Here is a 139,863-nt window from a genome sequence, read left to right on the forward strand (position 1 = left end):
CTTCTAGAACTTCATCATGGGAGGACAAAATTCTAAACCTGTGCACAAGAAGCAAGCACGCGTGGTTATGTTGGGTCTGGACTTTTCTGGGAAATCAACTATACTGTATAAGCTTAAAATGAATCAAACCGTAGAGACCTTTCCAACTGTCGGATTCAACGTTGAGTCTCTAGAAATGGCCAAAAATGTCTTTGTAACAGTATGGGATGTGGGCGGCCAAGACAAACTGCGATCCAACTGGAAAGAGTACTTAGAAGATACAGACATTCTCATCTTTGTTGTTGACAGTTCTGATAGGCCCAGAATACCGGATGCTACCGCAGAACTTCTGACTATATTGAATAATGAAAATATGGCTGGTGTTCCCTTCTTGGTTTTGGCCAACAAACAGGATGCTCCTGATGCCCTGTCCACCAAGGATCTTGTGAAAGTTCTAAAACTGGAGAATTATGATGATAGACCATGGGAAATACAAAGCTGCAGCGCGCACACTGGAGAAGGACTGGCAGAAGCTGTGAATGCAGTCCTACGTCTACTAAAAAGACAAGAGACCCACAAATGATTATTAGGAATATTTGGTCCGTTTTTGTATGCAAAACATCTATCAAGTGGATAAACTGTTCCGAGGTTGTTTACATATCCGCTTGTTCTAGTTATTTAAACATTTCGACAAAGGATGAGAATATTCTAGGAATCTAGGGTCATGTGTATGTAACTGTCACTGCAATCACATGAGCACGCTTTGCACTGTAAGGGTACAAACTGGTATCAGTTCATGTTCTCAAAACATGAAGTGAAAATTGCTGTACTCTACCTTCTAGTAAATGAGGGTTAGATTTATTAAGCTCGGTGAAGTGATAAAGTGTCTGGTTTTTATCACCGGCCAATCAGCTCCTACCTGTTATTTTTCAAAACAGGCCTGGAACTTCACAGGTAGAAGCTGATTGGCCGGTGATAAAAACCCAGACAGTTTATCACTTTACTGAGTTTAATAAATCTACCCCTGAGTTTCTTGGTTCTAAATCAGGCATTCCTAACCTTGGCCCTCAAGGCGCACAACATTGCGGTTTTAGTGATATCCAGGCTGCAGCAAAGGTGTTTAAATCTAAATAGCTGAAGTACTGCTTAAATCACCTGAGCTAAAGCATGGATTGGACCATTAATGTGCCTTGAGGACCGTGATTGGTAACTGGAACAGAGAGCAGCAACTATGTAGAAAATGTTGTCTGCATTTAGCTTGGTGGGACACTTGGGCATTTGCTAGATTGCTAGTTTTTCCTTTACCCACATATAGGGCCTAATTCAAACTGCAGGACGAATTTGTTGTCAAAATGGGCATAACCATGGGCACTGCAGATGGGGAAAATATAACATGTGCAGAGAGAGTTAGATTTGGGTTAGTTATTTTCTTTCTGTGCGGGGTAAATACTGGCTGCTTTACATACCCCACCCAAATGTAACTCTCTCTGCACACGTTACATCTGCCCCACCTGCAGTGCACATGGTTTTGCCCATTTTGAGAACAAATTTGTCCTGCGATCAGGTCTGAATTAGGCCCATTGAAAAGTGTGGTACAATAGATCTACAATGTCTAGATACAGAGGGACAGATTTAATAAACTCGGTGAAGTGATAAAGAGGCTGGTACTTTATCACGGGCCAATCAGCTCCTACCTGTCATTTTTCAAACCCAGTCTGTAACTTCACAGTCAGCTACTGACTGTAGTCAATAGATCAAACCCATATGCTTGACATGCATTTGTTGGACAAGCACAGAAGATTGACAGGTACCAAAGGTTGACACATGAAAGGTAGACAGTGTTTAAGGTTGACAGGCACAAAAAAATGGTTGACACAAGTTTTTGGTGGTGTTTTTGTTAAATATTGTATATTTCATGTTCTGCAATAACTCTAGGTAGGAATGTAGACCCTTGCCACCATCCAACCAATGCTACTATTCCCAATCACAACCACGTGGATAGTAAATCAAGATAATGTTGGGAAAATGTGAAAAAAAAAGTGCAGACCATTGTCATGTCAAGTTTTGCTAATGGTGACCGAATTCATGTTGACCACATGGGGTGGGCCTAATGATGGTCTACCTAGTGTGTAGATCTATCATCTGGATACCCATATAGAAACATGTATACATACCTCCCAACTGTCCCAATTTTTGTGGGACAGTAACGATTTTTTGTGATTGTTTGAAAAGTTGGGAAGTATGCGTATACAGGATTTATAGAAGAGACACATGAAGATAAAACAGTGCAGCGGGGTAACCTTTAAAAAAAAAAAAACTATGGGCCTGATTCAGAGATCTCCATGTCCAGTGTCCAGACAGATACAGTGAAGTGATTTTCTTGGCACGGGCATATGCATCCTGTGCAATCGCAGTGCTGATGTATTTGGAAAGTGGCTGGGGCATCCTATGTCCATGCTGTGTGCCCTTGTAGAGTAACAATAATTATGGCGCTCCCCCCCCCCCCCCCATACCTGCTCATTGTCAGGGGATCTCTCTCTGTTCTCTCCCCCCCCCCCTTTCCATCCAGCAGCTGGCGCAGCCGTGTCTTCCATTCCTGAACGCATTAAAAAAGTTCCTCCTAAAATGGCTGCCTCCTCCTCTAGCATCCTTAAAAATTGTCTTCTCTGAGGCAGCAGACATTTTGGAGGGGGCTGCTGCACAGAGTCCGTGCGGAAGCATCTGCAGGTCCCGGCAGGGCTGTAGCAAAAGTGCCAGCAGACCCCCATTACCCACAACTATCTAGCTCTCCCAAGCTTCCGCGGGGTCTGCGGAGGAAATTTCTATGCCACTCATGTGACCAAAGGTTTAATCCAAAAATTGATAAATGTCTGATGTATGTCTGATGGATGTATCGCTGTGCACAAGTGGTTGATCTGAGATAATCAGGGCACGATCAATGTAACCCCTGACAACAAGCAAGAAACTGCCTGGCAAAGGGTAGGAAACCCCCTGGCAATGAGCATATGTAACCCCAGGCAACAAGCAATTAACCCCTGACAACTAACATGTAACCTCTGGCAACGAGAGAGAAGCCCATGGCAATGAGAACATAACCCCCTGGCAATGAGCATGTAACCCCGTGGCAATGAGCATAAAACCCCTGGCAACAAGCTCGAAACCCCCTGGCAACGAGCAGAAAACCCCTGGCAACTAACGCATAGGTGACATTTTTTATAATCAATGCATGATGGGGAGACCACTTCTGTTTTAGCCTAGGGTGGCTGGAACCCTCAATCAGGCCCTGGAGATGCTGCCAGTGGGTGGCGTTTGCGTCCCTCTATGATTCAGGCCCTGGAGATGCTGCCAGTGGGTGGCGTTTGCGTCCCTCTATGATTCAGGCCCTGGAGATGCTGCCAGTGGGTGGCATTTGCTTCCCTCTATGAATCAGGCCCTGTGTTTCGCTAATACCTAATACTGCTGTGCTGAGTGTCCAACCAGAAACAGACCCATATAGAAAGTCCTAGTAACTGTCCACTCTAACAAACACGCACCCTGCACTTCTTGTTCTAACTGTGTTACATGTACTTTTATTTATGTAAAGCTGTTTACATTTATATATGTGAACATTTCATTGTTAATAATACTAATTGCATTTTATAAATATATCATGTGAAGAGATTTACATTGGGAACAGCTGCATGATGAATTCATTTTAATGGTTTAAGTCTGAATTTAAATATGTTCCAAGAAATATGACAGTAAATTGTTGCTGAATGATCTTGGGGGCCGATTCAGACCTACTCACACCGGTCTGAATTCGGCCCCGTCCCGATGGTGGGGGACTGCACATGTGCATAAGTGTTAATGTGCATGTGTAGACCCCAGTAGCGAGTGGCTTTAGCCATATTGTCATTAGCCAGGGCGCTGCGCTGCGTGGCAGGGGGCGTTCCGGGGTGGACACCCAACGTTTCATGGGCGTGGCCATAGAAATGAAGGTTGGGCACCAGGGAACTCTGTTGTTTCCCTGCATGCTTGGGGCAGGCAGATAACATCACATGACGTCAGCCCCCGCCCCCAATTTGGACATCAGCATGCAGCAGAAAAGTCCTGGGCTACTGTTCTGCTGTGAATAGGAGCAATCATTGAATGATTTTTCCTCTGTGTGGGCACTTGTGAGGGAATGTGTAAGGGTACACATCTGCTTGCAGTGTAGCGGGGGAGGGGGCGTGCATTATTCAGCGGGGCAGCGTTAACCTGCTCGTTACGCTCTGACGTCCTCGATGCGGGATGTTGCTGCTGCGCGCCGTAGGAGCGCCAAAAATTTCGGGGGGCGTGGCCTAATTCCGGGGCGTGGTCTATACTCGCGGCTCTCCCGCTATGGGGCATGACCCAGAGGCTCTGTGAGCCTCTAGCCATGCCCCCAGCTCCCTGGCTGCGGGAATAGACGCTATGCGCACAGCGTTTATTCCCGCTGCTTAGCAGCCGACAGGGGGGACTCCCAACAGCCCCCCCTCACCGTGGGACACTGCCGACCGCAGGAGGGACAGCGGGACAGGCCCTGATAATCGGGACTGTCCCGCTGTAATCGGGACTGTTGGGAGGTATGCTCTGAATTGCTGCTGTGTTTTTTACCTCTGTTCTGTCTTCTCCCTCATCTTTGTTTGATACTTTTAAAACCCTGGTGTGTAGGAATGACCAATCAAGTTTAACATGCTTGAAAATTTAAATTTTTAACTGGAACCTTTGCCTTGTGGATATTAGTCAAGCAGCATTAGTATTAGTCATACTGTGCCTTAATCCATATATTTGTATTTAACCCCTTCATAAGAAGAGAGAGCATTCAAGTCTTATTCTATTTAAAAGGGGCCATGAGGATACAATAAAGAATTGTGATGACGACCCTGTGATTCCAGAATTCCTTGGTCTTGACTGCTCTTGAATACCAAAACTTTATTAGACACTGAGATCAGACACTAAGCTACATTTACATCTGTGGTTAAGGTTTTAAAGGGCTAAAACTTGTTATAGATTTCAATGAGTAACTAAGGTACTGTACTTTGGACCTGATTCAGGGTGGACACTATCACAGTCTTCACAAGCAACACAACTGCAGCTTTATGGACTTCCTGCTGAGATGCTGCTCACTACTGAACTAATATACTGCTCAGTGTACAAAGATGCACTATGGAGCTGCAGAAATTGTTGGAACATTGGCGCTCGTGCCAGGGTGACTGCTGCAAAGGCTGAAGATGCTGTCCACTACACACTCATGTTACATCCACATGGGACTAGCCACACCCATGTTACATCACAGGTATGCGTCTTTTGACGTCTCCTGGCGGGAACCATAGGGAACCCTGTGCTCCGGGTCCCTCCCTGCGATGTGCCTGCAAATGTTTGTGTGTGCGCTTCGCTTCACAGTGAAGTAGGGATGGCCATCGTTGCCATTGCCATCGATGGTTGCCATCGATAGTGCTAAACTATGCAATGGATGACCATCGATATTTTTACATATCGATGGTCATCCATTGTGGGCCAATCAAAACATGGGGGGCGGGGCTTCGCGGGTATCGGGGGTCCCGGCACTTTGGGGGAAAAAATCAAGCAAAACATCGTTTTGCTGTTCCATCGATGGAGGGAAACCATCTGGTTTTCCCCCATCGATGGCAAAAGTATTCAACATCGGGCATGAACCATCGATGATTTTGAATCATCGATGGTCGATGGCCATCCCCACAGTGAAGCACTTGCATATTACCGGCTGCCACCTAGCTCCAAGGCCAGGTGAAGGGCTGACATGTTTCGAGTTGCAGGGGGCTACGTGTGATGTCACAAATCACCGCCGCCTCCCCTAAACGGTCCATACAAGCCACTGTGACACTCTTGCTAAGCCGATGCGAATCTCCTGCAACACCCCTGCAACATTCCATCACCCCCCCAAAAGCTCTGAAACTGCAATTGATTGTGATCGCAGTATCATAGCTCGCGCATATGTGTGCGCGCATGCAAAGAACTCTGAATAGGGCCCATTATCCAATTAGTATGGCCTCAGAAATGACTGCGTCTTATTGGCCCCTAAAGTAGGAAATAATAGTAAAGCCGCATACACACTAGGTGATATTGTTCACCATATCGCTCAGAAAGGGATTTGTGAGCGATATTGTGAACATTACCATCTAGTGCAGGCATTCTCAACCACGGTCCTCCTCAAGGCACACCAACAGTGCAGGTTTTAGTGATATCTAGGCTTGAGCACAGGTGACTTAATTAGTATCTGAGGGATTCTGATTAAACCACCTGTGCTGAAGCCTGGATATCACTAATGCTGTGTATACACGGGTCTATATGATTGCTGGGGATATATTGCTAGCAATATATCCCCAGCAATCATATTGCTAGTGTCTCCTTTTCATCAGCGATGAAAAGGAGACACTGCTACGGGGCGGAGGCGGAGCGCAGCAGCAGGTGACGGGAGGAGGGAGGGAGCAGCGTCGCAGGGCATGGGAGAACAGCGCTGATTTCTCCGGCGCTGACCTCCTGCCCGGCGATCGCTGGGGGAAGCCGCTGGTCGCAGGAGCATGCTCCTGCGACCAGCGACCATGAAGGACTGGCCGCGGGAGCGTGCTCCCAGCCATCTATCGCCGGCTGCACATGAAATCACTGGCAATATGGTCGCTGAGCGACCATTTTGCCAGCGATTTCATACATAATTGCACCCGTGTGTACGCACCTTAGAACCTGCACTGTTGGTGTGCCTTGAGGACCGTGGTTGGGAATGCCTGATCTAGTGTGTACACTCAATATCATTAATGATGCGAGCTCCCATGCGTCATTTCCGACCCTCTCCCTCATCTGAACATGTTGCACTTGTTGCGTGATTGACAGGCAGGGGGCCCGGCAAGTGTGTATGCAATGTGTATGGGGCTTTAGATATATTCACAACAACTATAAATGATTATACTCATTAATTATTGTGATAAAATATAAATTGCACATTTTCCAATATTTTAACACTACTGTAAAGATGAATAAACAATATGTATGTTCTGATCTCTGATTGAGTTATATTGAGTGCGGACTCTCTGGAATATTTGTATGTTCTGATCCAGATGTATTAAGCTTCAAAAAGTGATAAAGTGGAGAGTGATAAACAGCCAGCCAATCAGGTCCTATTGTGTCATTTTTCATACCTTGCCTGTAAAATGGCAGGTAGGAGCTGATTGGCTGGTTGTTTATCACTCTCCATTTTATCACTTTTTGAAGTTTTATACATCTGGCCATAGGAGAGTTTTAGCCTTTGTGCATTTCTAGTGTTAATGATGCCGTTATATACCTGGTAAGTGGCGGTATGCATCCTATATGTATATGTATAGTACATATACATATAGGATCCCACCCATAGTACATATACATATAGGATCCCACCAGTGGCGTAACTTGAAATTTTGCGCCCCCCTGCCAAAAAAGTCTCTGGCGCCCCCCCCCCCCCCCCCCCATACACACACACACATTAATTCAACCAATGTTTAACCTGCATGCTTGTTACCAGGGGTTTCTTGCTTACATGTTAAGTCACACACCGTAATGCCCATTACATATTATGCCTGACACCATGATGCCCATTACACATTATGACTCAAACTGTAATGCCCATTACACATTATGCAACACATAGTGATGCCCATTACACCTTATGCCACACACCGTGATGCCCATTATACATTATGCCTGACACCATGATGCCCATTACACATTATGACTCAAACTGTAATGCCTATTACAAATTATGCAACACATCGTGATGCCCATTACACCTTATACCACACACCGTGATTCCCATTACACATTATGCAACACACCGTGATGCCTAGTACATATTTTACCACTCAGTATTGGCTATTACATATTATGCCACATAAGTGCCACTTACCTACATGTTACTTGTTAGGGGTTTCTTGATCAATGCCAGGGACTTCATGCTCAATGTCACAGGAGATTACAGGCTCGTTGCCACAGGGGAGTGAAATGCTCATTTCCACGGGGGAGTAAAATGCTCATTGCCATGGGGGAGTGGAACAATGAGCAGGGTAGAATTTGCACAGAAGCTCCTGTGCTATAACTAATAAAGCTAGTGATTTAAAGTGCACAAAAGCATTAAGTATACTAAACAACCCCTCAAGCTATATTCATTTGGAAGTCCAGTGATGACAGTGCTTAATATATTGTCCCCATATTGTGCAAGATTACTCTTAAGTAAGCAGAGGCATAGCATGGGGCTATGTGTTATCGATGCTAGCTGCCAATGGGGAGTGTTATCAATGTTATCAGTGCCAAGTGGGAGGTTAATCAATGCGCGTTGCCAAGGGGGTGGATGACATAGCAGTGAGTGAGGTGACAGCTGAGCATGGCATCAGGCAGCTGAGCAACCATAGCCCAGTTGTATCAGAGCAGGTCCTCGCCAGGACACTGGAAAGATAGCCCAGCCATGGACCTGGCTGATCGTTGCCCGTTTCAAATCTCGCGCCAGCTCTCGGTCCGGCAGCCAATCAGTAGCCACCACTGCAGTTCCTGACTGGCTGCTGGGCTCACTTGGCAGCGCGAGATTTGAAATAGCCGACGAATAGGAGCAGAATGGTCCGCGGCTATGTCTCCAGTCCAGTTCCTCTCTCCCGCTGGAGCATCTCCTCTTACCTAGCCAGCGCTGCGGGTTAGCAGGAGCCGACGAGCAGGAGCAGAAAGGTCCGCGGCTATGTCCAGTGTCCTGTCTCCCGCTGGACCATCTCCTCTTACCTAGCCAGCGCTGCGGGTAGGAGCAGGACTGTCAGCGCTGTGGATGGGAACAGGATGTCCACGCTGCAGATGGGAGCAGACTGTCAGCGCTGCTGCCAGTGGGAGCCTCCGCCTCCCCTTTAACTGCACTGGTCATTCCTGCATGGCAGCTCGGGTATATTCAGCTGCGCCCCGCAGACCCCTGCTCCTCCAAGCAATGGCGGGGGCTGCCACACCGTAGTTACGCCACTGGATCCCACCCAGAGTGAGTTACTCTGATTTCATTTATATCATTATTTAGTCTGTAGAGGACAAAGTGCTCTGTCACCACCACAGACAGCTGTAAGCCATAATTAGACAGACGCTATCTATAATGAGTCATTGGCTACTATTTCTGGCTGTGCTTTGTCCTTCAGTAGTAATTAATTTGTACAAAGCTGAGAACTGTTTGGAAGGGACAGACAGGTATGTAGAATCTGTGCATTGTTTTAGTCATATTTTATGTCCATTTACACAGTATGAGCATTGTTCTGTATCTTCATTCATTACTTGGGTCCTGATGCAGCAATACATATAGGACCTTATTCTTATTCATCGCTCTGTGATGCCGATACGCACGCCCCCCTTGCACGACGCATTTGTACGCATGGGCGGTGAATGGATGTTTAGCATAAACATCCAATTGCAGGCTGTGGGGGAACTCCCACATCATTTGATGATCGCCAACCATCGAATGATGTGGAAGACACATGCACATCTAAGGTTAATCTGAGGTAACCTTAGATGTGCGTGGGCAATGAGAAGGAAGTGGGTGGGCAGCTGAGATCCGGTGAAGGAAGTGGGTGGGTAGCTGCCCTTGGCGCCAACGTCACCGGTTGATTTCCATGGGAACGCCCAGCATTTTATGGGAACGCCCATGAAACGCTGGGCGTTTCCATGGGGGGCAACAATCCGCCGCTTCCCCCCGGCCGCAGCCTTGGCCACATGCACATGCGCAGAAATGCGGCTGCGCATGCACATATGCAAAACATAGGTCCCCTTGTGAATGGACAGTCCTTGCGAACAGTGCAGTGCAGGCGGGGGCGGCGCTGAAGGGTTGCACCCATGGGAACGCCCAGTGTTTCATTAGAGTTGCCATGAAAATGCTGAGCCATCGCTCAGCTGCCCTGTCATTCTATAGGTGCCGGCAGGGCGGATCCAGAAGTCAATGATGGGGGGGGGGGACCATTATATGGGATGGGATGGCATGAGGCGGTTAGTGGTGCCAAGGTGCACATTTTCTGAGAAAGCGGAGAGTGACAGGAGAGAGAAGGAGAGCAGAGAGAAAGAAGGAGAGCGGGGAGAAAGGTGAGCGGAGACAGAGAAGGGGAGACAGAGAGAGAGAGAGAATGGTAGAGAGAGAGAGGAGGAAAATTGGTAGAGAGAGAGGAGATAGAGGAGGGAGGCATAGGGGGAGGAGGAGAAGCAGAGAGGGAGAAGGAGAGGCAGAGAGAGATGAGAGGCAGAGAGAGAGAGGGAAGGAGAGGCAGAGAGAGGGAAGGGGTGGCAGAGAGAGAGAGAGAGAAAGAGATATAGAGGAGGAGAAAGAGAAATGGAGTGGAGAGGGTTGAGACAGGTGTCACGTCCCCGTCCCCCCTTGTTGTAGTGAACACCCACACCCCTTCATTTTAAATATACAAGAAGTGTTCTGATGGAGGGTCGAGTGGAGGAGAATAAGTCAGCTGGTCGCAACTGCCATGGAGGATGAGGCAGCAGGTCCCCCTGGAGGCAGCTGAGATGGCGGGATTCCTGGAGGAGAATGGGGAGAGAATGCTGGGCAATGGGGAGAGAGCGCCGGGCAGTGGGGAGGGAGCGCCGGGCAGCAGGGGGGTAGGAGAGCCAGGCAGCGGGGAGGGAGCACCGGGCAGCGGGGAGGGAGTGCTGGGCAGCAAAGGCCAAGATTACATGGAGGGAACGCCGCCACGTCGAGCATCAGTGGGTCACATGCATCGTCTGCTCCTCCTCTCTTCTGCGCCAGGGCAGTCACTTGATAATGATGGCAGCAGCATTCAAAGAGGGGGGGGGGGAGGTCCGAAACAGGCGCCTGTGTAGAAGATACAGTGTAGTAGACGCCGGCGCCCACCACAGACCTCGCGGTTGGTCGCTCCTCCAAGCCACTGCGGGGTTTGCCACACGGTGGCTACGCCACTGTTAAGAGTCTCTGTGACATTTTCTCCCTTTATCATACAGGTACATAGCAGCGCAATGTGTAACAGGGTTGTATATATAATGATTTATAGGTGTTGCTTTTACAGCAAATAATTCTTTCAGAACATTGCAATGTCCTGTGACTATAAGTGTTGTGCAATCACAACGTGACAAGTCATATTTGTTTTATTTGTACTTTACTTTATGACTATTCAGTATCATGGGAGGATACACAATGCAATGCAGATGCACCCAACACCTAAACCATGTGCATGAAATAATCTTGTGGGTGGAACCCATATTCCTGAGCTAGCAGCCTAGCTAGTCCATGAGGAACCAGTAACATGGCTGAATATTCATTTGGGTGACAGCTGCTTGCTAATTGTATTATTTGTGCTCAGCTATAATAAACATTGTAATATGCCTTTTAAAGAATAGCTCAAACCTAAATATCGAATTACCTTGTACAAAGTACTACTAGTAACACATGCATCGACGCCGCATGTCAACATTGCCAACCCGTATGGCAGAAAAAAAGGTACTTGTTTATTATCTGGGTGCCCGATTTTCTGATTGTATGCCTTAACTTAAGGCATACAATCAGATGCAATGCGATCGACCAGATTTTTACATTGGATCCAAGGTTAAATGGTCCCTGAGACCCGATTTTACATTGGGTCTAATGTAAAATGCCCCCCAGACCCCATTTTCTATTGTATACCCACCCTGTTCATACCCCCACTATCCAAGTGGGCATGGAGTTGATTTTATATAGTGTGGCGAGTGCAGCGAGCCACCGAGCCCGAAGCGTGGCGAGAGGATGCGGATTACTTAACATGTATTCCGCGTCCGCTCGCCACGCTTCGGGCTCGGTGGCTCGCTGCGCTCGCCACACTATATAAAATCAACTACATACCCACTTGGATAGTGGGGGTATGAACAGGGTGGGTATACAATAAAAAATGGGGTCTGGGGGGCATTTAACATTAGACTCAATGTAAAATCGGGTCTCAGGGACCATTTAACATTGGATCCAATGTAAAAATCGGATCGATCGCATCGCATGCGATTTGGTTGCATGCGATGCGATCGACCCGATTTTTCCGACCCGATAAAAAAATCGGGCGCCCAGATATTACACAAGTACCGAAAAAAAAAGTTCATCAATTGGCCAATAAATATAAATGAATAATATGGGGTCAGTCACTGTGTATATATCCAATATTACGATAATAGTGTTGCTTACAACCCATTGGAAACAATGCTATTGAACTTTTTAAAATATAATTGACCAAGAAAAATGTATCATATCAAATGATCTAGGGATCGAGGGTATTCAGGGTCTGCCACTCCCCCCACCCGATGCACTTCCTCCCGCCCCTGCTGCACCTCCGTTCCCCCGCCGCTGGTAGATGGAGAGAGAAGCCAGTGGTGGGCAGGAGATTTCAAATGAATGCGTCAGCCAATCACCGGCCATTCGATTCATTATCATGGCTATAGCTATGGCCCCTACACACTGAGCGTTATAGGGGCATTTTCTAAGCGATCTAGTTAGATCGCTTAGAAAATGCCCGGAAATCGCAGTGTATAGGATCCATAGGACAAACTACAGTATAGAAATGATCTACACCTATTCTATTTTATATCCATAGTGGAGGATTCAATTAGCCTCACAACGTACGGTGGGGCCTTAGCTTCCAGGCTAAGTGCCCAGAGCTATTCAACTATTTCCTGCAGTAAGCCTAATTCTAATGCATGGTAAGTCATAGCTGATGGGTTAAATGCCCAGAGCTATGCAATTACCTCTCACAATATAGTCCTGACTAGCCCAGCATTGCTAGTTAATGCAGATTTCGGTATGCACCTCAGGTGGGTTCAAGCAGAAATTCGCATTAAGGGGTGATTCAGGCTGGTTTGCAAAAACAAACTCCTTCAATGGACAAAACCATGTGCATTGCAGGTGGGGGTGATGTAACATGTGCAGAGAGATTTACATTTGGGTGAGTCATTTTGTTTCTGTGGAGGGTAAATACTGGCTGCTTTATATTTACACTGCAATTTAGATTTCATTTTGAACACAAATATAACTCTCTCTGCACATATGCCCCACCTGCAGAGCATATGGTTTTGCCCATTCGATACAGATTTCACTTTTGCGAGCCAACCTGAATTAGACTCTAAGCGGGAGATTCTGATTGACTAGCTAATCAGCAAAAATTTGCTGCTTAGCGAGCCATGTATCGCTGCGTGCTGCCTGCACAAATCCGATGACTTGTGTGACGCCACGTTGTTTTTAAATCATGGTAGGTTATTTAATTCCTGACATTAGATCAGTGTGCATTACCTTTATAAAGCTGAAGGATCAGCTAAACGCGTAGGTCTATGGCTGTTTATGATGTTGCTACAGTGCCCGAGGTCGCCCAATAGGGAAGCAACAGAATTAGTGACCGAACCAGTCCCTCTTCCTTAATTTGGATTGGCACAGGACAATTTGTTACAATTGATCCAAAGGGATCTTCTACCTTAAAAGGTGTAGAGGTAAATAGATGTGTGATATTGAAGTCACACACAAATTCTCCTCTAAAAGAGAGCGCCACAAAGCTGGGTATAATTAATCAATTTGTTTTATTAACATATTATTACTATATTTTTATAAATAAAAAGCATATAACATTTTATAACATTTTATAAACACATTAAAAATTAAATAAAAACAACAATAATAATAATAATAAATTCTGCTGGAAATTATACTCCTGTATACTCTATGTTGGCTATCTGAAGCAGAGAAAGACGGCTCGCTCCCTGTCTGCCTACATCATCGAGCAGCATAACATCAAGCGGCGCTGCCGCACAGGTGAGCTTGAGCCATCCGGCATAACCATTCTTGGCTACTCCGGCTATCCTGCATGGAAAGGGCATTTGCCCACAACAAACATCTTTACAAGCCATAAATAAATAAATAAAAGTGGATATATATGTGCCTATAATTACAAAAGGGATCATAAACATATTTTTGTGGATACAAATACTAATTATCCATCAGATAAATGAAGTACCGCATATCACCGTAAAAACTCACAGCACGGGACTATATTTCTCCCTATTAAAGGGGAACAATTCTATTAATATTTCATACCTTTTTTTGAAAGGAAAGAAAAAACCAACACAGGAGTATAATTTCCAGCAGAATTTATTATTATTATTATTATTGTTGTTTTTATTTAATTTTTAATGTGTTTATAAAATGTTATATGCTTTTTATTTATAAAGATATAGTAATAATATGTTAATAAAACAAATTGATTAATTATACCCAGCTTTGTGGCGCTCTCTTTTAGAGGAGAATTTGTGTGTGACTTCAATATCACACATCTATTTACCTCTACACCTTTTGATTGTCTAAGCAAATATCCAGTTTGCTATTGGTAGCTGCCGTAGTAATTGTATAACTTAAGGTCTCCAGCCCATTATTACTTTTGAATAATTTACACCTACTAGAGGTATATATTATTAGAATTTTGAGTGCGCCTGATTTTATATCTTCTCTGCATAAAAGATCTTCTACCTTGACTGGCCGAAATTTCATCCTGGGAGGAATGCCACCTCTCTAAAGCTGGACACTACTAAGGTATCATATCCCATCCAGTGGAATCATTCATCTTCCATCCTTAAGAGGGAACATTTCTTGGGATGGACCCTCACCTTATCTACTGTTGTATACTAAGGGTGACTATACATAGGGCCCATATACAACTATATACCATTGGATTTAGTAAGTACTGTATTGTCTTTTATATTGTGTTTATTACTTTTTCTATTTGAAGTTCACTGCCCACTGTTCATTTAGTGCAGCATATCACCCAATTTCTTCTCCTCCTCCCAGGCGGGGTGTCTGGGTCTGTTTATGTAATGAGGTTAGGGATGGCCATCGATGATTCAAAATCATTGATGGTTTATGACCAATATCGATTGGTTTAGGAGAGAACCAGATGGTTTTCCTCCATCGATGGTACAGACTAAAAATATATTTCTCTTTTTTTTCATGGTGCCAGGACTAGGAGCATAGCTCTACTCTGTGATTGTCCCGTGGGCCATTCACTGACAGAACAGGGTTAACCACCAATGGGCAAAGCAATCACTGGTCTCCAATTACATAGTTTATACCTCCCAACATGACTCATTGCAGGAGGGACAATATGCTCTATACCTGGACTTCCTTCTTAAGTTATTATTGCAGTCACCTGAGCTGAGACACCTTTCTTTTCAATGATATATTTCAACATAGGTGACTCCAATCATATATTAATCGGGAAATCCAGGTAGAGAGCTTTTTGTCCTTCCTGGAATGTGTCATGTTGGGAGTTATACACAAAATCCCCACCCTCCTCCGGTGCTACCCTTTATTGGTGCCCCGGGCACCCCAGAAGCTTAATACATCCCTGCTCCCAGTATAACTTCTATGCTCCCAGGTAGTGCCCATTCTGTGGTTATGTTAAGTGTGGAAACACAGGAGACAACATATTGCTCACAAAAAAAGTGCAAATATTGTATCTAAATGGAACACAATGAAATGTACAGGTTGGAAAAGAAAGGGTCATTAAGGGTAAACACCGGGCAGACATAGAAGGATAATTCCAGGCCCAGCCTTCTACTAGGGCAGGACTGACCAAACTGTGGGTCTCCAGCTGTTGCAAAACTACACATCCCAGCATGCCTTGCCACATATTTAGCATTCCCTAATAGCAAAACTGTGGAAGAACATGTTGGGACTTGTAGTTACCTGGATTTGTGAAGGAAATCTCAAGTCTCATCAGCTCCTACCCGAAATGGGCAGATATATCCAATCCTCTTACAAAAGACAGGTGAAGAAGTTGCCAAAGGCAACCAATAAGTTTCTATCTATCATTTTATAGAATGTGCTAGATACGTGATTGGCAGGCTGATGATCAGTAACAAGGTCCCAGCAAGCCTGCCCCACATGCTAGTACTTGGTAGAACCACAGGTAGGTACCTATAGCCCCCCTGTAAAGGAAATATTAAAATAAAAACACAAACACAGGTTTTTAAATACTTTATTAAACGGCATCTTGTCTTCCCCCAATGGGGCCCCTGACACCCCCCCCCCCCATGTATCGCCCTGTGTGTGGGGCCCATTAGAGTTCGGAAACCCAAATGTTAAATATAGTATCAAGAGCAGTGGCGTAGCTATCGTGTGGCAGCCCCCGCAGCCGCTTGGGGGAGTGGGTCTGTGGTGGGCGCCCGGCACAGGATAGCTACCGCCACTATGTCAGAGTCATGTGTCAGCGGCACCCGTCACTGACATTAGGCTGCCGCAACCCGCAGGTCTCCCCCCTCACTTATGCGCAGCAGCGAGGATGCGGACAGCTTGCAGCATTGTAGCGCTATGTGCCGTCGGGACAGGAAGCGCTGCTGATATGAAAAGACCGGCCGGACACTGACTAGCTTAGAGAATTCAACCAGTCAGTGTCCGGCCAGTCTTTTCATATCAGCAGCACTTCCTGCCCCAACGGCACAATGCTGCAAGCTGTCAGCCGCTGACGCTGTCCGATGTAGTGGCGTTTTTATTTGTCTGAGTGCTGCCGCTGCTACCGAGTACCCAGCAGTCGGCTTTTCACAAGCCTGCACCGCGGCCGTGGCTCCCCAGGACCAATTTTCCAGCTCCTCCCTCCGGTGAGTGTGGACTTGTTGCAGCTTTCTTGCATGCCAGCTGCTGCTGGATATAAGGTAACTCCACGGCACTGGGAGCAACTGGGGGGGGGGGGCGCCTAAAAATAGTTTGTCTTGGGGGAGCAAAATTTATAGTTACGCCACTGATCAAGAGTTCTATAAAGGAAGCTACTGAGGAGGAAAATGATTGAGGAGTCACTATTTCAAGAGATATAAAGGCAGGCAATGTAACAAAGCAATTAGGACGGCAAGTCAGATGATTGGATTCAGAGGGAGAGGACTGTAGGCTGATGAGCAGGGTTCACCTCCTGCCTAAGCAAGAGACAAACCATACCTCCCAACTGTCACGATTACAGCGGGACAGTCCCGATTTTCGGGTCCTGTCCCGCTGTCCCACCCGCAGCAGGCATTGTCCCGCTGCAGGGGGTGGCAGTTGGGAGACCCCCCAATCTAGTAGAATAGACGCTGTGCGCATGCGCACAGCGTCTATTCTCGTATGAAAATGAGGTCGCGGCTAATTAGCATAAGCCGCACCCTCATTTGCATACGCCCCACCCCCTTTTCAGGCGCTCGCGAGTGTCCCTATTTCTTCAGGTCAAAAGTTGGGAGGTATGGACAAACTGTAATCCAGGAAGAAGTGCAAACAATTTTGTTATCCAGAAGGTTGCAGGAAGAGTTTATGTCAGGTTAGACAAAAGCACACAGGCAAAGGCCTTCCTTTATTTACTGTGTTGTCATTTGTCTGCTGGAGCAGCTGGCACAGAAAACTCTCAGGTAAACTCTCTTCAATGGTGTCATCACAGGGACACATCGAACAGCGATTACAGCACTCAGTTATTCCCCTGTTGACAGGATGAAGTGAGAGGTAGGGGGACATTTACCAAAATGGATTCGTAGAAAAAAGGTGTATTCGTAGGGAGAAATACACCTTTTTTTACGAATTTGTAAAGAAGATAGGTATTAGTATGTGTGGGCTTTGTATGTATTAAAGTTTTATTTTAAATGTGTGTCAGTGTGTTTTATTGTACTATTTTTAATACTGTGGCACTACAAGACCCAGCGGGCCCTTTAATGCCCCGCAGGCTGGGACTTGTGGTTCTCCAAGTCCCAGCTTGCGGGACCTTGGACGCGGGACCTTATATAATAAGTGTCCCCCGGCTGTGACATTACCCTGCTGGCTGGTTTGGCCTGGGGCTGGTTCTTAAAATACGGGGGACCCCTAGTCATTTTGTCCCCCGTATTTTGGGAACCAGCCCCGGACCTGGAGCTGGTTGTTAAAAATCAGGGAACCCCTATTTGTCGGGTTCCCTGATTTTTAATTAACGGCCCCGGCTCCTTCAGCCTGGTGCTGGTTAAATTTTTTTACATTTATTTAATTTTTCTATTTTTTTTACACCTTGCAGCCTGCACGGATCTGACTGATCCGTGCAGACTGCCTGTACAAATTCGTATTAGCGGCCGTATATATGTGCCGCTAATACGAATGGTTACAACATCGGAGGGTTACAAAGCAGTCGTATATGACTGCTTTGTAATTTCCCCTCCGGAACACGACTTTGCATACGACTGAAACAGTCGTATGCAGTCGGAGGGGAAATACCAATACGAAAAACTAGGTTTTTCATATTGGTAAATTTCCCCCGTAGTGTTCTTTGTCTCTCATGCATTTGGCTACTCCCAAGCTTTTCTGTTACAGGAGAGGCGCCGCACGTGTGACATGAGACGTGCTTGTACTTACTAGCTGGTAAAAAAACACATGCAAGCGTTTCATTGACTCACTTAACTGCCAAACATCCTGTTACATAATATTTCACCTCTCTTGGAAAAAAATTAAGTGCATACGTAAAAATAAATGTATCTGTTCCTCCCCAGCTGCAGGGGAGAAGGTTTTTCAAAGTCAGAATTTCTTTGGATAGGTTCTCGTGACTTTTTCATATGATCTAAAGCTTTTTGGTACTTATCTGTCCGTGATGCATTTGTTGGCGCTGTGCTTTGTCAAATCTACCCGGTAGGCAGCCACCAAGTAATACTGAAGGATGAAGCAGGGTGATACTTTGCCAAACCCAAATTATTCTTCCAGCTTCCTGCAGCCATGCCAAGCCAACTCCTCCAAAAATGACAGAAAATGTTTGGAAAAATTGCATGAATACTACTGATAAAAGAGCGCAAAAGATTTTGAAAGACTCTTACAAACCTTTTCCCACTGCTCTAGATCAAGAGTCTTCCTGATGTTCTCCTTCCACATTCTTGAATAGTTGGGGGTATATTAGAAGGGTGTGGTATTGTTGTAAATTTACTTCGATGGGAGTTCTGTTCCACATGGATGTTGCGATGGGCAACCAATCAGAATCTTCTTATTAATTTAGCACTTTCTAGAACATGGACGGGGAACCTTCGACTTTTCAGCTGTTGTTGAACTACACATCCCAGCATGCCCTGCAACAGTTGTAGCATAGCCACATAGCAAAACAGTAACAAGGCATGCTGGGATGGATAGTTCCACAACAGCTGGAGGGCCAAAGGTTCCCCGTCCCTGTTCTAGAAGATAATAGATCGTTTCTGATTGGTTGCCCATAGCAACATCCCATGTGAAATAGACATCCCATCTTCGTAAATTTCCCCATCCAGATAAGACCTATAGAGACACTACCATAAAGACAGAGATTATGGATAATGCAGCAAGCTATTTCTGCTTTTGATGCATCCCGCCACTCTCTGCATGTATATCGGCATCTACTAACACCGTATGCATGAAGAGTTTAGCAGAGTCAGTGGCGTAACTATAGCACCGCAGCCCCCGCGGTCACGGGGGGGGGGGGGCACTGTGCATGTGGGGGCGCCGGGGGGCTGCGGTGCTATAGTAATGCCCCTGCCCCCCATCCCCCGTAGGCTTACCTGTCTGCGCGTCTCGGCTCCCCTCCTGGCTTCAATCAATTCTATGGAGACGGACCACGATAAAATGGCCGCCCCATAAAGCAGACAGTTCTCTGAAACTGTCTGCGGTATGGGGGCGGCCATTTTATCGTGTTCCATCTGCATAGATTTAATTGAAGCCAGGAGGGGAGCCGGGACGCGCAGACAGGTAAGCCTGCAGCGATGGGGGGGGGGGGGGGGGGCATGGGCGGCCGGGGGTGGGGGGAGGTGCCCCCCCATTAACGCCGGGGGGCACCCCAAACCAAGCTACGCCACTGAGCAGAGGGCAGTCTTTGCAGTAAGAGCCGTCCTTTGCGATGACAGGACTTCCGGGCTTTGGACCAAGACTCCTATTTGCGCATGCATCAAGTGACACATGCCCAATGCCCAGTGGAGGGTTCTGGGAGGAATCTGGATGCATCCCGCACAGCAGGGATCCCTGCTAGAAGCCCATAGACTTCTATAAGGCAACACCACGGCATCCAAGCCCCAGAATCTATCCCATTCCAGGCTTGGTGCATATGTGGAGCATGGCCAAACTGCATCGCACAGAGTATGAGCACCTTTACACATTCTTTGCCAGAAAACATACCGCAACAACTTTAGTAGTTGTGGGAAAGGACCAGCAAACCAATCGACTGGCCTGCTTTGTCTGTGACTGGAGCACACAACGAGATTCAGCAAGGCAAACAACATGAATGGCATTGCCTAGATATATTTTATCTTAAACTGGGACAACAGTCTCAATACACAAAAACCTTATTTTCGCAACTAACGAAGGAGTAGCTTGATTGGGTGAGGTTGGATCGCCATCTGGAGGATAGAAGTGAAACTGCAAGATATTTTAAAAAATAATACATTCAGTATGGACATATCAGAATGACCAGCTTGTGATCTGGATCGTGTCACGATTTCCCCAGTAGCTTCCCACGATACACGATAGATCTTACAGTATGTGTGTAATTTCACTTAAGATCTGCAACTCCCAGCATACTGGTCGTTAGAAGCATCTTCAGATCTTATGTGCAGCACATAAAACATACACCAGGGTTGCCTACCCTCCCGGAATGGCCAGGAGTCTCCCGAAAATCGGGTCCCCTCCTGGCCCCCCGGGAGGGTGGGCAACCCTCCCGGATTTAAGGGGGGATCCCCGCTGCGCCCCTGATCACGGCATTTAAATGCCGCAATCCGCGGGTCTCAGAGGAGGGGGCGGAGCTAAAATGACAAAATCACATCATTTTAGCCCCGCCCCCTCCACGGAGATACGCAAATTCACCTGTTTACCGTCATGGGGTCGGGGCTTAGTGACTTCTCCCGGAGAGGAGAATATTAAAGTCGGCAACCCTGACATACACAAGAGCTGTCCTTTGCCATAATTATCGCATATTTTAGAGCATATGCGTTAATTATGTCGGCGATGGACGGCGGAGCTGGGCTGCAGATGTTAGAACATCCCGCCCACAGTCTGTAGTAGTCCTTCAATGATATTCCCTCCCGGTTCCTCAAATATATAGATAAAAACTCCACATAGCGTAATACGGATACAATTTATTTAGAGGAATTAAAACACAAAACAGAAAGCCTTGTACCGTTAGTGGCCTTATGCATAAGGCATGTTCGCAACCTCCGCACCTCTACGCGTTTCAGCCACTAATGGTCTTCCCCAGACACCCTGACGAAGACCATTAGTGGTTGAAACGCGTAGGTGGTTGTATGTGGAGGACCCTGTGATTTGTTGGTGTCTTGTGCGTTTGGGAGACGGTGCGGAGGTACTACCCGGGATAGGATCCACCTTTACACACGCTCACGAACACGCCTTATGCATAAGGCATCTAACGGTGCAAGGCTTTCTGTTTTGTTTTAATTCAACTAAATAAATTCAGAATCCCACTGTCCGCGGTATAGAATGCTGCAGAGAGATCCAGAAGCATTACGATTGAGCAGTCACCTCTTTCTCTTGCCTTCAGAAGATAATTTAGCACATATAGCAGGACTGTTTCAGTGCTGTGTCTTCTCCTGAATCCTGATTGGAATGGATCATATATATCATGAGTTGTCATGCGGGCTTCCAGTTGATTCGCAACCACTTTCTCATGAACCTTTCCTAGAAAAGTAAGGTTTGATACCGGTCTGTAGTTGGTCATGTAGTCGGGATCTAATTTAGGTTTTTCAAGAAGAGGTCTAACAATTGCTTCATTTAGGGGTTGTGGAAAAATGCCTGCCTGCAAAGTAGGAAAAAAGTGACTAAGTTAAGTTGAAAATCAGCCGCATGGGGCAGTTTATGTGCTGCAGCGGCTGATTGACGGACATTTCCCAGAGGAGGAGCGTAGATATCGACTGCCATACACAGAGATCTCAGTGTATGGCATTACACGTTTAATCAAGTCTGAGCAACTATAGTAAACAATAAAGCAAACAAGAACATTAATCTGTTATACAACTACTCCAGCCATAATACAGTTTTAGGGGGTTATTCTGGTTGATTTGCAAAGCTATGAATTTGTAGCCTTGCGAGTCCACCAAACCCCGCCTTGCGAATGGTTGGCTTGCGCCACCTATTGGCAAGGGTGACTCACTCGCAGGGGCTTGCTAATGGCTGTTACACAGCAACATCCATTCGCAGGGCAGGGGGAACCTCCCACATCTTTCAATGGTCACCGACCTTCGAAAGATGTGGAAGGTGCACGCATATGTAAGGTAGCTCTGAGCAACCTTACATATGCGTGCATGCTGGGTAGGAAATGGGCAGGCAGATAACGTCTGGTGATGTCAGCTGTCCCCCCCCCCCCGCGTCACGGCCTCATTAGTATGGGAAGGCCCATGAAACCCTGCATATGCACAGAAATGCGCACTAACAAAACACTGGTCCCCGTGCGAACGCAGGCTAGCTGCATATGGACCTGAATAAGGTCCTTAAAGTATAGGCAATAAAATAAAACAGTCTAAGATTGGAAATTTATTAAACATTCCGATTTTAACAAAACAGGTAAAACAAAAATACCTCAAATTTAAACCACGGCCCACATTCGGCCTAAATTGTCTAAAAATATAAAAATCATCATTTAACAAAAAAGAAACCAATGAGCAACTATGACACAATCCCAACTTTTTCACCATATTTATTCATCTGGACTTCTTTGCCGGGTTTCTTTTGCTGACGTGAAGTTTTTGAAGGTCCAGCCAGGATTGGCAGAGTAACAGCCCCGGGACAACAACCCATATGCCATTGAAGAACACTAAATAGACCCACTTATACAACCAGTTGGAGGTGTTAAGACCAGGGCTGCCGAGTAACCATTCTGGGCAGAACGTCATCCATCCTCCATACAATTCACATACACATAGTGTGATTTGTATAAAGTGCCTGAAACAGAAAAGAACATAGTAAGACATAATAACATAAAACATAATAAGAAACAAAAACACAAGAAGCAAATTGGAGGATTTGTTTCAGCATGAATGTAAATACTGTGTGTGCTGAGTGACAGTGGCGTAGCTACGTTTTGGGCGCCCCCCCGCCGTTAGGGGGGGGGGGTCGCCCATACCCACCCCCCGCCGCCGCCCCGTCAAGCACCCCCCCGCCGCCATTGCTAACCCCCTCCCCCTCCGTCTTACCTATCGCGCTGGTCTAAGGCGGCTCCGTTCTTCTGCTGAGGACCACCACAAAATGGCCGCCCCCATACAGCAGACAGTTTCAGAGAACTGTGTGCTATATGGGGGCGGCCATTTTGTGTTGTTCCCCATCAGAAGAACGGAGCCGCCGGGACCAGCGAGATACGTTAGTCTGCGGGGGATTGGGGGGTAACTATAGCACCGCAGCCCGCGGCGCCCCCACATGCACAGCCCCCCCCCCCCCCCGCGGTGGCGGGGGCTGCGGTGCTATAGTTATGCCCCTGCTGAGCGAGGTGTCAGAGTCTGTGTTCTCCGTTGAGAACACTGGTCCCTACCAATCAATAACCTGCATGCAGGTGACATACGTACACATGAGCGATCTGTGCTTCATTTCTAAGCGAATGCTTATAAATGGGGCTGCAATCGCCCAGTGTGTATGCCCCATAAGATACACCACTAATGGCACAGTCATAGGCAGACATGTTTGTGCTGATGGTTTCTTTGCTCGGACCTAGCGCATGAGCTGGCACGCACCTGTAATACTTATCCTTGACAATAGCATAAATCAACAATAAAGCCAACAACCCATCCACAACTACAGTGAGGATCTCCAGAGACACGATTGTGGGGTCTGAATGGAGCCAACGCTCGTCTGCTTTTCCGTATTCTTTCCCTAGGAAGTAAGCAAAGAGATAATCTAATGCATGCAAATGTGATACATACAACGTAGAAGAAGTGTGATACATACAACGTAGAAGAGCACTAATTGGTTTAAACGAGCGATTATTCACCTGCCGCAATTAAAGAATATCTTCTCCATGTGGTGCTATTTCTTTAATTGTCTATGCAATGTTTCTGTGGACCTCACAAGCATGTCATCTACCCAAGTTGGCTTTTCCCATCACACATTAACTAACACTGTACATGCAGGAGTGTATGTAACATATGTGCTGGCTGCAGGTTCCCGGAGATCAGCAGCGCTGTATCCATCTCAGGCATCACTCAGCATCTGGGACTCGGAATTAGGCATCACTTTCCTTCTAAGCCCGCCCCCCAGACTCACATTGGCAAGGTTTCACAGGAGTTTTAGGGTGGGCTTTGAAGAAAAGTAAAGCTGAATGCTACATCCTGAGCGCAGCGGCGGCTGTGAGCCTGCACATATGTTACATACATCTCTGCATGTATGGTTATATGTGCTAACCTGCTCCCCCTGCAGTATGTAGTTGGCGCTGCAGCCACTATTGGACATGGTATATTCTATAGGCAGGCTAAAGCATGTAAGTAGAACCTGAATTATTAGGATCTCAAAAATTACAATTTTCTTTTTTCAATTCATGTTTATAGGTTTTACAAATTTTAGTTTAGGAATTTATACACATTGAAACATATCATGATTGAAACGCTCTGGGGGAAATGTAACATCCTGAAATATGACCGATGCTGAGTACGAATTCATACGCCATCGGTCGTACTTTTGGGAAAATACAATTCGTAAATAGGGCAGATTTACTAACCTGCCTTATTTATGGATTCGAATTAGCCTGATGGCGTAGGCAGCCGTATGTCTTCACATTTAGAGGCCCTATATACAAATACGAGTTGGCAGCCTGCACGGATCAGTCAGATTTGTGCAGGCTGCAGTGTAAAAAAAAAATAGTCAAAATAACGCATTTAAAGAAAAAAAAAAAAAAAAACAGCGTGGGTTTCCCCCCTGACCATAACCAACTCAAAGAGCCACTCCTTTTTAAAAACTTCAAGGAGCAAACGACATAGGGGATTCCTGGATTTTTTTTAAACCAGCACCAGGCTCAAGGGCTGGTCCTAGTTCCCAAAATACGGGAAACAAAATAAATAGGGGTCCCCTGTATTTTGTGAACCAGCACCAGGCCCAATCAGCAAGCAGGGTAATGAGATAGCCGGGGGACACTTATTATATAAGGTCACACGGCCGAAGCATTTACCCCAAGGGAAACATTCTAACCAATTATGAATCTATAATCCACATTGAATAAATATCTGGTCCTTGGTTTCCACTGTTCCTATATCCTGACTGACCACATGACATTATTTAGTCAGTCTCATAATACACATTAGTATACTTGGCTGTACTAAATAGAAAGGACCAAATACAAACTGGTTTAATATATGAGTGGATACACTGATTAATTTAAGAAACGGTTATAAATTCAGGGCAACATTGTTCAGCCAATCAGTGCTTCAGTTACAAAACCCTGTCACATTGCTGAGTCATTGAGTAAAGAAGATATCTATCTGGAATGAACAATAAGAAATTAACCTATACCTACTTTAAGGATTTTTTGCTGCACCAATCAATTTGAAAAACCTATTAATTTAATTACCAGAGAGATAACATATTTAATCCCTAATTAATAAAAGAATTGAACACATATGTATCCCAAATAATAAGACACACACACACACAGGACTCTTTTTTACGTTTTATTATTGGTATATTGCACTTTTTGTTACCACTTTTCAATTTTGTCTTCAATATTTTGCTGGTTTTAAAATATCCATTATTAAAAGTTATGTCTTAGACATTTTGTTGTTTTCTTGGGACACTTTATTAATGTACAAATAACATCATGAAACGCATTGTCAGATGCTGACTAAGAGAGCCCCGTGTAGGAATACTTTTTTTTTTTTCCCAAGTTGTATTCCTATAAATATTCCTGGGTGCACCTCCCTCAATTAAAATCAAAAATTGAACGGAAAATACCAATATAATGACTGAGGGAAAGGGTAGCGATATCAACACATAAGCCCAATAAACACACTGACACATATGAAAAATAAAACTTTAATACACGCCAAAGCATCTGTCTCCTTGTCCAGTAGAATCCATGTCCTTCGATGAAGATTGCATCCTCTTGGGTCCATGTAGGCATCCATGTACTTGGCAAAAATAAAAAAAAAACGCCAGTACGCGATGCCAGCAGAAACTGGGAGAAGCACAGAATGTATTTGTTTATATTCTGTGCTCCTCCCCCCGAAGAGCGCGATGCAGACAATCATGAGGCAAGTTTTCCATAACTTGGCTCCTGATTGGCTGCCTAGGGTCCAATAGCGCACTTTGCGGTGAAAAGCGCTGAATGTAAACGTTACTACATTTGGCGCTTGTCACAGTTCATACTGGCATCGGGTGTGCGTTTTTTTTTTGTAAAGTATGAGGATGCTACCTTGGAATGAAGAGGACGTGATCCATGTCAAAGAGCTGCAGGTACCCAAAGTTCTACTGGAGAAGAGGACAGATGCTTCGAGTCACGATACTGTAGGTAAGTATCAATATGTATGGGGTGTGTGTATAACAAAGTTATACTATAATGCTGTTTATGTGTCTTTTAATTTAGCTATTGGTTCTGCTGTGGAAGTAAGAGTCCCAGCAGGGCCATTAATGCCCTGCATGCTGGGAGCATGCTCACCCAGTATGCGGGGGAGGCTTGCTGGGACTCATAGTTCCACAGCAGAACCCAATAGTTCAATCTAATTTTACACAAATGCACAAGCCCGGTGCCCATTGTCCCGTGTGTATGAGGCTTATGAATCCTAGGCTTAATGATAAGATGTGTTAAGCCGTGTACAAATGGGTGCGATTCCTTCAACTGATATTGACTACATCGACAAAATCACCCAAAAGGTTAGGCAGAATCGCCCTGTATGTACACAGCAGGCAATAGCAGGCACCAGTGACGTGCGGTGGTGGCTGGAAACAGAGAGGCACTGTCACAGCCACCACCGCACATCCCCCCCCAGCTGCAGCCAACAGATGCCGCAACCACCCCCTGCAGCCAACATCCAAATCTCTGCCGCTCCTGTTTACAAACTATACTCACTGCGCCAGGGGAGCCGCGGTGAGTATAGTGTGCAAAGTTCCATTTGCTTAATTGACTGTGATTGGACAGCAGCTGGATTTGCTGAACAATCACAGCAGCCCCTGTCAATGAAGCACTTCAAGAAGTGCCACTTTTGACTTTTTTAGCCCATGGTTTGGACCCGCCCCCTTTTGATCCCCTTATAGTACACTTGTCATTGTAAACAAACTGGCGAAGCACCACCTTTCCTGGCTGCACGTCCCTGCTGGACACGACCATCAGCATAAACATCGTGGCAGCACAGCTTCGATATTCTTACAAATGGGTGTAATTTATTTAATTGTATTTAACATGGAGAAATTAGGTCAAATTACACATGCTTTAGTACCGACAAGCTATACAATAAACAGCGTTCACTTCACTTTGTGTGAATCCATACTTACACAGTGATGCCAAAGGACCCTCAGATGTGGCCACTGTCCCAACAAGGGATAGGTAAACAAAGGGACCCTCCTAGAGTAACACAAAAGTTATACACATTACAAATTAATATGGTCCATAGTATTGCCAAAGGCTGGCTGATATACAAGTTATCTCATCTAAGAGGGTTACATGAATAGCAAGACGTATAGGGAAATGTTTCACCATGAGACTACAAAAGTTATCATTAAGGAGGAAGCTTTCATTTTAAAGCGCAAAGCACTACTGCTGTGTGCTTGTATTTATACATGCTGCTCACAGAGGCTCCTGCAGCTAGTAGTGCACGGCACGCGTGATAGTGTACAGTAGAATACTCACCAGCGTGAAGTGCACGATAGCGTCGTAGAAGAGCCAGACCAGCACCCACCTGTCGGTGCCCGAGCAGCCCTTCCCCATGCGCTGTGCCAGCACATACCCAACAGCAAGCTGCACAGCACAGGCAGCCAGGGAGTATGCAGTGACCGCGCTCACCAGGACCGGGGCAGTCTGCTCTGCAGATGCCATGGCTGCTGCAGATCCCCGGGACTCCCTCCTTCAGGTATAGCAGATGGAGGCTGGATGTTGTGCTGCCGGCCTCCTCCCCTATGTCACACTGAATGGCTGCAAGCCCTATCTCCCCATGTACAGCCCACCCTCTGTCGCCTCGCACACACTCCCCTCAGCACTAGTACAGTGCAAAGTAGAGATGGCTAGTGGATCGCTGTCTCGACTCAGTGACGAATCATTAAGCTGAATGCATGATTCGAGACAGCAGCAGCAGCAGCATTATAGCATAGTAGGCTCAGCTCCTCCTCTCAGTTGTCAGGCTCAGCTGGAGGAAGGAGAGTGCAGTAACAGTTGAGTATAAATCAAGTCTGTGCTGTGCCTTGCACAATCAATCAAGTCTGTGCTGTGCCTTGCACTGTCTCTCTCTCTGCCTGCAATTCCAAATGAGTTAGCAAAGCCACTGTCTTACTTCCTGGTTTTCCAGCACACAGTGCACACTGAGGGAGTCGGACTGAGACTCTGCAACTCCCTTACACACTGGGCGACTTTGAGCTGAAAGCCGCTCAAAACAGCCTGTTTGAGCGGCTTTCAGCTAAAAGCCGCCCAGTGTGTATGCCCCAGCGATGAGCGCTGCTGCGCGCTCCCGCATCATCGCCGGGAAAGCTGCTCATCTGCTGTTAATACCAGCTGATGAGCGGCGTTGAGGACAGCTTTGCATTGCTCTGCGCTATGCAATGCCATCCTACCCCCTCAGTCGGCGCCGGGCAGGGGGAAAGCCGCTCAGTGTGTATGCACTGAGCGGCTTTCCCTGCAGCGATGATTGACATCATCGCTGTCCATACACGCTGGGCATAGTGTGTATGGACCTTTAGTGTGCTGTGAGCCTTGAACTGTCTCTCTGTGCCTACAAAACCAACTGAGTTGTGAACCCAGCCACTGTCTGGCCCATACACACTAGTAGATTTTCATTTCAAAAGACTTTGCCAAAATCTTTGATAGATATATCTTTCACCAAAGTAGTGCGTACACACTGAGCTATTTTCCTCAAAGAGCAAGAGATTTTCAGGAGGCGACAGACTTTGCTTAAGATCTTTCATTATAAGGCATACTTGCCTACTTTTGAAAACTAGTTTCAGGGAGATTATAGTTGGTAGTAGAATTTTGCGCAGCACCCCATTGAGGGGGCATGTCATACTCCACCCAAAGGGCATGTCTAGTTCCATATATGGAGATATTGTGAAAAGAGATTGTGAACGTGGCACCTAGAAGCGTGGGTGTATACTGCTACATCTGAGAGGAATTATGTAAAATGACTCATATCCAAATGTAGATGAGCCCCAGAGCAGTCAGTAAGAGCTACTATACTTGATAAAGTGCTGGGAAATGGTGCTGATGATTCAATGTAAATGTATCTGTCTCTCTTTCCTTTTTTCCCCAATAATGTAACAGTGTAATGTGGGCTAGGTGAAATGAGGGAGATTGCTAGACTAATGAGGGAGAGAGGGAGATTGCTGCTATTTCAGGTAGTCTTCTGCATAATGCAGGAGGGTAGGCAACTATGTTATAAGGCTATCTACATAATGGGCTGGGTTTGAATTCCAAGGGTGGGAGCAGGGGTCATTTTAATCAGTGCATTCCATTTTAATCAGCGTGGGGTGGTGACTGATTCAGAACTGATTGCTGGGCTGCGTATATTCGGAGCCCAGCAATCAGGTAAACTCCACCCCGCGTCGCCCTGACCGGGCAAAATCCTACCCATGTGCATGGCAAACATTTCATTTGTAGCCATGCACGTAGGGAGAAATTCATTCACTTGCGCCAGCAATGTATACGTTACGCCATAACAAAATATACATTGGGGGCTAGTGGTGGCGGTAAAATATATACATTGCTAGCCTGGGAAAAGTTTAAGGCATGGCTTTGTAGGACAGGGGACTAAGCACACCGTAAGGCCCATTACACAATATGCCACACACCTTTACGCCCATTACACAATAGGCCACACACCGTAACGCCCATTACACAATTTGCCACACACCGTAACGCCCATTACACAATTTGCCACACACCGTAACACCCATTACACAATTTGCCACACATCGTAATGCCCATCGCACAATATTCCACACACCGTTGGATGATGGGCTGTGAATGATGGTGATGGATAGTGGGTGACAGCAGCATAAGGGTGGTGGATGAGGGTGACAGGCAGTGGGTGATAGTGACGGATAGTGGGTAACAGCAGCATGAGGGTGATGGGCAGTGGGTGATAGTGATGGATAGTGTGTGACGGCAGTGTAAGGGTGACGAGCAGTGGGTGATAGTAATGGATAGTGGGTGACAGCAGCATAAGGGTGGTGGATGAGGGTGACGGGCAGTGGGTGACAGCAGCATGAGGGTGATGGGCAGTGGGTGATAGTGACAGATTGTGGGTGATGGCAGCGTAAGGGTGGTCGGTGATGGTTATGGATAGTGGGTGACAGCAGGGTGAGGGTGATGGGAAGTGAGTGAGGGTGACGGGTAGTAGGTGAAAGCAGCACGAGGGTGATGGGCAGTGGATGATACCACACATATATACAGAAAAGAGTGCCAACTCATATGCACTGCAGTCCCAACTCCCCGTCCCCTCCCCCACCAGCTGCGATTACCTTGTGGAATGGAAGTAACAGTAACTTGTAACAGCGGGCTTGGATGAGGACGACACAAGGCTCGGGTTGGAGGTGAAGGAGATGCCGCGCAGGAGGGGGTAGTCAGCCAGCATTCTTTTCCTCCTGCATGTGTGGCCCCCGCACAGACCTTGTGTTCAAGTTTGGCGGCGGCAGCGGCGGTGCAGGGAGGAGTGAGCAGCGTTAACTCACTCCCTGCATTTGCACCCTTCCCTGGCTGGTGCTCTGCAATTTTTGGCATCTGTAGAATGCATGTGCTCCACTGGAGCCACCCTCCACACAACTCTCTGCAGCCGTTCACTGAAGCTGCTGGTGGCCGCCGGCATCTAGTCAGCCATTATTATGGAAGCTGTGCAGGGAGGAGGTCACTGGTCTGGGCAGCACAGCAGGAGGCTGCCTGGACAAAGGTGAGGGGGATGTGACACGGCGGGGGCGCGCGGGGATAACAGGGTTTTTACCGCATTTTTAGTTTAGGGAATCTCCCCCATAAAGTGTAAAATAGTTGTAACTCATGTCTGTGTCATGAGCTGGCACATAAGGGTGGGAATATGGTGGCAGTGTATAAACAGCAGGTTTCGTTAGCCAGCTGCCTACTTAGCTGGATTTTGTGAAGGGAATTTACTCATACCCCTCTCAGGTACCCCCCCTCCCCCCCCCCCCAAGACAGAAATCCAAGTAATCCAAACAGTGTGTGACTTCTAAGACACCACCTGCTCACTTTCACCTGAGGTTCTGGAAAGTCAGTATTGGTGTGAGCAGTACAATGAAGATTTGCCTAGAGTGCCAAAAAACCTTGCACTGGCCCTGCTACACCCACAACAAGCGTGACCATGTCAAAGTCATAATTATGGTGATTTTTTTTTTTGGTTGGGGTTGGTGGGGGAGGTTGGAGCAATACAATGGAGCACAGAACAAGTATCCTTGCTTCTTTCTGTGCAAGTATCATAGCGATTATTAGGATGGAGAGGGTCCACGAAAAATATTTGCAAACTGGTCCCCTTGAATCTTAAAATGGATTTAGTGCGTATTATGCTGCATCAGCCTACTGTAGTGCACGAACCTCAGAGCTTCAGAAAAATAGTTAACAGCTGTCATGAACTTTTTAGGATTCACCTTTAAAATTTTCTAGAGTGTTAAGCAGACTCATACATTTCATGAAGCCCTTGTGGACTTCTAAGAGAGTAGATCAATGGTACAGGTCCACCCACTTCCCTGGAAAAACTGCTGTAAAGTAGCCACACTACACTGCTTCTGTGGGTACTAGATATGGGAGGACAGTGCTGCTGCCAGAAGGGGGTCACACACCCACTGGCTGTCACCCGGTTAAAGCACACCATTCTGGCACAGAGAATAAGGCAACATCTACTCTCACAGCCCATACACACTTGAAGATTTTCATTTCAAAAGACTTTGCCAAAATCTGTGATAGATACAGCTATCACCAAAGTAGTGCGTACACACTGAGCTATTTTCCCCAAAGAGCGAGAGATTTTCAGGAGGCGAAAGACTTTGCTGAAAATCTTTCATTATAAGACTATTTACATAATGGGCGGGGTTAGAATTCAAAGGGTGGGAGCAGGGGCCATTTTATTCCTGTTCTTGGGGCCTGATGCAGAACTAATTGCTGGGCTGCATATATTCAGAGCCCAGCACAAGTAAACTCCACCCCTGACCGGGCAAAATCCCACCCATGTGCACGGAAAACATTTCATTTCAATGAATATTTCAATGATGCGCCAGCTCACAACTCGCTAGTGAATCGGAACTCGCGGCCAGGCAGCCAATCAGGCATCAGTGCCTCTTGATTGGCTGCTGGGCCCCAAGCTCCGATTGGCTCATGAGTCGCGAGCCGGGGCATCATTTGAAATAGTCACGCCACAGACGGATGGACCTGCTCTGAGATAGCCGGATTTCCCACCGTTCTGCCCGGCTGTCTCCTTTAACGATGACATCAGGGCAAAGTGAGCTGACGGAATGCAGTTCCACCCCATTCCGGCTCACTTTAACCCCAGGTGGCAGTGGTGTAACTAGGGCTCAGCAGCCCTAGCAGTGGCGGGGGGGGGGGGGGGGGGTGGAGCAGGTGCCACAGGGGCGCAGGGACATGGCGCTCACAGAGGCTGTCAGGAGTCCTGTGTGAGGAAAGCTCTGCATCTGCAGCATCCAGTAAGGATTATTACTTCTATCTCCGGCTGTCTGTGTGAGGACGCTCAGTGACCCGCCTCATGAACCACACATGGGGTGGGTCACTAAGCGTCCTCACACAGACAGTCCCTCTTCCACCCTGCCTGTCGCTCCCCCTTCTACCCTGCCTGCCGATCCCCCTTAACGTAGCCGCCTCTTCCATCTCAGGCTAAAGCACCAGTGACCTTTGTTTGACCTTTACAGGCTGTAGAACCAAATTTCTTAAGTCAATGGTACAGAAACACATTGACTTTCTCCATGACAAAACTAAAAATATAGTTTATGATTTAATCAGCAATACAGTTACATTACCATCGAGATGAAAATCATGTGCAATTTCAGTCTAAAGCATAGGTAATGTTAGAGCGAAATAAATCATAAAGATGTCAATCTCCCTCATTTTATAACTTATCTGGTTGCTTATTCTCTGACACAAAAAAAACATAAGAATTGTTCTATTCCATTTCCAACAAATGAAAATAGCATGGGTGATATTGATGTAATATATATGCCTGTATATATGTTAGATTATAAGAGATGCATTATAAGCTGCTTCGCTGTAAAAACTTATATTGTGTGATGGACTCTTACAAATATATGGTAACATTTGCCGAGCAACAAAAGTGCACAAGTTGTCAGGAAATGTTCAAAACAACGTGGCATAGACTGTTATATGTTCCAATAACATTGCTGATAGAAAACTTTGCTATATATGTGTGGGTCATCGCTGATTTATTGAGAAATAGGACATTGGTGGCAGTGATTACAACGCTGTGAACATAGACATTGGTAATACAGCATTTACACATATGCTGCTGCCCCCTAAGTGAACCCACAGCCAGCAGCCAATCAAATGGGTTTAGAGAGTGTCCCCGAGGACACTGAATGTGCGGGAAAACAGCTGTTCTCGTGCACTGAGCGGGAGAACAGCTGTCCTCGCGCAGCATCAGCTGACCCATCAGCGGGGATTATAAAAGAGCTGACAGCATAGTGAAGCTCAGCTCAGCTGTTCCCTCATTCGTGTGCTCACCTCCCTGCTGCTGCTCTAAGACTGTAAACAGAGCTATAAACATTACCGCAGCAGCAGAGGTTATGGGCCGGAGAAAGAGCTCTTAGAAAGCACGCTGTCTGGACTAGAGGAAGGGAGAACAGCGTAGGGATCACAGCATCCGATAGTGAGCGCAGCAATTGAATCCTGAAGGCACTGTAAGTGCAAACTACTCACCAGCTAGGGAAGCTGCCGTCCATTGTGCTGCCTGCACACCCCTCCACACCCTGGTGCCGCCCGCTTAAGCAGCGGTTACCAGCGGGAGACGGGAGGCGGTATTGGGAGCAGAAAACAGATGCCCAGCCAGAGTAACAGCGTCGCCCAAAGAGCCGCCCATCGGGAGTGACGTGTACCGCCTCTCACCAGCAAAGGGACGGAGCTGTGCTGAGGAGAACCGCCGCCCACCGCTGGTGTTCGACGACATCCCCAAACACGCCTCCTCTACACCCAGAGCCTGCCTGTACACAGAGTAGCGCTCAGCGGGAGACGGGAGGAGGTGGGGAGAGAAGAGACCAGAGAAGCTGCCACTCACCTGCCATAGGGGAAGCGCCGCCCAGCCGCCCCTGTTAGAACCGACAGCCGCATTCTTATCACCGCAGCGCAAGCCATCAGGGAGGAGGAACCGCCCACCTGTCCATCAAAGGCGCAGCCCAGCTGACGGAAGCAGCAGGAGATAGAGAAGAGAAGAAAGCGCTGCCCTACAAGCCGCTCCCTCAGGTCACCAGTGGGTGGAGCGAAAGGGGCATCCCCAAGCACGCCCCTCTACACCCAGAGCCTGCCTGTCAGCCAGCAGCGCTCTGAGGGAGACGGGAGGAGGCGTGCTGATGAGTGGGGGAAGGAGCCGCCCACTGACTCATTATCTGTAGAAGGGAAGCATCGCCCAGCCGCCAAAGCCGCCGCCCACCTGTCAATTAGCAGTAGGAGGGAGCCAGATTAGTGAAGAGAGCCAACCCCTTGATGTGCCCCTCTACACCCAGGCACTGCCTGCGGGAGACGGGAGGAGGCACAGACAGGGAGGGGAGAAGTGAGCTCACACACAGCCCAAGTAAAGGAAGCAGTATCACTCCCTACAAAGTGCCAAGTCAATCACCTCAAAGCTTATAGTAAGGCAAATACTGAAAGGCAGCCACGGTGAAGAAGAGAGCACAGGGACAGAGTCAGGAGCCTGATTACAGCAAAGTGCAGGAAGAGAAGAGGAAAGAGACAGAGAGAGAGACAGTTTATCAGACAGAGAAGACAGCGGCCAGATTGGGTGAGCCTGAATAACCCCCTTTTATAACGCACTTTACACCACAAGGGAACTTAGACAATTTTATTAACTACGCCTAAAGGCAACTACTTTAGTGTAAACACCTAAACCCTATGCTACACAAGATAGAAGAGAAAACATTGACTTAAAGCTTTTGCAATAGTAGCTTCTGGGCATATAGCCAAGCGATTGAAAGAAAAGGATAGAAAGTTTCTATCTTCTAAGGGAAAGCCAGACTTTAGTACTTAAACTCAGTTATACAGGTACTTTGTGTGATTAGTATCACACATCAAAAGGACAGAGACATAGACTTTTTTCAGTGCTAGGGACACCTAGTGAAGACCAGCGGATGAACTCATATTTAGACGGGTTGTTTATTAACCCATTCACACCTTCAGCAAGGGCCCCAACGCGCGCCAACAAGTGTATTTATATGCAGTGTTTTTTAATGCTGGCCAGCGCATGGTAATTACTTTTTGTGTAAATGCATGCATTACTAAATGTACAGAAAGTGTAGTTGTTCATTGAATTTAGGTATGTCATATAAGGTTATAGTGTAAAGTTATGTTCTGCTTGTTCTATGAGGTTGTTGATGTGTCATGTTAAAGTCATTAATTGAAACCGTATGCTATGTAAAAGTTGTTTATTGAATTCAAATGTTTACATTGTAATATTATATTCATCACATTTTGAAAAGTAAACTTACCTTTTATATAAACGCGCAGTACCTCTATTCATTTGAGAGCCCTAAAAGGAAACAAGTACAAAATCAGTATAGTACACGTGGTAGCCACATACCTGCAATTAAAAGGTGGTTACATTTGGAGGCACTGCTGAGATTTGGTAGGATTTCCTGTTTACCAAACATATATAAGATGGAGACTTTAACAGGAATGGATATACACGAGTGGTGTATACAAAATGATAGGGACCCTAGGAAATGCCTAGGAATAGCAGGAAACTTTTCGGAGTTCTCAGATGAAGAGGTACTAGAACAAGCAGATAAACTGTATGGTGTGCTTAAACCAAAAATAGTGGACAAATGGAAGGGAGCCTTGGGGAAGGTAACAGCATTTCTCGTAGAGAATTTGAGAGAGTTAGACCCCAGCTTACTCCCGGCAATGGTTTTAGCTAGTGAAGAAACAGGGAGGAAATGGCATATAATAGGGCCAGTAAAACCAGAAGGGCCTGCCAGCAATGTAAACCCCACCACTAATGCAAATGCCAAAGGGAAAGAGGAAAAGGATGTAGAGGATAATGATACCCAAAGCCAAACCACCAATGTAAGTGGCGGACAATTTGAGGTTATAGTAGACAGGGTGGTGACTCAACTTGAAAGGTGGCACTATGAGGGAAGTTACCGTAGGCTGCGTATATTTTCTGGGATTATCCCAATACCCACGGGAGAGGAAGCCTATGAGGCATGGAAGGAGGCAGCCATACAGCAAGCTGAAGAGTGGCAGTGCCCAGATAAAATTAAAAGGCAAAGGGTGGTAGAAAGTTTGAGGGGCCCCGCCATGGGAATTATCCAGGCAGCCAGGCGCAGTAGCCCCAATGCCACCCTGGAAACGTATTTAGAGGCCCTGGATTATGCATTTGGGACCCTGGAAGACGTAGGGGACCTTACGTCCCGATTATACCATACATTCCAAGACCCTGGGGAGAAGCTAAGCACCTTCCTGATCCGCCTAGACAAGTTATTGTATAAAATAGTGGATAAGGGAGGAATAGAGAAAACGGAGGTAGACAAACACAGGATGAAGCAGCTTCTCAGAGGAGCATTAACTAGTGACCCTGTTGCGCAGAAGTTAAGATGTTCAGGGATACGAGAGCCTCCCCCTACTTTTAATGACTTACTTAAGGAAGTGAAGCAGGACGAAGTACTAATTGAAATGAGGGAAAAAACTGTGAAAAAGGTAAAGGTGGTACAATCCGCCACTGAAAGTAGCGAGTTTGAGGCCAAAATCCTTAAAATGTTAGAGGAACAAAACAAAAAATTAGAGGATTTTATTGTAAAGCAGAATGCAAAGGCCCCCACTCCAAACGTCAACACCCCGATAAGAGGATTAGGAAGGGGGAGTGGCAGGGGATGTTTTAACTGTGGAAGGTTTGGGCATAGAGCTTTCGAATGTAACCGGGGCACATACAGAAACCCTGGCAGGAGAACAGACAATAGCCACCTGAACCAAGAAAGTCAAGAGCAGGGAAACGGGAGAGGGAGGTCTGTGAACCCCGCATAGGCCCCCTAGAGATAACTTGCTGCGCCATGGGAAACTCCTGGTGGAATGGGGAATTACCTGAGGGATTAGTAGGGCCCACTTGCCACATGGATGCGTCCATCAACAACAAGCCGTGTAGAATCTTAGTGGATAGCGGGTCCCAGGTGTCCATAATATTTGAGGAGTGGTATGAGAAGAACTTGTCAGAAGTACCTATTCAGCCACTCAGCGGACTTGTAATATGGGGCCTTAGTGCTGAAAAGTACCCCTATCTGGGCTATGTACACGTGAACCTCAGTTTGCACAAGACGTCATCACAAGAGACTGACACTCTAGAAGCACCTTTAATTGCTTTAGTGTGCCCAGACCTGTCGAAAGAAAGGGGGGAAACACCTGTCATAATAGGGACAAATACCCACATATACCGGGTGTTACAGAAGTGGCAAGAGGGAGAAAGAGAGCAGGCAAATGCAAGTTCTTTCTATGTGGGGACAAGGGAAGATAAGTTTCAGGACTGTTTTGAGGGGAGCGACATTACACCAAATGATAGAGCCATGTTAATCGAAGAACTTGAAAAGCATAAGCAGGCCTTCTCCGAAGGAGAGTGGGATCTCGGCATGGCTAAGGGAGTGGAGCACAATATAAGACTCACAGATGAGACCCCTTTCCGGGAACGTTCAAGAAGAATTGCGCCAGCTGACTTCGAGGATGTGAGGCAGCACTTGAAAGGGCTATTAGAAAACCAAGTTATCATAGAGTCCCGGAGCCCTTATGCCTCCCCTATTGTGGTAGCTCGCAAGAAAAGCGGGAAGATCAGGATGTGCGTCGACTACCGCACTTTAAATCAGAGGACAGTAACTGACCAATATACAGTGCCAAAAATAGACGAAGCCTTAGACTGCTTACAAGGGAGCACTTGGTTCTCAGTACTCGACCTAAGGAACGGCTTCTATCAAATTCCTATGAGACCTGAAGATAGGGAAAAGACAGCCTTTATCTGCCCATTGGGATTCTTCGAGTTTCTGAACATGCCCCAAGGAGTCAAGGGAGCCCCAGCCACCTTCCAACGGACAATGGAAAGGATCGTGGGTGATATGGTGTACCGCGAAGTCATCGTGTACCTGGACGATATCATCGTGTTCGGGTCAACCCTTCAAGAGCATAACCAACGCCTGCTGAAAGTGCTGGAGAGGTTGATCGAAGGAGGGTTGAAGCTATCGCTTGACAAGTGCCGGTTGTGCCAATCACGAGTGAAGTACTTGGGGCATATTGTCAGCAGAGATGGTGTGGCGACCGATCCTGAAAAGGTAGAGGCAGTGAAAAAGTGGCCCCGTCCGAACAAGCTTAAGGAGCTGCGATCTTTCCTGGGTTTCTGCGGGTACTACCGCAGGTTTGTCCCAAACTATTCCAGTATTGCAAAGCCCTTGACCGATCTGACCAAGGGATACCCATCGACTAACAAGAGGGTAAAGTCAAAGAAAGACTGCTATAAGACAAGTGAACCCTTTGGAGATCGGTGGACGGATGCATGCGAGGCTGCCTTCAACTCCCTGAAACAATGCTTAACAGAGGCACCTGTCCTCAGCTATGTGGACCCAGAATTGACTTATGTCCTACACATTGATGCATCGCTGGATGGACTGGGAGGAGTGCTGTACCAAGAGCATGGGAAGGAGCTAAAGCCGGTGTCATTCGCCAGCCGTGGATTGAGCGAAAGCGAGAAAAAATACCCGACGCACAAGTTGGAATTTCTAGCCCTGAAATGGTGTATTGTGGATAAATTCCATGACTACCTGTATGGAGCATCATTTACCGTCCACACTGACAACAACCCGCTTACTTATGTGCAAAGCACAGCCAAGCTTGATGCTACCGGACACAGATGGCTAGCTGCACTAGCTCTCTACAACTTCTCGCTGAAATACCGCCCAGGCGTCAACAACACAGATGCTGACTCTCTTTCACGCATGCCGGGCCAACCTGAAGAAAAAGGGGAAGATGAGTGGATCGAAGTACCCGCCAGTAACATCAAGGGGATGTGCCACAGCATCGGAGTGAACCATCCACCCGAAAAGAGGTATGCAGATTGTTTAGGGTTGTCACCGCAAGTCTTACCGCTATCCTACTGTTGGATTAGCCAAGTTGAAATGGAAGGGCTACCGAAGGTGAGGCAGAGTCAACTAAGGCAAGACCAGCAAGCTGATCCAGGCATGAGGTGCGCTTTCTCTCACAAGCACAGCCCCAGCACTCCCCCAGAGGTCAGGAAAGAAGCTGAACTGTTGAAAAGACAGAGAAAGAACCTGGTTACCAAGAAAGGGGTGATGTACCGAAAGCATGAAGCTGGGAGAAACCAATGGCAGATTGTGCTGCCAAAGAAGCACCGTGTCACAGCAATGAGGGCTCTCCATGACAAACATGGCCACATCGGGATAGAGAAGACTCTGAAATTAATAACTGATCGGTTCTATTGGCCAGACATGAGGAGAGATGTGGAGGCCTATTGCAAGAACTGTGGTAACTGTGTCGCCAGAAAAACTCTCCCGGGAAGAACAGCCCCGCTGGTAAACATAAAGAGCCAAGGGCCCATGGACCTAGTCTGCATTGACTTTTTAACCCTGGAAGTGGAGTCGGGAAACAAATGCAACATTCTAGTGATTACCGACCACTTTACCAGATACGCCCAGGCATATGTCACTCCAAACCAAAAAGCTGTTACAGTTGCTAACGTGCTGTGGGAGAAATTCTTCATCCACTATGGACTTCCTAACAGACTGCACTCAGATCAGGGGCGTGACTTTGAAAGTAGACTTATCAAAGAACTGTGTCAAAGCTGCGGGATTAAAAAGTCACGAACCACCCCATACCATCCACAGGGTGACCCTCAGCCTGAAAGATTCAACAGAACCTTGTTAGATATGTTGGGGACCCTGAATCCATTGGACAAGCGCAGATGGAAGCAACATGTATCCAGGCTGGTGCACGCATATAACTGCACACGTTGTGATGCCACTGGGTATTCGCCATACTACCTAATGTTTGGACGTGAAGCGAAGCTCCCCATTGACATCAGCTTTGGAACTTTGAACTCTGATCCGTCAAATACCTCACACTTAAAGTATGTGCAAACCCTTCGGAAAGAACTCCAGGAAGCCTATGAACTGGCTGAAAGGACAGCAGACAAACTAGGGAGAAAGAACAAGACTAACTATGACCGCAAAGTACGTGATCATGTCTTGCACCCAGGAGACAGAGTGCTACTTCGACGACTGGGACACCCTAGAAAATTCAAAATCTCTTACCGCTGGAGAGAAGAACCATTTGTGGTGTTAGAAAAGTTTGAAAACTTACCTGTGTACAAAATCCAGAGAGAGGATGGAGAAGGAGCTGTATTGACCCATCATAGGCAGAATCTTCTTCCCATTGGACGGGATACTCGAATGGAGGACCTGAAAGACAGAGACACAGAACCTGTAAGAAAAGAAACGCCTACAAGTGACACTGCACAGATACATCAATCTACAGAACCAGAAGAGAATGGAGATGAAATTGGCCAAGGCTGCTACTTCAAAGACTGTGAAAGAGACATTGCCAAAAGCCTTGAGGAGAGTAAAATTATTGATGAACCCCCTTTGCAAAGTCCTGCCGTAGCAGATTGGGATTTTACAATTGAAGACTCTGACTGTCCTGTCCCTGAAGAATGGGTTGTGGGGGAGGAGGATATAACAGAGAATTATCCCAGTGACTATACCTTGGAAGATGGGGAAGCATTTGGGGAAGTAACTACAACTAGGCCCAAGAGAGCATGTAGGCCCCCAAACATTGTCACTTATGATCAATTAGGGGTACCCACCTATATCCCAAGAGTGACCTACCCTGCCAACTTAGCAGTATGGCCTTATTTTGCAAATGCTGAAATTGTATATTAATGAATATAAATATTTCTATGATGATCCAAGTTCATTTATTGCCTTGTATCATCAGGGGAAGAATGTAATATATATGCCTGTATATATGTTAGATTATAAGAGATGCATTATAAGCTGCTTCGCTGTAAAAACTTATATTGTGTGATGGACTCTTACAAATATATGGTAACATTTGCCGAGCAACAAAAGTGCACAAGTTGTCAGGAAATGTTCAAAACAACGTGGCATAGACTGTTATATGTTCCAATAACATTGCTGATAGAAAACTTTGCTATATATGTGTGGGTCATCGCTGATTTATTGAGAAATAGGACATTGGTGGCAGTGATTACAACGCTGTGAACATAGACATTGGTAATACAGCATTTACACATATGCTGCTGCCCCCTAAGTGAACCCACAGCCAGCAGCCAATCAAATGGGTTTAGAGAGTGTCCCCGAGGACACTGAATGTGCGGGAAAACAGCTGTTCTCGTGCACTGAGCGGGAGAACAGCTGTCCTCGCGCAGCATCAGCTGACCCATCAGCGGGGATTATAAAAGAGCTGACAGCATAGTGAAGCTCAGCTCAGCTGTTCCCTCATTCGTGTGCTCACCTCCCTGCTGCTGCTCTAAGACTGTAAACAGAGCTATAAACATTACCGCAGCAGCAGAGGTTATGGGCCGGAGAAAGAGCTCTTAGAAAGCACGCTGTCTGGACTAGAGGAAGGGAGAACAGCGTAGGGATCACAGCATCCGATAGTGAGCGCAGCAATTGAATCCTGAAGGCACTGTAAGTGCAAACTACTCACCAGCTAGGGAAGCTGCCGTCCATTGTGCTGCCTGCACACCCCTCCACACCCTGGTGCCGCCCGCTTAAGCAGCGGTTACCAGCGGGAGACGGGAGGCGGTATTGGGAGCAGAAAACAGATGCCCAGCCAGAGTAACAGCGTCGCCCAAAGAGCCGCCCATCGGGAGTGACGTGTACCGCCTCTCACCAGCAAAGGGACGGAGCTGTGCTGAGGAGAACCGCCGCCCACCGCTGGTGTTCGACGACATCCCCAAACACGCCTCCTCTACACCCAGAGCCTGCCTGTACACAGAGTAGCGCTCAGCGGGAGACGGGAGGAGGTGGGGAGAGAAGAGACCAGAGAAGCTGCCACTCACCTGCCATAGGGGAAGCGCCGCCCAGCCGCCCCTGTTAGAACCGACAGCCGCATTCTTATCACCGCAGCGCAAGCCATCAGGGAGGAGGAACCGCCCACCTGTCCATCAAAGGCGCAGCCCAGCTGACGGAAGCAGCAGGAGATAGAGAAGAGAAGAAAGCGCTGCCCTACAAGCCGCTCCCTCAGGTCACCAGTGGGTGGAGCGAAAGGGGCATCCCCAAGCACGCCCCTCTACACCCAGAGCCTGCCTGTCAGCCAGCAGCGCTCTGAGGGAGACGGGAGGAGGCGTGCTGATGAGTGGGGGAAGGAGCCGCCCACTGACTCATTATCTGTAGAAGGGAAGCATCGCCCAGCCGCCAAAGCCGCCGCCCACCTGTCAATTAGCAGTAGGAGGGAGCCAGATTAGTGAAGAGAGCCAACCCCTTGATGTGCCCCTCTACACCCAGGCACTGCCTGCGGGAGACGGGAGGAGGCACAGACAGGGAGGGGAGAAGTGAGCTCACACACAGCCCAAGTAAAGGAAGCAGTATCACTCCCTACAAAGTGCCAAGTCAATCACCTCAAAGCTTATAGTAAGGCAAATACTGAAAGGCAGCCACGGTGAAGAAGAGAGCACAGGGACAGAGTCAGGAGCCTGATTACAGCAAAGTGCAGGAAGAGAAGAGGAAAGAGACAGAGAGAGAGACAGTTTATCAGACAGAGAAGACAGCGGCCAGATTGGGTGAGCCTGAATAACCCCCTTTTATAACGCACTTTACACCACAAGGGAACTTAGACAATTTTATTAACTACGCCTAAAGGCAACTACTTTAGTGTAAACACCTAAACCCTATGCTACACAAGATAGAAGAGAAAACATTGACTTAAAGCTTTTGCAATAGTAGCTTCTGGGCATATAGCCAAGCGATTGAAAGAAAAGGATAGAAAGTTTCTATCTTCTAAGGGAAAGCCAGACTTTAGTACTTAAACTCAGTTATACAGGTACTTTGTGTGATTAGTATCACACATCAAAAGGACAGAGACATAGACTTTTTTCAGTGCTAGGGACACCTAGTGAAGACCAGCGGATGAACTCATATTTAGACGGGTTGTTTATTAACCCATTCACACCTTCAGCAAGGGCCCCAACGCGCGCCAACAAGTGTATTTATATGCAGTGTTTTTTAATGCTGGCCAGCGCATGGTAATTACTTTTTGTGTAAATGCATGCATTACTAAATGTACAGAAAGTGTAGTTGTTCATTGAATTTAGGTATGTCATATAAGGTTATAGTGTAAAGTTATGTTCTGCTTGTTCTATGAGGTTGTTGATGTGTCATGTTAAAGTCATTAATTGAAACCGTATGCTATGTAAAAGTTGTTTATTGAATTCAAATGTTTACATTGTAATATTATATTCATCACATTTTGAAAAGTAAACTTACCTTTTATATAAACGCGCAGTACCTCTATTCATTTGAGAGCCCTAAAAGGAAACAAGTACAAAATCAGTATAGTACACGTGGTAGCCACATACCTGCAATTAAAAGGTGGTTACATTGATGGGGCCAATTGCCTCTAAATGTTGTGCCACAAAATACACTGCTCAAAACAATAAAGGGAACACTTAGGGCAGTATTCAATGAGAAAAATTTGCCGTGTTTTATGGCGAGTTTGTGCTTTTCTCGCGTTGGATGGAGACTTTAGCTCTCAAAAAGCGAGCAACCCTATTCAACGTGCACTTCTCACCGTCTTTCTGAGTGATTTTCGCCGTGTCTCTCCGTGTAGCAATTCTCCATCTTTTCATGGAGAAGTGGAATGTGAACTTTTTAGATAAAAGTTCTTTTGTTTTAATTTTGGTGTAAAAAAATCAGGAATTTTATTCTGTGAAGGGGCATGTTATTTTTATTCATGTGCTTATAGCACATGAATATATATTTTAATAAAAAAAATATATATATATACTGTGCAGGGAGGAGGTCACTGGTCTGGGCAGCACAGCAGGAGGCTGCCTGGACAAAGGTGAGGGGGATGTGACACGGCGGGGGCGCGCGGGGATAACGGGGTTTTTACCGCATTTTTAGTTTAGGGAATCTCCCCCATAAAGTGTAAAATAGTTGTAACTCATGTCTGTGTCATGAGCTGGCACATAAGGGTGGGAATATGGTGGCAGTGTATAAACAGCAGGTTTCGTTAGCCAGCTGCCTACTTAGCTGGATTTTGGGAAGGGAATTTACTCATACCCCTCTCAGGTACCCCCCCTCCCCCCCCCCAAGACAGAAATCCAAGTAATCCAAACAGTGTGTGACTTCTAAGACACCACCTGCTCACTTTCACCTGAGGTTCTGGAAAGTCAGTATTGGTGTGAGCAGTACAATGAAGATTTGCCTAGAGTGCCAAAAAACCTTGCACTGGCCCTGCTACACCCACAACAAGCGTGACCATGTCAAAGTCATAATTATGGTGATTTTTTTTTTTGGTTGGGGTTGGTGGGGGAGGTTGGAGCAATACAATGGAGCACAGAACAAGTATCCTTGCTTCTTTCTGTGCAAGTATCATAGCGATTATTAGGATGGAGAGGGTCCACGAAAAATATTTGCAAACTGGTCCCCTTGAATCTTAAAATGGATTTAGTGCGTATTATGCTGCATCAGCCTACTGTAGTGCACGAACCTCAGAGCTTCAGAAAAATAGTTAACAGCTGTCATGAACTTTTTAGGATTCACCTTTAAAATTTTCCAGAGTTTTAAGCAGACTCATACATTTCATGAAGCCCTTGTGGACTTCTAAGAGAGTAGATCAATGGTACAGGTCCACCCACTTCCCTGGAAAAACTGCTGTAAAGTAGCCACACTACACTGCTTCTGTGGGTACTAGATATGGGAGGACAGTGCTGCTGCCAGAAGGGGGTCACACACCCACTGGCTGTCACCCGGTTAAAGCACACCATTCTGGCACAGAGAATAAGGCAACATCTACTCTCACAGCCCATACACACTTGAAGATTTTCATTTCAAAAGACTTTGCCAAAATCTGTGATAGATACAGCTATCACCAAAGTAGTGCGTACACACTGAGCTATTTTCCCCAAAGAGCGAGAGATTTTCAGGAGGCGAAAGACTTTGCTGAAAATCTTTCATTATAAGGCTATTTACATAATGGGCGGGGTTAGAATTCAAAGGGTGGGAGCAGGGGCCATTTTATTCCTGTTCTTGGGGCCTGATGCAGAACTAATTGCTGGGCTGCATATATTCAGAGCCCAGCACAAGTAAACTCCACCCCTGACCGGGCAAAATCCCACCCATGTGCACGGAAAACATTTCATTTCAATGAATATTTCAATGATGCGCCAGCTCACAACTCGCTAGTGAATCGGAACTCGCGGCCAGGCAGCCAATCAGGCATCAGTGCCTCTTGATTGGCTGCTGGGCCCCAAGCTCCGATTGGCTCATGAGTCGCGAGCCGGGGCATCATTTGAAATAGTCACGCCACAGACGGATGGACCTGCTCTGAGATAGCCGGATTTCCCACCGTTCTGCCCAGCTGTCTCCTTTAGCGATGACATCAGGGCAAAGTGAGCTGACGGAATGCAGTTCCACCCCATTCCGGCTCACTTTAACCCCAGGTGGCAGTGGTGTAACTAGGGCTCAGCAGCCCTAGCAGTGGCGGGGGGGGGGGGGGGGTGGAGCAGGTGCCACAGGGGCGCAGGGACATGGCGCTCACAGAGGCTGTCAGGAGTCCTGTGTGAGGAAAGCTCTGCATCTGCAGCATCCAGTAAGGATTATTACTTCTATCTCCGGCTGTCTGTGTGAGGACGCTCAGTGACCCGCCTCATGAACCACACATGGGGTGGGTCACTAAGCGTCCTCACACAGACAGTCCCTCTTCCACCCTGCCTGTCGCTCCCCCTTCTACCCTGCCTGCCGATCCCCCTTAACGTAGCCGCCTCTTCCCCTTCCACCCGGCCCAACGCTCGCCCTTACACACTGGCCGCCGCTCGCCCTTACACACTGGCCTCTGCTTCCCTGTCCTCACTCCTGGGCCCTGATGGATCAAAGCAGCGCAGGTACTGTTCTGTGTACCTGCGCTGTCAGCGCATTTTGGGGGGGGGGGGCTGTTTGGAGGCGACGGCTAGGAGGGGCTGTTTGGCGGCAGTGGCGAGGGTCAGCAGAATTTTTATGGAGGAGGGGAGCTATAATTGTACTACTGCCTGTTGGGCAGTGGTGCCAATAATATATACATTACTGGCCCATGGCAGCAATGCATATATTACTGGCATATGAATAACATTGGTGGGCAGTGATGATAATATATACATTGCTGACTTGTGCCAGCAATGTATATAATAACTGGCTAATTAATAATCATTGGTGCACAGTGGTGCCAGTAATATATACATTGCTGACCTGTGCCAGCAATGTATATATTACTGACTTAACATTGGTGGCCAGCGGTGTGCTCCGTTTTGAGCAGGGCGGGGGGCGGGGCCAGCAGCGCTTTGTGTTCTGGCCGGGTGATCAGCGGGGGAGCAGGGGCTGCAGGGCTTTGCAGCAGCAGCAGCCAGCCGGCCCAGAGATGATGAGCGGGGCGGCGCGGTGTGGAGTCGGACCACAGCAGGGCAGTGTTCCCTCTAAGCTGTGCGCTCGTGCGCGCGCACACAACTCGACGAGTGTGCGCACAGACATTACAACAGAGCGCACAAAACAGCAGTGGTCCTTTTTTGCAGTTGTGGACTAAATTAATGTGTGTTTCACCCATTAACTACATTGTGTGCTGTGTTTTGAATGTTTAACAGTTTAATATAATTTTGAAGTTAAGTTAACACAAATGCTGAACGTCATTTTCCAGTTTTATATATGTGACGCACAAAAATTAAAATTTCCTTCCAAAGTTGCACAGCCAAAATCTTTAGCCGCACACAGCCTTCGTAAAATTAGAGGGAACATTGCAGCAGGGTGAGTATATGACACTGGCGAGGGGGCGGGGGGAGGCAGCGGGGCGGGCCGCCGGGCTGAAAGTGGTTAATCTTTCAGCCCGGGGCAGCGTACACACATGGCGATGATGGATGAAAAACCATCCATCATCGCCACATCTGCTGGTAAAACCAGCAGATGAACCACTTAACTAGCGATGATGCGGGAGCGCGCATCATCGCTAGTCGCCAATCTGGGGGGCATACACACTGGGCGATTTTCATCTGAAAATCGGTCAAAACTGCTGTTTTGACCGATTTTCAGCTGAAAATCGTTAAGTGTGTATGGGCCTTTAGAAAGTGCCAGACCCAGTTGTGGATGGGACCAGGAAAAATGCACAAATGTGCCCCCACAATCCACAAGTGTGGGGTTGTGGAGGCAGACCCTGGATGTAGAGGCTTATACAGGGGCTCCTGCTGTGGAAGAGAAAGGTGTCCCAGAACTTCTGTGCTACTCACTGTTATACTGGCATCTGGCAATGATATCTCACCGCAGTGCACAGCTCCTTACACACTAAGGTAATCAGTGGTCAATAATATAATCTACTGCCCCCATCCCACCCAATGAATCCCCCAAACTGGTGAACAGGGACAGCCTTTTTATATTCTCCCCCGGTGTCCTGGATCTCTACTGGGCTGGTATCGAGCTTACCAGTCACTAGATTGTTATTGTCGACCTTTTGGCTACATCCAATGTCAACAGACATGTTGACATTTTCAGAATGTCAACAGTGAAAGGTCAGCAATAGATTGCAGGTGGAAGGGATACGTTTAGGCTGCAGGTGGAGGTTACAGTTAAGCTTTGGTGGTAAGGTTTAGACTTAAGGCGAGATGTACTAAGCCTTGAAAAGTGATAAAATGGAGAGTGATAAACAACCAACCATCAGCTCCCGCCTGTCATATTTCAAACACAGCTTGTAGCATGGCAGTAAGTAGCTGCTAGTACTTCAGTACTCTCCATTTTATCACTTTTCAAGCTTAGTACATCTGGCCCGGAGCAGGCATGTCCAAACTATAGCCCTCCAGCTGTTGTGAAACTACAAGTCCCAGCATACCTTCCCACAGTTTTGCTATTAGGGAATGCTAAAACTACGCCAAGGCATGCTGGGATGTGTAGTTTGACAACAGCTGGAGGGCCACAGTTTGGACTTGCCTGCACTAGAGGATACAGTAGAGATTAGGGTGAGGGATAGCACTCACATACTTATTGGTACACCAGAGGATCGAATGTCTGAACTTGAAGATCTCAAGTGAAGTTGTGAAGGTGGTAGATTAGATAATTAAGGGTATTCCCTCATATTCTGTAGCTGCTATGCAGCTTCCTAATAGAAGAGCTGTCCCCGATAAGATTTTTGTGTTTATATTGTCACCAAGTTTATGTTTTGCAAGAATAGCCTAAATTCTTGCCAAAGATTTGAGGTGGTCTATGAAGATGGCCTAACAGTAGGAGTAGCTGTGTAAATTGGTCTCATGGGCATGAGATGATTAGGACACTGATGGAACAGGGCTAGCTAAAGAGTCTCTAGATTTTAATCAATAGTACGAAATGAAGCAATTAAATCCTCTGTACAGGGCCGGCTCTACCACTAGGCAGCTTTAGGCATCTGCCTAGGGCGCCGTGATCTAGGGGGCGCCACCAAGTCTACAAATCAAAAAATCAAGGATGTCTATGAGGATCCTTGTTGTACTTAATGCAGGTGGCGGCCGTGGAACTTCTAAGACCTCACCTCAATACTTTCCCTTGAGACATACTTCCTACATTGCTGCCCCCTCCTCCTTGCACTCTGTTGTGGGTGGCAAAGGGGAGGGCGCAGAGGACCTCCAGGAAAAGCAGGGGTCTTGGCCACCTTCCAGGGGGGGGGGGTCACGGGGATTAGATGACCACATGATCTAAAAAAATAATTGGGTGGGGGTTAGGGGGGGGGGGGGAGTAGGTTTAAGTTTTGCCTAGGGTGCTGAGAAGCCTTGCACCGGCCCTGCCTCTGTAACAACGTAACATTATTGGAGGTCTCCACATTTCCATCTCAGGCTAAAGCACCAGTGACCTTTGTTTGACCTTTACAGGCTGTAGAACCAAATTTCTTAAGTCAATGGTACAGAAACACATTGACTTTCTCCATGAACAAACTAAAAATTATTTAATCAGCAATACAGTTACATTACCATCGAGATGAAAATCATGTGCAATTTCAGTCTAAAGCATAGGTAATGTTAGAGCGAAATAAATCATAAAGATGTCAATCTCACTCATTTTATAACTTATCTGGTTGCTTATTCTCTGACACAAAAAAAACATAAGAATTGTTCTATTCCATTTCCAACAAATGAAAATAGCATGGGTGATATTGATGGGGCCAATTGCCTCTAAATGTTGTGCCACAAAATACACTGCTCAAAAAAATAAAGGGAACACTAGTGCTGTGTACACACGGGGGCGATATGGGCTATAATCGCTGGGAATATGGTCGCAGGCGACCATATTGCCAGTGATGGAAGTGTGCCCCAGCGATAAATCGCCGGGTGCGCGCTCCCATTTTCTGCCCCATTGTAATCGCTGGTCGCAGGAGCTTGCTCCTGCGACCAGTTAATTACCTCTGCGGCTCCCCCAGCAGAGGTTCCTTTTCATCAGCGACGATCTCTGAGGAAACACTGAGCAATATATTGCAAGCAATATATCTCCCCCAGTGTGTACGCACCTTTAAACAACACAATGTAACTCCAAGTCAATCACACTTCTGTGAATTAACACTGGTTGACAATCAATTTCACATGCTTTTGTGCAAATGGAATAGACAACAGGTGGAAATTCTAGGCAATTAGCAAGACACCCCCAATAAAGTTGTTCTGCAGGTGGCAACCACAGACCACTTCTCAGCTCCTATGCTTTCTGGCTGATGTTTTGGTCACTTTTGAAAGCTGGCGGTGCTTTCACTGTAGTGGTAGCATGAGAGGAGTCTACAACCCACACAAGGGGCTCAGGTAGTGTAGCTCATCCAGGATGGAACATCAATGTGAGCTGTGGCAAGGTTTGCTGTGTCTGTCAGCGTAGTGTCCAGAGCATGGTGGCGCTACCAGGAGACAGGCTAGTACAACAGGAGACGTGGAGGAGGCTGTAGGAGGGCAACGACCAAGTAGCAGGACCGCTACCTCTGCCTTTGTGCAAGGCGGAACAGGAGGAGCACTGCCAGAGCCCTGCAAAATGACCTCCAGCAGACCACAAATGTGCATGTGTCTACTCAAACGGTCAAAAAACAGACTCCGTGAGGGTGGTAACAGGGCCCAACGTCCACAGGTGGGGGTTGAGCTTACAGCCCAACACCGTGCAGGACGTTTGGCATTTGCCAGAGAACACCAAGATTGGCAAATTCGCCACTGGCGCCCTGTGCTCTTCACAGATGAAAGCAGGTTCACACTGAGCATGTGACAGTCTGGAGACGCCAAGGAGAACGTTCTGCTGCCTGCAACATCCTCCAGCATGACCGGTGTGGCAGTGGGTCAGTAATAGTGTGGGGTGGCATTTCTTTGGGGGCCGCAGAGCCCTCCATGAGCTCGCCAGAGGTAGCCTGACTGCCATTAGGTACCGAGATGAGATCCTCAGACCCCTTGTGAGACTATATGCTGGTGCCGTTGGCCCTTGGTTCCGCATGTGGCTGGAGTGTGTCAGCAGTTCCTGCAAGATGAATGCATTGATGCTATGGACTGGCCCGCCCGTTCCCCAGATCTGAATCCAATTGAGCACATCTGGGACATCATGTCTCGCTCCATCCACCAAAGCCACGTTGCACCACGGACTGTCCAGGAGTTTGCGTATGCTTTAGTCCAGGTCTGGGATGAGATCCCTCAGGAGACCATCCCCCACCTCATCAGGAGCATGCCCAGGCATTGTAGGGAGGTCATATAGGCATGTGGAGGCCACACACACTACTGAGCCTCATTTTGACTTGTTTTAAGGACATTACATCAGAGTTGGATAGAATAGAATCAGTTGGATCAGCCTGTAGTGTGTTTTTCCACTTTAATTTTAAGTGTGACTCCAAATCCAGACCCCTATGGGTTAATGAATTTGATTTCCATTGATAATTTTTGTGTGATTTTGTTGTCAGCACATTCAACTATGTAAAGTATTTAATAAGAATATTTCATTGATTCAGATCTAGTGTTATTATAAGAATATTTAATTGATTCAGATCTAGTGTTATGTTAGTGTACCCTTTATTTTTTTGAGCAGTGTATTAGGTTATCTGTGGTACCCATTTACCCATGCTGGAGATCTCAAGCAATTGTCCAGCCTAGGAAGGAAAACACAGACTACCGAAGTTGCTCCTACTGTATGTGCCACTGTGTGTATGGTTCCCTTTCCTTTGCTTTTTTTTTTTTTCCTCCCTCCCCCCGCTCTTGTTTTGATTTACCAGGCCAAAGGGCATTCTCCTAGAAGCATTGTGTCAATATACATTTTAGTAAACTGCATTTTTTTTATAGTTTTATTCAAAAGTGCAGTCCTTGTTCCATGGAGCCAACGGTCAGAAAAGATTCCCAATATGCTTATATTTAATGCAGCCATTTCCAAGAAGTTCCAATGACTAACTTTTTTTTTAAATATTTGCAACTGTAGTCACAGGAACACTTAAACCCCGTACACACAGGGGAGATATATTGCTCAGCAATATATTGCTCAGTTTCTCCTTTTCATCAGTGACCAGAGATGGTCGCTGATGAAAGGGAACCTCTGCCGGCGGTGCCGCAGAGGTAATCAGCTGGCCGCAGGACCAGCGATTATACCAGGGCTGAAAACGAGAGAGCACACCCGGCGATTTATTGCTGGGGCACACTCCCATCACTGGCAATATGGTCGCCAGCAACCATATTTCCAGCGATTTCAGCCCCTATTGCCCCTGTGTGTACACAGCTTAAGTCGTTCAATATGGTCTTACAGCTTGTCTATAGTTTTTAGTTTTATTTCTAATCTAGTCAGACAACCTTCTTTGCTTTCTAAGGTCAATGTTTAGTGTGAAGCACATGAAACCACAAATTACTTTTCTCCATTTAAATGAATGATGGATTAGAGGACTGGTATCCTATTAGCCCTAGAAAAAAAAAAAAAAAACATTGTGCTGGACAAAAATTGGCATTCGCACTAATTTTTTCCTACCTATACAATGCTTATGCATGAAAAATATATAGGGTCACTGAAAACCCAGACGTATGTATTTTTCACAGCTGCCATCACTGAAGAAAAGCCTGCTTAATGCAGATGTTTCACCTGCATGAGGCAGGCAATCCAAATCCCCCGAGATGTGTAAACTGTCGGGGCTAATCAGTTACCCCCGGCCTGCTACTGCATTTTAAATATCAATATACTGAAATCCAATTATTTCTGATTTTTTTTTTATGGGGCCCAACAAATCTGTCTCACTCATTTTAGAAAATCTTTGTAGAAAAGCAATAATCTATTGTACAGCAGTACATAATATAATGTGCTTTGTGAAATAAAGGAAAAAAATTGTATAATACCACTTTATAGCAGTCGTTCCCAAACTGGGTGCCGTGGACTCGTGGTGCATGACCAATTAAAAAAAAATTTGGCCAATGTAATAAGCAAATAGTGTACAAACAGAAGTGAATCCTTTCTGTTACTACATAACTAATAAGGAGATAAACATGATTTTCTTAACTTAATACATTTTTCTAACTCTCAATAAGAAATGTTTGGCCTAGGTGTGCCAAAAATTCTGACACTACGGGGTGCCGTGACGCACAGAAGTTTGGGAATCACTGCCTTAAAAATTTGCCTGCAAGTTTAGGACCATATCTGGAATAATAAAGTAACCAGTGACTAGAAATCCTAGTTCCACCTACTTTGAACTAGGGCAAAGTGTGATAATCATAAAGATTAGGTTCTAAAGACTTTTGCACTATAGGGGGTAGGTTACAGTTTGTCTTACCATACCATCCTTTTAAACCAGGACACTCATGAATTACACAGGTTTTATGGCTGGCTTTCAAGCTTGCATTACGAGTGGTTTAATCAGCCACAGCAACTGTGTAATCCATTAGTGTCCCATTGAATGGGCTAGTAAAAGACTGCAGTTGTGAATATTTTCATTTTTTATGACTAACTGTAAACTGCAGTAATATTTTCTTAAAAATGAGTCCCAAGTTAATATTCTACAATGCGGGGGGACTTCTGGTGGGATAATCATTGTTTATGGATGCTTTTAAACAGAGCTCCCTCATTCTTCTAGAATCTTGTATAATGTGTCAACTAAACAGGTTTCTACATGGAATAATCTCATCCTGTACATGTCTACTGCCTGAAGATCCAGGTTGACAAGACATTTCCTATGGTTGATGGAGCTTTTTATAACACTGGAATCCAGCATTTGAAGACTCCTTGGTCCAGTGTGAATGTCTCCCATAAAGTGTTTTCCTTCAGAATTCCTGGCATCCCTCTTCCAGTGTGAGGCAGTGGTGGAGTTCTTGTGAAGTACTTCTGTGCCTTCTTATATACTTGTCTCGGCTGCAGCTGCTATGACATCCGGCTTTGGTCTACTGAGGTTGCGGCTGTCCGGCAGTATGCGGACTCCCTGCTACCTAAGAGGCAATATGGAAACACCAGTTTTGCTACAAAATCTCCATACTTCCTCTATCTCCACTTTACTTGGCTCTGCATTTAATCTATTACTCTCTAAGACTTTCCACACCCCTGACACATCAATCATTGGAAGACAGCAGAACATCTGGAGTTGCCATGGCTCTCTTAAGTCCGGTGTCTGGCTGGATCCACCTTAGATCATAAACGTATATAGCAGCACTAATTGAACAAAATGAAATACAAAATACATGGATATGTAAAATGGATGTAAATTTAATCGTAATGTCTCCGCTACCCGCCCTTTTCTTTTAGATTAAATTCTTCAAGCACAAATATTTTCTTTTTCTGGACACCTTATTCACCGGTTATTGGGATGGCCTGTACATGAGGTGGTGGTGGTGGTGGTGGGGATGAGAATCTGGATGTTCCCTGCAGTCCTAGTACAAATGTAGCCAGCGAGATTTTAGGATAACAGGCTTCCCTCTATTTCCCCACCAATAAATGCACGAGTTGAGCACTTTTGATTTAATCAGCAGCATTTAGATTAAAATATTCCTACAAGGGTACTAGATGCCTTCACTTCAGACTGCACCAGTGGTATAAGCAACTTCAAGGAAGCTAAAACAAATACACATAAGTAATTACCCTGACTGATGGTAATCCTTTATATACGGATACGTAAAATGGTCTCGTAATCTCAGTAAGCAAATACACGGGGCATACACACGGGGCGATATATCAGCGACCGATATATCGCTCAATACCCCCTTTTCATCAGCGACCAGAGATGGTCGCTGATGAAAAGAAACCTCTGCTGGCGGTACCGCAGAAGTAATCAGCTGGGGCTGAAAACGGGAGCGCGCACCCGGCGATTTATCACCGGGGCACACTCCCATCACTGGCAATAGGGTCGCCAGCGACCCTATTCCCAGCCCCTATGTACACAGCTTAAGAATATTTTGGGAGAGATGTATCAATCCTTCAAAAAGAGAAATAGTTGAGAAGTTGCCCCATAGCACCCATTAGATACTAGCTAACCCTTATCAAGCAGAGTCTATAAAATAGGTAGAACCTGATTGACATCTCCATTTGTCACCTTTGGAAGGTACCCCCAAATCTTTAAGCAGACACGTAGTTTTCTTGACAAACTAATTTTGTGTAGAGAGCACTCCTGGAATCTTATGGCAAGTTTACGGCTACCATCCACCTTTTCCTGCTAGTTCTGACAAACCAATGAAGAGACACAAATCACATCATTCATCGTCATATATAAAAAAGGCACATTATATGCAAATGAAACTCCAGACACAAAGGAATAGTATATAGTATTTGATAGCAGCTTTTTATTGGTTACAAAACCTAAGCCCATATACAAAATTAGGAACACATTTTGATGCCTCTTTTGAAATAACATTTTAGTCTATTTAACAAGTTAATAAAAAAAAGGAAAAAAAAAAAGAAATTATGCATTTTTCAAACACTGTTCTAAAAAAGAAAAAGTGCAGCAATATTCTTTGTTTTTGTAACTATCAGATGATGCAATCCCTACCAAAACTTAATAAGGTCACAAGGGAGGAAAGCTACCTAAAAACACTGCTAAGGCTTTAAAGTGTCACACTGGCCTACTCCATGACGGCAGCCATTTTGTGGGCTGAAGTAACACGTAGGGGGGTGTACAGACTCGATTAGCTGCAAGCTCCCTTTGTGGCCTAGCGCTCTTACAGGTATTACGATACACAAACCAGTATTTTCACTTGCGGGCAAAAAACAAGCAATGTTTCTCACAAGAACCCCATGCAGTCTCACTGCACGAAGTTCCTACCAGATAAACACTGGGCAGCTCACAAAATGGCAGCTACACTTTAAAGTAGTCCTGTACATAGTTTCTATAAGCTCAAAGAAAAAAGAAAATAAATAGGAGGAAATATTTGCCAATGAAGTTTTATTACGCAGAAACTTCTCCCTAGGCAGAACAGAGGACAAATGCTGCTTATATAGATAACCTTTGTACAAATTAGAAAGAGGGGTAAAATATAGAACTAAGAAAAAAAATGTAACATAATACAAAAATAGCACTGAGATTTCTTCTTTATAATATATGTGACCGTATCAAGTTCTGCTATAAACTGTCTACCTTAAGTAAAACACCACACATTTTACACTACTGTGTGAATGGGATGCAGCTATGTTAAGAAGCCAGCTCTAAAATTCTCAGGATGGGGGGGAAAGAAAAAAAGGCACAATGAACTTCAACTCAATTTTTTATGTGCACAAGAGTTGAAAAAAGTTTTGAGCCACCTTAAAGAGAAAGTGAATCTAAAATTTATAAAACCTATAAATAATCAGAGGCCAGACCGCTATATTAAAACAGATTCTCTAGCAAGTAAAAATCTTGCAGTTTAAACATACGCTTGTATCCATCTTGGGATACAAGACAAACCCCACCCCCCTCTTTAAAGTGGCTCCACCTTGGCAGAAATATATATATATATATTGTAATGAATGCACACCTGCTGTGTTGTTCAGAAGTGAAAGGTTTTAAAGGAAAGCTGACCCACAATTTTGGATGGCACCTCTTCTCATTATCACAGTAAACAAGACCCAAGTCTGCTAACTAAAAAAGTAGTTTTAATTCAACTATCCCTTCACATCAAAGCGTCAGAAACGTCATACGCAATAAACTGCGTTCTAGTGTTCCTGGTACAAAATGTTTCTAGTCACTCCCACCCAGTGGCGGATCCAGTGGTTGGGGCTACAGCACAGGCAAAAATACAAAATAGGGGAGAAGCACCAACTGCCACCTCAAACATCTGCAGGCTTGGAGAGCAGGTGAGGCTCCCTTATTTGTATTTTAGACTGTGCTGTAGCCCCACCACTGGAGCGGCCATTGCTCCCACCAAAAATAAAATAAAAATCCAATAAAATTATATATAGTAAATGTATATTGGGAATTCTGAGTTTCTGAAAGCAACAAAGCCATTTAAATATATAACACCATATGACGGCCTGACCAGATTCAGAAAATTATTATTGGCATGAAACTGGTTGAACAAATTTTAACTTCTTAAGCCTGTCATAACATGAGGTTTTTGAAATCACTGTACAGCCCAAAGAACAGTATTATGCCAGTACCCCGCAGAAGCCTAGAACATTACTGGCTAATAGCCAGAGGTGCAACACTGCTCTCCTTGATCCAGGTAGATGATTCAAATAGCCCTATATTTATTTTTTAACCAATTTATGGTGGACACGTAGGAAAACTGTTCTACAAGTAATGAAGTAGAACACCCAAAAATGAAGTACCGTCTATATAGCTCTAATCAGATCTATATGGTTACTACTGGGTTAAAAAATATCTGGTTGCTTTGGGTTACCCGTGGAAAAATTAGTAAAACTCACCTGCCGTAATCAGGATACAGCTTTTTATGGTGTCTGTAGAACAAGCGTCCCCTAATGCTGAACTACATTTCCCAGCAAGGTTTGGCGGCCCAAAATTCCACAAAAGGCATAAAGCTTAAGCTTCTAAGCTCTTGCATGGATAGTTCTTGGTTTGCTGCCAACCACACTCTCAAAAGCACTTTTCACAAAGTAGAAATTGACGATTTACAGTAAACATGAAAAGCTCCACAAGTTTAACCCAAATTGAAAAAAAGAAATAAAAACGAATCACCTATAGCCAACTAAGCAAAACATAATATACCGATGTCTATTGAAAGATGAAAGCAAGGTTTTGGTTCCCCACCCACGATATTTTAGGAGGAGATCTTGTTGGTCTCAATCTCTGCATTAACCTAGATTTCAGGGACACTTGCTTTCAGCTTGAGACCAGGTTTCTAAACGACGGGTTCTAAAGCTCAGGGGGGAAACTCCATGCACAGCTTTTGGTTACTTCAAGAACAGCAGGAAAAAAAAAAACATTAGTTGGAGTGGTTCGGACAGGGCGTGATGTTCAATGAAACAGCAAAGCGGTTTGCTTTTCAAAAAGTTCCCATTTCCAATCCTGACTTGGGAGGCAGTTTGGGAAATACTAAATAAGAGACCGGATTACAGTTTTCTCTCAGACAGATTTTTGTTTCGTCAGTAATTCACCCAAGTTAATTTTCTTTTCATTCAGTTTTTGTGAATTATATCTTTTGGCTTGCATTTTATTTTTTTATTCCATTAAATTTATAATTCCTCAAAATATGAAAATGTCTATGGAAGAAGATGAAGGATCAATAGTAGACCACACTCTTGCTGAGTCTTCCACAATGTATGCATTATCGCAAAGTCTTCATGTACAGTGCACCAGGTTCAAAGAGAAAAAAAAAAAGCTACTTTTCCACAAGAAGCTGATATGCCATCACTATGTAATCATTTAAAAACAAAACCCCAAAAAACAAAAACCCTAGAAGGGCTGGATGTTGTGGCAGTCAGCACACAGTGCCAAATGGAAAAGGTAAAAAAATACAGCTGGGACTGTTAGAATTTCAATGAAAACCAAGCTCATGCATATGCGATTACAGTCCGTGTGAGGGTGATGTTTGGCAAGTGACAGATACAGGATTCGCTTTAGAAGCATCAATAAGAAGAGGCGTGTATCTCGTAATCTTTCAGGGATTTCTTCAACTGGTGGAAGTCTGGTGGTGCTATATGCTTTTGGACAGGTAAAGAAAAACTGCACTGCAACACACTTAGAAGTTAAATTCCTTTGTCTGAAGGTTGGATGACGGCTCAAAGTTGTAGGTACCTTCCTGGGTGGCTCCAGGAATGAGGCTTTGATCTTCATCAATCTGTCCATGGAAAACAAAACAAGTATAAATAATAATTAAGATTACACAGACAGTAATACATTTAGGGGTAGATGTATGTAGTAAAAAGAGTGGAGAAGTTACCCATGGCAACCAATCAGCTGCTACACATTTTACACTTGATAAATATTACAACAGAGATGACCGGTTGCCATGGGCAAGTTCTCCACTCTTTTCACACATCATACCTCTAGCCCTTGTGCCAGAGGCTCGCAAATGTTGGGGGCCATTTCTCTCACAATGTGTCAGATGTATTAAGCCTGAAGAAGCGATAAAAACTGGAGATAAAGGGCGGGATGTGCTAAGGTAAAACCCGGCTGCTGCGTCTTCGCCGGGCAGGGTATCGCCACCTTTGGTGTAAAAGGGTCACAAGCCAAGTCACACCCAGGTACAAAATTATGGGTACGACCTGGGAAAACTGTATAAATGACTTGGAGAATAAAATGTGGCAATGAGAGCAGACATTTGTATCTTAGGGGGACCCACTGAGCATCAGCACTTTGCCCTAGCCTGCTTTATAGAAAGCAAATTGCTTTGAAGGGTAACGCTCTGATTTTGGATGTACTGTAGTTGCGCATTATATCCTATAAAAGGAAGCCCTTTAGACAACAGGACTATAGCAGTTTGTAAAGTTATTCACACACAGGCAGTGCAACTATGTAACACTTTAATCGTAAAGTGCTGTAACTTTTACCCAGAGTGCTTGGAATAAAATTGCTTTTTTTAAATTGAAACCACCATAGTGAAAACCTACTAAAACACAAAAAGAAAGAATACTTAGTGGTCTTGCCTCGGTATGAATACATTTTATAAAAAAATGTAAATACTAGTTTTCATGCCCATCTGGGTTCTGGTTCTTAAAAAGATGAAATCATCTGTATTTAATGTAGCAGTCAAACTGAGAAATAATTACTGAAATAAAAGTCAAAAAGACAAGGAAGAGTTGTATATTTACTGTAGTTTACTGCACAGGGCAAATGCTGATGAACTGAATAGCTCAAGGGGGAAGCCCAGAGGTATGCAAGCAAACACCATACAGGACTGGGGGGGGGGGGTAGATTTATCAGGAGATACTGCTTCTCCTCCGTGGCGCATGGAGAAGTGGTATCTGTGCTGTTATGTACATTGATAACAGTACCCCGCCGCCCCTCCAGCCCTCCACCACAAAGTAAGAGAAGTGTGCCAAGTGATGTCTTTATCAGCTCTGCTATATACAACGCAGCATGCTGATATGCAGGAGCAATGTATGTAGGGCCAAAAAAAGGTTATAGACAGCTGTAGGCATCGTTGCCCATTCACCATCAAATGGAAAGCTCTGTCCCATGATGCTGGCACTGTGCTGCACAGGAGATCTTGCAATGATGGCGAGATCTCCTGCATACCCAGAGGAGCCGGGCGGAGTGAAAGACACAGTATCAGCGTTGTGCGCTCTAACTGGAGGCGGGTGATTTAATTCCCTTGCTCTTGTGGACAAGATGCAAACACATCTTGACGGCGTGGCATCCTACTTCAGTAAAAATGAAGCAAGGAGTGTTATACCAGCGTGATATGTGCGGGTATAATACATACCCACAGTATGCCCTGGTTACAAACCATTGAGTGGTTGGAATATACTTACATCGTCACCAGAGAAATACTGATCTATGATTTCAAATGCTAGTTTGTAAATTTCTTCATTCTCATGTTGCTGCAGCGCTTCTATTTTTTCCAAACCTGGAAGAGAACAGAACGATATGTGAAGTGTAAAGTGCGCTGGACTCCTGCGATGGAAGCGGTTTACGAAGATCAAGCGACAATAAAAATCAAAATTACGGTTGGGGTAAATGTCGGATGGGTCGGTTGTGTGCCATACTACTCATGCCCTGAAATCACAGAATAACCCACAAACTATAGTTTCCAAACTGTAAATCTGTAGATTGACCAGTAAATGAAACTCCATAGCGGACGTGTTAATATTATCGCTCTCAGATGGCTGTAATCCAGGTTCTCACCTCCACACTCCTCTATGATCTCAGCAATTGTACTCGCTTCTTCCCCTGCCATTATCAGAATGTTTTTCAAGCCATCCAGGACCACCTGGACCACTTGGGAGTCTTTCACAGCCAATAAATTGCAAAAGGGTGGGATGACATTTTGCTGTACAAGATATTCCACCTGTAGGGAACAAGGAGCGCGAGACAATTAAGCAGCCTCAAGTTACCATAGCGACCAGTCTATTATGCCAGTACACTGCACACTATCAATTGTTAGAAACTAAAGATTTCAAGTAGTGGTTCTCAAATGCGGTCTTCAAGGCAACGTAACAGTCCAGGGTTTAAGTATATTCAAGATTAAGCATACAGATGGAGCTCAGCCCATCTTTGCAGGGGCTGGCGTTTCTATCGCCAGCCCCCGCCATGGGGCACGCGTGCACGGACGCTTGCGCGCCCCCTGGACACGGAGCCTGCCTCCGGTCCCCGCCGCCTCCCCCACAGGTACCCCTCGCCACCCCGAGAGCCCCCTTAACCCTGCCCGTCTCCCTGAAGTGGAGCCGGGCAGGGACACGCAGCATCCCCGCCGAGAGACTGGGACACGTCCCAGTTCAGTGTAGCCCCTGTCCGCCGGTGCTCGCCAGCGGGGAGGGTCTGGCGAGCCCCAGCCAAGGATGGCAGGGGCTACATCTGTAGGGGTTTAAACCAATTTAACTGAAGTACTAATTAAGTCACCTGGACATAGATATCCTTTCAACCTGGACTGTAATTGTGCATTGAGGGCTGAGTTTAGGAATCTCTAAAGAGGACAAGTTACCTGTGATAATCAGCTATCAAGTACATGCTATAAAATGATAGGTAGAACCCATTGGTTTCTGTGTGGCACCTTCATCACCCAACCTAGAAGGTTTGATATCTCTACCCGTAAGGGTTATGGTATATTAGATCTACAATGTTAGGTCGACAGGGAAAAGGTCGACAATGTGTTTTTTTTGGTGCCTATGTCGACACTGACACTGTCTAAGTGGACCGCGTCCCCTCGCTATTATATTCTCCCTCCACGCCGTAGTGGACGATAGGGCATGAAATACCGCCTGTCGGCTCTAAATTTTGTAAGAAAATACATGTTGACCTTCAGCTGTCGACCTTTAACCCTGTCGACCTTTAGACTGTCAACCAATAGTGGTTCACCTAGAGTCAATCTATGATCAGTCCAGATACCACCTGTAAGGGAGGACTACAAGGCAGCTAAAACACTTTTTTAAAATGCAGTCACTTCACATTAAAAGTAGCATTATAATACCCAGAGGAACACTAATGTACTCACGTTGTGAATGTTAATTGTCGTATTTACCTGGTCTTTACGTCCACTTATTGTCAAGTTGCTGATCGCCCATGCAGCTTCTTTTTGAGTTCCAAAGTCACCCTGCAACGGCATAGTGTATTCACATTACCAAGCGGACAGAACATTCTAATGCATCTGTAAATGGCTTAACACACTACAGAAGGACACAACCACTTTGCATCATTCAGAGACTCACCTTGGCCAGCTGATGTATGATCATGGGAATTAGTCCAGCATCAATAACAGCTTGAACCTGTTGCTGGTTCCCAGCTGTGATATTGGATAAGAACCAAACTGCTTCCTAAAAGCATCAAAACAAATGAAAGTAAATATAATACACGAACCGAACCACGATTGCGTTTATGTACAATTTAAAGAACGTATGCAATACCTTGTTTATTTTCTCCTTAGGATGCGTCAGTAGGTTTTGAAAGTGAGCGAGAACATCACAGTTTAGAACCACCTGAGTCTGCTCATCCGTGCCAGTCACTATGTTGCCCACAGCTCTTAATGCCGCGGTCTGAAAAGGAAGGGAACATAATTGAGGTTTGTGGGCTTGTACAAATCAAAATGTTATGCAATAGGAATCAGACTAGCACAGTGGCTCTCAAACTCGGTCCCCAGGACCCCACACAGTTGACGTTTTCCAGGTCACCTGACAGGTGCACTCATTGCTCACTGCCATTTTAAAAGTTTAAATTTTATTTCACTTGATTCCTTGATTGAGGAGACCTGCAAAACGTGCACTGTGTAGGGGTTCTGAGAACAGAGTTTGAGAACCTGTGGAGTAGCAAATGTTTTACAAACACACACAGAGTATCGCTATTAATAAGTAACTGCTGCTGACAAAAGGGAATTCTGCACATACATTTTTCGGTACTTGTTTCCTATCTGGGCGCCCGTCGTGGTGATCGCGGGTACATTTATGTGTACCCGCGACGCGACCGACGCGATGACCGCGATTTCCCATTGAAACCCATGTTAAACATGGAAATCGTGTCGGTCGCGTCGCGGGTACACATAAATGTACCCGCGATCACCACGACGCGATGCTCCCGATTTCCCATAGGAATCAATGTTAAAAGGCGCGATGGACCCGATTTTACTGTTAAATGGCTCAATGTACCCGATTTGGCCATAGGAATCAATGTTAAATGGGCCACAGAGCCCATTAACCCTTAAATGTCCCCCCCCCAATTTTTAACGCCACCCCACGATCCACGCCAACCCGAAGCGTGGCGAGCGCAGCGAGCCCGCGAGGGGCGGCGGTACGCGTCCTCCGACCTTTTCATGCCCTACTATCCATGTCGGCGTGGAGTGAGAATATAATAGTGTGGCGAGCGCAGCGAGCCACCGAGCCCGAAGCGTGGCGAGCCCCGCGAGGGGACGCGGATACCTTCACAGTTATACGCGTCCCCTCGCGGGCTTCACAGGTGTCCGTGGCGACGCCGACACCTGTGAAGCCTGCGAGGGGACGCGTCTACCTGTGAAGGTATCCGCGTCCGCTCGCCACGCTTCGGGCTCGGTGGCTCGCTGCGCTCGCCACACTATTATATTCTCACTCCACGCCGACGTGGATAGTAGGGCATGAAAAGGTCGGAGGACGCGTACCGCCGCCCCTCGCGGGCTCGCTGCGCTCGCCACGCTTCGGGTTGGCGTGGATCGTGGGGTGGCGTTAAAAATTGGGGGGGACATTTAAGGGTTAATGGGCTCTGTGGCCCATTTAACATTGATTCCTATGGCCAAATCGGGTCCATTGAGCCATTTAACAGTAAAATCGCGGTCAATCAGCCTTTTTTAACATTGTTCCCTATGTAAAAATCGCGGTCATCGCGGGCATCCCGATTTACCCGCGATGACCGCGATTTTTACCCCCGATGACCGCGATTTCAATCGTGGGCGCCCAGATAGGAAACAAGTACCCATTTTTCATATAACAGTAACAATGTGTTTTAAGTCATGTTATAATCTTTTCTATTCAAGGGGATCTATTTTTAGTAAGATATTTAATGTAATTGAATCTATTACCATTATTTATTTATAAACAATAACAAAACTTAGTGATGTGGGAACTGCAGTGACAGGTGGAGCGGCGCTCAGCGTGGCAGCCAGGCAATTTCTTCATAAGGAAGTGCAGCACTCTCTGCACAGAGTGCTGTGACTGTGCAAGGTGGTGCCGCTGGTGTGGTTCCCCTGCGCTCGCTTATGCACCCGGCACTCTCACCAATTAAAACTTGTTGCAGGCGGACACAGATTCCGGACGAGCACAGTGTGCAGTCCGGAATCAGCATCCAACTGCAACAAGTTCTAATTGGTGAGAGTGCCTGGTGTCAGGGGAGTCCATCAATGGCGGGCGGCAAGCATCTCTTGCCTGGCAGACCATCTGAATATTTTACCCTAGGGAGAACACTGCTATGAATATACAGAATAAAATATATAATTTTTTTTTAAAGTCACCAAGAAAGTTTTAAGATGTCAGAATATAATGGAGTATTATATATAATGTTTACAATTAGTGTGCTGTGTATTAATACTTATATGTGAACGTACTAATCAAATAACTTATCATTTCTGAAACTCTTTCCATTATCTTTCATTATCAAGGTATCCTCAGGAACATTTATTACCACTTGTAGAATTATTGCGCTAATTCGTGCACATGTTCTCCAGCTAGATGAGCTGGACAACAGAAAGATACACACGATAAACGTTTATCTGCCTATCTGGTTGGATCAAAAATCTGGTAATGTATGGGAGCAAATTCGCAGAAAATGGTTAAATCAAATGAATAAAAACCAATTAGAAAGTCCATTTTTGTTTGTTTGTTTGCTAGTGTTTGGGAGCAAATGACTATTGATCATTCGCACATCACCAGAGTTTCGTGCCAACCGGTAGGGCTGTAAGGTGTCATAAGAACCAGTACTGAGAACAGTGAAACAAACCACGATTACAAAAACTTTGGATACGTTCTCCTTGCTATAGAACACATTTTATGTTTACCTGAACTTTTACTTCCTGGTGACTCAGAAGCGGTACTAAAAACGGCACCACTCCAGAATCTATAACCATCTGTATTTGTTCATTGCCGCCATCAGTTAAGTAAGACAGAGCCCATACTGTATCCACTAAAATCTATATAAAAAAAGAAGGCTTTTATTAGAAGATTGTAATAAACAAATAACGGCATCAGTATAAAGGTGGTAACAAAAAAGAATTATGAAAATTGGATCTTTGTATACTCGCAAGCGGTAGTTACAAAATAACTCCCAGCTGTCACCATTTACACACATGCAGTAATAGTCATCTGACATTTTTAACTAGGTTTATCATTTCAAACTACACACTCATCCAAAGAACATTTACCCTTTCAGTCTGGAGTAGATACGAGTTCATGGACAGGTACTGACAATTTTTATTAATAAATAATATCTGTGTGTAACGTAACTGTAGACATGAACAAACAGAATATACTTACATTAATATCTGTATGATATATTAGGACACACAGAGCAGGCAAGATCTGAAGAGGGAAGAAATAAATGTCAGCAACAAAACATGTTCTCATTTCTGTTACCTTTAGCTGCGTGCACACTGGAGTGAGGTTGGGCTGATAATCCACTTTTTAACATATTGCTCATATTATACATTATGGCGCACTCCCACTGTTCTAGTTTGTACAGCAGGAAAAGGAGATTGCTAGCAAGCAAACATTGTGATATACTGTTTGGTCGACAGCAAAACTGCAGTGTGTGCGCACAATATCGCTTGTTCTGGGGTCAAGGGAAATGATCACAGTCAAAATGGCTGCATTCTGCTCCAGTGAATAGCCAGCTTTAGGAAAGAAATGAATTTGTACCATTCTGCTCTGCATCAAAAGCTTTATTAAACTAGGGAGATTGTTACAAGTGCAGGTATTATTATTATAATTTTATTTATAAGGCGCCACAAGTGTTTTGCAGCGCGGTATAAAGGAACAGTACAGGGAGACAAAACTTAGTAGAACATTGAATGAATAACAAAAATAGAGTACAGGTAAAGAGGGCCACAGTTCAATACACATTACAGCTTAAATATAAGCAGTGAGGACTCAATCAACGTACTACTAGAGGCTTGTGACCAATGATGGAGATGAGCCAGCATCATGATGCTGTGAATTATGGGTATAAAAAAAATCTGCGAACCGAGGTGACATTACTGCCCCATCAGGGACAAATATAGCTCAACTAGGTATCCCTTGTTTACCTTTTAGATGGGAAATAGGTGGCAAATCCTTTGTTAGACGTGCCCAAAGTGTCCATACAAAATACCTCCCAACATGACCCTCTCCAGGAGGACACAATGCTCTATTTTTGGACTTCCCTCTTAATTTACAATTACTATCACCTGTGTGGAAACCCATTTCTTATCCATTAACCTGTTTAAAACAGGTGAGTGCAATCATACATTAAGAGGGAAGTCCAGGAACATAGCATTGTGTCCCTCCTGGACAGGGTCATATTGGGAGGTATGTAACTGGCCCAACATCCCAGCAAAAAAAAGTGGACTGCTATGTTCCAAGACATCGGATAAAATGAAAGTTGCCCTAATTTTTTCAGGGATCTTGATTTTCCCTGGTAGAGTGCCTGTAGGGCAAATGCTGTTGACAAAGAGGGGGGTGGTCTGGACGCTTTTCACTAGGCAATAATGACAGTAACTGGGACTTTCAAGAGGGGGTGGTGCCAAAATAATGCAAACCTCAGGATCTTATTAAACTGGCCCCACTCCCTTCCTCAGTGAACCCTGCCCACTACAATAAGAAGTAGGTAGGACGTGAGAGGGCCCCTTGTTCTTTCAGGAGTTTGAGGGACCTTTCCAAAATTCATTAAGCTCCAGGACATTCTGGGTGAGTGCAGTATGGAATAAAGTTTGTATAGTAAGATGGTGTGCCGAAAATAGCAACTTCACTGTTTGGGTTAGCAGAGCAAGAAATGACCCTAAGTAATTAGTACTGATAATGTAGTGTGTACAAAGAGGGGGAAAAACAATCCACTTTAACAGAAGATTAAAGTTAAACCCACTGTAGGTTTAACCTAAGAAACAAAGGTCACACCACTCGCTGGCTCCAGCTGAGGTTTACCCACCAGTGTATTAGTAACATATGTAGTTACCGGACACCACATTTCAAGTGAAAAACTTACATGAACAAAGGGCAAATACTGTGACTTTAAAAGGACATAAAAGAAAAGCTCTAAAGAGACATACTTTGCTAATAAGATTACATGACTCAAACCCACATAACCTTCAGTGCTTCTCTATCCAATGACATCCCTTCTGTACAGCCCACACAGTCTCAAATTTTGTCCTTCTTCAACAACATTGCTGGCTCAATGGACGGATGTGGTATGTGACTCCGACAGTCATTATCCCGACTGCCCGGAGTGAGACAGCATGGCGAGCGCAAAAAAGCCCCTTGCGGGCTCGCTGCGCTCGCCACGCTGCGGGCACGGTGGCTCGCTACGCGAGCCACCTATTCTATTCTCCCTCTATGGGGGTCGTGGACCCCCACGAGGGAAAATAGCGGGTGGCCGTCGGGCAACCGGCTGTAGGCGTTTTGACAGTCGGGATCCCGACATCGGGTAAATGACTGTCGGGATCCTGACTGTCGGGAACCCGTCCGGCACCCCAATGGACACCAAGAACCTTTGCCATCTGGTGAACCATTGTACACTAGATAGGCAATATTTCCGTATTGTCTGTAAGCTTGCGAGCAGGGCCATCCTACCTGTTACTACCCAGAATATGCTGCGCTATAAAAAAATGATTTAAAAGAATAAAATAAAAAGTAACTCCAAGTTGACCTTGTAGTGTAGAGATTTAAGGGGGGGGGGTATTCGATCTATGGGGATCTTTCCACCGGTGTTAACATCGGCACTTGCCTATTCAATGCTGTCATTTCCGACAGCATTGAAGGCTTTCAGGTCAGACAATTTAAAAAAAATTGTCGGATCTGGGGGAGGTGGGCATCTCACCAGGAGCCCGTCATCAGCGGCCGCTGTATCAGTGCTGATACTGGAACTGTGGCCGCTGCTGCAGTGTTTACAGCTGCTGGAGGGAGCCGGGGGAAGAGTGCTGACAGTTCTGCACGGTGCCGGGGGAATCCTGCTGACATATATCCCAAGGCTCAGTGCGGAACTGTGAGCACTCTTCACCGGGTCTCTCCAGCAGCTGTAAGCACCCTGCAGTCGCAGCCACAGCTCCAGTGTCAGCGCTGATACAGTGGCAACTAACAGGCTCTGTCGAGATGCCCACAGCCCACCAGATCCAACATTTTCAGAGCAGAATTGTCAGATACGGCAGCTAAATTGCTGTATCCATAATTAGCAACAAACCACGGGGATTGGCGTGTAACTCCCCAAATTCCTGTGTTTCCGGACTGTCGAATTTTTCCCGACAGTCGGGAGAAAACACCCTAATGTTGAATTGGCGAATGCAAATTCGACCTATTAATGTCAAAAACGGATGATGATATTACCGCCTCTCGGAAATATCGACCAACATTGAATACCCCCCTTGTCCTAATTAGGGTGGATTTGGTTTACATCACATTTCTCTACAACTTTAAAAATATGTAATTTACATCAAAAAGCAACAAAGGCCTTATCATTACCTCCTGCACAGTCTCCATGGGCGGTGGAGGGTCCTTATTCCTGCACAGATTCACAATGACCCATGTGACGTTCCGAAGGAAGGTGATGGGGATGGAAGGATTGATGAAGGATAAGAGCGGTTTGACAACTCCGAGTGAGATGACATAATCTCTACACTGAGGACCATCACCTACAGAAATAAGGAATAAAAAAACAAAAAAACACAACCTTGCATTAAAAATGTTGAAGTAAAAAAAGGTGATTTTGAAATGTATGCATGAATAGCATTTACTATGTTTGTGTTAAAAGTAATGACTTTATACGTTCGGATACGGACTGTTAAAGTAACAAGTATTTTAAAAACAATAACATTTTAAAAACCTGAGGCACTGATAACTGTGCAATCTTTACCGTGAGCTTTTGTTCCATTTCTTACCAATGATATTTCCAAGTGCCCAGACTGCTTGTTCACAGACATTCTGATGCACGGAATGGAGCAGCCTCAGAAACAGCGGAACGGCATCTACCGGGGAAAGCAAACGGTATAAGTACAGGACTAATGCTCATCTTACTACTGCACACGTTCCGTTGTTATATACAGAACATGAAATCTACCAAATAAGTCCCAGGTAAAGCAGAAACCTTGCAATACTGTATGACAAAATAAGACTGCAGTACTTACTGGACTGGACCACTGCTTCCGTTTGTGCAGATGTCCCCGACGCTATATTGGTTAAAGCCCAGGCAGCCTCAAACTGTAAAGATGGGCTACAAAATAAAATGTGCATAATATTAGCAATTAAAAGGTATTTTGTCCTTTAATATTAAATAAAGTGTGCCCATTAAACCAAGAAACTGCTACATCCTCACCTAGGATTACTCATAGAAAAAAAAAAAAACTGTCCACCCAAAAAGGTGGTGACGAAGTACAATTAAACCTAATTTTATAATTCTTGGGAGTAACTAGTAAACTGCAAACTATATGTAAAAGTAGAATATCTGCTAAAAGTGCCAGCGTTGTTCACATTTGTTCTAGAAATTCAAATATAATAAATGCTGGATTAAAAAAACAATGATTTCCTATATATGAATGTTTGCTTGCCAATTTTCACACCATTTTGACAAATATTCACTTGGCACGCAAAGGGTTAAAGAAAAATAAATAAACTGAACCCCCCTGGATTTCAATAGAGATATGAATAACTGTAATTTACTTGTCCTGTACAGTTAATGTGACATAAGAATTAAGGATTATGTGACGAAGGAAAATAGAGCTAATAATCAGGTTACAATTCAAGTCACTGGTATATGGTTTGTGTCTGTTCTCAGTGCAGTATTTATTGCATACATTACACCTTGCTGAGCATTTAGCAGCGTAACCCAAGAGAAAGTTAGTCAGAATCAGACAGTATTCGGCAACCGTTCAGTCAGTATTGAATAGAAACATAGGCCGTGCAGGCAAGTCTATCCTGTCTATCTCGCCTGTAGAGTGTATTTGGTCTAGGGCCAAATAGCAAGATGGTCTAAAAAGATGAAGGAGAATCTTTTTGGGGATACAGAGCTTATGCAGTGTAAAGGCAGTAAATACACAGCTAATACACAATGTGGTGGACCTGTCATCACGATGAACGAGCATTTGATCCAGGCACGTATATTCACTCAGCCGCCCCAAAGTGTCCCTCGGGACACTCAGCTTGGCACAGCTGTGACCTCGGCCCCCCTGTGCTGACTGCCCAAACACAGCTCCAATATATCTGAAGACCTATATGCTATCAGTTTTGCTACATAGCCAAAACAGTGTCTAAATGTTTTCGTTCATAGACATTTTGGGGGTACACACGTAGAGAGCAGCCTAGTGTTTACCCTGCTTGGGAGAAAGAGTATAAAACATAAATATTGCTGAGTGACTGCAGAAACAGCATAAAAATTCTCCCCTTCATCTAGAAGCCGGATGTGTGTCACAAAGGAGATGCGAGATAAAGTGTTATGTCCTACTCTGTCATGTGAGGATACCAGTGCCTCCAATTTTCCTTACACACCAGTGTTGCCCTTTGGAAATACAATATCTGCCTCAGCCTAGTCAGACAACTAAGGTAGACACTTCATAGTACTTCCTGCACTCCAACTGACAGAACTACACTTGACATTAAAGCCAGCAGGCCAAGAAGTGATAAACCCAAGAGCCATCAGAAAAGGATTAAGGGGTAATCTGGTTCATTCGTTCGGATGCGAATTCGCATCCTCGCAAGTGACCCAGATCCCACCTTGCGAATGGTGGTATGCCGGCCCACCATCCGCAAAGGCGCATACTGCGAATGGATGTCTTACATAAACATCCATTCGCATACCACTGGGACCCTCCCGCATCTTTCGATGGTGAAAGATGCAAGCATATGTAAGGTTGTTCTGAGCATGCACAATGCAAAAACATCAGCCCCCTGCGAACGCACCAGAATAAAGTCCTAAGTACTGAGGGTGCTTGCTCCATTTTAAAGGAAAGTACTGGAGTGTATATGCACAATATCGAAACAATCAACTAATATCGGCATATATATATATATATATATATACACACATACACACACACACAACCATTTTTTTCAGACACTGCCTATGCATCATGTGTAATATATAAGGAGAAGAAAAACAAGGATGCCAAAATGTAACACTCACTTATCATCTGCCTCTAAGCAATTCACCAAAATCGGCAGGATTCCAGACTTAATGAGGTCATCAATAGGTGGATTTCTGTCACTCGATAGCAACTTTCTAAAGAATAAAAACAGAAAGCAAAAACATACTAATTAGATCAGCAGCGTTACCGTTATACCCCCCTATACCTGCATTATGAAGGCAGCATTCATGATATTACACCTTTAAAATAAGAAGGTGCATGGCCATAGTCTTGGGATAGAGATGATAGGTTGACAAAGTCTAGGTCAACATCATATGCACAAAGTCGACACATGAAAAGGTTGACATAAGTTACTGTTCACAATCCACAGTAAGTTCACACGGATGGTAAAGTGTGCTAAGCGCAGTGTGGCACCTGGCCCAATAGCATTAGAGTACGTGTGTTCAGGTGTTGACAACGAAAAAAAATAAAATAAAAAAAAACACCTCATGTCTCCCATGTCTACCTTGTGCATATCAAACTAATTACTGTCAACCCTACAACCCACACCTCAAGGTCTTCCAATATGGCCTCCAGATACCACCCTAGCCAAGACCGCAGCTTTAATGGCAATACACACGGATGTCTGATGCACCTTACCTTGCTGCCTGTACAGCACTTAGTTGAGTTGTTGGATTATCACTGGTGGCATTCTAATTACAAGAGAAAATGACAGAGGTGAATGTCAGTCTGCTAAAGTAGTACACTGTAGATTCTCAATTTGTAAGCTATGGAGACTAAGTGTCCCTTTCTAAGCTACCATTAAAATCAGTACTGGTGCCAAGATAACACACGCATTATCCATAGTATACAGTACATACAGAACGCAGCAGGCAGGGTTTCAGCCACTACAAACACTTCCTGCTGTCTATTGGAAACCCATCTCAATGCCTGAAGGCCAAAGTCAGATGAGCACTAAGGGCCTTATTCTAGTACTAGAAAGAAGAAGAAAAGGATTCCCAATTCGGGGCAGTTATTCAACTGATCTAAGATGTATTGTTTCTGTTTGAGAGTGTCCACCGACAAAATAGAATAAAAATTAAAATATACCTTTTATTTAATTAATTTAAAATTGCTGCAAGCCAGCGAAGTATAAACAAACAAGTATCGTAGAATAAAGTGATTAAAAATACTGCACACGATACTTGTTTGTTTATACTTCGCTGGCTTGCAGCAATTTTAAATTAATTAAATAAAAGTTATATTTTAATTTTTATTCTATTTTGTCGGTGGACACTCTCAAACAGAAACAATACATCTTAGATCAGTTGAATAACTGCCCCGAATTGGGAATCCTTTTCTTCTTCTTTCTAGTACTTCTATATTCCAAGGGAGCACCTCCAGAAATAAAGGCATACATATTATACACCTAAATAAGAACTATATATCTGGAAAAACTGAACTAAAAAATATAGATATCAGTCAGTGCGGACAACTACAACCTTGTTAGGGCCTTATTCTAGTTCAGTCTTTCTGACAAAATCCTTCTTAGATGGACAAAACCATGTGCACTGTGTTTCTGTGCAGGGAAAATACTGACTGCTTTATTTCTACACTGCAATATAGATCTCACTTTGAAGTAAAACCCCATATAGATCTCACTTTGAAGTAAAACCCCACCCAAATCTAATTCTCACTTTACAAGTTACATCTGCCCCCCTGCAGTGCACATGGTTTTGTCCATCAAAAGCTGTGCACACACGGGGGCGATAGGGGCTGAAATCGCTGGCGACCATATTGCCAGTGATGGGAGTGTGCCACAGCGATAAATCGCCGGGTGCGTGCTCCCGTTTTCAGCCCCGTTCTAATCGCTCCTGCGACCAGCTGATTACCTCTGCGGCACCGCCGGCAGAGGTTCCCTTTCATCAGTGACCATCTCTGGTCGCTGATGAAAAAGAGACACTGAGCAATATATCTCCCCCGTGTGTATGGGGCTTAAGAAGGATTTTGTCAGAAAGAGTGAACTAGAATAAGGCTTTAAGTGCCCACAACCTTGGTGTGGTGACAAGCGGTGCAATATTCTCTGTCCTCCCAGTGAATTTGTACTCTATGTAATATTTCAAACAATTCACATAAGAATAAAGTGATACATACCTGTAGTATTGCTTCTAGGGTTACATTTTGCTGCAAAAATAAATAAAAAAGGCAAAATTAACAATATATTTAACTACTTAAATAGTTCTGAAACTACCTTTTCTTCAGAACGCTGTAACTCAACGCAGCAATTCCAATTTAGAAGGAAAACACAATTGTACATAAAGAGAAGCGCAAAATAAAATAGGTGTTCCTTATACCTAGTGTCTTTGTGCCATATGGAGCATGACATTTGGAGTCACATACACACTCCAACAAGCGAAGTGCATCCTAGTTGCACAGGAGCCGCAGACAGACCTCCTCCCAGTGTGGAAGAGATGCTACACTAAAGCTTTACTTGCACAGGAATTGGTCAAATGTAAGTGCTAAGCTGCAGATGAACGAGGGGGGGGGGGGGGGGGGGGGGAATAGCTGCAAACGTTCGTGTTGGAAGCCTTTTTACACACACGAGACTCGTTTGCGCACAAATGTACAAGTATAGCAAGCCCCAGGGGTCAATGTATGCTACTGTTACTTCTGGTTGTTTTAGTGCGCAAATCAGTTTGAATGCTCACCTGAGTCACACAAACCCTGGTGTGGGGTTATCTGGTGTTACTTGAGCCAGTGTATAAAAGGCGTGTGGCTAAAAGTTATCAAAGCAAACTATCCTGGATATCAATAGATATTCAGGTGAGGATTGGCGTTCTACCATACTGGGGCTTTCACCATGTGGTCTAGGACACAATGATGGAGCAACACTACTGGCTCCTGGCCCCTACCCAGACACGTTCCTTTTAAATTCTGGAGCAGACTATACCAACTGCACCCTAAGTGCCCTTGTGATGTCAGGGAAAGGTGCTGATCTACTGCCAGCCCAAAAGTATTGCTGGAAGATACATGCTACACCACCATGATACTCAGAGGCCATGTGTGCTGATGTTTGATCAAGGATAACATGCAGAGTTCTGACGGGTGACAGAGGAACTACAATATAGAGAAGGATCAAAAATAGTAGTAAAGCACAGACATTGAGATATATAGATAATAGTAAGCCCGCTCAAAACAAATGCGTCAAAAGCTAGTCTGCTACCTTGTGATTGCCTCTGTGTTTGTGCATGTGTGAGAGAGAAAGATGTAATTTCACTCGCTGCCAAACGGACACTAGATAGAGATAATGAACTATATATTACTGCAAACAATATGTGCAGTTGCGAAAATACTTAAACAGTTTATGGATGCACAATATTTTTAATCTTACACGGAACTGAGATGTCATCATAAAAACCCACATTGCCTACAGGATTTGGAAAGTGCAGAGGTTTCATCGATTTAGAAGGAATATTTAATGCAATTTTTCTTCTATCTTGATGCCAAACCAAATCCCACAGGCTATTGCATTTGGCTACTCGTGTCCAGGGTAAATTAAATCGCAAGATGAAATTTAAATATGCAATGCATTGTGAGATTAAACCATTTGGTGAATACCATGTATTCAAATCAGGTGATAATGAAAAATAAGCAGTTCATCGCTATACCGCTTAGATAAAATATGCTTAACCCTTTGAGTGTCAAGCGAATTTCTCAAAATTGGTGTGAAAATTTCCAAGCAAATGTTGTTATCCATCAAAATCCTGTAAGGTTTACCTTATATAGGAAATCTAATGTTTTTTTGGTACTTGTGTAGTTTCACGGCGCCACCGCGCGCACAGTGAAACTTTGAAACTTGGCAGTCTGCCAGACTCTGTGTTTACTGTGCGCGTGCCGCTCTAGCTGTTCTCAGCGCAGCGCGTGGCTGCTTTCCTTATGTAAGCTACGTTATCAGCATAGCGCTGGGCAGCAGCAGTGCACCCAGCGCTGACAGGTCACTGTGGTACTTGTAGTTCCACAGTGAAATAGGCAGTCCTGTGCACCGCTGACAACCCGGCAATTTAGACTCCTCCGGCAATTTAGACGTCTAAATTTAGACGTCTAAATCCAGACTCCCTGCAAACCGCTAAGATGGGGGCATCTAAATTTAGACGGTAAAGCCTCTAAATGTAGTAGGGTCTAGGGGTACACTATTAAACCTGTTCACAATGACACTAGTCGACGTAACAGCTGTCGACCTTGTTAATTCCACTATTCACGCCAACCCGATGCATGGCGAGCGCAGCGAGGGGCGGCAGTACGCGTCCTACGACCTTTTCATAACCCCAATATCCACGTCGGCGTGGAGTTGATTTTATAAAAGTGTGGCGAGCGCAGCGAGACACTGAGCCCGAAGCGTGGTGAGCGCACGCGGATACCTGTGAAGCCCGCGAGGGAACGCGGATACCTTCACAGGTATCCGCGTCCCCTTGCGGGCTTCAAAGGTATCCGCGTGCGCTCGCCATGCTTCGGGCTCAGTGTCTCGCTGCGCTCGCCACACTTTATAAAATAAACTCCACGCCGACGTGGATAGTGGGGGTATGAAAAGGTCGGTTGGCGTGGATAGCGGAATTAACAAGGTCGACAGCTGTTACGTCGACTAGTGTCATTGTGAACAGGTTTAATAGTGTACCCCTAGACCCTACTAGAAATTTAGAGGCTTTACCGTCTAAATTTAGATGCCCCCATCTTAGCGGTTTGCAGGGAGTCTGGATTTAGATGTCTAAATCTAGACTTTTAAATTGCCGGAGGAGTCTAAATTGCCAAGTTGTCAGCGGTGCACAGGACTGCCTATTTCACTGTGGAACTACAAGTACCACAGTGACCTGTCAGCGCTGGGTGCACTGCTGCTGCCCAGCGCTATGCTGATAACGTAGCTTACATAAGGAAAGCAGCCACGCGCTGCGCTGAGAACAGCTAGAGCGGCACGCGCACAGTAAACACAGACTCTGGCAGACTGACAAGTTTCAAAGGGGCAGATGTATTAAGCCTTAACAAGAGATAAATGCAAGGGCGATAGAGATAAATGTCCAGCCAATCACCTGCTAACTGCCATGTTAAAGGCTGTGTTTGAAAAAAGTCAGTAAGGAGCTGATTGGCTGGATGTTTATCTCTCTTTATCACTCTTGCATTTATCTCTTGTTAAGGCTTAATACATCTGCCCCAAAGTTTCACTGTGCGCGCGGTGGCGCAGTGAAACTACACAAGTACCCTTTTTTTTTATAAACACAACATTTTTTTATTTGAATTCATAACAAATGTTAGCGACGTTGGCATTTTTTTAGCCAATATTTTGCACAGATGTTGGCATTTTCAGCAGATATTTTGTGCATCTCACAGATGTTGTCACTCCAAAGGTTAAGTAATCTCTGGGCATTTAAAAAAAAAAAAAAAGGTCCTTCTTTAGGTTTCCTTATAATGGGAAATTACTTTGAGCCAAAGTACTAGGTCAATTAAAGTAATAAATCTTGTGCAAAATCAATTTAAAGTGCAACGGAATATGCTGCGCTATATAAGAAACTTAATACAGGTTGAGTATCCCGTATCGGGGGAATCCCGTATCCGAATTATTCCAAAAACCGTGGGTTTTTTTGAATAATTTGCAACCCCCAACCCTTTTTTTATACTTGCCAAGTCCCCCGGCGTTCACGGCAGGCCTTCAGCGGTCCCAGGAGTGCATTGCGCGAGTGTGTGCACGCGCCGGTGACGTCAGCGGCACGCCTGGGAACTCGCGCAATGCACTCCTGGGACCGCTGGAGACCTGCCGTGGACGCGGGGGGACAAAGTGGACGCCAAGGGACCATCAAGGCACCACCAGGGGACAGGTAAGTATGTTTAAAAAAAATATTCCAAAATCCAGAAAAATCCATTATCCAGAATGCTCGTCGTCCGGAGCATTTCGGATAAGGGATACTCAACCTGTATGCACAGAGAGGGGCAGTTCTGAATTTGCAGAATTCTGGTACTTCTGCCAGTCTGTACCAAGACAGCGAGGTCAGTGGAAAGAAAGGACATTCTGTCTACATAGAGTGGTACTTTGCAGGCAGGATGAGCAACGCATTCAATGTTTTGTGCAGGGGTATTTGATTGGCTGTTGCTTTCCTTGTATATTTTATGCACATTAAGTGCTTACTTGCATATTACCACCAATGTAGTGTGCATTGACCAGTACTCTGTAGAGTAAATACATTTTTCTGATGAACTAGTATTTTTACCTCTCCCATTATGGGTCACTTGTTCCAGCAATTGTTTGTACTCCCCAGTGTATTTATAGATTCTTATATAGCGCAGCATGTTCCGTTGCAATTGGAAACAGTGATTAAACAAACTGGGTAGATACAAACCAACATGGAGGTAGGAGGGCCCTGCTCGCAAGCTTACAAATTCCTATGGAATGCACTCAATATGGCTGCCTCCCCTGGATCCTTTGTGGGGAGAATGAACAATTCTGCAACTAAAGATCCAAAATGGCTGCCACGCCTTGTGTTTTATCTCCTGCTGGATTTTCCATCCAAATCTACTTTATCATGTTTTGTTTCTGTACCATTTTGAAACTCTACAATTCTGTATCACACGCATACAAATGGGGTCGATACCATTATATGGTGCAAGATGCCATTTCTGCGTTGTTTAAACGTCCGCAACAGCACCCGATATCGCACCCTTTGCAGGCAGGATTTAGCATAAATTCACACAAATATACATACGGCACTGAAGACTTGTGTAAATTGTAGCTACTGTAATGTGCTCCCCACAGCCACGATGATTCACACCCGCAAAATCATGGCTAATAGGATCTACCCCTATCTGTTAAATGCCTTTTAGTCCTTTTGGATAAATAGAGCTATATAAAAATAAATGAATCCTCATCATTTTCATTCTAATGTAAATATTCTAATCATGTGTTTTTCAATCGCACAGATGCAAAGAGGAAAGAATGAGGGAGGTATTCAATGTATCAATCAGAAGGTACTTGTTTCCTAGCACGGCCACAATCGGGAGTAATCGTGTACCTTAAGTTAAGGTACACGATTAACGCAATGGACCCGATTTCCTTTGAAATCAGGTCCATTTGGCCGGCTAAGACAAAATATCGGGGGCATCGCGTCGGTCGGGACCATTAACAATGGTCCCGACGCGATGCCCCCGATTTCCCCATAGGCTTCAATGTTAAAAAAATAGGATTTTAATACCTACCGGTAAATCCTTTTCACTGAATTCAGATGGGGTACTGAGGTCTTATAACCTTGGGGATTAGAGGGTATCCGACAGGAGACAGGCACATAACATTTTCTTCAACCAGGGTGTGCTGGCTCCTCCCCTCTATATCCCCCTACTAGCCAGTTAAGAAACTGTGCCCGAAGGAAGGATAACGTATGTGAGGTAGGAACTAATCATTAAGATAACGTGGTGAGATTCGCGCCAGCACACCACAACACACACAACAACTCTCTCAACTAAACGTAGTTAACCTCGTCATTGTGTTACTTAGTAACATAAATGTATTTTTATGGAGCAATATAGTCACCAAAAAACTCAGCTGCTCCTAACAGGTCAATGGACCTATAACTTATCAAAAAACCAGACTTTGCAATAGCAAAACGGTAACAACAGGATAGTAACCTGTGCAACAGAGCCCCGCACTGAGGCGGGCGCTCAGTACCCCATCTGAATTCAGTGAAAAGGATTTACCGGTAGGTATTAAAATCCTATTTTCACCTTCATTCAGGATGGGGTACTGAGGTCTTATAACCTTGGGGAGGTCCCAAAGCTTCCAGAAAGGGCGGGAACGTGCGGAGCCTGTTGCAACACCGCCTGCCCAAACTGGGTATCATCCCTGGCCACAGTGTCAAACTTGTAAAATTTGACGAAGGTATGTTGACCAGACCAGGTGGCAGCTCTACATAGCTGCAAAGCTGACACACCCCGAGCAGCCGCCCAGGATGCTCCTACGGCTCTAGTGGAGTGCGCTCTCACAGATGCCGGTATAGTCAGATGTGCTGACACATATGCTTGCTGTATAGTAGAACGAATCCATCTAGCAATTGATTGCTTCGATGCCGGGCATCCCTTCTTTTGTGCGTCATACAACACAAAAAGACACTCCGTCTTACGGATCCTTGATGTTCTTTTCACATAGATCTGTAGAATTCTAGCCACATCAAGTGACTCAGGAATATCCTTATGACCTGAGCAAGACGGAACCACAATCGGCTGGTTCATATGGAACGCCGAGACCACTTTTGGCAGGAACTGCTGTCTCGTCCTAAGTTCCGCCCTGTCTTGATGGAAAATCAAGTAAGGGCTCTTGCAAGAAAGAGCACCAAGCTCAGAAACTCTTCTGGCCGAGGCCAGAGCCAGTAATGTCACCGTCTTCCAGGTGAGGTATTTTAAATCTATGGAGTCCACTGGTTCAAACCAGGCTGACTGCAGAAACTCTAGGACCACATCTAGGTCCCAGGGCGCCGTTGGCGCCACAAATGGAGGCTGTATCCTTAAGACTCCTTGTAGAAAAGTCTGAACCTCAGGGTAGACCGCCAACTTTTTCTGGAAAAATACAGAAAGAGCCGATATTTGGACCTTTAAAGACCCCAGCCGGAGTCCCTTCTCAAGGCCCACCTGCAGAAAAAGCAGGAAACGGTCCAACTTGAAATCTGCTGGTGGAAAACTCATGTTTTCGCACCAGGACACATATCTACGCCAGATCTTATGGTAGTGTGCGGCTGTCACTGCCTTTCTGGCCCGGGTCATGGTGTTTATGACCGAGGAATGAAATCCCTTTTGAGCTAAGATGTTCCGCTCAATCTCCAGGCCGTCAAACGAAGACGCCCTAAGTCCTGGTAGACGAAGGGGCCTTGTACCAGAAGGTCTCTTCTTAGAGGCAGCCGCCACGGGTCTTCTATCAGCATGTTTTGCAGACTTGCGTACCATGCTCTCCTGGGCCAATCCGGTGCTATTAGGATTGCCTGCACCCGCTGATGCCTGATCCTCTGTAGTACTCTCCCCAAAAGTGGGAGGGGCGGGAATATGTATACTAGGTCGTATGCCCATTCCGCTGTCAGAGCATCTGTTGCCTCTGCTTGAGGATCTCTTGTCCTTGAGCAATACCTTACCACCTTGTGGTTGGTCCTCGAGGCCATTAAATCTATCTGTGGGAGCCCCCACAGATCTACAATGCTTCCGAACACTTGAGGATGCAGACTCCATTCCCCGGGGTGGAGGTCGTGACGACTCAGGAAGTCCGCCTCCCAGTTGTCCACCCCGGGTATGAAGATGGCAGATATTGCCACCGCATGTGTCTCTGCCCATGTCAGAATCTTGAAGGCTTCCTCATGCACGCTCTGCTCTTCGTGCCGCCCTGGCGGTTTATATATGCAACAGTCGTTGCATTGTCTGACTGGACCTGTATCGCCTGCTGTTCCAGGAGGGAGTGAGCCTCTAGAAGAGCATAGTGTACTGCCCTCAGCTCCAAGATGTTTATGTGGAGCTGAGTCTCCAAGAAGGACCACCTGCCCTGGAACCGCCTTTCTTGTACCACCGCCCCCCAGCCCTGTAGGCTGGCATCTGTGGTCAGCAAGATCCAGTTCTGGATCCCGAATATCCTCCCTGCCAGGAGATTTGGCGTATGTAGCCACCACTGTAAGGACTGCCTTGCCTTGACAGACAGGCGAATTAACCTGTGCATGTGGATGTGGGAACCCGACCACTTGCTCAGCAGGTCCCACTGAAAGGTTCGAGAGTGAAGTCTCCCGAACTGCAGAGCCTCGAAAGAGGCTACCATCGTTCCCATCAGTCTGATGCAGAGGTAGACCGAGACTCTTTCTGGGGCTAGCACCTCCCCCAACAGCTGTTGTAACGCTGTAATCTTCTCCCTTGGAAGAAATACCCTTTTTTCCACCGTGTCCAAAATCATCCCCAGAAACTGGAGGCGTTGGGACGGAATCAGTGATGACTTTTGTATATTGAGGATCCATCCGTGTTGGGACAGGAGCTGCCTTGTCATCTCTATGGCCCTCAGCAGCTTGGACCCTGATACTGCTTTTAGCAACAAGTCGTCCAAGTATGGGATGATGTTTATCCCTTGAGTCCTTAGTAAGGACATCATCTCCGCCATCACTTTGGTGAAGACTCGTGGGGCTGTTGAGAGCCCAAACGGTAGGGCTTGGAACTGAAATTGTTCGTCCAGGATTGCAAACCTCAGGAAGGTTTGGTGTGGGGCCCACACCGGTATGTGGAGGTACGCGTCCTTCACATCGATGGACGCTAGATATTCTCCCTCCTCCAATCCTGCAATCACTGCTCTCAGGGATTCCATCTGGAATTTGAACACCCTCAAGTATGGGTTCAAGGATTTTAAGTTTAGGATGGGTCGGACCGACCCGTCCGGTTTTGGAACCAGAAATAGGTTTGAAAAGTAACCCTTGTTCCTTTCTGCAGCTGGAACTGGTATGATGACCTGAGCTAGGACCAGCTTTTGTACAGCTTGTCTGAGGAGTCTGCGATCCTCTGCTGCTGCAGGGAGTCCAGACCTGAAATATCTCTGGGGGGGGGTTCTTTCGAACTCCAGCCTGTAACCGTGTGAAATAATGGCCCTGACCCAAGGGTCTAGGCCGGATGCATCCCACACGTGACTGAAGAACCTCAGTCTTGCCCCCACCGCGGGGAAATCCCGAGGTGGGAGTGGCCCGTCATGCAGCGGGCTTAGGCGTAGCTGCGCCACGTTCTCTTGTGGCAGCAGTTGCTGCCTTCCTAGGCTTACCTCTGGCGCCTCTATTGGCGGAGGAGCCTCCCCTGGCCCTGGACCGAAATCTGGAGGTCCGAAAGGACTGCTGTGTATTCCCTGTTGAAGGGCGTTTTACCGGGGTGGAGGCTGATGGGAGGAATGTGGACTTACCAGCCGTAGCCTTTGATATCAGATCATCCAGTTCACTCCCAAAGAGTCTATCTCCTGTGAAGGGTAGGCTCTCTACACTGCGCTTTGAGTCCGCGTCAGCGACCCATTGCCGCAGCCACAGGGCCCTGCGGGCCGACACAGCCATGGCCGAGTTCCGGGCATTAATTGCACCCAACTCCTTCTGTGCCTCGCACATCATCCTTGCTGTGTCCTGTATGTGGCGTAGCTTTTCAGCTACCGTAGGTACATCCATATCACCTAACAGGCCCTCCTGTATCTGGCCTGTCCATGTGAAGATGGCTTTTGCCATCCAACAACTAGCAAGCACCGGGCGTTGGGAAGCCCCACTGGCTGTGTACATAGCCTTTAAAGTGCTATCTAGTTTCCTATCTACCATGTCCTTTAAGGTAGAGGTACCTGGGACTGGGAGCACCACCTTCTTTGAGAGGCGGGACACTGAAGCGTCTACAACAGGGGGTTCCTCCCACACCTTTCTACCCGTGGGTTCAAAAGGAAAGGTGGATTTAAAACGTTTGGACAATGTAAAACGTTTCTCTGGATTTTTCCAGGCAGCTTTGAACACCTCTTCTAAATCAGACTGTTCAGGAAAGACTATGTCCTGCCTTCTGTGTGACACAAAGAATGGGTCACCCTCGACTGGTGTGGCTAGAGGTAAATCTAGTACTTCTCTAACAGCAAGGACTAAATTTTCAGTACCCTGAATGTTAGACTGAGACGCCTGTGAATCTACAATATCATCATCTGCGTCACCATCGCCATCACCATTGCCATCACCATCATCCATATCAGAGTCAGGTGCCACGGCCTCAAGTGTCCTCTTGCGGGACAACCCTGGTAAGAGTGTAAGAATATCCACCCTTGCTGACAGGACCTTTAAGTCCTGTTGGACTTGCTTTGTCTGTAAGCTATTTGTCGCCAGCTGTGATGAGACAGTCTCTAACATGGCTTTCATACCAGTAGCCCATGAAGGTTCCTGGGAGTCAGCCTGCGAGCTACTGCGCTGCGGAGACATGCTACTGAGCTGAGGTGACATACACTGATCACAAGCGACTTGTGAGGTAGTGCTGGGAGCAAACTTGTTGCTGCAAATCATGCAGGTTATTTTTCTCACCATTGTTGGAAAGATAATACCCCCTTTACACACTGCAATCACGCTGAACACACACACAGTGAATGTACAGTAGGATATATGTAGCTAACACTCTATGTGCAGGATCACATATATCTATATGACAGTGTAAAGTCTGCTTAATTAGCAGTGGGGGACTCAGAGTAAAATGGAGGACACCAGCACCCTGTAACCTGGACTATCGATTTGATAGACCGGCGTTAAAGCACAAACACAATATAAACGATACTGTGTGCTGCTATCTGTGGTTTAAAGCACAGAGGAAGCGCTATCAAGCGCTATACTTGCTGTCTCTGCTGAACGATCTCTCTCCCTTCAAGGCTGCGCTGAGGAGTGATCTCCGCTCTGCTGTAATGGCGCCAAACAGCATGAGAAGAAGCAGGAAGCAGTGTACAGGCGCGCTCAGGTCCCGCTCTGAGCTAAGCCCCGCCCCTTGTAATGGCGTCTGGGCTATACTGATATTTATACTGGCGCCTGGTAATCCTTTTTAAAAAAGGATTTCCTCACATAGCGGTATATGCCCTGGTGGTCCAGTGGCAATGCCTGGCATCCAGTGTCAGCGTGGCTGCAGTGTTAAAACATCTGCGCGCGATCCCTGTGCAGGGTCACCGCGCCGCCATCGCCGTTATGCCGCACTCAAATCCGGCGTCCCCACTGAGGGGACCCGGTTAACACTCACCACCGACGTATTCAGGCTGAGCCAGGGGTGTGCGGCAGCTGGGGGTGTGCTCGCTGCAGCGCGATGCCCGCGGTAACAGCACCCTCTCAGGTCGGTGGACCTGCAGCAGGGATCAGCTCGGTTCCTTAAGAGGCCTGCAGCAGTCCCTACCCCGGCTTCCCTCGTCGCAGGGAAGCTGTTAAGCCCAAACAGCAACCCAAAAATAATAAACTAAAATAAATTGAAGAAAAACTCTCTGGAACTCCAGGAGTGTGCATCCTCTCCTGAGGGCACATTTTCTAAAACTGGCTAGTAGGGGGATATAGAGGGGAGGAGCCAGCACACCCTGGTTGAAGAAAATGTTATGTGCCTGTCTCCTGTCGGATACCCTCTAATCCCCAAGGTTATAAGACCTCAGTACCCCATCCTGAATGAAGGTGAAATATTTTAACATTGAAATCGTGTCGGGAAAGGTAAAATATCGGGGGCATCGCGTCGGTCGGGACCATTAACAATGGTCCCGACGCGATGCCCCCGATTTTTCCATAGGCTTCAATGTTAAAATATTTTTTAACATTGAAATCGTGAGAAAATGTGAAAAATGTGAAATGGGCCAATATGACCCATTTCACATTATAGATGTCCCCGTCGTCACCCCACGATAGACGCCAACCCGAAGCGTGGCGAGCGCAGCGAGCCCGCGAGGGGCGGCGGTGCGCGTCCTCCGACCTTTTCATTCCCCTACTATCCACGTCGGCGTGGAGTTGAGAATAGAATAATGTGGCGAGCGCAGCGAGCCACCGAGCCCGAAGCGTGGCGAGCCCCGCGAGGGGACGCGTATAACTTCACAGGTATACGCCTCCCCTCGCGGGGCTCGCCACACTATTCTATTCTCAACTCCACGCCGACGTGGATAGTAGGGGAATGAAAAGGTCGGAGGATGCGCACCGCCGCCCCTCGCGGGCTCGCTGCGCTCGCCACGCTTCGGGTTGGCGTCTATCGTGGGGGGGGGGGGGGGGGGGGGGGTGGGAATATTTTACATTGAATCCAATGTAAAATCGGGTCCCAGGGACCCGATTTACATTTCATTCAATCAAAAAATCGGGACGGTCGCGTCGATCGCATCGCATGCGACCAAATCGCATGTGATGGACCCGATTTTTCCGACACGACCACCCCGATGTAAATCGGTGTGGCCGTGCTAGGAAACAAGTACCAATCAGAATTGAAGGCGGATTTTGACAAAACAGATCGAACTTTTAAACCAGTCGCATCTGTTTTGTCCGAAACCGATTGTTTCACGTCCGTTTCTCGACAATCCACGGCCATTTTTGTCGACGCCCCCTTTTCGCCACTCCACAGGCAGAACATTGTGTAAAGAGCAGGAGGGGATTGTTAGCCAGGAACAAATGCTACCCTTTATAAGGCCATGCAGCAGCCATTCTATTAAGACAGACCGTGGATGCAGGAAAAGTCATGAGGACAGCAGGTGCGATGCTGTACATTTCATAAATGATGATAGCACCCAGAAACTGTGTAGAAGTACCTCAAATATTTGAAACTATAGGTGTGTGCAAGTGAAGCTGGTATAACATTGAGATAGGGGTTACAGAGGACCAGCGGTCAGGAAAACAACACATAGAAGCATGATAAAAATAAGATGAAAGCGGAGGACCCAAGTGAAAAGTTTTAAAACAACTTTATAAAACATTTTCTCAAAAAGGTCTGAAGGAGCTGTATAGATAAAAGCGCCATAACAATACACAACAAATAGTATAGAAAACATTTTCATATAATACAGAGAACATAAAGATACTAAAGGGAAAATAGGGAAATGTATGACGAAAACACATTGGATCGCCAATAAGTCCACACTTGCATGTGTTATCGCAGGCCATGGGGCCTGCTTATCGTGGATTATGCTTCAGGCATGTGAGGCATAATCACCGATAACAGCGGTGATCAGGGGAAAGGATGCCTGCATCGGGGATAATAGGGCAGCCCCAGCCAAACCTATTAGTGGCACTGATTCATAGATTACACCCCCAAATTCTTCATCAACAGATTGCAGTTATCAAGCAGTCTAGTACATAATGACAGTGGTTTTAGCATACACTTCCTGTAGTAACACTTACGGATTTGAAATCTCCATCAACATCAGAGTCCTCCAGACTTTCTTCTTGTGGAACGTTTCTCTTTTTCAGCAGGTGTTCATCTCTTTTGTTCTGAAAGGACAAGTAGAATTGTTTACTTTACAGGCGATTCTTAGACACTATTTGGTGAGTTACTAAGCACACTGCAATAAACCAATAGCGTGTACAAAGCAGGTAGGATTTAACACCTCAGTTCTGTTGTCAACAGTGAGTGTTCATTACTGACTTAATGGATCTAAACTGTGGAATGAGGGACATCTTAACCACTTGCATGGCACGGGTGTCCTACCAGGCTGTGCTTTCCGTGACATGGCAGGGACCTCTCAGACAGCCCACTGTGCATCTGCAGGAAGGAAATCTTTTTGCAACTGCCGCTCTCCAAGGGACCTCTGTTCCCTGGATCAGCTGGCAACCCTACCCAGCAGCTACAGACATTAGCAGCAGCTGGGGACATTTTAAAAAGCATTCCCTTACCAACTTTTTGGCTTAATACAAGTGGGACAATTGGGCCTCCAGTAAACCATTTCTCCAGTGACTTTTAGTAAATCTACGGATTAAAGAATGTATCTTAAACCAAATGAATAAGGTACCAATTAAGTCACCTCTTATTTATTTACAGTTTCTTATATAGCGCAGCAGATTCCATTGCGCTTTACAAATGGTGACCTCTTTACAAGCATGGATATCCTTAAAACTTGAATCGTTAAAGTGGTTTAAGGATAACCTGGAAGAATATCTTCAGCAGCTGAAAAGTTGATGTTCCTGCCTGGTAATGCAGAAGCGAACAGGTCAGAGAATGCCCAGCCTGTCAGTCACAAATCAAGACACATATTTTAAAGAAAAACTGCAAAGTCTGTGGTGCACCAAACTGTTAGGTGTCATTTGAGGATAGGTGTACTGTCTGTGGACACATCTATTGGTACAGGGATCGACTGTGGAGAGTATGACTGGATAACGTGTAAAGATAATCAACGCTATAGCAGTAAATTAAAAAAACACAAGAATATCAAGTTATTAATACTTTTCCCAACACAATCAAAGTGAAGCAAATTGATGGCAAGTTAGGATTTTTCCATATCACATGCCTATGCCATATTTCACCTATTTACCACATTTTCCCTAGCATCTTAAATTCTTGACAAATGCAGCCTATAGGGGTGCACCCAAACAGAAAAATAATTAAAAATTACCTTCCGCAGCTCAACGGTCAATTCATTTCTGTGTCTTCTCATAGTCTAGAAAGAGAAATGAAATATTACATTTTTGAAATACCAATTTCCCCACACTGATGGGTTCGGTTCCGACAGATATACACAGCTGCTGAATTCTCCTAAGGAAAGTATATAAATATAAAAACGGGGAAAAAAATAATTCCCAGAATTGTTTTGATTGTTCTGTTGACGCGTTATAAAGTACTGCTATTGCCAGAAGCTACATACAGATTGCAATTAGAAACAGTTAAGATGCTAAAACTTGTTTGATCAAGGTGTGGACATGTTTTTTGCATAAGATAAGAGAGCTTCCTATTATAGTTCAACATAAACAGCAGCAGTAGGTGTTAGCCAACCACTCGTCCTAGATATGGCGGTGTGTAGTGTAGGGCATTAGTGTGAAGTGTAGTGTGGGGCAGGTAAGTCTTCCCCCAGGGAGTATGCTGTTAGTCCTGACCTTGGCACGTATCGGGCTACCCTATTACAGGACATTTTCATTGTTGCAGGACCTAGGCGTTACCGCGGGTCTGAAGGGTTGCTTAATGGAGATTATACTTCATAATACCCGATAAGTGCCAACATCGGAGGATCAGGATCCTGCATCAGGCCTAACCAGATAGCTCTCTGCGTTCTCGTTAGCAGAAGTAAATTACAGCTGTTGGTAGGATATCCCCCTAAGGGTGGAGCAGGTGGGAGTACAGCCCCAAAGCCTTAACATCATTATAGTAATTAACATTGAAATTCCATATCCCTGCAATTTTATACTTTTATGTATTCAAGGAGGCATTGGGGGTGACCGTGTAGAGGTGCACAAGCCCGCACAGTGCTGGGATTATCTTCTCACAATAGGGCCCAGCTCATTTTCAGCCACAGGCCCAATGCAGTCCTGCTCTTTACCATACTGTAGGCCAAGGGTGGGGAACCTTTTTTTTTCTTAGAAGGACCATTTGTAGTGGTTAAATTCCTTCCGGGGGCTGGATCAAAATGATCAACTTTGAAGGTATTCTCATTACCCCCTCCCACACACGGCTGACGCTCAATAACTGCTGCCGGCGCCTGGCTGTTGCTGCTGGATGCTTGGCTGCTGCTGCTGGATGCCTGTCGCATGATCTCGCACCCGCCTGCATCACCACCTCACGCAAGTCTCCCTTACTTCTCTCCCATGCGGGTGGGAAGGCCACACAAACTGGCTACAGGGGCCGTTTACGGCCCGCGGGCAGGAGGTTCCCCACCCCTGCTGTAGGCGATGCTGCTTTTACTTTTTGCAGTTTAGGAGCAATAATGTACCCATAGGTATTACCCTTCTGCCCTAAAGGCCTGGAGCTTAGAATCTCACAACTACCTCATTAGGACAGGATATAGTAAGCTTACGAGCAGGGCCCTACTACCTCTAGATCATTCTTTTACTTCCCAGTTTGGAAGTCTGTGCTATATAAAAAGCTAAAAAAAACAGAGGATTATCTGCAGAGAAACTACGGTATACTGTAACTCAAATACACGGGAGCAGTACTAAAGGACAGTATTGGTGTCTTGCTATGTTTGCAAGGTGGTGGTGCTGGCAGGAGGCCACATTACAAGCATTCCCTATTGGGGGGGGGGGGGGGGGCATCATAGCACAAGGACCTCATGAGGTCAATGAATCAATGTGCTTCCTGTTTTTGTATTAGAATCTCGCCCAATTCAATGTCATCATGAGGTCTCAATGAATTCCATGTAGTCAGATCACTTAGAAAATACACTGAAACCGCCCTGTGTGTAGGCCCCATTAATACAACTGCCCCACTGTCTTAGCTGTACATAAACACAATTCTGAAAGTTTTAAATGACTGCCTAATACATTTCCATTAAAGCAATACATAGGGTAGGGGGATGCCTTTGAGCAGGCCTACCTGCTCCTGACCTGGAATAGACAGACCATAAAACAAGAACCTGGGATGGAAGTGATGACAGTAGCAGCCAAATCACAAGCACATACAGCCCTGGATAAGCAGGGAACAGGAGGTAACAGAAGCACATAAGGTGTGTCACTTCAAGGCTTTGTCCACTAGTATTAAGCTTATGTTTTCTGAATGTACCGTTTCTTTAAAAGGGGAGTTTACAGTCTATTCAGTCAGATGCCCAATGAGACAAATTACATCTAAGAAAACAAGAATAGCTTTTACTCACACTTCATGCGGACTATGCTGGGTCATAAATGTATTCCTAGTGTAAGCCTGGAGCTCTCAAGGTGTGGAGACACAACATGAAGGCAAGGCAGAGAAGTTTAAAAAAGGAAATGAGCACCGTATTACAAGACCTGGGCATCCCAAGGACTGCTCAGCGCCTCATGCCATGGGACCTGGGAATCTGCTGTATAGCGCAGGATCAGTATGTAGGATAATAAACTCCCTACAAAACTATTTGCTTGTGAAGGAATTTATTGCAATACGCTGTGAATGTATTTCCTGTTTGTGTATAGTTGCGGCTATCTAAAAGGCATTTTTTCCCCCTTGAAAAACATTAGAATAGTATAGTTTGCATTGATTTGTACGCAGGACATCTCAGAATATTAACCATACCAACGGGCTAAATATTCAATTAGCCATGGTAGCTTACTAAGGACTAATAGATCCCTTGGGCCAAGTCAATTAGCCTGAATGCAGACCGCATGATGAAGCTCATGTGGATTTCTTATTGGGTCTGAGCAGGCCTGAAAAGAAACTGCCAATAAACAGCCTGCTAGTAAAACCACATACAAGAAAGGCAAAGGCACTGAATTAGTAGTGTTTGTAAAATATTCTAAGGGACAATCCAGTTGAATGCAATGTTGTTAAAAGTTCCAGGAATTAATGCCTGGATCAATTCTGCTTGCACCTTCCTGATGTATGTGCAGAACGCCGACAGTGTTTTCAAAGACAGTGTTTTCATAAAAACTCCAGCACTGGGACACAAGTAAAATCTCCAGCAGGAAATTTAACAGTAGACAAAATGGCTGTCTCAGGCTACTGAGGGACATCACCCGGCCACCTGCTATGCATGCAGCGTTGACTATATAATCAACATCTGACTCTTTGCTGTGCAGATTCTAGCACAAGTCTTATCTGCATATTAGTGAAGAAAGCTGTGAATTATATTCACCGATAATTCCATTTCTTCTTAGAGATCCCATGGCAGCCATGACACTGGGATATCCTCCCTCTCCTCTAGTTTAGACAGGATGTTTTTCTAGGGACCGCCCACCTGATGGTATATAACCTCACTCCTCCCCTTCCTCCTTGTCTTTAGAGTCTCTTCGTATTTAGGTTCCTGGAAAAACACTAAAAGGGGAGGGCATTCTGATGGCTGCCATGGTTTTAGTCTGACAGACTTTCCCATAAGCTTAAGAATCACAGCATCCTGCTAAGCAGCAGAGAATCTTCCAAGGGTAAGGTAGCCAGTGTGCTTTTTTAAAAATGCTCATTGCTACGGGTTGCATTCTTGATGCCAAGGGGTAACATGCCCTTTGCCAGGGGTAACAAGCCGTTTGCATGCTGGAAGCCGGGCTTGTCCAGCAGCAAGCAGCGGTGGGGGCTCAGTGCACGGTGCCCCAGAGAGCAGAGGTGCGGCTGCGGAGACAGGGGATAGCCCCTGTTTGAGATGGGGCATTACCAATTTGTATAGCTAAACTATGATTTTAGGAGCAACATGCAGGATCATTATTGGTCCTCCATAATCAATTTAATTGCTCCATTGGGCGCCCAGTTATGTGCAGCATAAATAAAAAATTGAATTGCCTCCAGTGACAGATAGGCTTTATGAGATTGTGACTAGACATGCTGAGGAAATTAGAAGGGCAGTGGGTAGGTAAGGGGGAGACACTGGATGGGCTGGGTGGGAGATGACGCTGCAGTAATTATAGGGATCACTGGACTGAAGGAGCAGGCACCAAGATGGGTACACTGACCAGCTGTGGTTACATTTGTGCCTGACCTCGGCACAGTCAGCTTCGGCTGCTGGGGGCCTCTGGTCTGTCTGTTAGAGGCTAGCTGTGGCGCTGCCCTAGAAAAATGTATTTCCCTGGTGGTCTGGTGTGTAGTTCGGCAGCTGCGTCGTATGGCCGCCCCCAGCCTATGACGTCCATCTGAGGTAGGCCGTGTGAGAGGCTGAGCTGTGAGGACAGGAGGCGGGGCCTCTCTCCAGCTCTGCCTCTAGTATAAACGGCTTTGATGATGGGCATTGGGCAATGTTGTGAATGTGCTGACGCTAACTCGCTAAGAGCGCTTAACTTGAGAGCAGAGAAAGACTGAGCTGGGTGCGCCGCTAGTTACATACAAAACAGCGGACACCCAGCAAACAATACGTAAACCGCTGGACCGCCAGGGCATTTAGTGCAAACGTGATCATGCGGACAGACCTAGACATAAATGACAAAGCGGCACTAGGCACGCTGCCCCCCCCCCCCCCCCCCCGCCGCCACTGGACGCAGGGGAGGAAGGTCAGAGGTCTCACTCTCAGGCCGCCCTGCAGTGATTGGTTGGGACTGCGGCGCTGGGGATTTTTATTGGCTGCTGCAGGACCAGGGGTATTTTAGAAATGTGTTCTACTTCCGCCGCCGCTGCGATCATGGGGGTCGGGGACAGCTCTGCGCTGGCTTGACAGGAGGGGGAGACGGGTGGTCGGGCAGATTCTGCTTCCTCCCTCCCTGCAAAAAAATCTGGTCGCCGGGAAGCAGAATCTGGTCGCCGTGGCGACCGGTATTTGTCGAGCCCTGCTATATAATGTATATCGTCTAGTGTGCACGCATTCTCACATAGTGTCCATTCTAGCACTCCGCATCTTTCAAAACGCTTGCATTTACTCTTCCCTGTCTGGGGGTGTCACATTTTGCTGTCGTGCTTCTAGCACAGTGTGGTCTGTATTTCTTCTACGATCCCCATGGCAGCCATGACACTGTGATATCCTCCCTCTCCTCTAGTTTAGACAGGATGTCTTTATAGGGACCGCCCACCTGGTGGTATATAACCTCACTCCTGTAGAGTACAAAATTGTATATGGTAACACTCCTCCCCTTCCTCGTCTTTTTCTCCTGTCTCCTAACTAGCTTGGATAGGTAGAGAGTGTTATTTTCCTTTCCAACTAGGGCTTACCTCGATCTCAGCATAGAGAGAAGAAGCGTATCCGGGAGTGTGGCCTGTATAGAATCATGCCCGTTGTGTATACTAGGACTTGGCACTTTATAGGGAGTGCGGCCTTTATAGAGTCCAGCCCGTCTGTTTATTCAGCTGTAGCTGCCAAAGGTAAGCGGCACTTATGTGGCAAATGTACTAAGCATTACAGCGTTTGGTATTATACAGAATGGGCATTAAAGTGTGGTTTAATGTGTAATGGGCATGCCGGTGTTTTGTAGAATGTGTAATCAGCATTTTGGTGTGTGGCATAACGTGTAATGGGCATTATGGCATGTGGAATAACATGTAATGGGTGTGTGACGTGTAATAGGCAGTGCGTTGTAAATTTTTTCCACGCCTTCGGCGCAGACTGCTCCTATTTTTAGTTTGTCAGGCTCCTACACTTTCATCCTAGTTCCTAGATTAAAAAAAAAAAAAAGAAGGTCAAGCCCTGCTATATAGCATTACTTTTTTTCATTTTCGTGCAAATTGTCAACAATGGGGTATATTCAATGTGGGTGGCGAGCCCGACTGCTAGCTATACGGTTAGCAGTGTCAATAGCTTGCTGTCAGTATTCAATGCCATCCACTTCCCTCGCAATTACACACAAGTTCGGGTAGGCCTCTAATGTAAACCTAGCAGCATACACACAAGTCCATTACATGAGGTCTAGTGACACCCCCCCACCCCCCCCCCCCCTTCTAATGGCAATGAGATCACCTAACCATTGGTAGCATTTAGTCATGTTCACACCTAGCAATAACAGTATTCCATAATTAGGGTTACACAAATCACTGTCAGATCTATAAATAGATTTTTGTATCAATTTTCCTCTATGTACGAACGTCAAAGTTACTTTAATGACTTAGGCAGACATTGGCCAAGTTAACTCAGTGAGATCACAACAAAACTATTTTCTTTGTGGCATTATGCACACAACTTTTCATTCATTTCCTTTCCATTATCAGACTATCCAGCAATGAAAGAGCAGAAAATGCAAGCGTGTGACTTGTCTGTATGGGTATCATTTTCATAATCACACTGCCATAAAAGTCAATACTGTATATAAAACGGTCTATGTATCGCCCAATATGAGTGGGGCTACCAATACGGGTATTGAGGTGTAATGTAATCTAGTATACAATCCAACCCTGTTTTAGACAATTGCTATTTAACAATTATCGTGTAATGGGCTTAAATTCCAACATGGGCATTGTGTGGTATAGTAACACATTGACATTCTGGGGATCAACACATGAAGAGTTGACATGGTCTAAAAGGTCGACATAAAGGTTCACGCGTCAACCATAGCCCCGCAAACCTTTTCCTTGTGTTGGACTTTTGCATGTTAACCATACATTGACGACCGGTCATCGGGATCCCCTTGTTTCCTTGGTTCTGTTCTATGGATATCATTCAATTCCTGAGTTATCAAGGTAACTTCTCATTAGCGAATGGAAACTTTTCAAATTCTGAAGTATACTGAGCTAATTAAATCTGTCTCCTTAAGGAAGTACTGTGATCTAGCACATTACTTAATTGTCTATGTAAATTTGGAATCTGCAATTTGCTGGTGTCAGCAGTATGAGATTGTAATGGAACAGGGCAGGAAGCAAAATGGAACAACATGAACAGAGGGAAGGGCTGCACAGAGGGGAAGAACAGGAGGTGACTGGCCTACAATGCAAAGGACTTCAAAAATGTCATTATAATATAGGAAGCAATGATACAAAAAGAGGTTTCCCTATACCTTTCCAGAGAACGTACCAGCATGTCACTATGTGCATCAGTTCCTAGTGAATTTATAGGCTGCGTTCTCACAAACCTGGCCTCAGCTCAGAAAGCTCTGGCCTCTTCCATGAGATAAACCTTCTTTTAACAAGGAAATGGACAGGTCCAGTCAAAGGACACATACCCAGCAGCACATGCGGAGGGAAAAACCATGGGCTGGATAAAGCAGGTACTGATGTATCCTGTATGTTTTATGCAGTCACTAGTTTCATCTGCAAGTATTTACTGTGTTTTAACACTATGTAACTGCAATGCAAACAGTTATTTGGCAGTGACCACACAATTAACAAGCTAGGGGGAGGATGAGTGCATAGTAGTGGGGACCCTTCCACTCACGAAGACATGTTTTGTGTGCTTATTAGGTTAGTTGTTTATTTTTCCTCATGTATACACACCACATTGAGGAGATAAGGGTTGGGAGCAAATAGAGAGGGGGGGGGGGGGGGCGGCAAAAAGGAGCAAGTCTCCTTCTTTATAAAACATGCTGCACTGCAGATGGGGCAGATTTTAAATGCATAGCAATAATCCAAACTAATCTAGTATGCAGGGTGAAAATAAAGCTGTCCAGTAGCATAAACAAGCTCACAATTCCTCTGCATGTAAATGAACATATTTGCACACCTTGTATTGCAACATGGTCTCTCCAGGTGCAAACTTATGTTTCCTTTGCTCCCAGCTGTGTATTTTAACCAGTGGTTCCCAAACTTTCGAATCGAGGCGCCATAGAGTCGGAGTATACAATTTTTTTCCATGGCACACCTTGGCCTAAATTTTTTTTATATTCAGAACTGCAGAAAACAAATACGAAAGTAATTGTTTCTAGAGGTCATACTTATGTTTAATTATGTGATGAGGGACAAGATTTGCTTCTGTGGCCCTCAGCTGTTGTCAAACTACACATACCAGCATCTCTTGCCACAGTTTTAGCATCCCCTAATAGAAAATCTGTGGCAAGGCATGCTGGGTCTTGTAGTTCCACAACAGCTGGAGAGCGAAGTTATATGATTGGCAGCCACCAGCACGGTTTTTGCCTATTACAATAAGTCCGCTTGAAGCAAAAGCTTCGAAAGCTAGTCTGCTACCTTCTGTGTTTGTGCATGCGTGAGAAAGATGTAGTTTCAGTATCTGCCAGCAGATGGCAGTGTGTCGGAGACTCACGGATACTAGATATATAGATGATTTGATATTGGACCTGAACCACCAACCCACAGCACCCCCCTGCACGTGTCCCAAGGTACCCCTGGGTGCCACGGCAGTTTGGAAACCACTGGCATAAACTATAATAGAAATAAAAAAGGAAAGGGATAAACATGGACAGGCTGCCTTTTTACATATAGACAAAATACAAAAGACGGAACAATCTGTATGTTCGGATAATCAAATTACATACAGTATGAGGGCACCAAACTCGTAGCTGGCAGTTTTGTTGTGTGCCCATGTACAAGACTGCAAAGCATGGTGCCCGCAAAAGAGGTAACAGATCAAAGCAAATATAAAAGAAATAACTTTTAAAAGATTGTGTATATTTTCAGATTACATTGTCAGAAGCTGGCTGGGAAGCAATATCTTTGAGATCTTACCAAATGTTGAAATTAGATAATCAGACAAAGTCTTAAGGCCCCCATACACTATGCGATTTGGGCACGATTTCACCCGATTCGGATGAATCGGGCCGTGAAATCGGCTCAAATCGCACTTGCAGACACCCCGTCCGATCCGATGCGCGGTCCCGTGCGCATCGGATCGGGAGGTCGGACGGGCTGCACATAAGATTTGCTAAATCTTATGTGCAGCCCAGCCCCGGAGCCGTGCGGGGGATGACAGCGGGTGAGGGATGCCGGCTATAGAGAGCCGAGCAGGGGGAGGCTGGCAGGAGGAGGATGACAGCGGGAGCAGCGGGCAGGGAGGATGACGCTGGCTGCCGGGCAGCAGTGGGAGCCGGGAGGAACACACTAACTTGAAAAAAAAAAAAAGCCCATACAGATGACTAGCAAGTCATTGATTGGCGATTGGCTGAGAGAGGTCTCAGCCAATCATGGCTGAGAGAGGTCTCAGCCAATCATGGCTGAGAGAGGTCTCAGCCAATCATGGCTGAGAGAGGTCTCAGCCAATCATGGCTGAGAGAGGTCTCAGCCAATCATGGCTGAGAGAGGTCTCAGCCAATCATGGCTGAGAGAGGTCTCAGCCAATCATGGCTGAGAGAGGTCTCAGCCAATCATGGCTGAGAGAGGTCTCAGCCAATCATGGCTGAGAGGTCTCAGCCAATCATGGCTGAGAGAGGTCTCAGCCAATCATGGCTGAGAGAGGTCTCAGCCAATCAATGGCTTGCTAGTCATTCTGTCATTCTTTTTTTTCAAGTTATCTGTGTTCCTCCCGGCTCCCGCCGCTGCCCGGCAGCCAGCGTCATCCTCCCTGCCCGGCGCGCTGCTCCCGCTGTCACCCTCCTCCTGCCCGGCTCCCTATGCAGCCTCCCCCTGCTCGGCTCTCTATTAGCCGGCATCCCCCGCCCGCTGATGACCCCCCCCCCAGCACGGCTCCCTCCTCCTGCAGCTCCCCGGGGACCGCATATGATAAATCCATGCGATTTATCATATGCAAACCTTGGCACATCAAGTGCCTAATCGTGTGTCCCCCTCCCGGGGAGCTGCAGGGTGAAATCAGGTCCGACTTGTCCTTAGGACAAGTCGGACTAATGTATGGGGGCCTTAAAGGTAATGCAAATGTTATGGGATACCTATTACCACCCCTAAAGCTTGACCAATTGTCTCTACACTTTGTTGGTGAAATTGTAGAAACATAAGGGAGTCTGTGGAAATCCAACAACTCTGTGATCCAAGCGACCTTACTACTTATGCTGCCCATACACTAGACCAGGCCTAGCCAACCTGTGGCTCTCCAGATGTTGGAAAAAAACAGATACCGGAGTAGCTGTTGGGGCGCCTGTATGGGTTGTGCAGCCAGCAGCAATCAGAAAAAGGTCAGTCCCTATAGAGAATCAAAAATTGTGTGGGTGTATATTGCGCTGAATTGATGGCAGAACAAGGTTTAAAAGTAATAATAATAACAATTACAGGTTGAGTATCCCTTATCCGAAATGCTCGGGACCACGAGCATTCTGGATAAGGGAATATTCCGGTTTTTGGAATAATTTTTTTTTAGCAATACTTACCTGCCCCTGGTGGGTCCCCGATGGCCCCTCGGCGTCCATGGAGTCCTCCGGCGTCCGCAGCAGGCCACCAGCACCGTCTCCAGCGGTCCCAGGAGTGCTTTGCGCAAGTTCCCAGGCGCGCCGGCGACGTCACCGGCGTGCGTGCGCACACTCGCACAAAGCACTCCTGGGACCGCTGGAGACGCCGGAGAGGATGCTGAAGGCCTGCCGTGGACGCCGGAGGACTTGGTAAGTATTAAAAGAGTGTTGGGGGGGATTTGAATTATTCCAAAAAAAACACGGTTTTTTGAATAATTCGGATACGGGATAACCGACCTGCAGCAGTGAAACGCGTTGGCACAGGCAACCAGCCACCTCCACCATTTGCTGCTGTTCCAGACATCACCCTTCCAGCCAGGAAACTTTCCCATTGAGATTACCAGCGGAGAACCAGACCAGGACTGACCATCTACCATCCATTCCAATATGGTACCATTCCATTCCAATATGGTACCAACCTTCTGAAGGAACGCCACCTATCTAAGGTACCCATCCATGGTCATATAGTGGATCCCTCACGGCTTCAGATATTCTAACCAAGAGGAACGTCATCCCCTCAATTTTGATTGGAGGAAGCATTACAGGGGCAACCACGTCCCAGTGTCTGGAGGACAAATCCACCGTCCGAATCTCCCTCTTTTCACCCACTTGTGAATAAGGTGATATTACCCAATACTGGACGCAGCTTTTTCAAAAATTCATTTACACATCCCTACATATATTACCCCATTGCAATTGCACCTATTTTATGGTGTTATATGTATTTAATAAATTGTTATTATTACTTTTAAACCTTGTTCTGCCATCAATTCAGCGCAATCTACACCCACACAATTTTTGCTCTCCAGATGTTGTCAAACCACAAATCCCATCACGCCGTGCCGCAGTTTTGCTATGAGTGTTAAAATTTGTAGTTTCACAACATCTGGAGAGCCACAGGTTGGCCTGTCCTGCACTAGAACAACTTTTTGGTTGGTTGGACTGAAATTCTGGAACTGGATGGAAGCAAATGACTAACAATTTGCTCAAAAACCCAGGAAAATGGACAAAAACATTCAGTCAAATTGTCTAAATCAAACAGCTTGAACTTCAGTGCCTTTTGGCAGCAAAGTAGGTACATTGGGCCAGATGTATCAAGCTTCAAAAAGTGATAAAGTGGAGAGTGATAAACAACTAGCCAAGCAGCTCCTACTTGTCATTTTTCAAACCCAGTCTGTAACATGGCAGGTAGAAGCTGATTGGCTGGCTGTTTATCACTCTTCATTTTATCACTTTCTGAAGCTTGATACATTTGCCTCTTTATCACTGGCCAATCAGCTGTTAACTGTCATTTATCAAACAGCATGTAACTTGACAGTTGGGAGCTGATTGGCCAGTAAAAGTACTAGTCACTTTATCACTTCACAAGCTTAATAAATCTGCCCCTGAATTACAAATTACACTTGCTCCCACCAAGTATTCGACTTTTATCCAACCAGTTGGGTGGGAAAAAAAACCTGTTTATTGTATGACCAGCATCACTCCAGAAGAATTCCAACTGCATCACTAGACAACACACAAAATGTGCAAATGTTAATAGTAACTTAATAAATTAGCTTCACCATGATATATAATAGAATAGTCATTTTTGCTGTTATATTTCTTTGAATATATGATCTGGGTTGTGTAAATGCTTCACTAATGTATCTCGTACCTTATCTTCTGAAATGTGGCCTAATTCCTATACAGTATTAAAACATCTATCCACATAATCCAAGAAGGAACTGACCAGGTCAGTAGCAGTCACACCATAGATTACCACCTCGCTATTTAGAAATCTAGTTTGATGTTTCATCTCAATATCTTTTTACCCCAACACATCACCACCATCATAGAATGAACACTGACCCCTGTGACAATGTAAACAGATGCGAATTACTACAAAATACCAACCTGTGTGAGGACCTGCATACGGGAAACACACACACGCTGCCTACAGAGACAGAGCATGCGGCTCACTGGTACACACAGCTTACGGTCACAGTAGCTCACACTTTCGGGTTATAAGCATCAGACCTGTACATAGACAATGCATTGATACCAGAGTGGCTTCTTTTGCCGGAGTCTTTGTGGATATGTGGAAGTGTAGGGTGTCTACACTTCCACATATCCACAAAGACTCCGGCAAAAGAAGCCACTCTGGTATCAATGCATTGTCTATGTACAGGTCTGATGCTTATAACCCGAAAACTGCCTTCTTTAGGCTGTTCACTTTCGCCCGATAAACAGGACTTCTAATTGGCCACTTTCTGAAGCAAAGCGATACCTCAGCAATCACAAAAAGGCCACAAAGCAAAAATGATCTTATAACTTGAGGGCACATTTGAGCCGCTGTTTCATTGTGTTTCCATTATGTGGGTGTGCAAATCCTTTATTAACACCATACTTGTGGTGCCTCCGATACATTGATAACATAAGTTCTTATTGCCTAACCATGTTTGGTGCCGGTAAGTTACAGTTAGCAGTGTATTTGAATCTTCTTGAAGCTTGGGACTGGTTATTATGATGGCCAAAGCTTTTCTGTTGTCCCCGTTTCATACTGGTTGAACTTCTGTCCTTTTTACAGTATCCAAATTTGTATAAAACGCAGAAAGTTGCAACAATGGGAGACTTTTTTTTTTTTAAACCTCACCAGGCAATGGCTAGCAGCAAGAAGTGCTGTATTCTAATTACTAGAACATATACAGCATAACATAATATATTAATGTCAGTGCTGGCAACTGTAGGTGCCCAAATGAAGAAACAATTACTCCACTGGGTGCCATCTAGAGTCAGCTGGAGTACAAAACCTTTGAATGTCCTCATAAAAGGTGAGGAGCAGCATCAGCCATATTTATATAGATTTTATATACACACACACACACATTTCTTTGTACATTCCTGGCATACCCTAAATCAGTGGTCTCCAACCTTTTTTGGGTCGGGAGCTACTCGCGACAAAATAAACCGCTCGAAGAGCTACTAAAGTAAAAAAAAATAAAAAATCTGCATAATATCCCAAAAAATGCCCTTTACACATAATGCCACAAACTGTAATGCCCCTGACACATTATGCCACACACTGCAATGCCCCAAAACATACCTCCCAACACTGGAGGCAGAGGAGAAGAGTTATCTGCGCGTGCCGTAGGCACGCGCCAAAAATTAGAAGTTTCAGCTACTACCGTGGAACTCCTGCGAGGCTACATCCCCCATTTTTTCCACACACACACACGATGCCCATTATACATATGCCCAACAACGTGATACTCCGTTATACAAATGCCCCACACCGTGATGCACCATTATACATATGCCCCACACCGTGATGCCCATTATACATATGTCACACACCGTGATGCCCATTATACATATGTCACACACCGTGATGCACCATGTTACATATGCCACACACCGTGATGCACCATGTTACATATGCCACACACCGTGATGCTCCATTATACATATGCCCCACACCAGGATGCTCCATTATACATATGCCCCACACCGGGATACTCCATTATACATATGCCCCATACCGGGATGCACCATTATACATATGCCCCACACCGTGATGCACCATTATACATATGCCACACACCGTGATGCACCATGTTACATGTGCCACACACCGTGATGCACCATGTTACATGTGCCCCAGAACTTTGAACTCCATTATACAAATGCCCCACACCGTGATGCTCAATTAACCATATGCCACACACCGTGATGCACCATGTTACATATGCCACACACCGTGATGCACCATGTTACATATGCCACACACTGTGATGCACCATGTTACATGTGCCCCAGAACTTTGAACTCCATTATACAAATGCCACACCGTGATGCTCAATTAAACATGTGCCACACACCGTGATGCTCCATTATACATATGCCACACCGTGATGCTCCATTATACATATGCCCCACACTTTGATGCTCATTAATTAATAATCATCCAGGTGTGTGGGGCATATGTCACACACATGATGTCACACACATGATGCACATTATTCAAATGCCCCACAGCGTGAAGCTCATTATTAATGAGCATCAAGGTGTGGGTCATTTCTATAATGGGCATCATGTGTGTGGCATCATGTGTGTGACATATGCCCCACACACCTTGATGATTATTAATTAATGAGAATCAAGGTGTGGGCCGGGGCATATGTTTAATGGGCATCCTGTGTGTGGCATATGTTTAATGATCAAACATAAACATATGCCACACACATGATGCCCATTTTACCTCAAGGCTCAAGCAGTAAAATTATTTATTACCTGTCGCAGGACTGATTTTCACGCAGGGCAGGCGTCTGTAAAAGCTGTGGCGCAGGACTCTGTGCAGGGCTGCAGGCTATGCTGCAAAAAGAGCGCAAATTCCTGCGCTGGGGACGTGCTGGGGACGTTATTGGGCGGCTACCTCCGGACCTAAGACCTCCTGCCGCAAAGCGAGGAGGTTACACACTGCCGTGCCATGAAGTCGGGTTCACACACTGCTGTCTGACCTCCTGCCGCCAAACAAGGAGGCGCATCGCGGCAGGTGGTCAGTGGGAATGAAAAGCTGCGCCGAGCTACCACATAACGGCAGGCGAGCTACCCGTCGCTCGCGAGCGACGGGTTGGCGATCGCTGCCCTAAATGATCAGATTTAATTGAGGCCAGACCAGCAGTATGCAATAGAATAAGATGGCTCTAAGGTGGAGTTGAGAAAATCACTCTTAAAATGATCACTATCCTGCAGTAAATTTCTATAAGTTCAAGTATGACTTTAGTCAAATTTAATTGGTGTAAAAACTTAGAGATTGGCTTCAACAACTGAATATCCAAAACAGCAAAAGAATACAGCTTTCCCAAATATTCTTGTGGGAATGTTGCAATCAGGAGTAAATCAAATGTAAAAGCCGGTAAAATATCAGCATATTTTAAAGGAACCAAGGTGGATTAGAAAAGGGCAAAATGACTTACTATAAACCAGGACCAATACACTGTAAGCCCATAGGCTGACAGTCCAGTATGATTTTCATGACATACTCCCTGAAATTCAGCAGAAAGGCTGCAATTGAATTTACAACAGCTTTCACTAGCACAGCAAATTTGTTTCATACAGTACATTGGTGAAAGCAGCCAATGATGGATGGTCAACCAAGCAATTATCTGCTAAACCTGGCCATACAGTGTCAGATAAATGTCCTGTCAGACCAACAGGAATTTTACTGGACAGCCTTGCACCCATCAGATATCATGCACATACATTATGATATATCTCAGTGTATGACCAAACAATATCTGGAATCCACGGGTAGGAGACATTTCCTCCACTGTGAATGAACAAGGCAAATTTCCATCTATTGGCTCCAGCAGACCATACACTGTACAATTCTCTGGACAGGCAACCGATATTGGGCCTAATTCAGACCTGTAAGCTAGGCTGCAATTATTTTCAAAACCATGCTGCTCTGCAGGTGTGGCAGATGTAACATGTGCAAAGATTTAGATTTGGGTGAGTCATTTTTTTTCTGTTTAGGGTAAGTACTGGCTGCTTTAATTTATATTTCACCCCACCCAAATCTAAAGGCCCATACACATTGGGACCCTGGTGCCCGTGCGGAGCGTTGTGCTTAAACAGAGGGTCAGTATGGTCATTAGCATAGTGTACAATGGGGCCAGTAGTGGAGTGGTTACAGAGGGTCAGTAATGTAGTTATGGGTATAGAAGAGTCAGTAGGGTAGCTGAGATTATAGAGAAGACTAATGTTGTTGCAGGTATAGAGGGGTCAGCAATGTACTTGCGGCTATAGAAATGCAGCAAAGCTTCAAGTAAGGCCCTAGGAGTAATCCCCCCCCCCCCTCAAAAGACCGAACTCTTTCAAAACCGCCAACACAGAACAGCAGAGAAATGCGTCAAGGCCTGCCCCGAGCGTCATTGCTGACTGTGACTGGTGGCTGGGGAAGCTCCGCGGAGGTGGGGGGGGGGGGGGGGGGGGGAGGTGGGGGGGACCTTCCAACATCCTGTGGTGGGTTTTGCTGGGGCAGGGGGGTTGGGGGCCGCACCAGCCCCCTTCACCTGCTTCCCAGGCAGCCTCCCGGTGTGCTGCCTGGACCCTAGTCCTCCTCCCTAGCAACAATGACTTCCCCTTTCTGGTGCAGAGAGGAGGAGCATTGGAGTCACTGCAACTGGAAGTGATGGAGACACGCCGGGACCCTCTCACCCAGTGCCGGTGGCTTTGCATATGGCAGAGCTGTTTTTGCGATACTAATCACATGTTAATACATATGCATTTAGTATTATTGCAATGCTGTTGTTCACTGTTAATACATCCCGCCCTAAATCTGGTTATATCTAGAACTTTAAAACAATTTGACAATGATACAGGCAAGTTCTAAATCATTTACACTTTGGTGAGCAGGTAATATATGCTATATAATGTGGCTCTTGTGTAGTCTAAATCAAATAGAAAAATAGTCTTGGCAGGCACAAGACTTTATAGTACAGATCTGTACTACATAGTCAAAACTGAAAGTGAATACTGTAACCAACCCAGATCCAGACACAGACGGAGTTCGAATAGAAAGTGAAATCTCACTGTGTGTACGCTCCATAAGAGCGATACTCAATTGTTTTAGATGGCGCCCATAGCTACTCAATTGTTACCATATTTGGGTTTGAACAGCTGGCAGCACCTGCATTTCACCTCACACCCCTCATCACTTTAGAAGGGAGATGAGGCGCAATAGAACAATTGAATATCTCCTTCTCAAATGTTTCCTATATGTGCGGGTCCACTGTCTCTCTAAAAGGGCCCTGCACATCTGCCATCTATTGTTTTCACAAACGCTGGGAAAAAAACGGAATGAAAATACAAAATTAATAGTAGTAGGTAAACCTTTCATTAGCATCAATTTTCTGCCAGTCGCAGTGCAGGGCAACAAAAAGTTACAATTTTTTGGTTTAATTAGGACTTTTCTCTGCCACCCAAAGGTTTATATAGGCCTACTTAACATGCTGTCATAAAGCGGATACAATTAAAGTACAATAACAATATTACCTCGACTACAATGTAAACTATCTTAAAAACACAGTAAATAGGAGTACAAGCATCTTTTTTACACAATCTACAATTTGAAAGCAGTATTTTATGTTTTTGACTCCCAAAAATACTGAATATATTATAAAGTGGGTAATTTTTTACTTTAAAAGTAAAAATGTTGATTCAGTTACAGTAAACAGTTAAGATTCAACCAAAAAGCTGACAGTATTATAGCCGATACACTGCAATGACTCAAAAGATAAACCACCTGTGTTTCATAGGGGGTTATTCTAGTTCACTCTTTCTGACAAATTCCTTCTTAGATGGACAAAACCATGTGCACTGCAGGTGGGGCAGATGTTACTTGTGCAGAGAGAATAAGATTTGGGTGGGGTTTTACTTCAAAGAAAGATCTATATTGGAGTGTAAAAATAAAGCAGCCAGTATTTACCCTGCACAGAAACAAAATATCTCACCCAAATCTAATTCTCTCTGCACATTTTACATCTGCCCCCCTGCAGTGCACATGGTTTTATCCATCTAAGAAGGATTTTGTCAGAAAGAGTGAAGTAGAATAAGGCCCATAGTGACAACACAATGGATCAATACAGTACTACCATGGCACCATGTAATATAAAGTTCTATATAGCCCCAAAAAAGCCAGAATGCAAATCTGAAATTAGCAGATGTACATCCTGGCTGACGCATAAGTGGAGTCTCCCTGTCTGGGCTGTGTAACCTTTATAGCTGGAATCCATGTGACTCCAGCACTTAAAAACATTGGACAGAAGCAGCCAGGATCAGGTGAACAAACTGCATTCCCTACAGTACTACCATACAGTAGTAATATTTGCTGTCGACATCCAAGCTGCTGATCCCACATCCCAAATGAATTCGCTTTCTAACTATCCTTTCACCACCATCCACTCTTCAGAACATGGGACCACACCACCTTCAGCTGCCATTCACATGACAGATTACGGTACAGTAAGATCTAGATCTCCTTCAGTTTTGTCAATTTTCCCATAATGCACTGGGTCCACGTATACCAGGGGGGGGGGGGGGGGGGAATATAAATCTGTGGTGAGCAAAGCGAGCCACCGTGCCCGAAGCATGTGAGCGTAAAGAGCCCACGAGGTTACAATGCAGCTAAAATAAAACAAACTAACCTACACCTACGTGAATTACAGATAAAACACAAAACGTTGTGAGGGCATCTAACAACTTCCGCCCTCACCAAACGTCACATCCTGTAATCAAAACTGAACGGGATCTAGTCTCTACCAAAAAAAAATAATAATAATAATAATGGCATCCTCTTCCTATAATCCAACATGATCACAGCCTGACATCGATTTACTATGATACCAGTCTGTCCTTTGGTACAAGACTGGGCGCTTGAGTGACAGCCCTCTCTCATCCCCACCTGGCCCAGCCCCCGTGAATGACACACTCATCCCCATTGACACAGCACTCACCTCCCTTCTTGATCCCTAACCAGGAACACCACTCATCCACTCTCCTTATCTTCAGTAATACAATGATGGTCTCTGGGCAAACAGACCATTACACATCCTTGACTAAGGTCCAGTGCGACACTGCGCTAATCCCATCCTGGACCCATAAGTGACACCACTCTGACCCCTTTTAGGGAGGTGTGACTGTGCATTGAAGCCACCCTGTGCTAAACCACCACCACTCATCACCTTCTGGGGATCGCAGACACCGTGATAATCACCAACTTATTTCCATGATACCACATTCAGCCCCAATCCTACTATTCTCACCCCCACCTGGGCTCCAACCAAGACACCACTCAGATACCCTCCTGGACCCCAGTGACACCATGCTTATCTTTTTCTGAGCTCCCAGACCATTACACATCGTTGAATGTGCATCAGTGTGAACCTGCTGCACTGATCCCACCCCGGGCCCAGGTGTGACCCTGCTATGCTGATCCCACCCTGGGCCCAGGCGTGACCCTGCTACGCTGATCCCACCCTGGGCCCAGGCGTGACCCTGCTACGCTGATCCCACCCTGGGCCCAGGCGTGACCCTGCTACGCTGATCCCACCCTGGGCCCAGGCGTGACCCTGCTACGCTGATCCCACCCTGGGCCCAGGCGTGACCCTGCTACGCTGATCCCACCCTGGGCCCAGGCGTGACCCTGCAACGCTGATCCCACCCCAAGCGTGACCCTGCAGCGCTGATCCCACCCTGGGCCCAGGAGTGACCCTGCTGTACCGATCCCACCCCGGGCCCAGGTGTGACCCTGCGGTGCTGATCCCATCCCAGAAGTGACCCTGCGGTGCTGATCCCATCCCAGACGTGCGGTGTTGATCCCACACTGGGCCCAGGCGTGACCCTGCGGTGCTGATCCCACCCCTGAAGTATAACACCACCACTTATCACATCCTGGGCCCAGGAACATTATGCTGATCTCTTTTTTGGGCATCCAGACAATAACACATTCGCAACCAGGTCCCTGTGTGACACCGGGCTGATCCCATCCTGAGCTATAATAGCAGCGCTCTCATCCCCTACTGGGCCCCGCAGACACCAGGCTAATCCCCGCCTGAGCCTCAATGACACAACACTATCCCCGCCTGGGCACCAGTGACACTGAGCTCATCCCATCCTGGGCCCCGGTGACACCACGCTGACACCAGGCCGGGCCCCGGTGACAGCACGCTGAATCCTCTCCTAGGACACGCCACATGACTGAGCACCGACACATCATTGTAATCCCAGCATGAGCTCTGGTACGAGGCCCTAATCTCTTGGACCGCAATCTGTTCCGGCTCCTGGCCTGGTGTAAGGCAGCGGTTCCCGGCAGGAAAGAGCGATTCCCCGGTACAGCACACAGAGGCCACCATGTTGGAGGCTGGAGGGGACAGCACAGGGGGGAGGCTGCCGCAGAGGAGAGCCCGGCTCCATCACACCCACCTCTACATCTCTGCCCTTGTTCTTGAAGCTTTTGATGCGGTGATTATCCAGGCCGGCGCTCTCCGCCATGGCGGCTGTCTCTAGTCTCGCTCTCCCCGTTACCGGCTGCGACACCACAACGACCGCGCGAGCCGCCGCACTCCCCCGCCCTGCGCGCGCTCGCCACGGAGGAGGAGGAGCCGGGGCGGGGCCGCTGACGTCACGGGGGAGGAAGAGATGCTGCTGCGTGACTGCGTCCGATGCGAGCGCTTGCCTCTGTCTGTGTGACTGTGGAGTGTGGCGCCGATTCTTGTCTCATGGAGGAGTTGTTCTGTCAGAGTGCGGTACCGTGGCCAGCGCGCCCCTGTCCCAGCGGCGCCGAGAGGCTACGCTGAATAGCGGGTTATAGGCAGAGGCATGTTTATTGTAAACGTTTAATAAAGTTGTTTTGGAAGGAGGAAAAAAAATCAACGGCATCCTGGCGACATTCCTTTGTGACGTTTAACATGACGGGCTGCCAGGGGAACGCTCCACAGACCCTGAGCCAGTGGAGCGGGCGTGAATGGATGCAGGACCAGCCCACTCTTGGGCTTTAAATTGACCACGCCCAAAATAATGGCCCCGCCCATTTGGTTGTCACCACCCCTCATGGCTGTTCCAAGAACAGGGCGGTAGTAGTTCTATATTGAGGCTGGTGACATTGGCAGATGGCCAGGGTAATACAGTAATACTGTGCTTGTAATCCCACTACACTGCATGCAAGGGCGACATTGCTTTCCCTATGGCCCTAATACACTACACCAAGGTATCGCCTACTAGCCCTGCTGCTTGCCATACTCCCTCAACTCACCTGGCACCTCCCCTGCGGCTGGAACGCATGCAACCCCATTCACTGAGTACGATACATCCTTGCTGCAGTGGTGACAATCTCGAGACAACGCACGGAACAGCGCATCAGATTAGAAATATAAGTGAATGACAATCAATTTGACACTTGTCACATGATTTATCTTCCCGATGCATCGAAAATGTTTTGAAAAGTGCCAAATTGTACTAGTGTATGCAGGGGCAAACGCAGGATTTTCAGAAGGGGGTTTCCAGAGGGGCGGAGCAAAGCACGGAGATGGACACTTAGGTGACCCAGTATATGCCGTTTAAGTTAAAGTATTATTATAGATAGACCAAATGTATATAAATAATAATATTAATATATATATACTGTATATATACATATATATATATATATATATATATATATATACATACAGGGGTGTCAACAGCAGTGTAAACCCCTGGGCATAACAATGTATTGGGGCCCCTACCGATCCTCCAGCGGTAGGGGTGGGGGAAGCTTTGATGTCCCTCTGGTGGTAGAGGGTATTATATCAACAGCTCAGCATGTAGGGCCTGGATCAGTAATTTCAGATGGTGGGAGATGAGGTGGGAGAAGGAGGCATTGGGCTGAATGAAGGGTCCCTGATACATAACTTCCAGGGTGGTAGAGGATGTTTAATATGCAGAGGAGGGGTGTATAGTGGAGTGGGCTTATTATTCATAATTTTATGGTGGGAGGACAGCTTGCTTGACTGCAGATATCTCCAGTTCCCGGAAATAGATTTCTTAGATTTTAATGGAATTAAAAACTAGAGAATCCCACCTACCAAATGGTATTGGGGACTAGGGGATCAGAGTTCAGGAGGCAGAGCAATCTGCCAACGAGTATATAAAACTACATACCAGTTGTGTGGAGCTGGAGCAGTAACCAGCTGCTGGAAGGCTGATATCTCTGGTTCTGGGAACAATAGAGACAAGCTACTAGTGTCCATCAAAGGGGAGACCTTTTAAAATATACCCTCAGAAAAACTCTAAGCCAGACAGAACCTGAAATATCTGACTGGGAAGAGCAATTAACAGGCTTGGATGGGGCCACTGCTTTGAAGTCAGATATCTCTGGTTCCCAAGGGCCGATTTTTAAAATTCTTGTACCCATGGAAAGAGGGGACCCTCAGCTTTCAGCCTAGGGTCATAAGACTCCTGTGGGGGTTTCTGGGTACTCAGAAACCCCCCCTGCGTGCGCTACTGGTATGGACACAATGGGTTAGATTTAATAGGATGAAAGATTCAGAAAATGAGAGATTTGGTAAGAAATCTCCAGTTTTTTTTAAAGCGGCAATCATTTACACTGCAAAATCAAACTGGTTTTGCAGTGTAAATGATTGCTGCTTTAAAAAAAACTGGAGATTTTTTTACCAACTCATCCTATTAAATCTCACCAATTTAGTCTATTATGTGAAAAATAATAGTATGAGAATTGTAAGGGGGAAGGAAAAAAATGGGCCATTCAAGGACATTCACAGAGTTGTCCTGAACTCACTGCTTTGATATCTTGGCTGTAAGCTTAGCAAGGGTGTAACTACCATAGGTGCAAGGGGTGCAGCTGCTATGGGGCCCAGAGCTGAAGGGGGCCCATCTTTGCTGTCTAGCTAACACTTACTATGGGGCCTACTAATATCTAGGTATGCCTCTGGTGCTTAGGGTCGTTGTCCTGCTGAAAGATGAACCGTCTCCCTATTCTGAGGTGAAGAGCGCTCTGGAGCAGGTTTTCATCCAGGATGTCTCTGTACATTGCTGCATTCATCTTTCCCTTTATCCTGACTAGTCTTCCAGTTCCTGCCGCTGAAAAACATCCCCACAGCATGATGCTGCCACTACCATGTTTCACTGTAGGGATGGTATTGACCTGGGGATGTGCAGCACCTGGTTTCCTCCAAACATGATGCCTGGCATTCACACAAAAGAGTTCAATCTTTTGTCTCATCGGACCAGAGAATTTTGTTTCTCATGGTCTAAAGGCCCCCATACATTAGGCCGACTTGTCCTAGGGACAAGTCGGACCCAATTTACCTGCGAGCCGCCCGGCAGCTCCCCGGGAGGCTCACATACAATTTGGCACTTGATGTGCCATTTTTACATGGGATAAATCGCATGCGATTTATCCCATGTAAAAAAAAACCCGGGGAGCTGCAGGGCGGTGAGCAGTAGTGGGGGCGGGCAGCGGCAGTAGTGGGGACGGGCAGCGGTGGTCGGGGCGGCCAGCGGCGGTGGTCGGGGCGGCCAGCGGCGGTAGTGGGGGCGGGCAGTGGCGACGGGCGGCGTTTGCGGTGAGTGCAGTGTACTTACACATAGCAGCAGCGGCGGGGACGGGACGTGCAGTGGCGGCTATTATATTTTTAAAATTCTTGTCAAATGACCGGCCGCTCTCTGATTGGCTGAGAGCTCTCCGGCCAATCAGAGAGCGGCCGGTCATTTGACAAGTATTTTAAAAATATAATAGCCGCCACTGCGCGTCCCGTCCCCGCCGCTGCTGCTATGTGTAAGTACACTGCGCTCACCGCACACGCCGCCCGTCCCCACCGCCGCTGCCCGCCCCCACCACTGCTGCCGCTGCCCGCCCCGACCACCGCTGCCGCTGGCCGCCCCCACTACTCCCCCGGTGTCTGTATGCATATGCCTGTCAGGTGGCAGGCATATGCATACAGGGAGGTCGGACGTGATCGTATGTACAGACCGTCCGACCTCCCTGATCCGGTCTGATGCGCACGGGACCGCGCATCGGATCGGATCAAATGTCACATACCTACGATTTTGGGCCGATTTCATCCGATTATCGGCACAAAGTGCCGAAATCGGATGAAATCGTCCCAAAATCGCATAGTGTATGGGGGCCTTTTGAGTCCTTCAGGTGTATTTTGGTAAACTCCAGGGGGGCTGCCATGTGCTTTTACTAAGGAGTGGCTTCCGTCGGGCCATACAGGCCTGATTGGTGGATTTCTGCAGAGATGGTTGGTCCTTCTGGAAGGTTCTCCTCTCTCCACAGAGCAATGCTGTAGCTCTGACAGAGTGACCATCAGGTTCATGGTCACTTCCCTGACTAGGGCCATTTTCTTCAGATGGCTCAGTTCAGCTCGACAGCCGTCCATTTCTAGGAAGAGTCCTGGTGGTTACATTTACGGATAGACTCGCAAGCTGTGAAATTCACAGAGTTGCGAGTCAACCAGAATAAGTGTGTGTGTAGAATTTTAAGGTAAAAAATAATTTTATTTCATTTTGGAATAATGCTGTAACATAACAAAATGTGGAAAAAGGGAAGTACTGTGAATACTTTCCAGATGCACTGTACATCCAACCAGTGGTGGCTTCTTATTTGTATGGCTGTGGGATCTGCATTGACTGCAGCCTCGAACAGGATTGCCTTAAAGCAACGCCCCCTTGCAGCGACTCACCTAATCTTTCTCACTGCCTGTCTATGCACCCCTCTCCTTCCATGCATTGATGGCTAATGTCCCTGGAAGACGGCACTTAAGTCCATTGCTGCTATTAACCCCAGTCCAACTTTTTTTTTTTTTGCAATTCAAACATTCTGGTTTAAATATTTAAATTAATTGTATTTTTTTTCTTATTTTTATTCAAAAATGGTCTACATTGAATGTTGAACGATGTTAATGTTCTTATTTTAAAGTGGCTCACCATTGGATCTGCTACTGGCGCTAAGACTGTTGAGCCTGATTAGACTGTTGAGCCTGATTAGGCTGGCTTCTAGGGACTTCATTGGCTGCAGCCTCTTGATGCCAGATAGCGCTGATGTGATAGCAGGCGAGTATCTTCCCATGGGTAACTCTCTCTCTGTTTCTGAAATCTGGACTGGCAGTCCCAGGGAAGAACACACCTCTCCCTGGGAGTGCTTCCAAGGAGACATCACTGGCAGTCCCTGCAGGTGGCATTGCTGCACTACCTGGGGCTTGCAGTCCGGCTCCTGCTGAATGATGTCTCAAGCACTAGGCGCAGTGCAGCACTATTACAGCACTGGACCACTAAGGGGCCAATTCAGGATCGCGTGTAGCCATCAGAATTCGGCCACAGCCCCAATGGTCGCGGTATTTCTGTGCATGAGCAAACCCCGGCACCAAGCAACTTTGGCGAGTTGCACACCTACCGGGCTGTTTGTTGCATCCACTTCGGCAGCATGCTTTGGGATGTGTTCATGTACATCCCCTTGCATGCTACCGGAGGGACTCGGGGGGGGTGGGGGGCCTTTCAGGACTTGCTAAGCAGCGGACAAACTGCTGCTTATATGTTCTCCATTCCGGAGACCTGCTTACCTTCAGTTATTATTCGAACTGTAATTTCTTTCTTTGATGGCCATATAGAGCATTTCTCATTGGTATATTCGGTACTTATGAGTTATCTGGGCGCCCGATTTTTTGATTGTATGCCTTAAGTTAAGGCATACAATCAGATGCGATGCGATATCGCATCGCATCGCATCGCATGCGACCATCGGATGCGATGACCCGATTTTTCCATAGGAATCAATGTTAAAATGGACAGAGTCCATTTTAACATGGAATTCAATGGGAAAAAGGGGTCCTCTTCATACCCCTACTATCCAAGTGGGCATGGAGTTGGATATAAACCTGTGGCGAGCGTAGCGAGCCACCGAGCCCGAAGCGTGGCGAGCGAAGCGCGCCCCGCGAGGGGACGGTATTCTATGTCCCCTCGCGGGGCTCGCTACGCTCGCCACGCTTCGGGCTCGGTGGCTCGCTACGCTCGCCACAGGTTTATATCCAACTCCATGCCCACTTGGATAGTAGGGGTATGAAAAGGACCCCTTTTTCCCATTGAATTCCATGTTAAAATGGACTCTGTCCATTTTAACATTGATTCCTATGGAAAAATCGGGTCATCGCATCGCATCGCATCGCATCCGATGGTCGCATGCGATGCGATGCGATGTGCCCGATCCGACCCGATTTAGAAATCGGGCGCCCGGATAACTCATAAGTACCGTATATTCCCCTCTGGATTCCACAGAGATAAGTGCCTTTTCTATATTTTTGTACCATTATGGTTGTTATGCCTAAGTGGCATTGTTCATTGTCGCTTTGTTTTGTGCTTTTGTGTGGTGTGTTTTGTGTTTATTGTGGATGCCAGATTCCAGAGGACGGCGTGGCCACGTGCTGCTTCTGCCTGAAGCTCCTGCAGGTGGCTTGGCAACCAGGGGCGCCAGGTGATGGCAGCGCTCATCACTTCCCCTGCTAAGTGGTTGCCGAGCATCGCAGGGATGCCAGGCCAGTGCACCAGGCCACATCTGGTAATCAGGGCCAGGGGGCTTGGCGGGCTACTCTCTTGGTGATTGGCCTTACAGGCCTTTTGAAGGGAGTTAGCCCAGCACAGCCCTGCCAGTAATAGCTTCAGATTGAGCTAGCCACCTGCCATCCTGACAGCTTTATCAAGGCTCCTGCTTGCTTCGGTTCCTAGTTCCTGGAGTGTTCGCCAAGCAGCTCAGGTCCTGTTCTGGTGCCATATGTTCTCCGTTCTGGAGACCTGGTTACCTTCAGTTATTATTCGAACTGTAATTTCTTTCTTTGATGGCCATATAGAGCATTTCTCATATGTATTTTTCCCTCTGGATTCCACAGAGATAACTGCAGTATTGTGCCTCTTCTTTATTTTTGTACCATTAGGGTTGTTATGCCTAAGTGGCATTGTTCATTGTCGCTTCGTGTGGTTTTGTGCTTTTGTGTGGTGTGTTTATTGTGTGGTGTTATATTCTTAGGTTGCCTGTGGTTTTGTGATTAGACTGCTTATGCAATTAGTTTGCACTCTTGTTTGTTTATGGTGGGTTGCCGTTAGTACTAACTTCAGTTTCAGTCAGGTTCCCTTAGCTAGCTTTCCTTTTTTTGCTTTCATAAAAGATCTCTGGCGCTATTTAAGACCCAATTTAAGAGTTGGGGCATACCTAATTCTTCCCTCCGAACGCTGTTATTGTAGGTGAAAATCTAGCCTTGCAGGTGCCAGCCATATTTTGGAGAGGTCAACCGAGGTAGAGTAGGGTTTTATGGCCGTCCCAAACAGCGGTCATGGCTGTGGGTTCACACCCAAACCATAACAACCAGCAGGGCACTCTTACTCCAGGTTCTTCCCTCACTTATACATTTATACTATAATTTTCTTCCCTCTGCCAATAAATGCATAAAACCATTGGAAGCCTGTTTACTCATTTGGGTTCCGCAGCAATGTGTATAAACCTTGTCTATGTCCTACATTGTTTATTACTATAAGTATTTTTGTCTTGTTTGTTCAGATTCTGTTTATGTACTACTTAGGCACTGCAGACCCCTTTTGGCACCATATATGTGTGTCTATAGGGCGTTGTGTGTGTTGGTGTGGCTAAAGAGTAGTGTGTGCAGTAAGAGACCAGCAAGTGACATGTGACCTATCAAATACCTCCCCCCACCCAATACGGGACATTGCTGCCCACAGGTGGAACAGTTGGGATGTATGCTTCCAGGCATCTGTGATAGAATCCAATTACAACAGCTATTCAAGAAGGGCAGGGCTCTGATTCCTTGCCTTCCTGTGGTGAAAAAAGGAGTGAAACCTTGGAGTGTTAACAGAGAGAAAGGAATATGTAGGCTAAGAGGTTCATTTCAATCAGCAAAAAGCCAACGGACACAACATGCTGAGGGCCGATGAGAACCTTATTTCATGAGGTCTCATTCATATGGCCAGTAAATGGCCCCCATATATTAGAATTTTTTGCACAATTTCAGCCGATTACAACCAATCAGATCGATATATCATCTGCAAAGTGCCCAGACCGGGGAGTGGTCATATGAAACTAGACGAGTGGTTACGTGACAATAGGGGCATGGCCACATTATGCCACACACCATAATGAATCTTACACATTATACCACATGCCATTATGCGCCACATGGTAATGCCCATTACACATTATGTCCCACACCATAATGCCCACTTCACATTATGCCCCACACTGTAATGCCCATTACACATGATGCAACACACCTTGATGCCCATTAGATATAATGCCACATAAGTGCCACTTACCCACATGCTCATTGCTAGAAGTTTCTTTCTCAATGCTATGGTCTTAATGCTCGATGCCAGGGGGTTTCATGCTCGTTGCCATGGGGGATTACATGTTCATTGTCATGGGGATTTCATGTTTATTGCCACAGGAGAGTGAGGCTCATGGTGACAGCCGCGAGCCCAGCAGAATGGAAGTGATGTTACAGCCAGGCAGAGAGCGGCGGGCTGCCCGGCTGTCTTCTGAGCAGGTCCTTGGCTTTTTGAAATATCGCGCCGGGTCGACAGCCAATAGGCGCTGCTCCTGATTGGCTGCCGGGCTGCGAGCTCCTATTGACTGGTGACCCGGTGCGGTATTTCAAATAGCCGTGGACCTGCTCAGAAGACAGCCGGGCAGCCCAAGGCTCTCCCCTCGGCTGTCACATCGCTTTTGTTCTGCGAGCTGGCGTGTAAAAGCAGCGGCTGTGGGTTGGGGGGAAGTAGTACAGCGTACCTGCAATATATTTCTTACAGGTACGCCGTACCCGCAATATATTTCTTACAGGTACGCCGTACCCCCTTACTTGCACCCCTGGTACTATATGTAGGGGGTGAGCCCTCAACTGTGCACCTCCAACAAATATTACAGCTATTGATATTATTCTGTCTAGAGGGAACAGTACTAATGGTACATGAGCTTACATGTGTACTCTTTCATACCTCCCACACATAGACGTGTATCTTATTATTGAACTATGCAGCTGAGTGGGAATTGTGCTAATGACTAGGTCTGTGCATGCAGTGATTGGTGGAGCGGCAGCAACTGGGACCCTTCTACAAAACAGGGGCACATTGCCCCCATTTTGTAGGTATGCCGGGCTCAGGGTCAAACATGCTTCCTGGACTCAGCACCAGAGTTCCGACAGTCTGCAAGAGTAAGCTTCAGCTTGCACAGATGGCCAATGATCGTGATGGAAGGAATAGTCTTTTTCCCACAGATGCTTCCTGCAGCATATCTGATACCAATCATATCAGAATCAGACCCCTTGTCCATTTGTTACTGCAGAGGGGGCAGGTACAGGCAGGGTCATAACTAGGGTGGTGTGGAGTGTGCCCTGCACATAGCACTGCAGGGTAGGGGCTTCTGTTGGTGGCACTTGTCAATTATTAGTTTTAATTACTTTCATATTTAGCTTCCCTATTCTTTGAAGCCTGGCATCTCCTGAACGCCCTGGTTTCCTTTCCACCACTAATAGCTGTACAGCATTCATGAACATAATTACCTTTATTAACTTTCAAAATGCTGACATACCCAGGATTTGAACCCATAGCTTGTGACATTGCCATCATACACTCTATTCATTAAGCTATCTTACCCTGCACAGAAAGCTGGAGAATAATAACTATTTGAAGCTCACCTTGTACTTTGGCCCTTATTCTGGTTCACTTGCAAAGGCAAATTTCTTCTCAAATGGACAAAACCATGTGCACTGCAGGTGGGGCAGATTTAACTTGTGCAGAGAGAATTTGATTTGGGTGCGGTTTTACTTCAAAGTGAGATCTATATTGCAGTGTAAAAATAAAGCAGTCCGTATTTTCCCTGCACAGAAACAAAATAACTCATCAAAATATAACACTCTCTACACATGTAACATCTGCCCCACCTGCAGTGCACATGGTTGTGTCCATTTGAAAAGGAATTTGCCTTTGCAAGTGAACCAGAATAAGGGCCTTTGTGAAAAAATAATTAGCATTGTAACTGAGCATATCTATGTGGTGTGTGGCTGCAAGATACTGGATGTGTTCTTACAAAGTACAAGTAACTTCATAAAGTTAGAAATATCTTAGCTCTTGGCAGTATACTGAAATGTGCGATTTAATAAAGGTTCCATAACAAGTGTGTGTAATATATATATATATATATTGGGGGAATCCGCACTCACGGCCAGCCCTTGTCAACGTTTGGGGTGCTCCACTTAAGTAAACATCCAGCGATGTTCCCAATATATCCCAGGTGTAGAGCCAGAAACAGATCCACAAGGAGCACTCACCAATAAGACCAATAGTAATTTAATGGTACTTGCTTGTTAAGAGATACATATATATATATAGGTTCAAGAAGACGTGCAGCACTCCAAACTCGTAAATCCAAAATCTTTATTACAACGTTTCAATATCACAACGATATTTTCATCAGGTCTAATATGTGCAACATACAAACACAATTTAAATACCCTTACGGGAATTGCTGGTGGGGAAGCGTGCACGCAGCGTCGACTTGCGTCAGCGCCGCGTCACCCGCCCCCCCAGACAACACCTCCTCACCACAATTGTTACATCACCATGGCAACACAATAGTAAACATATGTATATCAAACGACCTTTTACAATCAAAAGAATACAGACACAAAAAAATACAAAAGTTCAAAAAGTCACAAACAACATACTTTCAATGGATGGGTATGATATTACTATTGTCAGTGGTTACTCATTTGATATTACTTAATATAGTTATGCAAGGAGAGCAGTTATACCTGACTGTTCATTTAACCCATTCGGTGTCAGCGTTCCCAACCAGGCAATCCAGTGGGCTTCACATTTCAATAGCGCAAGCTTTCTGTTACCTCCTCGTATCGATAGTGGAATAAAATCAATCATCCTATATCTAATGGTAGACACGTTGTGTCTCGCAGTGGCAAAATGTCTTGCTACCGGTTGTTCACTTGTCCCTGAGCTAATAGCACTCTTAACAATTGTGGTGAAGAGGTGTTGTCTACGGGGGCGGGTGACGCGGCGCTGACGCAAGTCGACGCTGCGTGCACGCTTCCCCGCCAGCAATTCCCGTAAGGGTATTTAAATCGTGTTTGTATGTTGCACATATTAGACCTGATGAAAATATCATTGTGATATTGAAACGTTGTAATAAAGATTTTGGATTTACGAGTTTGGAGTGCTACACGTCTTCTTGAACCTACATATCCCCATCTGTGCGGGCACCCAACACAGCAACGTGGACGGTGGTTGTGCCGGGCCCCTTGGACTTTTGTATATGCGGACAGCTGACTGACATCAGTAACCGCTGCCCTGGCACCCCCAATGTGAGTTATCGATTTTATACCAGGGAAATTGCTTGTGAGTAAGGACTTGTATTTTGTCCTCCACTGATTCGAGTGGCTATCCATCAGCCGGTTGGTTCGGCATACTAATGGATGAAGTGAGAGCAGATGATACCGCTGCGACTGGATACCAACGGACCACATATAATGTGGGAGATACATTTACCTTCGTGGTCAACGAAGTGGAATCCATCCTGTATGACAGTGAGTTGGAAGGGTTATCAGAAGCAACCCCATTTGACGAATTATACCGTGACCTATTGAAATTAAGAAAGCGTGAGACTGATTATTTTTATCATGGACTATCGTTGAGTGATTATTATCGGGCTAAAAAAATCCCTTGTGGACTGAGGGTAAAGAACTCTCCCACCATCGGCAAACACAATCCAATGTTTTGTCAAAAATGGGTAGGAATTGCCAACAAGTGTGCCTTTGATTGGATGCTACTAATCATTGAACATTCCACAAAGGAAGTAAATATATGTAATGAAAAAATGGTGGTGTTTGATACCTTGCATAAAGCTAGTCTTGTGAGCGATAAAACAACCGACTGGTATGAAAAACTGAATTCCCAAATTCAAATCTATAAACGTGAATTAATCAAGTTCAAAAAAGACAAGCGGGCAAAAGTGGAACTCGAAAATGAGTTAAATGCAGTTTATCTGTGGACAGTACCCCATCGGGAAGGTGAACCCCGTAAACCATTCTTCAGACGCAATAGGGGCAGGTTCCAGCCTGATGACCCATCCTCCACTGAGTTCAACTCCTCTGGAAGCGAGACCACTGACCCAAGTACCAACAAAAAGAAAATCCCTTTAGGGGTAAAGACAAGGAGACAAATTGCCGCACCCGCAAATTCACCAGGCGCGGAGGGCAGCACCGTCGCAAAGGCACGTGGAAGAAAACCCCCGAAAGATCAGAAGAGCTAGTTTTGAATTTATCCTCATATGATTTGTCACCTGCAGAAACAAAAGTGTTGTATAAGGGTTTATCGTTTATACCGTCAGCAAGATTTAATCAACTTGAATGGGATGTCGACAGTCACAGTTTGGGTCGACAATTACGGCTAAAAGAACATTTTCATAAAACTAATGCCCAAGTGATCTCTACACCAACGGAAGACCCTTTACCTGTGCAATTAAAGAAGATTTTACCCCGGTCAACATTCGACCCTCAGTCGTTCAATCCATCAATTCGGACATTTGCTAGGATGGTGAACACTGAGGTACAGACTATTACCAAACAACAGTCTTGCACACAATTGTCACCCCTCCGGAATAACTTGAACAAGAACGAGAGAGATCTTCTAAAGAACTTATCTTCTAATGCTTCCTTGGTGTTCCCCTCCGCTGATAAAGGCGGAGCGCTGGTCATTCAGGACATTGAGCAATACCACATTCAGGTAATGATACACCTGAATGATGAACTAACATATTCTAAATTGTCTGGTGACCCTACTGTGACATTTTCTAGAGAGTTGCATACTATTTTACAACAGGCTGTTGATATTGATATAATTTCCAAACAAGTGATGCAGGCACTGATTCCAGCACATCCTATTGTGCCGTTATTTTACTGTATACCCAAGGTACACAAGTGCCTTAGAGATCCTCCTGGCAGACCCATTGTGGCTGCCAGGGGATCTCTGATGCAACCAGTGTCCATTTATTTAGACAGCCTGATGCAGCCCTGTATACAGGGACACAACAGATATCTGCTTGACACCAACTCTCTATTAAGAAAACTAATGACATTTGTATGTTTTCTATCGATGTTTCTGCCTTGTACACATCGATTCCCCACCCAATGGGTCTTTCTGCATTAAAACATTTCTTGACAGGTAATCCCCTATACAAGGGCCCTGATATCAGACTAATCATCGGATTGATGGAGATGGTGCTGACCAAAAATTATTTTCTAAATGATAATAAATTCTTTCTGCAATCAATCGGGGTTGCTATGGGGGCGGCGGTAGCCCCCTCATATGCAAACATTTTTATGTTTGAGTTTGAGCAGAGTGTGTTTTTCGATGTTCCGATGATTGCCGATGGAATTATTAGTTATCATAGATACATCGATGATATTTTGATTTTTACTTTACTCAGTCCTCAGATTAAATCCAGTGATGACAGTCTGAGAATGCCGTGGGTAACCACATACACACAATCCAGCCCAGAAATTGCGAGAGTGGTTCAGAAGCATTGGCCCCTAGTGCAGTCAGACAAAGACTTAGGATTACAGACTACTAAATTAATGCCTAGCTATAGGCGATCCAAGAATTTGAGGAGCATGTTGGTGAAATCAGACGCTGCTCCTAGTAATATGACTGTCAGTAGAAGAAATTGGGGTTGTATTAGATGTACCTGTACGTCATGTAAATTTATGTTACCGGGATCGTCATTTAACCACCCACGCACTGGTCAAGTGATTGACATCAAACACACTCTGACCTGTAATTCTTGCTACACGGTGTACCAGATCATTTGTCCCTGCGGCCTTTCCTATATAGGGAAAACGGAGCGGCCATTCAAGGATAGAATGGGCGCGCACCGTTCCGCCATTAAGAGTGCTATTGGCTCAGGGACAAGTGAACAACTGGTAGCAAGACATTTTGCTACTGCGAGTCACAACGTGTCTACCATTAGATATAGGATGATTGATTTTATTTCACTATCGATACGAGGAGGTAACAGAAAGCTTGCACTATTGAAATGTGAAGCCCGCTGGATTGCCCGGTTGGGAACGCTGGCACCGAATGGGTTAAATGAACAGTCAGGTATAACTGCTCTCCTTGCATAACTATATTAAGTAATATCAAATGAGTAACCACTGACAATAGTAATATCATACCCATCCATTGAAAGTATGTTGTTTGTGACTTTTTGAACTTTTGTATTTTTTTTGTGTATGTATTGTTTTGATTGTAAAAGGTCGTTTGATATACATATGTTTACTATTGTGTTGCCATGGTGATGTAACAATTGGGGTGAGGAGGTGTTGTCTAGGGGGGCGGGTGACGCGGCGCTGACGCAAGTCGACGCTGCGTGCACGCTTCCCCGCCAGCAATTCCCGTAAGGGTATTTAAATCGTGTTTGTATGTTGCACATAGTGGGGCAGATGTATTAAGCCTGGTGAAGAGATAAACTGGAGATAAAGTGGAAGGAGATAATGCACCAGCCAATCAGCTGTGTTTGAAATATGACAGTTGGACGTTGATTGGCTGGTGTGTTAACTCCTTCCACTTTATCTCCAGTTTATCTCTTCGCCAGGCTTAATACATCTGCCCCATTAGACCTGATGAAAATATCATTGTGATATTGAAACGTTGTAATAAAGATTTTGGATTTACGAGTTTGGAGTGCTGCACGTCTTATTGAACCTACGTATCCCCATCTGTGCGGGCACCCAACACAGCAACGTGGACGTTGGTTGTGCCGGGCCCCTTGGACTTTATATATATATATATATATATTTATATAAAATTAATGTAAAGAAAAAAGGAGGACAGTTGCAGCGCTCTCAAATTTTAATGAGTTGATTTCTCAATGTAAATAACACATAAATATACAATACATATGAAAAATAATAAAAAATTGCGCAAATAATTACATGTATAGGTATATGAATATCTTTTAAAACCAGCAAGTGGACCAATTGTGTAAGAAATATATATAACCTGCTCTGGTTGATAACCACTCGAAAACGGGCAAATGGAGTCCAAAATAAAGTCCCAATTTGTAATCCCAAAGGTCGCTGGAGGTGTCCCTGGCCCAATGGGGCAAGTGATGTTGCTTGTAGGGATCCTCTCTAAAGTGCGGATATAGTGCAGTTGGGAGATGGGTGGGGTTCTCCAAATTGTAGCAAGCAAGCCGTGATCTATTTACCCCAATCCGGATAAGTGCGGGGAGGCTTCTATAATGAAAGTGCTCTGTGCCTTGGAGGTAAAGTTGTTCCTCACAATTGTAAAAGGTGGTTCTTAAAGTCCCAGAAGGATTCAGCAGGATAAAATACACAGGGGGTCACACTTGGTTACCAACGCGTTTCGCTGTCACAAGGGACAGCTTTATCAAGGGACACCTCCAGCGACCTTTGGGATTACAAATTGGGACTCTATTTTGGACTCCAGTGCCCATTTTCGAGTGGTTATCAACCAGAGCAGGTTATATATATTTCTTACACAATTGGTCCACTTGCTGGTTTTAAAAGATATTCATTTACCTATACATGTAATTATTTGCGCAATTTTTTATTATTTTTCATATGTATTGTATATTTATGGGTTATTTACATTGAGAAATCAACTCATTAAAATTTGAGAGCGCTGCAACTGTCCTCCTTTTTTCTTTGCAAGCTTTACCAGGGATCTGACTAATCCCTTGTTGCAGCAGCTCACCCTGAGCAAAACAACCAAGACCAGTGCTCTAAACAGCTTTTGCTGCTCTTTCTCTATAAAATGAATGTCTCTATGTGATAAATGGTCGGGTGGCACCAATTATTTGGTTTCGGATACTAATATGGAGGAACAAGGAGTGTAATCTCTGGATAAGGATGCTAAGCGAGGAAACAAATGTGAACTATGGAGGTGTGTTTGTCTCCGTGGACATTTAACAATAATCATTTAGGTGTAATCACACCACTTACACTTCTGCAATAGGGAGCAAGAAGAAAAATAATCAAATAAATGCTTTGGTGTTTATTATAACTGAAACTCTTTCCATGTTGTTTTTTTCTCCCACAGATTAATAATATTACAAAATGTTTTTCTTTATTCTCAAATCATATGGAGAATGCAAAAGAGCCCAAATCTCCGGTTCAACTTTTAATTGGTGTATGTGTGTGTGTAACCGTTCTGTGATCATAGCATTCTCATGCACCCCAGGTAAGCTCATTTATCTGAAACCTGTAACAGTTGCCCCTTTAATACTAATTGGAGGAGTTGTGTTGGTGATTGTCTCGCCTTCAAAAGCCAGTTTAAAAACAACTCCCAATGCGTTTGGTAGCTGCAACCAGTTCTCTGGGTTTTCTGTTTTCCATTGGAGTTAGAATGAATTGTTCATCAATGGTAGAACTTGGTGAATTTTTTTTTATATAACACACATAAAAACATAAAAGATAGAATGGACTCATCCAATAAAAATTACAATAAAAGCTTATCTGATACTCTTCATCAGTATGTGCTAGCTGTAGGTGCCCAACATGTTTCATCCCTTTTACGGTCGCTGGATCTTCCTCAGGGTTCAATCTTGAGAAGTCCCAGAGACCATAAAAGGGGCGAAACGCGTTGAATGTTATCACACTATCTAGTTTTCCCTTTTTTTTTTTTTGGGGGGGGAATCAGTTTTTAAGGGTCGACATTGGAGGAATCAGCTGAAAATAACCCTAAACAAAAAAAGTGAGTGCAAAAGTCTATCGCACTAATTTACTGGTTGCCTTTGGTATTTATGTCACTCAGTATTTTTTATGTATAGTTATAAAACCACATGGTGGCAGTAGAACACAATTTACTATATAATATCTATTATGCACTATCCTTGTTGAGATTCGTCTAACGAGGCACTGGAAGCACTTATATATACATGTGCGCATACACAATACTTGCACAAAGTCACTCTATGTAAAAGCACATGCATTGACAACCTATATTTTATACACACCATATTGCTTCACGAGTGTACCAATTGATGACTGGAAACCACCAGGAGGAAGTATCAAGCGTGAAATACTGTTATATGCGGAGACTCGCCATTAATTCGGTACGCTTTTAGAACACTCATTTAAGGATTTTAGATCCCTTATGCTTTAACACTGAAGGCGTTGCCTACCCTCCCAGAAAGGCCGGGACGCTCCCGGCCCCCTCAAAGGTAAGCAACACGGAGAGAAAAGGACATGAAAAAGATGAGATTTATTATTTTTACTCTTCAACTAACCTATCCTCTTCAGTTCCCAATATAGTACTTTGGCAGGGTGCCTTGCTCATCTCCCTCCACAGCAAGAGAGATCTAACACATACAGCAGACCTTTTAATTAGAGCCACTGTGCTGAATATCTCCTGCATAGAAAAAATAAGACTATGCCAATGGTATGGCGCACAAGTCCTGGCTCTGTACCCTGCTGATTAGTGTAAATGGAAAACCAAACTTTGCTCTTTGGCTTGGTTAAAATATAATTTCACGCAGTATCTGCACTACATTTATTATCATATATTGCTTTCATTTAAGGCTTTCACCTATTGTGCTACAATGCAGAAAGCCTAGCTATGTGATACAGATACGCATGTTCTGAACCACTCTTTGATAGCGATAGTAGCATTTAAAGGTAGTTTGTATTTCACCATTTTAGCACCATCTGGTGGACAAGTGTTTCAGCAAGCTAAATCACATAATTAACCTTGTACTGCTGTTAATTATGGTACATATACACACAGCTATATACAATACAAGTTGGGAGGCGATACACCTACAGTATATACAGTAATTAGTAATAAATCTCTTACCTACAGTAGGAGCGTTCAGAAAATTCACCATCTCTCCCAGACAGTGGCTATAAATGTAGTCATTCCCCGTGGACTATTTTCACATTTTACTATGTTACTACAATGGCTCTTGTTCAATGGAAATGTATTCCCACTAAATACCACAATGTACTGAATATGTCAAACATATTAGTTGGGGGAAAAAATAAAAAAGTTCATGCATTAGTAAACACCCCCTCCCCCAACCTTAAATGTCCATTCAACATCAAGTGTAGAAACTTGTGCAGATGGCAGCAGGTTTTCCTCCATGATTGCTCAGTACTTGCCCACATAAAATGAGGCTGCCGCAACCATGTGTCACTGTAGGGATGGTGCTTGCTCATGTTGGGTTTGTGGCAAAAAAACAGCTGAACATTGTGGCTGAAAAGTTCTATTATGGCCTCCTCAGACCACAGAATCTTCTGCACAACTTTTGGCAAACTGTAGCCGAGCTTTATCTTAAGTTTGTTTCTGCTTGTTACCCTCCTGTAGACACTCTGATTGATGAAGCATGAATGTTTTTGTTGTTCCATGCACAGTTACCTCCTTCTATGGGCAGTATTCAATGAGAAAAGTTCTCCGTGTTTTGTGGAGAACTTGTGCTTTGTTCGCCTTGGACGGAGCATTTTGCTCTCCAAAAGCGAGCAACCCTATTCAATGTGAAATGTTCTCCGTCTTTCTAAGTGACTTTCTCCGTGTCTCTCCGTGTAGCAATTCTCCATCTTTTGATGGAGAGCTGGAATGTGAACTTTTAAACTAAAAAGGTTTTTTTAAGAAATTTTGGTGTCAAAAAATCATTTTTTTTTTCTGTGAAGGGGCATGTTATTTTTATTCATGTGCTTATAGCACATGAATATATATTTAATTTGAAAAAAAATATTTTTTTTAATTTTTTTTTTTTTTTTTACACAGTGCAGCCAGCAGGGGGCCGGAGCGCTCGAGCCGCTCATTAGATATTCATATATTCACTGCACCCGAACGTAACTATGCACAAACGGGTGCAGTGAATACTGGGTCCCCCGCTGGCTATAGGGGGGTGCAGCCTGGGTCCTGGAGAGCCCCCCTCCCCTCCACAGTCCTCTGGAGCAGCCAGGGAGACTTTAATCTCTCTGGCTGCTTCCGGCTCCCTGAAAGCTCCCTGCAGGGGTTAAGACTCTCCGCGAGTGGCGGAGAGCATCAGCCACATTGAATAGAGGGAGCAGGAGTGGCAGAGAGCCCTCCGGAACACGGAGAGTGCATGGAGAGCGAAATAAAACGCTCTCCATGCACGGAGAACTTTTTCATTGAATACTGCCCTATGTCATGGAAGACTTACTTCCCTTGTCTTGCCAATGATCTCTAGTTGGCCACCCTCACTACAGCTCTTCTCTGGACACTCTTATGAAGGACCACCTCTCCTAGGCAGATCAACTGTGATCTTTGCTTCAGAATTCACTACCCGGGGGAACTATAAAGCTGCGGCAAGCCAACTTTGGGGGGTATTCTATTCCACCCGCTATTTGCGATGGGGAAAATAGTGGCAACCGCCTATTTTTATTGCGATCAGATCCGAAAAAGGGTCAATTCATCATTACTACACAGGCACTTATGCCAAGGCATGCAGTGCAGGAGACAAGGAGTTATGGCTGCTCTAGCATCACTTTACCCACCAGGTTCCCAGGACTAAGCTATATACAAGCCATGGTTGCCCCTTATTTCCCATAGGAATTTCTGACTATTTGCATCTGATCTGATGTCAAGGAAAGCCCATCTGATGCAACCAAACCAAGCAAAATGATCAATTTATTTAAAAAAAAAATTGTCAAATGTTTTGTTATGTAATTTTTTTTGCCACATTGTCAAGTATTTTGGGTTGATTATTGGGAAAAAATTTTAATTAAATTTATCAAGATTCCAACAAAATGAGAAAAAGCCCAAGAGTAGTAATTTTATTTGCTCATCAATGCAATCTATCACCTACTATTCTGTTACTATCAGCGAATTGTAACTTGTATAGAGAAATATCAGGATTTTGGTATTTACCGGTAAACCCTTTTCTATGAATCCACAAGGGACACTAGAGTGAAACGTACAATGGTTATAGATTGGCAGTCACTGGGAGCTGGCACTTTAAGAATTTTTAAATATGGGAACACCCAGCGTTTCATAGGCATTCAACCACTGGGTGATGGGTGCAGGGTTGATAGTTGGTTTAAATGGTAATAATGTCCTTTACAGTAGGACTACAGGTCCCAGCAAGCCTGCCCCACATGCTGGTACTTGGGAGAACCACAGGTACCAGTATGTGAGGCATTAAAGACCCACCAGTACCTATAGCCCGCCCCCCCCCCCCCCCCATGGCTTTAGCAGCACCTTCATCTGGAGGCCAAGCAAAGGAGAGCTTAAAAGGCTGCCGCTTACCAGGGCTTCAGCTTCTTTATCTGTGTTCTTCGCCTGGTGGCGGCAGCCTTTCCAGCTTTTTTTTGTATGGCAGCCACACAGGGCTTGTTCTTCAAGAACTCTTCCTGCTTCTCCTTCCCCATCAGACTGCCTTCCACCTGTCTGGAGCTGGCTAATATAGCCAGATCTAGGGGCCGCGGGGCAAGCAATGATTGGCATGGCCACACTCATTTTGAATTCTTTCTACACTTTTTTTTCTTGCAACTGCATATACTACTCTGGTGCAGCTTCAATGCTGAAGAACAGCACCATCTCCAGCAGCGTTAGCAGTCTACTAAACCATCAGCCATTAACATGTGCTGCTGAAGAAAATGGCTGCCGCTGTCTGAGTACCGCCAGGGCTGCTGGGAGCCAGGAGGTAGTCTTGTAAGCTATCTCCACTCCCCACAATGGTGCTGCTTTGTAAATCCCGGGCTACGGACCGCTGAGGAAATTTAATAAACAACATAATGCCAGGCCTCCCTCGAGTCAGGCTCCAGGCACTATACTTCCTAGCTGCCTGTGCTGGCCATATGTGGTCAGGTAAAGGGGTCCGTGCAGCATCCATGTACCCAGAGGCTGTGGTTTCGTCGCCAGAGACCCCTGCGCAAACTGCAGGCAGGGGTCTCCAGCAGAGACTCCTCCAGCAGCTGTCTGTCCTCCACTTGCTGATAACAGGTCCCTAACTAATAACTAATGCCTCTCGGGAGGAGCCCAGAAAAAAAAGCAACCAGCTCCAGAGGGCACTAATCAAAGACTGGCTTGTAGGAGGGAAATAGAGGGAGAAGAGCAGTCACAATGATTAAAATTCTTAAAGAGCCATTTAAGTTTCACTCCATTGTCCCCAGTTGGATGAAAAAGAAAAGTTCTAAAAATGTGCACAAAATTAAAGCAGCCAAAGAAGAGTTTGTCCTTAAAATTTGTTAAAACTTTATTTTTAAATAATCTTAGAAATACAGATTCAAACACATGAACAGAAAACAGATTTGTGGCAGAAGTGAGCATAATAGTGAACAATAAGAAAGCTAGGACAGTCTTCTGTTGGCCTGGGTAGTACACAAACACATGGACAGGAATGAAATAATACTCTTTAACCTGAATTGTACAGATGTCTCCTTGCGCTAGTAGTCACGGTAAACATTATGCATGAGCGCCATGTGACTCTGTAGTGCCGCATTTCTTTTCATGTGACTTTTCCCATTAAAATGCATCTTAATAAAACAATGCTTATAGGATGCAAAGGCAACTCAAAATAATATGCGTCATGCCAATATTGTAATATATGTGCGACCGCTGCTGAATCTGTATATGAAATACTATGTTAGTGTTTTCCAGTTAGAATGCCTATATTATGTGCGCAACCAGGTCTGTATCTGTATAAGAAATTGTTTGTTAGTGTTTTCCAAATAGCATTGCTATTTTTCTGTGTTCGACCATGACTATGTTTGTATACGAAATGCTATATTTTCCAGTAAAACATTGTAAACTAGCATTTTGAATGCAGATAAAGCTGCAGTCACACATAGAATAAATGCATGTGGCATATAATTTTAATCATCAAGAGCTGATTGTGTGTCGTATAAGCATCATTTTGCAAATATGACGCACTGTAACAAAATAACTTGCACAATAAGACACGGTGCTATGAGTTGTGCCACGGCATGGTGTGACTAGAAGCGCTGTTTACTGTGCAAGGAGCCTAGAAGTATGTGGACACATCTGTATATGTGACAACAACAGATTCCAGAATAAAAACAAACAAAACAAAATGTCCGGTTAAATGCCAAGTGATTGAGCTGTGAGTGTAACTAGTTACTAGTACAGACTTTTGCAGTAGAAATGGAACCTAGAATACAAGAGGCGCATGTACATTGTAATAAATAAAGGTTCACCCTAAAGGCTAAAGAGATCCATGTCCACATATTAAGGGGAATTCTATTCCTCGGCAGAATGGTACATCCTGCCCACTGGCCTTGCAAGTTTTCCATGGCACCCCATAGAGGTGAGAGGGAAAATGTGTGACATGGGCACTACCATAACTGCCCGATGTGTTACCAGAATTAATTTCCCACATCGTCCCTGCAGACATTTTTAATTTTAATAATTAAAACTGTCAATTTATGTAAAATTAGAAGTCTACCAGCAGAATGAGGAGACGCTTTATCAACTGCAAATCATTTAGCTCTTTGGTACTTTTTAAATAATCTAACTATATTTCACAGTGCATTTATAATCACAACATAAAAAGGTGCAAATGTTAAAATAAAACTTATCACCAAAATATATATATATATCTGAAGGGGTTTAACGAATTTAAAAGCATGTCTGGAAAGATTACCAATGCTGTACATACACTTTCCTGTTTATTACACATGGATACTTAATTTATTTACAATATTTTAGAATCTTTTTCTGTCCTGGATTTGGAGCTTCAGGATGCTCCTATGTTTAAGAATTTGTTTAATTTGATTCATAACAATATATAGGCAATACTTCTAACAATGTACAAAATAACGTGTCACTGTATTGTAGAAAACTAACAACTGGCAGAAGATTTAGTAAACTTGTTACAATTGCATATCCGTTTCTCTATCATTAGGGTTCCTGGTCTGCTTGAGTAGTCACAACTGTATATTTGAAGAGGCCCACAGTTCTAGACATTACAAATCATTATTTGACATAAAACTACCTCACTACAGTTAACATCAACAAAATTCCAAATGTACTCTAGTGTAGTGAATGGTTCAGATATCAGTGTTATCTAGCAATGTGCGCTAATGTGCAAGTGGCAGGGGTGCACGGTCATACATTGATGCCGTTGATTAGGTTTAAGTCCCACTCAATACACGGAGTTAAATATTGATGATTTCTATGGTCAAACCAATCAATTGTGAAGGGAACAAGTTGCATTGGCAATGGCACAGCACCTCTCATGCCTTGCGGTATGCTCGGAGTCCAAATTCACACAATTTTGATCTTGTGGCCCTATGGGGCTGCGAGCAGTTTGTGCGAGTTCAGGCTGCAATAAATGGTGTGTATTACAGACATTGTATTTGTAGGCAATTGGATTGACACAATAGATTCTACAGCAGACATGAAGAACTGCAATTCAGTAACGTTCCAAATGTTTGGTTGCAGTAAAGCTGCCTCGTGACCTTACAAAAACAGTGGTTCCTATAGGAACCAATCAGATACTTACTGTTATTTTTCTAAATCTGGTAAGCTAATATGGGTATAGGAGGCGGTTACCATCACGGTGGATGGGATGCCAGCAGTTATAATACAGATGCTGGTATTCTGACTACCGGTATTCCCCCCGCTGTAATCCATATGTACAGTATTCCTTGGGCAATACCAGTGTTTTCTTTACACAAGTTTTCCCAATAGATTACAGTATTTAGGAATATTTGGAAATATGGGCAATAATGCCAATTTGGTCCGTCTCAGTCCAGCTTGCACAATGTGTTGTGTGGATTTTTAGATACAGTTTCTAGGTCAAAAGGTCGGCATGCATTTTGAGGGTTTTTTTTGGGTTGTCAATGTCGACATGGACCCGCAATTGGGGTAATGCTTCTGGTTCAGTGACTCGCTACCTGAAAACCTCATATCGATCTGGTCTAGCTTTTTAATGTTGACCTTTGGACTAGGTCGACCTGCAACAATCGTTATTACCAAGTGATGGCGTTACTCTGTATACAGCAATATCTCCATTTCTATGCTGCCTACGTAAAACTAAATTCAATAACTTGTGTAATGAATCAATACATATGATATATGCAACCAATATCTCTATATTATCTGATCATTATGTGTATATTTCTCACTCAGGGGTGAATTTATGAAGCTTGGAGAAGTGTTATCTATCCCCATAAAGAACGTTATGAGCAAGGTGATAATGGTTCAGCCAATCAGCTCTTACCTGCCAATTTACATATTGTAGCTGATTGGCTGAACCATTATCACCTTGCTCATAACGTTCTTTATGGGGATAGATAACACTTCTCCAAGCTTCATAAATTCACCCCTGAGTGTGCAATTGGGATACAAAATTAATTTTTCCTAACCAGAATTACCCCTCCCTTTTAGCAACTAAGTGACATCACAATCGGATTGAGCAGCTTGCCAACAAATGTGTTGTGTAATGAAACATCATGCAGTAGTGAGGTCTTTTAATAAACCATTTAAACAACCCCCCAAAAAATGAAGACTTTGAAAATCCCAGTGTGCCTCATGTAAAAACCCTGTCCTAAATAGAACAGCCGAACAGATTACCAACAGGCCACTAGTCCTGAAATGTCTCAGTTACAGTTCAGTACCTATGTAAGAATCCATGCACAATGCACACAGTAGAATGCTCATCACCCGTTAGTCCAGGACGCGTACATTACCGCGTGCAATCAAACCGTTCTGTGACATGAGCACAACATCATAAGGCACTCTGAGACTGAGCTAGCAGCAAACACAGGCACAGTACTGCGGTGTCCACCGAAACACAGGACCACACACACATTTCAGGTATACTAAAGCTGCCACAATTGAAACAAATAAACCTGTTTGGTGAACAAACGGTATGTAGATGTCACTGAAACCCCCTCTGTGAATACACAATGCAGATGTGAACGATAACATTTCAGACAATACTGAAACAATGTGACCAGATCCAATGAGATACTAGCTAAAAGGTTATATTTACAATGAGAGAGAGACTGGCAGAAAAATACTTTACACATCACAAAAATATCAGGTCAGGGTTCCAAGGTATATCTAGACGGTGGCCCCAGCAGACAGATGACACTTTATAAACTACCTACAGTACACACAGAATCTGAAAGGCCTGCACCTAGTGAGATATAAATACAAAGCACATTGTCAGTAGGCGTCATCGTGCAGTTTTGAGAAGAAATAGAGGATTTGGGAATAGTGATGATTTCCAGTCTTTAGAAAATCTGCTGCTCAAACAAAATCTTCTCAAAACCAGCTGGAGGTGTGTGATAGAACTCGCTGAACTGACAATCCAGGATCGCGCTGTCATCCACTGGAAGACGGAACAGTTGGTTAATAGAAAACACTGCCGATACAGAAACACAGGACAGCTGGGAGACATGCATCTGACAGACCTACTGCCATGGATTATTGTTCCAAGTCAGCTATATGGGTTCTGAGTTTGTTTGGAGGCATAAGGGTGATCAGCTCTGATTGTGAAAACACGTAATAGACTCTGGACCTATGGATTTTCACTAAGTTTAACCCATTGAGTGCCAAGTGAATTTGTCAGAATTGGTGTGAAAATTGCCAAACATTTTTATTCATCATCATGACCTGTAATGTTTAACTTGTATAGGAAATATTTTTTTATTTGAATCTATATAACAAATGTGACCGATGCTGGCAGGAGAGTGGCAGTGGATAGAACAAGCTTAAGGCCCCCATACACTGAACCGATTTGGTCAGTTTGATGTCCTCTCTGGTCTGATGCGCGGTCCCATGCGCATCGGACCTGTGTTGGGTGGCCAGACCTGCTGGCCATCCGACCTGGGACCTCTCTCATGGAGGTGAGACAGGTGGGAAGCAGAGACGCATGCAATCCGTCATAACAAATTGTGATGGATCGCATTCGTCCCTGCCGCCTGGGAAGGACCCGGGCGGCTCGTAGGGTATCGGGTGTTTGTACACGGCTGTGAGACATCGCAGCAGTGTACGGGCACCTTAAGGTTTATCCTGTTGTTCCTTCTGCTGGTTGGCTCTCTCTGGGACGTCTATCTAGATGCTACTGTTCAGATGAGCTCTACTTATGGAACACTGTATATTTACAGCGTTTGTATTTAAATAAAATGTTTTTAAAATTATCATCTTCATTTTCCAACCCATAAAGATATCCTATATGGGTGATAAAAAACTCACATAAGGTATACTGTTGACTTAATTTCGGGTAAGTGTGCATCTCAGTGCTATGGTGTTATTTATAGTCTGCTTCATATCATATGGTGCTAGGAGGTGCTTTTTGGTCTAGTTCTTCCAGATACTAGACCTGTGTGAACTACAGCAGCAGTGTGCAAACGTCACACACTGAATATAGACATGCCAAATATAACTTTAATCAGCCAAAGCTGCTTGTGCGTCCTATTTGCCCCTTTTGGCAAATAAGACGCTATTTAAGGGCGTTTTGCAAATAGGACACTGTTTAACAGAATAGGTTGCAAAAAGACATCTGGTGCTACTGAATCACACGGAGCTCACGTGTTATGTATAACAGGACTTGTATCACATGAAGAATAGATATATGTGGACATCTTGTACAGGAAAATGTTCTAGAGCAGCCACCAGAACAGAATTGCACTAAAAAGCTGTTTGGTTTTATTTTTTCTCCTATTTTTATTCTCTGAATTTCTAATTTGCATATTTGTGAATCTGATCCAACATAGTGAACTGACAACCCACTCGACAGTAGAGCTACAGAATGATCCCATAACAGCTACCTTGATCTTTATTCTATCAATGAGACAGAACATAGTGAAAAGGTCAGCCCAATTATCAGATATTACTTACCATACACAACAGGATACACGGTTCCTCTTATACCAGACGCAGGACAATGCATATTCTTTCCATTTAGATAAACATTTAACTCTACATGGTCATAGGTGATACCCTAAGGAAACAAAACAATATCAGTTTTCATATTGATAAAAAAAGGTAAGAACTTAAGAGGCCCCCCCACACGTTGCAATTTCCTGAGCGATGCTAGATTGGTGAGAATGGTTGCCAATATCGCTCAGCACACAGTGTGCTGAGTGATCCATCAGAACACTGGCCCTTACCAGTGATTATCTAGATTTATCCAGCATGCTGGATATTAATCACTGCACATCGCTATAGCTATGGCACCTACACACAGAGCGAGGTAGGGGCATTTACTAAGTGATCTAGTGAGATCGCTTTGAAAATGCCCCATAATCGCTACATGTGTAGGCCCCATTACTACTGACCTAATCCTCAATACGATGCATAATGCATATAAAGTTAAACACAAGCAAAATGTGCAAAAACTAGTTTTGATTGTGCAAACGATATAAACAAACATTGACGGTCAACTATATAAAATGCTACAAATTAAAATTAAAATACTGCAAAATCGTGAAAATTGTCACTGTTAATATAATAAAAATGTGTAAAAATATTGCACTTTGATTATATTCCACCAGGTTTTCATTCTTAGAATATTACTCCTTAACTGTATTCAAATGTCCTATGTGTTTGCCTACTATATACAGTACAGCATATATTGGGCAACTAGCACTCTAACCTTCACTTTGTCATGCTTTATGAATTCACAGCTGAAGCATGGAAGCACGTGTGTGTAATGACTATACAAGTTTACAGAAATGTGCAGCATAATTCACCTGCAATTGTTTAAGGATTTTTCTTGATAACATAAAACCCTAGGTGCCAATGTAAATGATGAGCATCAGGGACTGTATATTAGAAATTGTGTAACAAGCGATACAAATAAAGGGAGTGTAAAGATATATAGTTGCAATAAGGACACGGAGGATAAAGCACTCAGAAAAAAAAAAAATTCAGTACTGAGGTTCTGCTCTCCCAATCATATAGAACAGAAGCACCATAGTTTCTGATGGGATAAAAGATTTTCTAGCAACTTTCAGTAGCCAATTACTACAGGGCAGGACCACAATAAATCATAAAGGGAGGTTTCAGGAGCAGTGCTTCTACATTAACAGATAGTGAGAAAGTTGAGACTGACAAGAGATCAGACCTGATCGCTGGGCTGCTAATTTGCAGAGGCCTGAGATCAGGTAAGTGCTGCGCAGCTGGAGTGAAATCTCGCCCTGTGAAAAAAGCTTGCGAAAAATATTGCAGCAACTCCATTCCCAAATCACCATCAAATGATTTTTCTGTATGTGCATAATCCAGGACTTACTCGGTGGGTGCGATAAAAACAGGCTGATTGGGGCCGAAGCAGACGTCACACACCCTCTCTGAAAACACCTGGATACATTTGCGTTTGCCCAGAAAACGGGCAGTTACCACCCACCAAAATAGTCTGTCAATCAGGTTGCAAATGGCTAGCGATAAAAAAAGTAGCAGGATTTTATTGCAGGATGGCCTTGCGCATGCTGTACACATGCACAGTTGCTCAATTATTGCCTGGCCTGGAATTCGCAGCCGTGCAATCAAGTCTGAATACCCCCCCTTTGTCACCGAATCCATTTATAGGCAACCTCAAATGCCAAACATTAGGGGAAAGAAATAAAAAAAGATTTGTCTTTATTTAGAAAGCAGACAACGTCTGGTGAGCTTCACAAGGCTACAGAGACAAAAGACGGCCATGCAGGGTTATTGATGTAATAAATGCCGTTACTCACCACTACATCACCCTCCTGAGGAAGGCTGTTTGCTGGCAGCCTGCTCTTCTCCTCATTGTTATGATAAATGGCCCCATCATTTCGCATCACTAGGCTGTGCACATCTCGACCCAAGGGGGTCTGATTTAAGTTGGCTTTTTGAGTTGCAACGCCAATACCCCAGATACCTGTAAAGGCAAGAGAGCATTGTTTTTTTATGTCCGCAGCTTCACATAGCTATCCTGGTCATAATGTTGGGATTAATGCTTTGTACGGCTACAAGGGAACCGCACTTGTTATAAGTGTAAATAAAAGGAAATGCTAAAACCTTCTTGTTATGTTAATGTGATATTTTTTTTTAACTTTCATTTCAGTAGCTTTATTGAAAAATGACTAGTTCCCATGAAGAATATAAAATTCAAAGGCGTCCTCGTACATTATTGCTGCACTTGTTCCAAGCAGCCCCTTTTGGTGTGCCAGGTCCTGTGCAACTCAGCTACCAATGGGAGTCTTCTTGCCAAGAATGTGTCTTAGTCACATCATGATGCAGCTACAATGCCCTGGGAAACTCTATTGACTAATTTGATATATGACACTTTTATATCTGTGTGCGACTGAGGGGTACGTGTACTAAAAGGTTCTAAAAATTAAAGATGGTGATGTTGCTCATAACAACCAATCGGATCCCATCTATCTTTTTCTAGGATACAATAGAGAAATGATAGATCGAATCGGATTGGTCCCTATAGGCACCATCACCTCTTTATCAACCCCCCTCCCCCCAGATTATCTGAATCTGTAAGCTACAGCTTTTTTCCAATACAAGTTCTACTATGCTCTATATACAGCCACACACAATATACAAGTCACATATGAAATGAATTAGCAGTTTCCTGGTGCATCCCAGCCACATTATAGTGTAAAATAAGATGTATAATTCCAGCAGAGTTGTTTACAAGCTCACCGTTACCAGGCATCTCATGCTGTGCGGGACCTACAAGCTCACCGTTACCAGGCATCTCATGCTGCGTGGGACCTACAAGCTCACCGTTACCAGGCATCTCATGCTGCGCGTGACCTACAAGCTCACGGTTACCAGGCATCTCTTGCTGCACGGGACCTACAAGCTCACGGTTACCAGGCATCTCATGCTGCGCGGGACCTACAAGCTCACGGTTACCAGGCATCTCATGCTGCGCGGGACCTACAAGCTCACGGTTACCAGGCATCTCATGCTGCGCGGGACCTACAAGCTCACGGTTACCAGGCATCTCATGCTGCGTGGAACAAGATCACTGTTACCAGGCATTTCATGCTGTGTGGTGCATGAGGACGTGATGTATGAGGACACATCTTTAAGTATGACGTGAAATATTAGTATTTACATACAAAGCCTGATGCAAATTTGGAAGTAAATCAGATGCATGTTGGTCCAAAAATGTGTGCATAGAAAAAGTGTGCACATTCACACATGTGCAGAGTTGCATTTCTCTAGAGATGTAAAGTTCTTTTTTTTATTAAAGCAAAACATGTGATTTACATTTAAAACTTTTTTAATAATTTTAACCATTGTTTGCAGGGCCATCAGGATACAAAGCTGTTTCTGGTGATACTGACAGGGTGTCATCAAATTCAGGAGGGTTGGCCACACCCCCTCAAAAAAAGTTATTTTGACATTGACATGTGCGGAGAAGTGGGCTACTGTAATAGGAGGCTGGGCTACTAAGTCCTACTCTCACTTATCACAGAATGGTGCAATTTGCTGCTACTTTGTGAATAGAAGACATTAGGTCATTGCCAATACCAACCTGTAGACTGAACTTTAAATTCAAAGTAACTCTTATTCTGATGAAGTGGAGCATTGGCGAGACAAGCTCCGGTGCCACAGATCCTCCTACCGTTCTTAACAATCACGACATCCGTCCCTGCAATCAGACAAATTCAGCCAAAATCAAATAAGTACTAGAAGTATAAAGCAATACTTGTGCAGCAAATCACATCAATTAATTAGCTAGGGCTAAAGCAGTGTATATTATATAGTCAAAATTGCCTAGCAAGTTAGCCAGAATCGCACCTTACGTACATGGCTTTTCCCCTGAGGGTGACAGCAATGCGTGGCGTCACTACCGCCCAGCAAAATAGACTATACAGACAAGGCAATTCTGACTATGCCGCACAGTGCAGTGTAGCTGGCCTATGGCCAAATCACCCATGGCCTTAGTCAAAATCTCTTTACCTATTCCCATGTATACACCCCTTTAGACACACTGGAAGATGAGCTTCATGTCGGGTGCTTTAAGCTTGGACATCTGCAATTTACTTATATGGTACATCTGTATACACTAACATGCTGCACAAATACAAAGCACAACTGTAGTGGGGATACATAATAGGAGGTACTGAATAGAAGAGTATTAAAGGGCTTGAAGTTCAATCGAATTTTAATAGTTTAACCTAACGAAGTTCAATAGAATTTTAATAGTTTAACCTAACAAAAATAGATATAAATAGTTATTCTAGCTAGGTCTCCCCTACCACCAGTGCAGATTATAAGCCTAGACTGTGCATTACCGTGCTGTTCATAAATACAAATAGGGGCGAAAAAGCATTAATGCCACGTCCATGTCTGTATGCTAGATGCCAAAAACAACTAGAGAAACCACAGAGGAAATAGTGCATTACAGAGAAACATCAATCTTGCATGGCTCAGAGGAGACCATGAGAAAATGGCAGACATAAATTTCATGTGCTAACTAGGGATGCCAATGCTCAATCCAAGGATTCCCGGGATTGACAACCTTATTAAAAAGAAGACATGCCCCGTCCCCCACACCGTCCACCCAGCTCATTTACTTACACGGGCGGGAGGGCGCCCAGGACAGACAGCAATGGTGCTTCCAGGAGCGAGCAGGAGGACGGCAACAGCAGCAGAGCGAGAGGGCTAACCGTCACACTGCAAAGAGCCGCACGCTGGGGTCAAAAACAGCCAGGCAGCATCTGAGCAGGCGCTCACACAATGCCTGACATTAGGGTGGCCATACATCAACAGATCGATTGTCAGATTGGGCTGGTTTTCCAGCATTTCAAAGCAAATGGTCAACTGTCATTTGCTCTCATCCATTACCAGGATTTTGTTCCAACCAGCCCGATCTGACAATCTGTAGATGTATGGCTGGCGTTAGACTGCACATGCAGTCTAATACCAAAATCCCAGTATTGGATACTCCAATCCCAAGATTGATATCCTGGCAATTTTGGGGCGAACCTACGAACTGGTATGGACAGAACAGTAAAGAGCAAGAGAAAGTATTCCCTGGTTTGTTTGCAACATTTATCAGCAGATGCGTTCAAAAAGATTGTTATATACCAGCACAAAGGGCCTGATTCAAACCTGATTGCACATCTGCAAATGTGTACAGCAGGTGATTATCGATACACTGCGAGCGTACTGCCCTTAGCATGCATGCGCGGGGCCATGCTGCAGTGCAGTCCTGCGACTTTTTCTATGTGCACGCCCCTCACAAGTTGATTGACAGGAAATAGTCATCTGGTGGGGGGGGGGGGGGGGGACCAGACGTTTAATGGGATTGCTGCGAAAAATGTAGAAAGCCTAGGAAAACACTAGTTGAGCATTTTAGGAGAGAGTATATGATGTCAGCTCTACCCCAAATATGCCTTAACCCCTTCATGACAGAGCCAGTTTGTGCCTTCATGACAGAGCCCTTTTTTTCAAATCTGACATGTCTCACTTAAGTGGGGATAACTTTTTTTTGCTTTTACTTATCCTAGTGATTTTGAGATTGTTTTCTCGTGACACATTGTACTTCAAGTTAGTGGTAAATTTGGGTCGATACAGTCTGTGGTTTTTTGTGAAAAATACCAAAATATCGTGAAAAAATGGAAAATTTAGCAATATGCAAAATGTTAAATTTTCTGCTTGTGAGACAAATAATCATACCACTCAAAATAGTTAATAACTAACATAGACCATATGTCTACTTTATGTTTCCATCATTATTTCAACTTCCTTTTAATTTTTTTGGACACTAGGAGGCTTACAATATGAATAGCAAATTCTCAAATTTTCAAGAAAATTTTCAAACACTGATTTTTTTAGG

The 139,863-nt window shown here is 45.2% G+C and overlaps 5 protein-coding genes across 6 annotated transcripts in view; 2 read left to right on the top strand and 3 right to left on the bottom strand.

Moving 5' to 3' along the window:
- ARL11 (ARF like GTPase 11) overlaps window positions 1-637 on the top strand; it is an 8,647-nt gene extending 8,010 nt beyond the window's left edge. The window contains exon 2 of the mRNA XM_083169690.1: window positions 8-637. Within this exon, the coding sequence (XP_083025816.1) occupies window positions 17-562 (546 nt within the window). The 5' untranslated portion in view covers window positions 8-16 and the 3' untranslated portion in view covers window positions 563-637. The remainder of the gene's footprint in view (window positions 1-7) is intronic.
- A 21,827-nt stretch (window positions 638-22,464) lies between these two features.
- On the bottom strand, window positions 22,465-28,208 carry EBPL (EBP like). The gene is made up of 4 exons (XM_083169691.1): window positions 27,765-28,208; window positions 27,410-27,479; window positions 23,668-23,806; window positions 22,465-22,885 (listed from the first exon to the last, which is right to left on the bottom strand). Exons 1-4 carry the CDS (start codon window positions 27,948-27,950, stop codon window positions 22,645-22,647), a joined length of 636 nt encoding a protein of 211 aa, XP_083025817.1. The 5' UTR covers window positions 27,951-28,208; the 3' UTR covers window positions 22,465-22,644.
- Window positions 28,209-35,969: 7,761 nt separating this feature from the next.
- On the top strand, window positions 35,970-37,316 carry LOC146058549 (paraneoplastic antigen Ma2-like). Its single transcript, XM_083170832.1, has one exon. The coding sequence runs from the start codon at window positions 35,970-35,972 to the stop codon at window positions 37,314-37,316; it is 1,347 nt and encodes a 448-aa protein (XP_083026958.1).
- Window positions 37,317-55,224: 17,908 nt separating this feature from the next.
- Window positions 55,225-107,882, bottom strand: KPNA3 (karyopherin subunit alpha 3). Of its 2 annotated transcripts, none has more exons than XM_083169692.1 (17): window positions 107,487-107,882; window positions 87,338-87,382; window positions 86,130-86,219; window positions 73,408-73,437; window positions 71,914-71,966; window positions 71,313-71,408; window positions 69,322-69,407; window positions 69,076-69,162; window positions 68,660-68,829; window positions 65,489-65,533; window positions 65,014-65,145; window positions 62,405-62,533; window positions 62,210-62,314; window positions 61,996-62,094; window positions 60,690-60,852; window positions 60,317-60,411; window positions 55,225-58,680 (listed from the first exon to the last, which is right to left on the bottom strand). In XM_083169692.1, exons 1-17 carry the CDS (start codon window positions 107,553-107,555, stop codon window positions 58,582-58,584), a joined length of 1,593 nt encoding a protein of 530 aa, XP_083025818.1. In that variant the 5' UTR covers window positions 107,556-107,882; the 3' UTR covers window positions 55,225-58,581. The 2 variants fall into 2 exon arrangements, with proteins under 2 accessions (XP_083025818.1, XP_083025819.1); XM_083169693.1 differs by having other exon boundaries at window positions 62,023-62,094; window positions 107,487-107,875.
- Window positions 107,883-131,354: 23,472 nt separating this feature from the next.
- SPRYD7 (SPRY domain containing 7) overlaps window positions 131,355-139,863 on the bottom strand; it is a 16,918-nt gene continuing 8,409 nt past the window's right edge. Inside the window, exons 2-5 of the mRNA XM_083169694.1 lie at window positions 137,554-137,670; window positions 135,767-135,933; window positions 133,929-134,031; window positions 131,355-132,417 (exon numbers count right to left, since the gene is read on the bottom strand). Of these exons, the coding sequence (XP_083025820.1) occupies window positions 132,320-132,417; window positions 133,929-134,031; window positions 135,767-135,933; window positions 137,554-137,670 (485 nt within the window). The 3' untranslated portion in view covers window positions 131,355-132,319. The remainder of the gene's footprint in view (window positions 132,418-133,928; window positions 134,032-135,766; window positions 135,934-137,553; window positions 137,671-139,863) is intronic.

Source organism: Crinia signifera, chromosome 2 (assembly GCF_055691185.1).
Source record: "Crinia signifera chromosome 2, ASM5569118v1, whole genome shotgun sequence".
Classification (NCBI taxonomy): Eukaryota; Metazoa; Chordata; class Amphibia; order Anura; family Myobatrachidae; genus Crinia; species Crinia signifera.

What these genes read in the sequence shown, in the direction of transcription:
- EBPL (XM_083169691.1), bottom strand. Translation starts at nt 27,950, where the DNA reads ATGGCATCTGCAGAGCAGACTGCCCCGGTCCTGGTGAGCGCGGTCACT. An exon ending in CTATCGTGCACTTCACGCTG is followed by an intron (nt 27,480 to 27,764) that starts GTGAGTATTCTA and finishes GTGTTACTCTAG; the next exon opens with GAGGGTCCCTTTGTTTACCT. An exon ending in GTCAAGGATAAGTATTACAG is followed by an intron (nt 22,886 to 23,667) that starts GTGCGTGCCAGC and finishes TTTCTGTTTCAG; the next exon opens with GCACTTTATACAAATCACAC.
- LOC146058549 (XM_083170832.1), top strand. Translation starts at nt 35,970, where the DNA reads ATGGATATACACGAGTGGTGTATACAAAATGATAGGGACCCTAGGAAA.
- KPNA3 (XM_083169692.1), bottom strand. Translation starts at nt 107,555, where the DNA reads ATGGCGGAGAGCGCCGGCCTGGATAATCACCGCATCAAAAGCTTCAAG. An exon ending in TGCTTAGAGGCAGATGATAA is followed by an intron (nt 69,408 to 71,312) that starts GTGAGTGTTACA and finishes TTTATTTTGTAG; the next exon opens with CCCATCTTTACAGTTTGAGG. An exon ending in GGCACTTGGAAATATCATTG is followed by an intron (nt 68,830 to 69,075) that starts GTAAGAAATGGA and finishes TTATTTCTGTAG; the next exon opens with GTGATGGTCCTCAGTGTAGA.